The 136,509-nt window shown below is 40.8% G+C and overlaps 14 protein-coding genes and 3 non-coding genes across 31 annotated transcripts; 11 read left to right on the top strand and 6 right to left on the bottom strand.

The window, feature by feature from the left end:
• Positions 1–3,487: 3,487 nt before the first annotated feature.
• Positions 3,488–32,140, top strand: phf21a (PHD finger protein 21A). 6 transcript variants are annotated; one of them, XM_020704207.2, is made up of 19 exons: positions 3,488–3,719; positions 8,281–8,371; positions 8,666–8,717; positions 8,871–8,960; positions 12,078–12,110; positions 12,183–12,248; positions 14,406–14,558; positions 15,594–15,830; positions 17,185–17,274; positions 19,037–19,381; positions 20,481–20,588; positions 20,682–20,733; positions 20,826–20,905; positions 21,698–21,758; positions 25,143–25,249; positions 25,617–25,772; positions 26,106–26,181; positions 26,269–26,372; positions 27,246–32,140. In XM_020704207.2, exons 3-19 carry the CDS (start codon positions 8,676–8,678, stop codon positions 27,927–27,929), a joined length of 2,484 nt encoding a protein of 827 aa, XP_020559866.1. In that variant the 5' UTR covers positions 3,488–3,719; positions 8,281–8,371; positions 8,666–8,675; the 3' UTR covers positions 27,930–32,140. The 6 variants fall into 6 exon arrangements, with proteins under 6 accessions (XP_020559866.1, XP_023811778.1, XP_011474708.1 ...); XM_023956010.1 differs by lacking the exon at positions 25,143–25,249 and adding an exon at positions 25,008–25,030 and having other exon boundaries at positions 8,332–8,371; XM_011476406.3 differs by having other exon boundaries at positions 8,332–8,371.
• A 530-nt stretch (positions 32,141–32,670) lies between these two features.
• On the top strand, positions 32,671–32,742 carry trnam-cau. Its single transcript has one exon. It is a non-coding gene; the product is annotated as a tRNA-Met (tRNA).
• Positions 32,743–38,397: 5,655 nt separating this feature from the next.
• On the top strand, positions 38,398–43,831 carry LOC101171663 (CD59 glycoprotein). Its single transcript, XM_004070149.4, has 3 exons — positions 38,398–38,563; positions 41,357–41,458; positions 43,492–43,831. Exons 1-3 carry the CDS (start codon positions 38,413–38,415, stop codon positions 43,689–43,691), a joined length of 453 nt encoding a protein of 150 aa, XP_004070197.1. The 5' UTR covers positions 38,398–38,412; the 3' UTR covers positions 43,692–43,831.
• A 1,445-nt stretch (positions 43,832–45,276) lies between these two features.
• LOC101160728 (ATP-sensitive inward rectifier potassium channel 11) lies at positions 45,277–49,121 on the bottom strand. The gene is made up of 6 exons (XM_011476409.3): positions 48,962–49,121; positions 48,187–48,352; positions 47,016–47,255; positions 46,674–46,943; positions 46,387–46,594; positions 45,277–46,289 (listed from the first exon to the last, which is right to left on the bottom strand). The coding sequence occupies exons 2-6, from the start codon at positions 48,343–48,345 to the stop codon at positions 45,856–45,858; spliced, it is 1,311 nt and encodes a 436-aa protein (XP_011474711.1). The 5' UTR covers positions 48,346–48,352; positions 48,962–49,121; the 3' UTR covers positions 45,277–45,855.
• Positions 49,122–50,041: 920 nt separating this feature from the next.
• LOC101171909 lies at positions 50,042–63,583 on the top strand. 3 transcript variants are annotated; one of them, XM_020704210.2, is made up of 13 exons: positions 50,042–50,588; positions 50,662–50,755; positions 50,921–51,008; positions 51,679–52,038; positions 52,134–52,227; positions 53,785–53,872; positions 53,943–54,249; positions 54,537–54,630; positions 54,737–54,824; positions 55,509–55,827; positions 55,902–55,995; positions 56,070–56,157; positions 58,789–60,124. In XM_020704210.2, the coding sequence occupies exons 2-13, from the start codon at positions 50,750–50,752 to the stop codon at positions 59,356–59,358; spliced, it is 2,196 nt and encodes a 731-aa protein (XP_020559869.1). In that variant the 5' UTR covers positions 50,042–50,588; positions 50,662–50,749; the 3' UTR covers positions 59,359–60,124. The 3 variants fall into 3 exon arrangements, with proteins under 3 accessions (XP_020559869.1, XP_020559868.1, XP_020559871.1); XM_020704209.2 differs by having other exon boundaries at positions 50,043–50,588; positions 51,702–52,038; XM_020704212.2 differs by lacking the exon at positions 58,789–60,124 and adding an exon at positions 63,452–63,583 and having other exon boundaries at positions 50,044–50,588; positions 51,702–52,038.
• On the top strand, positions 63,476–71,667 carry LOC101161236 (protein FAM3C-like). Its single transcript, XM_004069781.4, has 10 exons — positions 63,476–63,582; positions 67,375–67,413; positions 68,200–68,283; positions 68,633–68,695; positions 68,782–68,890; positions 69,074–69,132; positions 69,909–69,959; positions 70,034–70,118; positions 70,717–70,843; positions 70,956–71,667. The coding sequence occupies exons 1-10, from the start codon at positions 63,564–63,566 to the stop codon at positions 71,043–71,045; spliced, it is 726 nt and encodes a 241-aa protein (XP_004069829.1). The 5' UTR covers positions 63,476–63,563; the 3' UTR covers positions 71,046–71,667.
• Positions 71,668–74,364: 2,697 nt separating this feature from the next.
• Positions 74,365–78,242, top strand: actr6 (ARP6 actin related protein 6 homolog). Its single transcript, XM_004069777.4, has 11 exons — positions 74,365–74,561; positions 75,468–75,585; positions 75,656–75,724; positions 75,808–75,931; positions 76,375–76,510; positions 76,580–76,636; positions 76,708–76,806; positions 76,927–77,005; positions 77,389–77,560; positions 77,626–77,764; positions 77,892–78,242. Exons 1-11 carry the CDS (start codon positions 74,494–74,496, stop codon positions 78,019–78,021), a joined length of 1,191 nt encoding a protein of 396 aa, XP_004069825.1. The 5' UTR covers positions 74,365–74,493; the 3' UTR covers positions 78,022–78,242.
• Positions 78,243–78,723: 481 nt separating this feature from the next.
• Positions 78,724–91,069, bottom strand: fuk (fucokinase). 3 transcript variants are annotated; one of them, XM_011476412.3, is made up of 24 exons: positions 90,726–91,069; positions 89,986–90,137; positions 88,647–88,697; positions 88,438–88,563; positions 88,186–88,258; positions 86,528–86,625; positions 86,368–86,448; positions 86,106–86,225; positions 85,117–85,288; positions 84,690–84,796; positions 84,406–84,507; positions 84,134–84,307; positions 83,550–83,623; positions 82,492–82,847; positions 82,064–82,298; positions 81,821–81,987; positions 81,531–81,758; positions 80,563–80,706; positions 80,188–80,307; positions 79,903–80,090; positions 79,708–79,807; positions 79,317–79,540; positions 79,033–79,123; positions 78,724–78,983 (listed from the first exon to the last, which is right to left on the bottom strand). In XM_011476412.3, the coding sequence occupies exons 1-23, from the start codon at positions 90,805–90,807 to the stop codon at positions 79,046–79,048; spliced, it is 3,252 nt and encodes a 1,083-aa protein (XP_011474714.1). In that variant the 5' UTR covers positions 90,808–91,069; the 3' UTR covers positions 78,724–78,983; positions 79,033–79,045. The 3 variants fall into 3 exon arrangements, with proteins under 3 accessions (XP_011474714.1, XP_020559874.1, XP_011474713.1); XM_020704215.2 differs by having other exon boundaries at positions 78,724–79,123; positions 90,726–90,908; positions 90,994–91,049; XM_011476411.3 differs by having other exon boundaries at positions 78,724–79,123.
• A 635-nt stretch (positions 91,070–91,704) lies between these two features.
• pclaf (PCNA clamp associated factor) lies at positions 91,705–93,616 on the bottom strand. Its single transcript, XM_004069793.4, has 4 exons — positions 93,466–93,616; positions 92,481–92,564; positions 92,227–92,407; positions 91,705–91,905 (listed from the first exon to the last, which is right to left on the bottom strand). Exons 1-4 carry the CDS (start codon positions 93,509–93,511, stop codon positions 91,863–91,865), a joined length of 354 nt encoding a protein of 117 aa, XP_004069841.1. The 5' UTR covers positions 93,512–93,616; the 3' UTR covers positions 91,705–91,862.
• A 1,581-nt stretch (positions 93,617–95,197) lies between these two features.
• Positions 95,198–108,079, top strand: nedd1 (neural precursor cell expressed, developmentally down-regulated 1). The gene is made up of 15 exons (XM_004070152.1): positions 95,198–95,372; positions 96,685–96,827; positions 97,729–97,823; positions 98,545–98,661; positions 98,739–98,879; positions 99,546–99,775; positions 100,275–100,476; positions 100,566–100,689; positions 100,803–100,931; positions 104,337–104,426; positions 106,832–106,989; positions 107,069–107,258; positions 107,336–107,477; positions 107,585–107,651; positions 107,894–108,079. Exons 2-15 carry the CDS (start codon positions 96,692–96,694, stop codon positions 107,996–107,998), a joined length of 1,926 nt encoding a protein of 641 aa, XP_004070200.1. The 5' UTR covers positions 95,198–95,372; positions 96,685–96,691; the 3' UTR covers positions 107,999–108,079.
• An 832-nt stretch (positions 108,080–108,911) lies between these two features.
• On the top strand, positions 108,912–110,878 carry LOC101164055 (electron transfer flavoprotein regulatory factor 1). Of its 2 annotated transcripts, none has more exons than XM_004069795.4 (3): positions 108,912–109,213; positions 109,309–109,380; positions 110,172–110,878. In XM_004069795.4, the coding sequence occupies exons 2-3, from the start codon at positions 109,336–109,338 to the stop codon at positions 110,376–110,378; spliced, it is 252 nt and encodes an 83-aa protein (XP_004069843.1). In that variant the 5' UTR covers positions 108,912–109,213; positions 109,309–109,335; the 3' UTR covers positions 110,379–110,878. The 2 variants fall into 2 exon arrangements, with proteins under 2 accessions (XP_004069843.1, XP_004069842.1); XM_004069794.4 differs by having other exon boundaries at positions 108,913–109,213; positions 109,284–109,380.
• Positions 110,400–114,585, bottom strand: LOC101160975. 2 transcript variants are annotated; one of them, XM_011476413.2, is made up of 11 exons: positions 114,503–114,585; positions 113,995–114,201; positions 113,366–113,423; positions 112,937–113,288; positions 112,743–112,834; positions 112,592–112,672; positions 111,698–111,773; positions 111,473–111,567; positions 111,159–111,277; positions 110,977–111,076; positions 110,400–110,600 (listed from the first exon to the last, which is right to left on the bottom strand). In XM_011476413.2, exons 1-11 carry the CDS (start codon positions 114,574–114,576, stop codon positions 110,520–110,522), a joined length of 1,335 nt encoding a protein of 444 aa, XP_011474715.1. In that variant the 5' UTR covers positions 114,577–114,585; the 3' UTR covers positions 110,400–110,519. The 2 variants fall into 2 exon arrangements, with proteins under 2 accessions (XP_011474715.1, XP_004069828.1); XM_004069780.3 differs by having other exon boundaries at positions 112,743–112,837.
• Positions 114,586–115,639: 1,054 nt separating this feature from the next.
• On the bottom strand, positions 115,640–127,539 carry commd9 (COMM domain containing 9). 4 transcript variants are annotated; one of them, XR_002290436.2, is made up of 12 exons: positions 127,427–127,533; positions 126,422–126,538; positions 125,332–125,471; positions 124,429–124,463; positions 123,079–123,182; positions 122,908–122,968; positions 122,269–122,349; positions 121,423–121,480; positions 120,086–120,157; positions 119,077–119,209; positions 117,077–118,969; positions 115,640–116,080 (listed from the first exon to the last, which is right to left on the bottom strand). XR_002290436.2 is itself a non-coding variant. In XM_020704216.2 (6 exons), the coding sequence occupies exons 1-6, from the start codon at positions 127,478–127,480 to the stop codon at positions 122,831–122,833; spliced, it is 588 nt and encodes a 195-aa protein (XP_020559875.1). In that variant the 5' UTR covers positions 127,481–127,533; the 3' UTR covers positions 122,557–122,830. The 4 variants fall into 4 exon arrangements, 2 of the variants coding, with proteins under 2 accessions (XP_020559875.1, XP_011474716.1); XR_002290435.2 differs by having other exon boundaries at positions 121,423–122,349; XM_020704216.2 differs by lacking the exons at positions 115,640–116,080; positions 117,077–118,969; positions 119,077–119,209; ... (1 more) ...; positions 121,423–121,480; positions 122,269–122,349 and having other exon boundaries at positions 122,557–122,968.
• Positions 127,540–129,129: 1,590 nt separating this feature from the next.
• On the top strand, positions 129,130–132,733 carry rps17 (ribosomal protein S17). The gene is made up of 5 exons (XM_004069783.4): positions 129,130–129,229; positions 129,969–130,120; positions 130,473–130,578; positions 131,580–131,645; positions 132,612–132,733. The coding sequence occupies exons 1-5, from the start codon at positions 129,227–129,229 to the stop codon at positions 132,687–132,689; spliced, it is 405 nt and encodes a 134-aa protein (XP_004069831.3). The 5' UTR covers positions 129,130–129,226; the 3' UTR covers positions 132,690–132,733.
• LOC111947587 lies at positions 130,249–130,377 on the top strand. The gene has a single exon (XR_002873467.1). It is a non-coding gene; the product is annotated as a small nucleolar RNA SNORA71 (small nucleolar RNA).
• Positions 131,133–131,257, top strand: LOC111947586. Its single transcript, XR_002873466.1, has one exon. It is a non-coding gene; the product is annotated as a small nucleolar RNA SNORA71 (small nucleolar RNA).
• An 840-nt stretch (positions 132,734–133,573) lies between the features above and the next one.
• On the bottom strand, positions 133,574–135,476 carry LOC100533499 (cocaine- and amphetamine-regulated transcript ch6). The gene is made up of 3 exons (NM_001204781.1): positions 135,244–135,476; positions 134,616–134,699; positions 133,574–133,806 (listed from the first exon to the last, which is right to left on the bottom strand). The coding sequence occupies exons 1-3, from the start codon at positions 135,370–135,372 to the stop codon at positions 133,699–133,701; spliced, it is 321 nt and encodes a 106-aa protein (NP_001191710.1). The 5' UTR covers positions 135,373–135,476; the 3' UTR covers positions 133,574–133,698.
• Positions 135,477–136,509: the final 1,033 nt, after the last annotated feature.

Raw genomic sequence — 136,509 nt, forward strand, 5'->3', positions numbered from 1 at the left:
AACTTTCCTCATAAACTTGGGTGACTTCTTCTTTGGAGAAAGAGTTTGTGTCTTTTCTGTGTTGCACCAGCAGCAAGTCACCATATCGTAATACAAATTGATGTGCAAAAAGGCCTTCCCACAAAAACACATACATTTGTTTTTGCAATTACACATTAAATGAGACTTCAATTTACTTAAAAGGCGTCAATTCTTGATGCACTTGGTTATTTGTTAAAAGTAGTCAAAGCAGCAAAGAAAAGCTTACTGTCTATGTGTAAAAATAACTGCATCATCAGCAAACACCTGCATCTTTCTTTTTGGAACAACTTCTAGTTTATCATTGAAACATTTTGACTCAAAGGGCTAATATGAAGTGTTGTCTGAGCAATACAGCCACACCTGATCTTTTAATAGTCTCTGTACTCATCAACAAACTACTTTCTTCTTTTTTGTTTAGCTCTACATCATCCTCTCCTGGAAAAGAGCAAGAATTACTTCTGTCAACAACAACAAAAATATTCTAAAAGATGCCTCAGGAATGGTTTACTGGTGCTCATTTTACGGGAGATGTGCAGAGTTGTGGAAACTGCAGAGGAATAAACCAAATAACTCATAATGAAGTTGTTGAAAAAGTAGTGGATGCTCAGCTGAGGTCAGAAGTGAGTAAGTGAGTAACAAAATGACTTCATGCAAATAAAGAAAACCATAGATCCAGTATTTGATTAGTGGATGCTTTTGGAGAAGAAAATGTTCAGGAAATGTATGCAACCTGAAAGATAGTGGTGAGATGTAGTGGAGGTGGATGTATCAAGGATTAGCTTTGAGCTCATTCTTTTTAATTGTGGTGTATAGAAAACACCAGCAGTCCTAATGCATTGCCCTGAGTCCAGGCAAGGTACCAAAGCAACACATTATTTGACAAGTGTGATGGGTTCCAAAGAAGTAGCTCACAGAGTGGTGGACAAAATTGTTGGTACCCTCAGTTAAAGAAAGAAAGTCCACAATGCTCACTGAAATGACTTGAAACGTTCAAAAGTAACAATAAATTAAACTTTATTGAAAATTAAATAATCAAAATCAGCAATTACTTTTGAGTTATTGATTAACAGAATTATTTGAAAAAACAAACTAATGAAATAGGGCTGGACAAAAATGATGGTGCCTCCATAAAAGACTGAGAACTAATTGCCCAGGAGGTCATGATGAACTCAGGGATGTCCTTTAATTGACATCACAGCTGTTTTCAAACCCATAATCAGTCAGTCTGCCTATTTAAAGGGAGACAAATAGTCACGTTGCTGTTTGGTGAAAAGGTGTGTACCACACTGAAGATGGACAACAGAAAGCCAAGGAGAGAATTGTCCCAGGACATTAGAAACAAAATTATAGACAAATATCGTAAAGGTAAAGGCTATAAAACCATTTCTAAGCAGCTTGAAGTTCCTGTGACAACAGTGGCACATATTATCCAGAAGTTTAAGACCCACGGGACAGTAGCCAACCTCCCTGGACGTGGCCTGAAGAGGAAATTGATGACAAATTGAGGAGATGGATAGTTCCAACTGTATCCAAAGAGCCCAGAACAACCTCCAAAGACAATAAAGGTGAACTCCTAAATCAAGGTACATCAGTGTCAGATCGCACCATTCGTGTCCTTTCAACAGGACACCACTGTTGAAAGGAAATCATCAAAAAGCCAGACTGGAATTTGCACAAATGCATGTTGACAAGCCACAAAGCTTCTGGGAAAATGTCCTTTGGACAGATGAGACAAAACTGGAGCTTTTAGGTAAGGCACATCAGCTCTATGTTTGTAGACTCAAAAATGAAGCGTACAACCAAAAGAACACTGTCCCTACTGTGAAACATGGAGGAGGCTCAGTTCTGTTTTGGGGCTGCTATGCTGGTCTCAGTCGCAGGTCAGGGGTCTTCCAACAGGACAACGATCCAAAACACACAGCTAAAAACCCCCAAGAATGGCTAAGAGAAAAGCCTTGGACTATTCTGAAGTGGCCTTCTATGAGCCCAGATCTGAATCCCATTGAACATCTGTGGAAGGAGCTGAAACATGCCATTTGGAGAAGACACCCATCAAACCTGAGACAACTGGAGCAGTTTGCTCATTAGGAGTGGGCCAAAATACCTGTGGACAGGTGCAGAAGGCTCATGACAAATACAGAAACCGTTTAATTGCAGTGATTGCCTCAAAAGGTTGTGCAACAAAATATTAAGTTAAGGGTACCATCATTTTTGTCCAGCCCTATTTCATTAGTTTTTTTTTTTTTTTTTTAATAATTCTGTTAATCAACAACTCAAAAGTAATGGCTGATTTTGATTGTTTAATTTTCAATACATTTTAATTTATTGTTACTATGGAACGTTTCAAGTCATTTCAGTGAGCATTGTGGACTTTCTTTCTTTAACTGAGGGGTACCAACAATTTTGTCCACCACTCTGTGTGTGTGTGTGTGTGTGTGTGTGTGTGTGTGTGTGTGTGTGTGTGTGTGTGTGTGTGTGTGTGTGTGTGTGTGTGTGTGTGTGTGTGTGTGTGTGTGTGTGTGTGTGTGTGTGTGTGTGTGTGTGTGTGTGTGTGTGTGTGTGTGTGTGTGTGTGTGTGTGTGTGTGTGTGTGTGTGTGTGTGTGTGTGTGTGTGTGTGTGTGTGTGTGTATACATACACACACACACACACACATATCTGTCACACCATTTTATTTGATGTATTTTAATATTTTAATACTGCATTGTTTTTTTTCAGGGTTCTAAAATAATCCAAATGTTAACAAAGATTTAAAAAAATGTAACCTTGGAAATCAATTACTTAATTAGGTAAGAAAAATGTATTAGAGTTTTTCAAAAGAAAACCTTTTTGTTGCTGTTTGTATTTATTCGTAATTTTCTTGTGAAGATATTTCCCTTCCGCCCTTCGTGGACTGAGGCCGACTCTGATCCCAGTAGAATGAGAGAAAAAAACGGAGCCACCTGTCCTCCGTTTCCTCATCCCCCTCTTCCTCCACAAAAGTGCAACAGTCCGGCAGCTCCAGCAGCCGAACATGGAGGCCGAGCAGCGGCTGCTTAGGAGCGGACAGCGCCGTGTAAAAAGGAGGAGGAACACGGTGCCCGTCACAAACCATCAAAACACAACGAACTGCTCCGCCGACTTTCACGGCGTGTGTCTGCGTGTGTGTGTCATTGAGTGTGTACGTGCGTGCTGACTTTCTCTCCGTAGAGTTTCACTGAGTTTACATCCGGGTTTTTTCCCTAGGCAATGGGAGTCGCAGCACCGCCGTTCCTTAGGCAAAGTGAAATAAATTCGCCGCACCGACACATAAAGTAGTCCGCTTTTTTAACACATTTTTTGCCCGCTTAGCCTAGCTCATCGGTTCGATTTAACGAACTTTAAGGGCGACAAAAGCCAATATCAAACGCTTCGTGGCAGATAAATGGCCATCATTAAGAAAATTGAGTAGTTTTTCTCCCCCTTCCTCTAGCTCCGGTGCGCAAGGATCTGTGTTGTGCTGAGGCTGAGCTGAATGAGATTGAAGAAGAGTTCTTCTTGTTTTGTAGCTTCAGTTTCTCTCTTTTTACACATTTTTTACTGAAACTACATCTAAAATATAACAACTAATTCTAGCTCCGCGGAAAGGACGCGGCCGGACTATTTGTGTGATCTTATTCCATCGCGGATCGGCTTCTAATAGATATATATTTAATTAATCTGGAGGAAGACTGCTGCTGAGTAAGTGCACATTGGGCTTTTTAATTTCATAACTTTAATTTTTGTCCGTTGTCAAACTTCACCCGGCTGCTGCTGAGTGTCTTTAGCCGTGTGTCCGCGGTCGTATGCGGGCAGGTGTGTGAGCTGGCAGGCGGCGTGTGTTTCGTGTGTTTCTGTGTGTTTAGCTGCTCTGTTTCTTATTCTAGGAGTTGATGTTCTGGAGGACAAGGGGCCGACAGAACTTAGAGCCACCAACGCCTGCTCTCTGTCAGGGTTTGTTTTGAAAGATGGCGTCTTTCGGGACTGCTCCCGTGCGAATTTCTCTTACTCCCTCCCCCGTTTTCTTTCTTTCTTCCTCGCCTCCTCCTCGCGCTCCGAGCTGATCTTTGATATAAGTTATCCGCGTGTTGGCGGCGTTAGCCCGGGCAGCTAGCAGGATGTTAGCATTAGCGGCTAGAGCTAACGTTATCCACTTGTTCTCGGAGTGCTGGCCGCCTCTCACAGACAGAGAAGAGATGTCGGCTGTGGGTTTTTCATGCTGAAACATTAAAGAGGAGGAAAAAAAAAGGGGGAAAATGCTATGCATCCTGAAATACGCCACTTAACGCTACGTAAGGAAATATTTGGAAATTAAAGACGGGGAGAAGTGCACGCGGCCGTGGTGGGTTAATAAGACGCGTATAAAACATTTATTTGGCCGCTGAAACAAAACCACACTTTTCGGTGTTTTCCAGCACTTGGCAGCTCTCGGGCTCCATCTTAACGGCAGTTCTGGAGTTGTGGCCTCCGCAGCGGAGGCATGCGGCGCTGCCGATCGAAGTTTATCCAGAAAACTTCGCGTCCCACCCAGAGAGCAATTAGTCCAATTACAATTAACCCGCATCCCGTCCGTGCAGCAGGCAGCTGCCGGAGACTGAACTGAGTGAGCTCCGCTCGCCCCCCCCGCTCCAGTAGCAGCAGCTGCCCAGACTCATCCGCATTTCAGGGCAAGCCTCCCCCCGCCCCCCCCAAACTCAGAATCTACCTTTACTTACGTTTCTGCTGTTTCCACACGGGAAGTTGATAAATACCACCTCATTCAACATGTAACTGATCAATATTTTAGCACTAACGTACACCACTATTTGATTACATGTCAAATCTTATTTACAATTATTTATTTAAACATCCAATTGTCATGTCTGTTATTAGTGGATTGAGGATAAATAATTTCACATTCCACTTTTGTTATGAAACTTTACAGACTGATGGTGTTATTTGTTTTGGGTTATAGTCATTTTGAGTGTTTGCTTGAATATTTAATTGATTCCAGCTGTTGTAAGCTTCTGGTAGAACTCAAAAATGCACCATCAAAGTTTCTGAGGAGTGATCTTTTGACATTTGAATGAGTCTGTGTTAATATATTTTTCAAACAATAAGATAATTCATTTTTTTCCCATGTGTGTGGAGTACTCCTTATTGCCGCAAGGGGGCGCACCGAGCTATGAGTGATTGCAAGGGAGCTCATCTGATGCAGTTTGAGGTGCATCAAAATGTCATGTAGTTCACTTACAAAAGAAGTAAACATACAAATGCTTTTAATGCAACATCTTATTCAAGTTTTAGTTAAAAAAAATAAAACTTTTTTTTCTTAAATAACTATCCTTTAAATGTTTAAAATATATTACAGTTTACTTGTTTACTATTAGATTAAAGTTAAGTACTGCTTAAGATTTTTACCTTTATGCTTATATTTATGTTTATTTACTCAGATTTGGGAGCCAAGAGTTAATATGAAGAAACTTGAATACAAATATTTTTAAATAAAAAGTTGCTCGTAGTATTTTTTTAAACAGTGTTATATCAAATATCTGGATATTCTGCATTTTCAAATAAATATTTATTTTAGTCTTTTTTTTTTAATCAAATTGCATTACCCCCTTTTTTAAATAAAACAAATATATCAGAAAATCCTGGAGCACAGAGTTTTTGACATTAGTTTTTGTTCATTTCTGTACATTTATCTACACAAAGCGTGCTTCAATATGGCACTGGTTTAAAATTGATGTTAACGTAGTTTCTGAGTAAAATCAAAATACAACAAAACGTATTAATTTATAGTTTACCTAAAAAAAAAAGTTACCCAGTTCCTTGGTGTACTTAAACTTTGCAACGCCTCGAAACTGTTGTAGTTCTTCTGCCTTACTGCTTCTTTTTTATCTTTTATACAACATTTTAAATATCTTTTGGCTTGTTATAATGATTAGAAGCCTTTCTGTTTCTTTTAGAGGGCCACATCATTACTGCAAGATACTTGTGAAGTATTGCTAAAGCTAATGTAGTAAAGTATTACATTTTACATAGTAAATACTTTATAGCATCACTTTGCTCTCTTTTCTGCTGCTTTGTTTCCCTTCTACTTGTCAGTAAAGGTGTTGTTCTTTCATAAAGAATTACTTTGTATAAAATAATGTATTCGACTCACGTAAAACTATGTATGCGGCATTTAAAAACCAACAAAAAGACCCAAAGTGGAAGTCAACTAACCTGAATTTACCATATTCTGCGTATTTTCCTCATGCTGCAAGCTGCAGTCACAGCTGCGTTGGGGACCATTTGGTGATTTAAGCCTCCAGTGCATCTCTTGAAGCTGAGTGCGAGGCAGAAAAGCACAGAGTCTATTGTTTGAGTCTTTTCTATGACCTGACTCTTTCAAACCAATAATCTCCCAGTGCCGGGGTACCTTTACAAATAGTGTTTTTCCTCACCCCAGTAGTTGAATTTTACAATAAGACTCAAACTTTTTAAACTTAAAAAACCCCAAAACACTAAGCTCATGCTTTTAGAGATCGACCACAAATCGAGGCTCTTCAGTTTTTTTTTAAATCCTATTCTTTGCTTTTGATTTCTCTTTGTCTTTTAGAGAAATATACATTTTTGTTTTCCTCACACGGTATAATTTATTAAGGAGTATGAGGAAGAAAATTGAAAATCAAACTACACAAAAGACTCTTTGATATTGAACCGTGTGTGTGCGCGTTTGTCTCGTTCCTGTGCAGCGTTCGTCACAAGCTTAATGTTATTTCAGTTTAGCATTAACGCTCAGTGATGCGGCTTCATTCACTCTCTCTTTTGGTTTTTACCCACAAACATCAGGGCAGCTGAGGGCTCCTGCATAGCTAAAACTAAACTTTATCCGTTCAGAAGTGTTTTATGGATTATTGTGTTGTGTCTTTCTGCTGCAACTTGTGGTGAAGTTATTTACTTATTTTTTCGTTCAGTCATGTTCGGGTGGATGTTTCAGTCTGGATTGTTTGGGTGGTTTAAAAATGAACAGTTTCTGTTTGTGTCCACAGCTGTTGATGGTTTTCAGGAGCTTTTGTTGGAGCACAGCAGCTGTTGTTTTTCTGTCCTAACACATAAACAACAGAGGGCGCTACAGAGAGTACCAAAAAAAACCCAAAATGCAGAGACATATCCACAGATCATGATGTCGTTTCTATCTCCTCTTTTCTTCTAAATCATTGTTTAAATGAAACAAGAACAAGTAAATTCTCTGCGTTTGTGAGCAGATTCAGTGTTGAAGGATCCCTCTACATTGCAGTGTTCTGAAGCCTGTGAGTCATTTCCTCTCTAAACTTCTCACCTGGTTTTATTTAACTGATTGGAGGAGGAGGAGGAGGAGCAGGTCTGTCCTTCATCTTGCTGTGTTCTCACAGAATGAGGGAACTCCATGAAACAACTTGAGGGGCTTTTGTGCTGTTTATTCTTGTAGAAGTAATCTGAATGGGGGGGCACATAAACTGTATGATTGTAATCGATTCCTCAGGACCCTAAGCTTTATGGATGCCTTTTTTCTTTTTAACAAAGTGTAGACTTTAAGAGAAGTTTGTGCAGCCCCCCCAGCCCGCTCTGACTCACTCTGGCTCTCCTGGATGTCAGGACTGCTCCTCAGACGCAGCATGGATGTGGCTTTTTTAGGGTTCATGCCAGTTGATTTGGTCACCTACTGTTAGCACAGGATAATGAAAGAGGATATTCACAAACCGTCTCCTCTGTCCCGCACTGCTGCAGCAGTAAATGGTTTCCGTGTTTCCTCCTTTAGCTTCTCACGTTCCATATTGATCATAAAGTTCCATTCAAAGATTAGCAAAAGTCTTAACAGGCCCAGAAACCAGCAGCTTCAACCAAACAACCACAGAAAAACACGATGACAAACTAGTCCATATATGTTTACAATTGTGAAAAGAAAATATTTGCTCAAGATTTGAAAAGTTAATTTTTGATTGCTTATAAAAGTGACAGGCATGTTGAAAAAAAAAGAGAGATTTTAGCAAAGATTGATTTAAATTCATTCAGTTTATCTACTAAATAAACGTTAAACTCAGTTTAAAAGAAGATGCGAAGCTGCGACTTTCTATCAGGCTTTGATGTTTTTAAATGGATCTTTTTGAAAGAAAAGGTTGAAAACAACAATTATGTTAATCAAATATTAGTACACAGTTCTACACTGTCTTAATGATACTCTGTACGCATCATGAGTCACTATTTCAGTTACATGTCCCGCATCTTTTTGTGTCTTGAAAACTGATTTTTTTTTCAGGTTGAGTCGCACCGCTGCTCTGTGACTGTGTGCGCTTGTTGTGCTTTACAGGGCAGCGCAGAGGGGTGGAGTCCAGTTCCACAGCCAAGTGGTGAGTCTTTTTTTCCTTGTTTTTTTTTTTTTATTTTTTAACAGTAATGCTTCACATCTGAATGTGACTCACATCATTACTGTGCTTCATAACATCTTAAAATAGCAGACTGCATGTGATCTATCAGTTTGAATCAAACACAAAGATACCGCTGGATTTAGGGCAACTATAGTTAACCAGCTGTTGTGGATATGAAAATGAAAATGAAGTTCATATAACCAAGAATTATTTTATTGTGTTACCTTTTTCCCGGTGTTATGATGTTTGATTGTAGTTTGTGTTTCTTTGCTGCAGCGGCAGTTTCATGCTTCAGTTGGATGGTTTTCCTACTGGAGACGGTGTTCAGGTAAAAGTCATGACACTTCTTCATCGTGCGATGCAGACCTGAGGTGTGTTGGTTCTGGTTTGGTGGTCACGCTGGACCTGACGTAACTATGACAACTGTGAGCTGAGCTGCAGAGGATGAGACTTTGTGTTGAGATGTATCGTTTGTTTTCAGGCTGATCGATCGGCTGGCAGACTGACTGGATCCATGATGGAATTACAGACGTTACAGGAGGCTCTGAAGGTGGAGATCCAGATCCATCAGGTGAGCTGTCTTTCTGGGCTGCTGGATCACAGAGTTGGTGGCCTTCCTCCCACTTTTCTTGTCCATTAAGTCTGTCTCATCTGTGGAAAGTCTGCTGGGGTAGCCTCCAGAAGGTTTGAGTGGCTACAGACAGCTGCCTTTGAGTTTGCTGTGGGTAGATGAATTCAAAAATGCATCTCTAAAAAAAAAAAAAAAGGCCAAAAATATTTCACCTGGTGGAGGCTAGACAGAACAAACCCAGCAGGCAGGACAACCTGTGTCTAGTTTATTGAAAATGATCCCAAATTTGAAGCTGCCAAATCCGTCATATGCAGCAGCTGTCAATCTAAAGTCTGCAGGACAGATTTAATTCTTTCAAAGACGTCTGACCTTTTCCCACAAGAAGCACGAACACTGAAGATGAAAATGTCCTGCAGAGTCAGGTTAAAAGTGACATGACAGAAGCACTAAATGACATAAAAAAATACAAACGATGAAATATTAAAATGAAGAAAAATAGAACATTTTAAACAATATTTGTCTGCTTAGTATTTAAATTTGGTTTGCATCTTAAATAGGTAAATCTAAAATCATGCACACTTACTTTTTAAAGTTATTTTCAGTCTTTTGGGTCGGCTGATTCTGACGTGTGATTGGTTAATCCATACAAACCCAGACTAATCAATTTTGGATTCATGCTGAGGCAGTAAACATATATTTAAAAAAGCTGCCTTAACTTCATGAGCTTTGGCTCCACCCACTGACTTTGATTGATGAGTGTGACATTTACAAGGTTAAGGGCACACAAACATATGATGGTGTGGCTTATTATACGAGTAAATTATCTGAAAAAATATTTTAATAGATTTTAGGATTTATGTCAGCATTCTGGCAATAACAGATATAAATGTTGCAATTAAATATTCAGTCATTAAACAGATTTAATAAAACAATTTGAATTGTTATTGTTGTTAAAAGTTTAATTTAACATAAACATACTTTTTGGTGTAGTCATTTAATAAGGGATTTTACTTTTTAACCACTTTTACTTTGAACTAGAGCACAAACTTATATTTATCCAAGCAGGTTTTGTTCTCATCATGATGAGCATCTCCTTACTTTCTGTAGTTTTGAAGTTGGATAGAATTGGTCTTGTGGTTCGTTTTGCTCAAAGAATGAGTGGATTTTTAGGAAAATATGAGAATGCAAGGAGCAGAGCTTTCTTTAGCTTGGTGGTTTCTTTTTAAAAACTCCAAAAAACAACAATAGTGTGTGAACTCCGAACTGTCCAAAGTCCAGAAATAATAAGGATTTAAGATGTTCTCAGGAATTAAAAGTGGACAGAAAGTCAGTGGAAACAGTAGCATTTCACAGGAAAAGGTTTGGATTGGGTGATGGATGTGGATTTAAATTTCTGTTCAGCACAAATATGTAGCTCAGCCAGTGTTTGCTTCATAACATAACATAATCGTTTCTTAATTAGAAAGAAGAAATAAAATATGTTTTAAGAGTATTAAGTGAAAACAGCTGGTGAAACAAGGCACAGGTTTGTTTTCCACTCATTCTGTTTTTACGAAAGTAATCTGTGGTGTTATTAGTCGTCTTGAAAATCTCACCGAAAAAGGAAATGAAACACATCTGTAGTTGGGACGGAGTCTGAGCTGAAAACACAGCAAATGGACCACATGGAGCTGAGCATGAAGCCCACGCTGCTGTTGGGAACAGTAATCTGTGAAGAAGCAGGATCTGTGTCTAATTTGACAGAAAGCTCTAGATGAGCAGCCACGTTTGAAGAAGGGATCCTGCGTGGAGAGCCGCAGAGGTCCAGCTGGAGGTGCAGGCAGAGACAAGCTCACGGTTGTTTTGTATTTAGCAGAAAAAGCGTTTGTTTGCAGGGCTGGGTTGATGGAACTGGAGAAAGATCCAGAACAGTACTTGGTAGCTCCACCCAGCCCTCACCTCAACCCTTACCTCACCACCTCAGCTAGAGAAAGGGCATGAAAAAAAAAGATGGAGATAAGAATGTTGACCTTGAGTAACTCTTTTATTTTGTGTAAAATCAACTTCTGCTGTTCAGGTAAGTGGTGTAGCAAAGGTGAGATGTTAAAATGCACATTTTAGTTGTTGCAGCGTAAGGTGAGTGAGGGTTAAAATGTTTCTGTGTTGTTGTCTCATAGAGGATCTTTCAACACATGCTTGTAGTTTGTGGTCAGTAGGGGGTGGGCTAGACTGGGAATTTGGGGTAATTACAGGGCCAGTATCGCCGACATCGATACTGATACCTTTTCTTGAAAAGTCTGATTATAGAACATTTTTGGAAATACACAATAATACAATAATAATAATGCACACAATTTTTGGTATATACGTGTATAATAAAACTCATGAAAGAGACTTTAAATTACAACAATCTGAGCCGAACATGCATCACATATAGAACATATGGTATAATGCAACAATATTAAGAAGGAAACAGTAACTAGTGTACACAATTTGAAAAAAACTACTACAATGTAACAAAAAAAACAAGACCACAAACATAAATTTTACAAATAAAGGCAGTAATAAAAATAACAAAGTCAGTCGTAAAAAACAAAGGTAACCAAAAATTTAACTTGATAAAGTTGAGTTAAAGTGTGTTAAATGTGTTCTTTGCATTTAACCCCTCCCCTGGGGGGCAGTGAGCTGCTGACACAGCCGCTCAGGGAACGATTTGGCGGTTTAAATACTGGTAAATGTAAAAGTGTAAAAACACAACAAAAATCCTGCCATAAGTGCAAATATGTGGCTTTTTAATGAACTCTCCGCTGCCTGTTGGGGGTGGGGGGGTGTAAGCAGCAGCGGGGGAGTGTGCGTTGTTCAGTCAGACAGTGTTGCCAGATTGGGCAGTTTTTTTTTGCCCAATCTGGCAACACTGGAGACAGACAGACGGTGCGCTTGCATGAACTCTGTAAGTAAATATAACTGTATATATTAAAGAGAAACTGCAATGAAAGTACCGATGTCATCACGCTTATATTGACACTTCACCTTGGTATTGATCCTATAGATCGGTCGATAGATCCGCCCACCACCAGCAGTCAGGACCAGTAGATTTCCCTGATGCTCATGGTTTTCTTTTTCTGTCTTCTTCTGCAGAAACTGGTTGCTCAGATGAAACAGGACCCTCAGGTAAATTTATTAGCCCGTCTCAATCCCAGAATGCTCCAGTGCTGCTCAGTTGAACCCCTTTCTCTGTCTCAGAACGCAGATCTGAAGAAGCAGCTGCACGAACTTCAGGCTAAGATCACCGCGCTCAGTGAGAAGCAGGTGTGTTGACCTCCACTCATCACAGGTTGAAGTGTAAAACCAGCTCTGAACCCTCCAGTATGTAAGAGCTGTCAGTGCCCACAAACTCACATTTAACTGGTTTAAACGGAAACATTCAGGATTCCCTCTCTGACTGATTCCAGCGCACTATAGCCCCCCCATCAAACTTTACTGAAACATGCTAACTGATGCACGCAGGATGTGAGCTGTGGCTTTACATTTCTGGCAGTTTCTCTGGGTTTTTCTCGACATGGAGATGCTAGAAACAGAACTGGCGGCACTTTTTTGCAGTGTCTTTCAGGCTATGGGAGGTTTTGCCAGGTGCTGTTTTTTTCTTTTCTTAATTTGACTTTGATAAATAAATCTGTGTCTCAGTCATGGATTTTGCCCTCTGGAGTCCGAATACTCTGAACCTCTCTGCTTTTTTTGGGATCATTTTCTGTTATTTATGTAAACAAAGATACCAGGTGTCATCTGTCGCCTTTTGCTTGTTCAGGATAGAGATTATGCTGAAAACCCTTGAGTATAATCACTTTTAAGATAAAGATAATTAAGATTGGAATTGATTGGACTGAAATGGCATTATAGCTATCGTAATTAATAAAGCTCTGTCTGCTGTTTTCTTGTTTGTAAACTGGTGTTTTATGAATAAATCAAATTTATTGTGTAATGTTTGTGATTTGGGTTTTTTGTGTTTCCGTTACATGTTTGTCTGTAATCCCAAATGAGACAATTGTGCATTTAGAAAAACAGAAGTGTTTGTGTGCTTTTGCAGAAGTTTATGTTGCCGTTTTCAGGTGAACATTCTGGATGTGAAGATGTTTTTTTTTTTTGTTGCTTCATGTATTTTAGGTTGGATTATTTTTAACTACTTTTTGTGCATTTTCTATTTTTGTGCAGTTGCAGTTTGTGCGACCTGCTCTGACACCAGCACAGACAGGAAGTGTTGTAAGGCAGTGTCTGATCAGAGGCTTCACACACTCTGTGTGTGTGTGCACGTGTGTGTCATTTGCTTGTTAACAATGAGGTGTTGTACAGTGCCGCTCCAATCGCAGGGAAATCAAAACTTCCTGGAGAGAAAAAGCTTTTTGTTTGCTGCTGTCTCGAATAATGACGTTGCATTTCTGAACCCTAGGGGGCGCTCATGTGTTTAGATTTGTCCACCACAGCAGAATCGATTGCGGTTATCTGGAAAGAAATGGTAGAAACTAAAACAAAACAAATGAGGGATTTTTGAATCTTAAATTTTGAATGTTTAATATGTGGATTTAAGCTGGGCTTCGTGAGAACGCTGGAGTTTGTGATTGCTGTGAAGTGACCCTTTAAAGCAGCAGCTGAGGAGAACATTATGAAGTTAGCAGATGAGTGGCTCAGCAAAAAGGTCACCATGTTGGAGCTTCAGGTCACTCTGCTCTGCTTGGTTTCCTCTTCTTCAGACATCTTTAGTCGATGCGTCGCCGCTTGAAGTTGCTGTTTTAGAGCGTTGCTAGGCAACAGATGGGCTTTATCCTCAGAGTCCATGTGTTACTTAGTTCGTGTGTGACCTTCTCCCTCTGCGCTCATCATGTTATACGTTTGCCGGCATTCTGCTTCTTTGTTACTTTAAGCTCATAATGAATTAGGTGGTCATTGATTACTCATGAATTTTGTTGTTTTATTTTTTCACTTGCCAACTCAAAAGGATTTTAAAAAAGGACTAAAAATAGAAACTGTCAGTGAGCTGAAAATCTGGAAGTAAGTGCGCTGAGCACAATCTGAGAGCGGCTGATAAAAATAACCCTTCCCTTCTCAGGCCGTGATTTCTCTGTTGGGAATCTTTGATTGGACCCGCCAGTCTCAGTTAAAGACGCATTTTCTTTTTGTTCTTCTCCAAAAGTGATCAGTGAGCTCCAGGTTCCTTCCTTCCTGATTCAGCTTTTCTCTGCAAGAAATGCTCTGTAAATATTTTTCAAAAATGTTTGCATCCATGCACATCAGTACAATCAAATCCTTATTATCACTCCTTTTCTAAATGGGTTACTGGTCTAGGGTGATGAGACCAGGAGGGACCAGGATGAGACTTTCATCAACTTTTACGCCTAAGAGATAATTTTAATCTGCTGAGTTTGATGAGTTGTTGAGCTGCTGGTGGGAAAACTATGACTGTGTTACTTTCAGAAAAAGGTGGTGGAGCAGCTCAGAAAGGAGCTCCTGGTGAAGCAGGAACCTGAGGCCAAGCTGCAGTTGCAGGTCCAGGCCCCTCCAGTAGGGGGTGAGATGAAGCCGGTGAACCTGCTGCAGAGCCAGCAGATAACTGGAGGACTGCAGCAGGTAAGAGATGTCATTCACAGGTGACCCAGCTGAGAGGCTGCACAGACTTTGTGTTTTTGACCCAAAGAAGTGGACCTCTCTGGTTTTGAAGTATCCATAACCTTTACTTTCAAGGCACTGGTGCTGTAATGTAGACAGTCAAAACTCTTTAAAGACCCACTCCGATCATCTTTTGATCTATTATAAAGAGTTCCCAGTGATTTGTTAATCATGTTTATGGCATTTTTAGCCAAAATTTTAAAAAATTGTGTTGCTTTCTTAGACATAGTTTCTACAAAGCGGCAGTTGTCCATTAGAAATCCATCTCTGAGTTGTGGGCAGGACTGTTGGTGCTTCCCATCATCCATCTCTTTACATGCTCTCCCACTAGCTTACAGCGTCTCACACTCCAACCTAACATTACAGGTGCAGCAGAAATGGTAAGTAATATTGCAGCAATCTGGCCATATAGTTTAGAGCCAAATACCAGCTCGGACGAGGAAAACAAAGACGATTGTGGATTTAGTCGTCCACAAGAGAATGCTTGAGAAGCGAGGAGGGGAGCAGGGAGTTTATGGGCCCCCCAGCATGTTTTTCAAGTCACAAATAAGCTGTTTTTCCTACAGCTTTTTTTTCCCCGTCTGCTCTTGATTCACAATGAATAAAGAACTATCGATTCTCATAAATGTCATTTTAAGTTTAATTTTTTATATATGTGCTATATATGGAAAAATGCCACAAGAACATGTAAAAATCATTATTTTCATCGAAGTGGGTCTTTAAAAAATGAAACTTTTCAAATATTGTTTCTTTATAATTGGCTCTATTTATAATCTTTATGTCTGTCACAAATTTGAATCTTAATTTCTGTCTTAAATAAATCAACCAGAGCAGGTATAATTACCTATAATTGTTCTCAGGTATTCTTGCTGTTTACAAATTAATAAGGATGCACCAGTGTGAACTTTTTTGCACATGTGGTTCATTTCTGAACATCGGTAAGGTTCTTCGTCTTGTTCCTCGTGAAAACCGAGACTTGTGTGTCTTCCATTACAGACGCTGACGGTCACGCCGGTTCTCACCACCAAGACTATACCTCTGGTGCTGAAAGCCGCTGCCACGCCTGCCCTGCCTGCTTCAGTCCTGCCACAGCGCCCTCCCACTGTAGCTATGGTAACCACAGCTATCACCAAACCTGACTCGCAGAATGCCCCCATTAATCTGCAGGTGACCAGCAAGCTGACCAACCAGGGATCAGAACCCGTACGGCTGGTGTCCAAGAACGCCGTGGTGGTAAGTTCCCCGGGTCACTGCAGTGTTGTGGCTGGATGTGTGAACGGTCTGTAGATGTGAGCAGAGCTGCTGTTGAGCTGCAGGCGTTCCAGCTGCCCCAGAGGTTTTTTTTTTTACCCCTGAGTGGTGTTTCCATTCTGAAGGATGTGTCTGTAGCAGTGAAAAATGCAGGCTGTGGTTCAGTGGTGGTTTTTGTCAGAGACTGACTGGCTGTGATCTGATTCCTTCATTTCCAACATCGTGCTTCCACACGGTTCTAATCTTCTGAAGTGGTTTGGACCGACGGTTCTTCAGGCTTTCTCAGAGTCTTTCACTTGTTTGTCCCACCTCTAACAACATTGAACAACTGCTGCAAGCAAAAAGAGCAAATAAACTCAGTAATGACCAAGTGTTGTGCTTACATCTAATTAAAACAAAGGGGGGTCAAAGGGCAGCGATGTCCAGTTTAGCTTAGTCAGTTTGTTAGTTCAATTTAGTATTTTCCTATTGAATTCTACGTATTTATGATCCTTTTGATTTTATGTTTAACTTTTTCAATTACCGATACGAAGCCTATCGAGACGACTGTTGTTGTTAATTTGGGATTTACAAATAAAATTGAATTGAATTGAATTGAACTTAAAGTCCTCTGAAGATTGTCAGGTACGAGGACTGGACTCAAAAAAAGAAAACTTTAAATGGAAAGTGTGAAAAAAGTTTGAATTGATTTACAACCACAACACAGATGCAGATCAGTGAGTCAAGTTTTCCCAGGAGAATCAGAATTCCTGCTGGAGCTTTGTACTTTTAAACATTCTTGGATTTTAAGATATCTTATAGAGTTGGTTTAGCTTTGAAGAAAGTATTTAAAAGGCGTTATATTGATGGAGATATTTTCGGATTAAGGATCAGAACTGCCTCTTTCATGGAAATGAGGTTTTTATTTTGTAGGGAGGGAAACAAATCTGTTTTCATGTAATATTACTGTTTGAATTTTCTGTTGGAGCTGCTTGAATTAGAGGAAAGGGTTGTGGACTGGATCAAAAGCTCCTCAAGCTAGGAGGAATTGAGTTTTTCTGGCGCCAATGTGTATCAGTAGTTGCCCTTGCGGACCGCTGCTCTCTTTGCTTGAAAGGTGTGCTTGTTGTAATTATTTAGAAGTGTCACACACAAATTCAGTTTTCCTTATAGCTTAAATCCAAGTATTGTGGCATTTTACAAAGCCAGTCCCCATGCAGGACAGGCATCCATCTGTAAAAGTCATTGTCGGTGACCTGGATCAGTTCAGTCATAAATCACATGTGGGTCCAGATGTCAGCAGATGTGTGGTTGCAGCAGATCCACAGAAATACCCTCTGCTGTGGTTTTGTCTCAGGTGCAGGCCACCACCACCGGCCAGCCAATCAAAGTTCCTCAGTTTGTCCCTCCTCCTAGACTGACGCCTCGACCCACCTTTCAGCCACAGGTGCGTCCCAGTAAGACCTGCCTCCACCCTGACCCCCGCCCTCAGACCAGTGTGTGTGTCCCTACCTTAGGTGACATACTCATTCTCCAGCAGGGGGCAGCAGCACACCAAAGCAAACACTCCCACCTTGCTGTGTGCTCCCTCTTCTCGCCTCTTCTCCTCTTGTTGTGCTTCTTTTGGTTTGTCCAGTTGACCCGTGAACAGGTTCCTCCGAGGTTTCCTGCCTATATTTGAGTTCAACTTGTTTTCCTGCGGCTTTCTTTTTTTTTGTCTTCCTGGCTGTTGGTTTGTTTCAACCCTGTGAGTGAAGATGTGATGTTGATGATGATGATGCTGAGTAACGCCTCGCTGGCAGCATGAACCTAGAAGAGGGATGCTAAAATATCTATGTCTTTTAAAAAGAAATCTCAATTTAAAGAATAAGCAGTGGTCATTCATTGATATATTTCCCATGAAAAGTTCTACTCATTTGTTTTTAGAACATAGAAAATATGAAATTTAGCCTTTGTTCATTTAAATTCTATAGCCGCCATTTTCAGAAAAGTTCAAAAATAGAAACAAAGAGTAGAAAATGTGGAAGAATATGTGCAACGACGTGAGAGGGCATGAAAAACAGCCTTTAGACAGTAAAGATGGGACGCTTTGCAGCTTTCTGCAAGACTACCCCCCACCACCACCACCAGCAGCACCATTCCTCCTGCAGTTAAAACATTTGATTTTAGGAAAAGCACAAAAAAAGCAGCTTTTCATTAGAATTCCTGCATCTGGTGTCCTCAGAAATGGAGGATTTCAGTCTCTAAACTTAACATTTCTTGTAAAATATGGCTTCTAGGGATTCCTAAATCATTGCTTTCATTTCAATTAGTGAGTCATCTTGTCTGGAGTTAAGTAAGGTAAGTATGTTTAAATTATATAAAAATATATATATATACATAAAAAAGAAAAGAGGACCAGCAACTGAGCATGCTCCGCAGACACCCCCCCCCACACACACTTTTATCCAACTGAAACAACAAGAGAAGAAACAGCAGCACGTCAGTTAGATTCCAGAAAAACTGTTGCGCAGTGTGAATATTGACTGTATTTGTCACCTGGAAAGTGTGACGTCACCGACAGAAAACCATTTACTTATAAGTAGCCACGTTGGAGCCAGACATCGTCACTGAGCAGTGGTCCCAGTGGGTCTGAGGAAAAAATGTCTACGGCAATTTCTACGGCAACCACATTCCAAAGAAGCGAGCTTGTTGGAAGTCCACACCCCTAACGCTTACATTTGTCGATACGAAATCTGCCAAACTTTTTGAACATTGGGCGTGGGGGCCAGCAGGCACCACCTACTTTTATTGAGCCCCTTGATTAGTCAGTTTATAACTTGAGTAACTTGAACTACAGAAAAAGTGTCATGGAATAAGATATGATTATCAAGAACAAGTTCTGAAATAGTATCAGAGCAAGAATGATTATTCTGACAAATAGAATGACTGAGTAATTGCTGTTTATTTCTCTATAGAAGTCTGGGATTTTGGCTTCTTGGAGCCAACGGGTACTTCCTGTTTGGTATGCAAAGGGGGAGGGGTCAGTCAGTCCAGTTTTCATATACAGTCAATGGGTGTGAATCAAGATGAAAAATAAAAGAGCTGCTCTGATCTGAGCCCGGAGCGTTACGGCTGAGCTCACCTGAATCAGAGCTCGGTAGGGGCATTTCCCATCCACCTCTGTTTACTTCATCCCTCTTTTCTGATTGGCTGTTTGTTGTCAGCAGGTCAGACCCAAACTGGCCACACCCACTAATGTCCCCATCGCTCCGGCACCTCCACCACCCATGATGGCAGCACCCCAGCTTCTGCAGAGGCCTGTCATGTTAGCCACCAAGCTTTCGACTTCGCTGCCTTCAGCCACCCCCATCCACCAGGTGCGCATCGTCAATGGACAGCCATGCAGCAAGACCGGCACCGCCCCTCTGACGGGTATCGTCATAACCACGCCGGTCTCTGCCGCTCCAACTCGCCTCGCCAGCCCTGCCCAGGCACCCAACAACGCTGCCCAGATTCCTGTCTCGCCCCCTGCGCCACCCATCCAGATTAGCAGCCTGAACATTGAGCCCAAGGTAAGAGCGCCCCCTTTGGCAGAGGGGAGAACTGATACTGAATGACTCCGTTCAGAGGTTTTTATCAGGTGTCTATCGTGCTAACGTGATGCACAAACTGTAAACCTATAAAAAAAACTTTGATCAGTTGTTTTTGAAACTATTTTCTGATATCCTTAGAAGTGAATGTTGCTGCTTCATGTTTAAACCGAGGACAGTAATCCCTAAAGTCAAGCAGCAGCTGATCACAGGCGTGCTGCTGAAATGTTCTCTGTGTTTACATGGTTAAAGACTGCAGCTAATCAGGACAGCTGAAGAGCCTTCACATTGAATCATTCTCCCAGGCTTAAGTGTTCGCAGCTTGTTCTGATTGTCTGTAGGTTCAGCAATGAGCTGCAGCTTCGAAAGAAAGAAATCTTGCAGGTTTCCAATGACAGCAGCCAGTTCTGAGGCTCCTGTCTGCGTCTGATGATTGAGCTGAGGACTGTGTGGGCTTCACCTCCTTGATGTTGTCGTTTTACAGAAGGAGCAGCTGATGTCAGCAGGTTGAAGGATGTTTGATGCAGCTCCTGAACCTCTGAGCTCTCAGTGCAGAGGAGAAATCATGAGCAGCCTATTTGAACTCTGTTGGATCTAGATTTAAAAAAAATGACTCCTATTGTTTTCTATCATTCTGAGCCAGCTTCCTGTTGGCTTTATGAGATGTCTGACAGCGCAGCAGCTTCCATTAAAACAACAGTTCATAGCAGTGGGCTTTCAGAGGGCGGAGTCTGACACCCTTAATTTAATTTTTTAGTTCAATCTTTTTTTTCCCTTAAGTTTAAGTCAGCACCTGAATAAATCTGAATTTATCCGGGTCTGTAAAGTCACAACTGCAGACAAAGTGGACCTACAACATTGATTTATTTAATTTTGAAATGCTTTTATATTGGTATAGGGTCGCTTCGATTCGATTCACAAGTTCTGGTTGGATCATAGGAATAAAAACTGATTCATCAATTAAGTTGAATAATTGTTACACCTCTACTTCTCAGCATAACTTAGACATCCGCTCCTGGTGAATCTTCAGGTCGGAGGACAGCAGCTTTTGAACCATCTTCTTCATTCTTCCTCTTTGCAGACTGTTAAATCAGGAGGAGCCGAGCAAAAGGTGGTGGTCAGCCTCCCTTCCTCCTCCACCCCTCCGCTGTCTCCACCTCCCAAACCCAAAAAAGAGGAGAAACCAGAGGTAAGAGCTACAGCGTACCACCACATCAAAGAGCGTCCTGCAGAGCTGCTGCTGCTGCTGCGACAGCCTCTGATGATCAAATGTCTCCTGCAGAAACTCGCCTTCATGGTGTCCTTGGGTCTCGTCACACACGACCACTTGGAAGGTAAGCAGTGCTTTTTGCGGCAGCACACAGTGTAGCCGCGGCTGCGACACTGTCAAGTCTGCTCTCACATGGCTGTGGCTTCACCTTCTCAGAGATCCAGAGCAAACGGCAGGAGAGGAAGAGGAGAACCACCGCCAACCCAGTGTACAGCGGTGCCGTGTTTGAGCCTGAGGTACACGGAGCTCAGCTGCAGACTCGTGCTACAAACACACGGGGCATGTGAACGCTTTGAACGCGCTTTTAACATGCGGCACTCACACTGTAGTTACTTAATACTAGTGCATCTGCCCACAGTTGGAAGAGGCTGGGTGTGAAATGTCAAAGCGGTGCAAATCTTGTGAATATGGCTCCAGGCTTTTGCTTTCACTGCTCTGTTTCAATATTTAAAAAAGACTTGATGTCATAAATGCAGGCCAACACAAACTGCAATTATTAGTCTCTCATTTTATGATAACTTAAAGGCAGGAGCCCAAAATGTGCGTTTACATTGTCTTTTGATTGGAAGTGGCCACTTGAACACGTTTACAAGCCGGGTGTGAACATCTCATCACAATGCTCCACATGTGTGGTTGCCACAGGCTCGTGCACACAAGGCTCTGCTGATTCTTAACATAGTGACTTCATCACAAATATCTGCTTTGTGTTGACGTAAAATAAAACACAGGACTGCAGAACCAAACAACTCTGAGTGAAGTCTGCACCATCAGCCTTTGGTGGTCTTTCATTGAAACATACAGGACTAACTGATCGAGGTTTAATTCAGACCAAGAATTAAAAACAATTATTTGGAGAACAAAAAATGTAAAAATCTTCTAGTTAAAGATTTGGCTCTCCTCCATGAGCCAACATTCACTGCTGGACCTGAGGATGATTAACCTGATTGATCAAAGGTACCTGAAGAGCTTCCTCTGATCAAGATGCTGTAACTTATGAAGCTGCTCTCTGTCTCTCTTGTATTTTGCAGAGGAAAAAGAGCGCAGTGAGTTACCTGAACAGCCCCCTGCACCAGGGAACCAGAAAGAGAGGTCCGTATGAAACTTGAACCTGAAGGTCTCTCTCAACAGAATGAGCACACGGCAGATGTTAGAGTCCAGGGTGAATGAATGTAGAACAGACGATTCGCCGCTGTGCTGTTATATGATGCTGTAAATGTCTTCCTGCTCCCCCCCCCCCCCCGCCTTCTGCTTCCTGTCGCTTCTGTTGAGTTTCACAGATGAAGCTGGATTTATGCTTGTTTGTCAGAGCGCTTCTGGAGCTCGCTCTGACTCCCACGTTGTTTCAGAGTTTTTAAGGGTTTCATGTTGGCATCACCCAGCTCAAGAGCTAGGACTGATTGAAAGTGGTTGCTGCTCAAGGCTAACATTTAATAAGCCAACATTCTTCTTCTTTGAGAGTCAGTGAGAAAAGTAAGACTGCACATTGAGGAAGCAGTGGCGGGAAAAAGTATGGCAGATCAGTGGTTCCCAACCCTCAGGCCGGTACCGGTCAGTGGGTCGCTTGGCGACGGACTCCAGACAAAAAAATGCACGATAACTTACATTCTTTCAGTTTTGTTTATTATCAGATTCTGAAGAAAGTTTTATTGGAGGGAAAGGAGCCCTAGAGGAAAGGTTTTCGACGTCAAAGACAAAGAAATTGACTTTTAACATGAATCTTACCTTAAATATGGATTTATTCCAACCGTTGTTACACCAGGCAAAATATGCCCTTGGTGGTGATGTAATGTAACAAATACGGTGCTAATAAAGTTACATGAATGGCGGATTTACCATCATTATTATTGTAGGTGAAAAGTACAATTATATGACCGCTGTATCATTTTATTTTGTAGCATTTAGCTGTCACACCTTTGGTTGGTGCCTGTTTGTAGCTTCCACTTAGTCGGTTACATTTGAATCGGTGCTACACAAAACTTAGACTACAAAAAAAAGTTTAAATTGGCTGAAAATATTCTACAGAGGATGAAGGTTTAGTAACAAATTGATTTGTGGAAACCTGTAAAGAGGACATTGAAGAATTTTCCTACAAAAAAGCGAAATACGCAGGCACTTTTAAGAAACTTTAGCACAAAGAAATTCTCCTCTGTCTTTAAGAGAAATACACGATAAGTCAAAACGGAATAGGATTTTTTTTTTTTTTTACCTTGAAAGATAATCTGATCTTGGATTAAGTTAATGTTTAAATGGCATTCTAAGAATAATGACCGTGTAACAACGCCTTTATAAACTTTTTACAAATCAGAAACAACTTCATCAAATCAACCACTTTGTTTCATTGAATCTTTATCCTCTGTAAACCATCTACAGACATCTTCAGACTGCTTTTTTAAACGGCATTCTATAAAAAAGTATTATAATTTGAAAGACAGATTATCCGGATTTGGCCTCCTGCAGATAAATCTGTGAAAATCTGTTCTGACATTGAAACAGTCCGTGGGCTGAAAAGGTTGGGGACCAGTTTTAGATGAGTCAGACATGTGTTTCAGCTAAAGCCACACGACAGCTTTTGTTTAACATCTATCTGTTTGTTGCTGCTGATAATCAACCACAGATGTGGTTCAGAAGTGTTTCCTGAGGCGACTTTGTTTCTGCCCCATTTTTGACCAAATAAACTGGTCTAACAAGATGAAATGTATGATAAAAACAATGGTTTTTAAGGTTTTCAGCTGATAAAGTTAGTCTTTCTTAGAGTCCTCACCAGCATCATGTTAGAAACTGGCATCTGTGAACGGCCTGACAGTGGATGAAAAGAAGAGACTTCCTGAAGCATCACTCATGTCCAGCTGTGCTCCTTTACTGGAGAAAGAAAGAAACGTAAAGTATTTCTGGACTGAGATGGTCTGATTTTTCTACATGTGTGAGTTCAGACCTGCAGAGCTCTTCGATAAACAGCCATAAATCTACTTCAGTCTTCATACAAACCTGTTTGGGGGGTGGGATGCATCCTGGGAAGTGTAGGAATAACGTTAGTCCTAATTCCTCAAGTCCGAAGGTTTCTGCTCAGGTTCAGTATCCTGTCAGAATCCCACACACGAGCACCAACAGTAACACGACTAACAAGAAACCCAGCTGTGTGGCGACGCCTCTCACAGAGCAGGACCTGAGGCCCGGAGTTCAGAGACGGTTTAAGAGGAGCGTCTGTTCTAACCAAAAGCTGACTGTTGTTGCCATTGTAACTGTAGGTGTCAGATTTTATCACGCCTGTGCAGAGGAGGTCGCATTAAAGCCACAGAACTGCTCCCTTGGATCATCACAAACAGTTGGACTGGCAATTTCTGAGCAGACTGTGACAGAACTGAGAGGAGAAGGCACTGTAACGTGCCTTCTTCTGACCTTTAAGTGGACGTGCAGCCGCTGCAGAGCACAACACAATCAGAGAGCTTCTGAGTTGTGATGTTTAATTAAACAGCTCTGAACCTTCAGAAGATGCTTCATCTTTGTTCTCTGTGTTCTGTGCGGAAAGTCCTAAAACTTTACTCAGCTCTGTGCGGGTTCAGGCAGGTGTAAAGGTGAAGAAAGACTGCTTTCATAACACTGGTGTCCATCATAAAGGTACATGTAGACAGAAAAGGCAGAGAATTTGTTTTTGTTTGTTTTGGTGGAAATCCTCCTGATCTTCTGGGTCTACAAGCAAACAGTTGAAGGATCCCAAACATCCTGAAGATGTTGGCTTAATGCCCACCCAGATGCTTCCCTGATTGAACTGAATGATGGAGAAGTTTCTTCCTATAAACACTTCCTTCATTCAACAAGCTGATCTCCATCAGGCAGATGTTTGACACATGGACTGATAAGTGCTGGTCTTGAGCCGTTCATCGTTGTTCTTGCCCAGCTCTCGTTTCCGTATCTGAAGTTTAGTTTATGACTTCAGTTCTTCCTACTTTATAATTTCTAAGGTCGGTTTTCTGTCTGTGTTGAAAGATCAGATTTTTATTTTTATGTTTTGTTGGGAGACTAAACTGAGGAAGAAACTGTCAGATGGACCTGAAAGCGTTCTTCCTTCTTTCCACCTGCCTGAGGCTTTGCCGCTCACATCAGAGTTCTTGATGTGGAGCAGCAGGTCACAGCTCTGCAGACCGGAAATTCAAAGAGCGAGAGGTTGCCTGGTGATGCAGGTGAAAGTGTGAGGCGTGCTAACTTCTGACGCGAGTCCATCCAGCAGGTGTGATTCAGGCTCACCTTCAGAGCCGCTCTCCTGCACTAACACTGCTGTCTGGCTTCTGACTCCTCCTCTCCCTCCTCTTCCTCCCTCACCGCTTCCCTGACTCATGCTAGCCAACGAAGACTCCCTTTCCAAGGTATGTCATACAGACGGTCTGTTTTTTTTTCTCCCCCCTCTCCATCTTTTTTTTTTGTTTTTTTTGTTTGTTTTTTTTGTTCCGTCTTTGTCGTCTGTCTCATTTCACCCAGGTCGCCCACCCAAATACAGCAGCGTCCTGGAGCTGGGCAGCCTCACCCCGACCTCCCCCTCCAGCCCCATCCGTCCCCTCCCCCTGCCCAGCCCCAGCTCTGGGGATGTAAGTAAAGACGGGGGAGACGGACACCCTGTCGCACACAGTCCTTTTGGCCCGGTAGCTGTCAGTCATTCACACCCCGAGACCTCCACACAGCACACACATCTCCATGAGTTTGTTGTCTCCATGTCAAGATCATCACCATCATCTGGTTTTACTTTGATTCAGCCTTACAAAGTGAACAGCCTCCTGCAGAACAAACTCACACACTAACTGTAAAGTAACCCCACACACATCCATCTGAGCTGTTAACAAGGCCAGTAAACTAAACCAGATCACGGTGCCCCCCCTGCCCCGCCTCACCTCTCCACCCGCGGTGGGCCGGGCCAAGTTGGGCAGGGAAACTGACTGGTCCAATTCTTCCTCGCAGGGAGACATCCATGAGGATTTCTGCACTGTGTGCAGACGCAGTGGCCAGTTGCTCATGTGCGACACGTGTTCTCGTGTTTATCACCTGGACTGCCTGGATCCACCCCTGAAAACCATTCCTAAAGGCATGTGGATCTGTCCAAAATGTCAAGATCAGGTAATCGCAGCAGCCGAGACTGATCCAGAGTCAGGGGGAGTGGGGTACCGCAGTCCAGGGGAGGGCCTGTGTGGGCCTGTAGCTGTGTTTAAATGTACAGAGATGCTTCTGCAACACTGTCCTCAGATTTAGGACTGTTCAGTGCTTTGTAAGCAAAGACATGAAACCCTATGTTTCTTTTGTGCCTATGTCTCATTCATTGTGTCAGTTAAGATTGGCATCTCACATCCTTCCACTCCATTGCCTGTCCCCTGTCAGCCCACCACTAAAACTGCCTTTTCAAGTCTTTTTTGTGCCTCAGCCTGTGTGACATCTCAGAGCTTCTGTCTGCAGATCCTGAAGAAAGAAGAAGCCATTCCCTGGCCCGGCACCCTGGCTATTGTCCATTCCTACATCGCTTACAAAGAAGGTGCAGACTGAAGCTTTTGATTTCTTTCTGTCGAGCGTCTGTGGAGGGAAAGCACGACCTGCTGACTATTTCTGTTTTGACTTTCAGCTAAAGAGGAGGAGAAGCAGAAGCTGATGAGGTGGAGTTCAGAGCTGAAGCTTGAGCGAGAACATTTGGAACAGAGAGTGAAGCAGCTCAGCAACTCCATAACGGTGAGAGAAACGCGTCAGACACAAATCCAGAGCGAGGCTGTTAGATCTCCTGTCAGGGAAGGCTGGTCAGGAAATATCCAAAAAGAAATAAACACTCAAGTGTAACAATACAAACTTAAACCTACAAATCATTACAGAAACAGAAAAAAACACGCAAGGAAACGAGGGAATAGGTGAAAAAAACAACTAACAAGGAAAACTAAAAAAAAAAAAAAAAATGCTTTTATATTGGTATAGGGTCGCTTCGATTCGATTCACAAGTTCTGGTTGGATCATAGGAATAGAAACTGATTCATCAATTAAGTTGAATAATTGTTACACCTCTACTTAAAAAAAAAGTCACTTTCCGATTTTACCAACAAGGACTAACTGCACTTTTACAGATGTTACCTAATTTAAGAATTGCCTCCAATAAATAAACACTTTAATGAAAACAGACTATATAAGTTAATTAATGTCCTCTCAGCTGTCTGGTATTTCCCATTTATCTGTGCCAAGGTTGAGTACACAGCTGAGCTTCTTATGACTATAATAGGACCAAATTAAAGGACTCAGCTTTCTCTGTGGCTCTAGATTTTTAATTATATATTAAATATAATATTCTGTATTTTTCAACGTGTTTAATACCCAACTTGTTTTTGGGAGGATTTTGGCCACACACCAAAAATTGTCAACAAATTATAAAAATAATATATTATCATGGGCAGGTCAACCTTTTCATCTCAGAACCAGCATACGGGTGATTATGGAGAACTAGATGTGTTAAAGTCACACTGAATTAAGTTAGAAGCAAATGTAGGTCGGTGTTTCAGATCGGATACCTTGTATGACTTGTATGACCCTAACCCTAATATTGTTTTTGTTTTTATTTAGAAATGCATGGAGACAAAAAACACCATCCTGGCCCGTCAGAAGGAAATGCAGCTTTCCCTCGACAAAGTGAAGCACCTGATTCGCCTCATTCAAGCCTTCAATTTTAATCAGACTCTGGCAGAGACAGACGGAAAGGACGCCAGAGTCCAGGAGGCAGCTCCACCAGCTGTGGTCACTTCTGAACCTGCTGCACCTGAGGCCAACTCTGTGGAGAATGCAGGAGGGCACTCCTTTTGCAGCACACAGGAGAAGCACCAGACAGCAGGAGCAGCAGGTAGTGCAGACAGACAGCTGGACAGCTTGGTCCCAACAGCAGAGAACTGTCCCATTGCGGGAGCAGGGGGTAAGCTGGGAAATGGGTCAGGAGTCAGGGGTCACACAGAGGCTGGGCCCAGCCCAGAAACTGATGCTGCTCCGGTGGGTGATGTCACTGCAACAGTTGCCACCACTAACGGTTTGGCTGAGCCCAGCTGCCCTGACCACAGCCCCGCTGGAGTCTGCACCGCCAACGCCGCCACCAACTCGGAGAATAAGATAGTTACCATGAACCCCCCAGAAACGGCGGAGAAGAAACAGGAAGAGGTCGCCACCAGCGACGGTAGCGGCAACAACAACAGCAAAACCTCAGAACCCTCCCAGCATCCTTTGCCAGCTCTCGTCAGCAGTTTGGACAATAAAAAGTAACGCTGCGTCTTCAGTCGCAGGAATTCAAGCATATATATATATAAAAAAAAAAAAACTTTTGCTTGCATCTCACGGTGCCCTGAAGTTGCCAATCTGTATAAATGTTGTTTGTTTGCATTGTATTGTCAGACTGTGTCAATGGTAGATATACAGCCGGAGTCACGTGACTCTGGAAAGACGCCGGCCAACCCACCCGTAGAGACGGGCTCCAGGAAGCCGTGCGCACCAGTGTCATCATGCCAATTAGTAATAGAAATCATGGTGGGAATACTCAAAGGGAGTTCAATCCATCATCACACCGGTGTGTGCCTGTTACAGTGGCCCCTGTGTTCTCTTGTGGGGTGGGGAGTCGTTCCCATGGGTGCAAAGATGAGCAAGAACATGGAACCAAACATCTGTCAGGGGTAACTGGTCCAAGAAGCAGTGTTGTGATAGTTTGTGTTCTGAAACGTCGACCTGTTTGTTCTCTCGTTCCTTTCAACCTGATCTGGATCATCCTCTGCAGTCCTCCGGCCTTGGCTCTACCTTACCCGATGTTTCGTCATCGTGGTTTTAACCAAACGAAAAATTTCTAGTACAAAAAGGTTCAGTGTGCTTCAAACTTTTAGAGTGTAAAAGAGAAGGTGTCATCGGCGTATGGTCGAAGCTCGAGTCAAGCTTTCGTTAGAGTTTAGTAGTACAGTCTAGTTTGGTTTGATACAGTATGGGTGGTAATTTGCTACGAAACAATCGCCTCATGTCATCACTCTTTTTGCCCTCATCACCCCAGCTGAACTGTGAATTTTGAGACCAGCTGTGATCCAAAGTCCAAACAGTCCCAACAAAGATCCTGTGTGTACCAAGTCCTTCAAAAGGATGACACTAGTGTCGCACATTTCCATCAACCATCGCTTCTGCTTCATGTCAGGTCAGCTGAAGTATTGCAGAATTCTTTTCTGTGTACTCGTGAAGCTCATTTGAAGCATACTGATCCAGAACTCTGAGTACTCTGAGTCTCGCAAACATTCCCCGCCTCGCCGGCAACGGCGAGTTCAGGCCGTGTGGACCTCAAAGGTTGTTCTCAGCAGGCACGAGGCCAAACAGGCGCAGTAGCCTACAGATGTTCTCAGTGGTGTCGGTCAAGTGTAGTGATTGAGTTTTCATTCGTGAGTCAAGTGTGTCAACTGTGAGCACTAAATGTGAAACTGCAATATTGCAACGTCAACACACACACACACACTATATCTGGGCTGTGTTTCTTTTTATAGGAAAAGATATTCAGGTCTTCCTCGTCTTCAGAATAAGTGCTTTCTGTTCCTGAACCTGCTGGACTGGCATCATCAACACAAAGAAGTGGGGATCTTTGCATTTTGTGCGTTTCTCTCAAATCCTGAACTGCCAAAATGATGTTGCATCCAAATTCAGCAGGGACAAGTCTACTTACTGTCTTGAAAGAACAAACTGCTGGCATTTTTATATGAAGATGCCTCCTTTTTAAAATTGGAAGTCCCCATGTAGAGATAGAACTTATCAAACAATAACTGACAGGATGTGTTTCTGTCCCGAAGCAGAGCGACTTGTGGTGTGAACCTTCGGATGGACAAAAACACAACTCCTGAGAATAAAGCACAAGCTTGCTGCATTACAAAGAAGTGCTGAAGAGCTTTTTGTACATGGAATTAAACAGAGTATGCATCTCTTTGTTGTGATGTGACTTATCCCCACATGCCAATATTTTTCTAGGAGGAAATACTGACCTCTGTCTGACACCAAGGCTCAAATCATGGAGATGTTTTTGATGAGTTGCTCAGCATTATCCCCTGCATGTGGGCGGAGCTGGGATGCTGGGATTTGTGGTGGTGGTGGTCAGTCGGGTGTGTCTTTGTGCGTTGAACTGATCATGACTTTGGGCTTCTTGTTGGGTTTGAGGCAATAACATATTCTGGTCTGCTCATAGATGGTGCCTCTGGCTGTGCTGGAATCTCTTTTTCATTTTTGCTTGAAATTTGGTTTCTGCACATTGTGTCCCACCCTGGTTTTTGATCAACTCAGACTCAGGAAGAACGTCTGTCGTGTCTTTTGGCGTCACCATCTGGCCGAGGTTTGAGAGTGTAATCCTGACAGAGGATGTGATGTTCTGAAATTCGGAGTGAACATAATGTTGGGGTCTGCAGAGAGCTGTTTGTGTCATGGAGGCTCCTGTATATAGAAGCCTTCATGTCTGACTTCTGGTTACTCACCACAGCCGTGAAAACTGCCCACTTTCAGAAGATCCCAGAGCATCTCTTGTTTGGCTTCAGTGTTGCGGTTTTATTTATTTATTTTTTTGGGATAAATGTGGTCTGTATAGTTTGAGCCCCAGACAAAGAGCCAGAGGAGAAACTCCAAACGTGTCCCCACCTCTGTTTGCCTACCCGCCGTTGTGTCCTGTTGTGTGTCTGTCCTCGGGTGTGTGTCCTTCAGAACGGTCATCCAGTCTTTTTCATTCGTGTTCCAGGTAGACTGGAGCTCTCCCTCTGTACAGTAGGTACCTCGAGTGCCTTTCTTCAAACAGCAGATAATATTTGTCTCTTGACTTGCACTGTGACTCGTAAAACCTTATTTACCCTTTGGATTTCCCTCCTTCCACCCACCCTGCTCTCCCCCAGACTCCAGACGCGGTCACATCGCTTCAGGCTGCCAACAGTAGATGCAAGTTGAAAACGACATTTCATACCGAACTGACCACATAGTGTTTTGTTGTCGATTCTAGAGGTTGCCTTAAATGTGTTTTATTTTCTGTTGATTTTCTGCTGAAACTTTATGGGAGGAAAGTCACCGACTTCTCTTGGATCTGTTTTACGATGCACTTTTAGTTTGACCAGTATTATTGTCAGAGTGAGAGCAGTGTTTTTCAGTGGTCACAGTCATTTAAAAAAAAAAAAAAACATCACCCCCCACCCCACCCCCAAAGGTGGTGGAGCTTGCCCAGTCAGGTCATTGAGCCAGAGCCTGGGTGCATTTTTGATCAACAAACTTTGACCGAGTTAGCGCCATCTGTCGGCTAAGTATGGCGCCTTACATGCCTTCTTATGCAAGTTTTTATATGAGTTTTGTTTTAATATGCATATTTTTTTCTTGTTTTCTATGTTACTTTTCTTAGTTCCTGCATCCTAATATTAAATGTGTGCAGTTCAGCCATTCCAGAGGAAATGTCTTTTTGTTCTTTTAAAAGTTTGGGTTTTAAAAACCCATCTTGCCCTGCAGAAGTTTCTGTGTTATCCACAAGAACCACATGGCGCAGGGCGATTGATGGCGTCGTCTTTAGTTGCTTGAAGTAATGTTGGTTCCTGTGTATGTTCCTGCAGAAATGCATGAAAGGGGGTGAGTGGGGACGGGAAGAGGCCCATGCAAGTTAATTTATATCCTCGCTGAAGTTAATTTATCCAAAGAGATGTGGATTTGTTTTTGAAGCCTTTTCTGCATATCATTTGAACAAGTGTGGTCGTACACCTGAAAAGCGTTGTATCCCGGGGGCTCTGCCATGCATCAAACAGTAGGCTCCGTGCCACCCTGGGGTCCCTGTGAGGCTGTTTTCTCCAACTCCACCCTTCTATTCGTCAGAGATCGAGTCATGATTGTGGCCTTCTAGTATTCTGTCGATTCATGACATCATTATTCTGTTCCCACCCAGCTGCCCTCTGTCATCTATCCATCCTCCATCCTGTCCTGACCCAAAGGTACACCTGCAGCTTCTTACCTCATCCACAGCTGATTCCATTGGGCGTGTGTTGAGTGCAAAAACAACAACAACAACAATAACGATTAAAATAAAAAAAGAACTAAAAAATTAAATTAATAAAAAAATGAAAAGAAATCTTTTTTATCTTCCATTTGGTGAGATGCATTGTAGCGATACGAATAAAGAAAAAGTTCACCTGGTGTGCTGAATAATGTGTAAATTGGTACACAATCTGAATATTTGTATAATTGTTTGTATTTTTTCATAATGATTTTGGAAAGGAATGTGTTTATTTTTTTGACTTCTGTTCCAGATGTGTCTTCTGTTGGCCTGACATTGTGACTGGTCTGGTGGGATTCTTACCTCTGTATTGAGCCTCTTCTGTGATGAATTCTTTGTATGCAGTGTTTAGGAAATACTGTAGGGATCATGGGGAAGAGTTGATATTAGGAGCATTTGATCAATTTGTATTTATTTATTTTATCATTTTGTTAATAAATTGTGAAAAGCACAATGTCTCCTGAATTAGTTTTTATTTTACTGCATTTTTATTATTCAAAAAATACTAAAAAACAACAATAAAAAAAAGTGTTCCTTACTACTTTGAAGTGGTCCAACGTCTGTCACTTTACATTCATTCTTGTCCATTATTCCGATATTTCTGTATTTCCATTCTCAAACGCTAGATGGCAGCATAACGCTCAGGTTAAGAATTTAGCGGTGATAATATTTGGGCATTAAGATAAAGTAAGGAGTGTCATGCACAAAACTTTTGTGTGTGTTTTTATATTTCTATTTTGAAGAGTCACTTATGTCAAATCCCGCAGCTACAAGTTGAAATAAAAATTCGACCTGTATGGCATAGTACAATTTTTTGAAACGACCGTTTTGAAACAGTAAGATGCATGACTTTATTATAACCACATATTATATACATAATATATTATATACTATGTTATATAATATACATGTATGAATTCGCAGATATGTGTAAATACATTGTGTATATATATATCATCTTGCCGTGAGTGTTTCCGCAGCAGCAGAGTGGCGCAGCGGAAGCGTGCTGGGCCCATAACCCAGAGGTCGATGGATCGAAACCATCCTCTGCTATTTTCTTTGTCCTTTTCTTGTCCGAAATATAAAAAGGACTTTTAGTTGTTCTTTGTTGTAATAATTTTATTTATTTTTTAATTCTAAATTATTATACCTACTTAGTTCTTAAATCTTGAACTTAAAAACCTTTGCAATTATCTGCTATATTCACACATACATTATAAAATTCACTTTCTGTTAGTACTTCCTCCAGCTTTCCTTAGCAAGAATAAGTACATTTGAAGTTTATGATATAAGTACACTTATATGCAAAACTGAAGTGAATGTACTATAAACCATGTACATGTTTCTGTATTTAAATTATGCAAACACATCAGATGCTTGTTTTGCTAGTTCTGCATTGTTACAGGCTGTGAAAGTAATGGCGCTGGGCTTTTATCACTCTCCTTTGTTTCCAGCTTGAAGCTGCTGGATGGCTCAGTTGGCTCCCTGTGGGACTGGTGCATGGGAAAAGTGTTCATTTCCCAGGGGGTGTGATGAGCTTCATACAGTGTAGGTCCTTGGGCAAATCCTTTGTGCTCTTACCTAACAATGTAGCCAATTTATGTAGCCCGTGCCAGTCCCCAGCCTGCATAAAATATAACATTGTGTCAGGAACTCAGAATAAAGCGTGCGCACACAAGGATTTTTTTTGGCGAGTAAATACCATTGATCTATTTCTGCTTTGACTCTAGGGCCAGAATGTGCTGTTTTTACTAAAGCAGCTGCACTGCAAGATGGTAAAAAAGTTATTTTAAAAGAGCAAAGTCCCCCATGACAATTTTTTTAATTTAAATAAAAACTTTCCTGGTGGTTTTATAATCATGATTAGGAAGTTTTTAACCAAAATCCCAATCCTAAATGTCATAAAAAGCCTTGTTTCATGTCTATCTGAACCCTCTGTTTCCAAAATCTCCTCCACATGGGCGTGGCCAATGGTGCTGAGCCCCGCCCTTGATCCCCCCTATCTGCAAATGGCATCATGCATGAGTGAAGAGCTTGACACAAAGAAGGGGGGGGGGGGGGGCACAAACGACACCGACTGACAGTCTCTATTCTCAAAAGTTTCTCTTTAGCATAAAGAAATGGTGAAAAGTGACATAATTTTGGTTCCAAGTTGACACTTTTTGAACAATGCGGAGAGACAGAACCAGACCCAGCTGCTTAAAAAATAACAAAAGAAAAAGAACTTGGACAGAAGTCCATGAAAAATGCTTTGGATTACATTATAATTTCGGTAACACTGCAGCAGAAGGCAGCACTGGCTCAAAACTGAGCGATCTTGAGCACTATGCCGGAGGCGAGCTGGCAGCAAGACAGAGACCCGCTGCAGGATGGGAAGCCAGCCTGCTAATGTTATTATATTTTTCTTCTTTTTATCGAGGCAATAACAAAACAGTCTTTAATTCTTTATTCTAGTTTTTATTTTTACCCTCTCAGGTTAATGCGGGACAGCAAGCCTCAAAACTCGTCAGAGAGAGAACAGAAATGTGGAGAACACATTTGGAACTTTAAATTTCATTTTAAATACGTGCGGCAAACAACAAAAACCAGCCTTGGACGCACTTAAAATGCACACTGGAAGGGGGAAATCACAGAGGGTGTGCAATGCGCATGCGCCATTTTAACGTCACAAAAGCTCATTAATTTAAATGGAGAGTCTTTGTGACCGTTTGATTGACAGCGTTTTAAGAGGAGAAATACTCAGAAATGCAAAAATGAGATGATTTCTTTATTACATTTGTTTCGCAAGAAAAATTCCACACGTACATGTAAAAACTCAAAGAACATGATTTTCTTTAGAGGGGGGCTTTAATAATTAAATCATTAAATAATCAATTTTGTAATGATCCACAAGTGATCGAAAACATTGGTAACTTTGTACATCCCTATACAAAAAAGAATCTAAAATATGCTGTTTGGAAAATGCATCCAAACACAAAAATACGCACAATAGGGTTGTTAAATACTAATTCATATTCAAAACAGGCATCTTCAGTGAACAAAGATAAGTGTTTTAGCATGTTTTTTTCTTTTTTTTTGGAACTGTCTGTGTGTTCAGCTGATCTTCATCACTGTACACTGTTTGTCCTTTGAGCTGCTGTCATTTGATAAAGCAGCGCTTGTTGTCAGAATAATGGACAGTTGGACCAACTGTCACCGCTGAGCTGAGCCTGGCACAAACATGGGAAGCATCAACATGACAGAACACATGGAACTTCCGATCATGGACTCTTGAAGGAATTTTCTTGCTCTAAAGACAATTTCTGAAATGCACAAAGCAGAACGTAAAGATTCTGTGTCAACATCCTGCATCCATCTTTGTTTAGCTGTTTGCTTTTTGTTTTTATTTCGCTGGTCTCCTCTTGTTCTGGTAACCCATTTTGAGCTGTGCTTTGGATTTTATTAAAGACAATAACGTTTATTGTTGGTTAAATTATGTTTTTACTGTTGTCTAACTAAAACTTTTATCACACGTTGCTCCTTCTGCCTCACCAAGGTCTCTTTTAAATCTGTTGTGTTTGATTTAAAGAAAGGATATTACGGTTACATAACCACAATTTTTTAGATTTTGTTTTGAGGAATTTAGATGGAAGCTTTTTTGATACCCACAGGCGGAACGATCCAGACAGAATAGACCGTTCCGACTATAAAAAACAAAACTTGGAGGCATCTTTTCAGCATTAAGACTCTTGTTTAAGGAACAGAGGAGAGTATAGATAACCGGGCTGAGGTCCCCTTTTTGGCAGGACTGTAACTGATTTGAAAATAAGTAATACATAACCAAAACTTTAAGTTGGTATTGTTATTCAGCTGCTCTGAACTTCAAGTCTGAAGCTTAACTGTCAGATGCGGAGCTGCTCTTTTGTCCAAGATCTGTAGATCCGAGATCTGTGGGGAGACCCTCGCAGGTCAGACACTTTTTGGAGCCAAGTGGCTGTTTTACAAAGAACTCATGCATCAAAGCCTAAAATGATTTGATGCAAAAGTTTGTCTCCCGGAGATGGAAAGCAATATGTTTTCATAAATGAAAGAAGACTGTCAGCTGTTTGTGAACTAGAAAGAACCGAGCTGTGAAGAAGGGGTCGGGTCAGCCAGCAGTGGGTGGAGGACGGGATCTGAAGCTTTTTCCATGTGAAAGGAAATGGTCCGAGCAGTCCAAAGACGATTGTGGGGCTGGCTATCGGGCTGGGTTTTTTCCAAATGTCTGGTGTGGGGTTTAAATCCCAGGCTGGATGGTCTTTGAGTCTTTCGGCAAGACACTTAACCCCAAACTGCCCCCCAGTGGATAAAACCGTTTGCTAAATACTTTTTTTTTTAATTTGAACTCAATCTAAGTTTTTAATTTTTTTTTTCCCATTGTTGGTTTGCATTTAAACCAAATATTTGTCAGATTACAGCTCCTCTGTTACTGTGAGGGAAATCTTGTGAACAAACAGAGCAGCAGACAGTGAGCAGCTTCAGGCAGCAGCTGCTGGCAGACACTCGCTGCTCTGTGAGCTGCAGATGACGGTGCTGTCTGTCACCAGCTGGACCTGGAGTCTGCGTCACACAGCTAGCGGCTTCCAAACCGGGACGTTTTCTGATAGATGCTGACGAGCTGTCACTCTGAATGACGCATGTGAGCAGCAGCATCGTTCTGCGGTCGCTTTGGCTTCACGTGCAGTTAAATCTTTGTTTGTGTGCAGCTTCATGAAATCCCTGAGTCTTCATCACTGCTGTCATGTCAGAGAAGCTTGACTGTTTCAATCAATCCTTTTACTATTTGATTGCTAGTTTAGATCGTCAACCTTTGAGCTGGTCTGCGCACTGCAGACGTGGTTAGCAATCTCTCCACACAGTGAGAAGACCCTGGTTCAAATCCCATCTTGGTCCTTTCTGTGAGACGTTTTCCTTGAGCATGTTTGTGTTTTCTCCATGCATCCAGGCTTCCTACTATAGTCCAAGGTAATGCTTCATGGGTTAATTGTCTATATTGTTCCGTAGGTGTATTTGTGAGTGTGCGTGACCCTGGGACAGATTGGCGAGCTATCCGTATTGCACCCTACCCTTCCCAAACAGTAGCTGGGATAGGCTCCAGCATCCCTGTCATCCCAAAAGAGATTAGCTGGGTTTATGCCGTGGTCTAGGCGAATACTCAATTCTAAATGACTGCAGGGTGTCCATTAACCCTTGTGCTGTCCTATGACCCCACCCTTACATTGACATCCCTACCATGACAAAGGTGTATAAAGGTGAAGAGGATTTCATGTAATCCATGGACAGCAGTGAAGATCACAAATCATCGAAGAAAAAAGGTTCAGCGCACTGTCTAGTGGGTCTAGATGACCCAACTCCCAATGTTAAAGTGCCTAGGATAGCAAAAGGGTTAAAAAGGGATATTGGACATCTCCAAACGAAGTTCTGAATGTTCTATATTATTGTGGCAGCCTAAATGCTAGTCAGTCATCGAAGCAACAAGTAGACAGACGTTTTTCCCGTTTAACAGTAAAGAGGATCGCTGCTCTTCAAATGTCTCTATAATGGACGTGGCAGGATCTCTATCAAATGTTACCATCATCTGCAATGCAAATAAATCATGTTTCAATTGTTCTTACCTTATTGCTTGCCATCCCTCTTCCTCATTTCTCTTCTCTCATGTGAATAATTTATTGACACCTTGAGGGTAATAATGCGATTATTTTTATAAAAAAATACTTTGTCCCATTGATGAAGTCAGCTCCATGCCTGCACAGAAGGTCAAGGTTTAGTGTTTATGCCTTTGTCTCCAGAAGATCAGAAGTACTCGCATACCAGAGCATTGCCAGCTTCTCCCACACGGCAGAGGTGACAGCTGAAGAGCTGCTCTGTCCTCAAAGGACTCCCAAACTCTTTCTGTGAAGAAAAGATGCTTCAGGGACAACAGAGACGACTGAAGAAGAAGCATCTGAAGATTATTGCACACCTCCAACCTGAACCAAAATAGCGAGCAATATTGAAGCGATCAAGCAGTACAAATTTAAGCCAGATGCCAGCTCAGAAGAGGAAAACAAAGACGTACATGTATTTATTTGTCTGCAAGTGGATGCATCAGAATAGAGCAGTAAGCTTTGGCTGGGTAGGTCCTATGTCACACTGACAAGCTGGATTTTTTCCGTCTTCCCCTGATTTACAATGATTTAAATAATAAAATACTCAAAAATGCTATTTTAGTCTTAATTTTCTTTATATATGCCATCCATTATGAGGAAAATGCTACAAAAACACGTTAAAAACACCAACAACACAATTGTCACTGGATCTAAAGGTCAAACTTGAACAACGTTCGGTTTGCGTATGCTCGTTAGTGTCATGGGTGAAGCCACGACGAGATGAAAACAAATTAAAACAGAATGGAATGAAGAGAAAAAAAAACGAACAAAATGCAAGACACATTTAAAAAACAGAAAAACAAAAAAGTTAAAAAAGGGAACAGAGATAAAACCTTTAAAAACAAACAAACCGTGATGTAAAAACATGAAGTCCCAGCTGCTGTTGTAGGAATACATGTTATGTATTAATTCAGCACAAAGATGAGAAGCAGTGTAAATAAAGAACATAATAAAAGCCTTAGAGATTCAGATGCTGAGTGATTGTTGGCAGAGGGTTTGCAGAGACAGTGGGTCTTTGTGGACCGTGTGGACAAAGAGCTGCTGTCAGCTGAGCTCCATGCGTCGGGTCACAGTGGAACAGACCCACACCGAGTCGGACGCTCCAACGCTGCCGCCTGCTCCTCTCAGCTGCTCCTGTCCTCTGGCTGCAGGGATGAAGCACCTCCTGGGATCGATCCTTCTGCTCTGCTCTGTGATGCTGCACGAGGGTGAGAGCCGCAAACGCCACACGAATATCACTGTTATAGGAGTTTCTGCAAAGGCTTTACAATGAATAGTGTTAGCCCACCACATCAGCCTCCCCCCTTACTACAGTTTTCATTCAAATTTTAATGTGAAAAGAGTTCGAAAAGGTACTACTAAAAGCAAACTACTTTCTTTGACAAGTAAAAACTAGAAATTATGATATTTAAAGAATGAAGTTAAGTTGAGTGAAGAGTCAAAGCTAAATCATTTTTAAAGAGGTCGTGTGGTCAAATCTAGAAACCATAAAGCAGTCAGCATTTTATTTCCAGACTTGTCAATATAATCCAAATGTTGTCTAATTATCTATAAAAAAGTATGTCAGATTTGAAAAGCTATTAGTAGACATGATACAAAACCTTTCCGATCCCCAGTTCTTCCTCATATTCAATTGCTGATTTTTTTTATTCTTCCAGATTTTGATTAGAATCTTTTTGATAGATAAAGGCCAGACAACTTTAACCTCATAAGACCCAAGCTAACATTTGAGCTAACCTTGTACATATTGTACGTAGTCACAGGGCCTTAAGCATGCAGGAATAACTACTGTGGTAAAATAGCCTCATAAAACTTTGCAATTTTTACTCACACACAAATGTTTTGAGAGTATTTTCTGTCTATAAAATAAAAACCCAAATGTTGTGTTTATGCATGTGGATGCCAGGTTTTAAGAAGCTAAATAGATTTAAGTCTCAAGTTTAGCTTTAATCTTCAAACTGAAGATGGGTTGTTTTGGTTTTTTGTGCAATGCGAAATCCAAAAACGACATTTAGTTCTTCCAAACATTCAGAAGATCTTTGAGAAAGCCTTATAGAGTCTGTAAGAAGGCAAAACTCAGCTGCAGTTTTTTTCGTCTTTAAATCCAACTTCTTTGATCCCACTCATCCTCCTCCCATCGTTCTTATTCAGTATTAAGATCTCCTTCAGGTTGAAATGGAAGACAACAACAGATGTGAGCAGGTTTCTTCACAGGTTTAACACGAATGAGCAAATCGAAGCTTTTTGATTGATTTCAGAGTCACAGCCCCCACACTTGAGCTTTTTAACCCCCCTCCTCGAAGCTCTACGGGTCACAGGACGGACTGGGTTGTTGGTCAAGGTAGCGAGAACCTTTTGTTGGTCATTTGTGAGCACTCCAGACTCCTCTCCTGTGATGTCTTTGGAAAAAAATGCACTCTTCTTGATCTTCCTCTTCCACGTTGTCATGGTAACTCAAACAAGGAGCCACAATACCTCAAAGATCCCCAAAGTTTATTTCTATTTTTATGTCAAGTGACGGATCACTGTGAACCTTACAAAGGAGGCCGTGTCACGCACCCACTACGTGCATTTTGTGCATTTTCCAAGTATGAAATTTCGGTCTTTTGTGATATACGTAATTCATAAGTCTTTTTTTGCGTTTGTCATTGGACAAATGTCTGTTGAGGGTTTCGGCCGGAGGGTCTTTACATGACTTTGATTTAGAGCTGTTCAAAGTTCTTTGTTCAGTTGAGAATTACACAGTTTACGCATATTTTATATAGTTTATACGCAATTGTTACATAAATCGTATGCAATTGTGCCTGATTTTTGCACATGCATATGCGAATTTGTGGCTTTCCACGACCGTTCCACGTATCACACATGTACCACCAATGTCTAACTTTGATATTGTCTATATGGCGCACATATAACATTGAAATTACATAACTGACACATAAGTAACTGATGAATTGCATATATACAGCACAATAAACACGCATGGTTCATGTTTTTCATTAATTTACTTGTTCTTTGCCTGGTTTATTCGTACTTCTTCATCTGTGAAAATTTCACGTAAACTTTTCTCTCTTTTTCCACGTATATCCACGTATGACCAATTTTCATCCCTCCAATATGGGTGCGAGTGGCTGTGTGACACAGCATTTACCACCGGGAGGCAGTATCACTGGACCGCTTGTTGCTCTCTGTCCCACTTGTCTGCACAGAGCTTGGGAAGTAGGCTGTTGTGCATGCAGCTCCCTTGGGCTGGGACTTTTTACAAAAAGGTTGGAGACTAAATAACCTGCAATCATACGGGTCCTCAAAGCCAAGCTCAAAGAAAAACAGAACTCCACAAAATGATTTTCTTAATCACCCTTTCATTTTTTTAATCCTTCACTGTTTTATGGCTCAGTAAGACATTGTTTAAATGTTTTATTTTCTCAATCTTTTAATTTATTTTTGACCAGCCCTGTCTGCCTCTTGACCAGGACCCCTTTGTTAAAGAGGTTTGTAATCTCAATGGGAAAATTCTGGTTATATAAAGGTCAATAAATGAGTAAAGCAAGGATTCAGCTGAATTACCCTTACAAATTTGGCAGGAAAATGTGAAAAATGTGCAAAAACAAAGCTGACATCCATCATTATCATTACTTGTGACAGACGATCCACATCAGAGCTGCTCATCACTGATTTGTGCTTATTTTTCTCTGAACCTTTTAAAGTTTTCTCATTGGTCTGCTGTGTTTTACTGAGTTTGTTCTCATCCAGTTTTTCTTTGGCTGTCTCTTATGTTAGTGTTGTGAGTCTATGCAACTGTCATGACCTTTGGTCACATGTGCCACACTGTTGATGTTACCTAGCCTGCCCGAGTTAATACATCATTTAATTGTTTATTTTATTCGTTTTCATTCCGTTTCAGGAGAAAGCACAGACTTTATGGTTTTACATTGAATGCTGAGCATCTGTGTTTCTTCATCCACTGAGGGGAAATCTGCTCTTTTCCTCTTCTTCTTCAGGTTCTGGACTTCGCTGCTACAAATGCTCAGATTACACGGGACGCTGTGAGAACGTGCAGGAGTGCACTTTTGAAGACTCGTGCATCTCCCTGAGCGAAAGTGGTCAGTTTTTCTTGTAACAGAAAACAGAAAAAAAGAGAGAGGTTTTATTGAAACAGCTGTCTTCTTTGGCTAAATGCACAAAGATTAACACACAAACACACAAGAGCGGCTGTTTGTTTTCAAAAGCTCACTGAGGAATCAGCGCTGCTGTGTGTGTATTTGTGAGCAGAACTTTTTCCTTTTTGCTCTGTTTTTATAGTTTTTGCATCTGTGTTTTGTTAAAATAAGTTAAATCAAATTAAATTAAACATTTTTTATGAAGCAGTTTTCATGGAAAATGTAACACAAAAGTGCTTCTGGCCCCTTTTGCAAAAAAGTTGGACACCCCTGGGTAGTATAGTAGACTTTCTATACTTATATGCTCACTGTACACTCAAGTATACTTAGTAAAATAAATGTCAGGTGTACTACTTTTTGCCAAGGGAAAACAAAGATACACAAAAAAATTGTAAAACACACACAAAAGCCCACAACCCCCGACCCCCACGCACACAACATGAGATTTAAAGTTGCATTCAAGTTAAAGCCCCTTTAATGAAACCCAAAGACCCAGTGCAGAAAATAATAAAGAATACTAAAAAAACTTGTGAAACCACATTTTATGATGGTTTCTATTTTATTTTATTCTATTTTATTTTTATTTATCTTATTTTATTACTATTTTTATTCTTTGATTGTTATTTTATTGCTTGCTTCTTTGCACTGTCATGCTATAGTGAGAAACAACATCTCGTCCCACCTGTGTATTTCTCTGCAAATACTATGTGTGGAATGACAATAAACCAAATCCTGAATCTTGAATTTTAAAAAGCAACACAAAGATTAAATTAATATATGATCTGTCATTATGAAGCAGGAGGACAGTGGCAATTAATCTGCTGACCCTGAAGTTTATTTTGATTAAGTAAACCTCAGTAAATGTATAGCAAGGACTAAAGTTTACTCTCTGGGGGAAATAGTCTTTTTTAAACACCAAAAAGTTTAAACAATGTGGAGTTAACCTGTGGAGAATAGTACAGACATTAACTAACTTAATATCAAACTTAGAAAGAAGGTATTCTTAAAATATATGATGGACGAACAAAAATGATGAAATATCCAATTATTGACTGTGAAATGTTGATTGTGGAAAAAGAGAATATATAATTGTTTAAAATAGTATTGATTGATATGTGAAAAGTAGATAAAAGGATAGCATTGGCTTCTACCTATCCCCTTATTTTTTATTCTGATGGATACTTTGTTTTTAAAGTATTAAAAAAGGTGGTCATATTTGGATTTTTTTTATATTGTTTTCTATAGTAAACTTTTTTAAAAAAGTTTACTATAGATGTGTAGTGTAGGAAGTAACTGCATGCTTAAGACTAAATTGGAAAATTTCAAGTTTACAAATATGATAAGTGAACTTAGTCTACGTATACTTAGTATGGACTAAGTTTACTTAAAAAGAACACTTTTTGCTGAGGGCATCTAAACAGATTAGATTTAAACTACTGGTAGTTTTGTAAAGTGACTGAGTCCATGTCACACAAATGTGTGGAGGAAGAGCATTCAACGCAAAGTATCTTCATCATTTTATGTGAATGTATTGTTGTCATTCTGCTTCTCACTCGTCTAGTTTTTTAGACAATATTTGTGTTGTTACAACTTTGTTTTGTGTTTTCTAGTCTTTTTTGTTCCTTTTAGTTAGATTTACTTTTCAGTCAGCTCTGTGGATGTGAAATGTTTTAAAAATATTTTTAACTTGGACTGTACAGCAGCTGATCAAACATAAAGGAAAGGCGTTAAAGGTTTTTTATGCTAGACAGTTTTTACTGTTACAGTGGTTATTTTTTGCTGTGTTTTTGCATTTTTTTCTTTGTCCCACCTTTATTCTTGGACTTTTTATTGCTCATTTTACACCTTCTGTTCCAAAACGTTTTTTTGTTTGCCTGTTTCTATTTTTTAGACCCGCTTCTGAAATTTTACCTATCGCCTTTTCATGGTTTTGTTGAATTTGTATTGTTTTTCTTGCTCTCCTCATTAACCTCCAGGTGGGAAGACGATCCGTCAGTGCATCAGGTACACGGACTGTGACATTTCCCGCCTCAAGCAGATGTTTCCGGCGATATCCAGCTTCTCGTATCGATGCTGCAACAGCAACCTCTGCAACTCAGGCAGCGCAGTTACCATGGCAACACCTGTCCTGGCCCTGATGGGCTCCCTGCTGAGTGTCTGCTGGTGCTGGCTGTGAACAACCGCTGTCACTCTGCAATTTTAAAAAATCGATTATCTTTAAATAACATCTGCTTCTCAGGTCTAAACACGTGTTTTTATATTTACTTCCAAATTCCTATTTTGTGGGTTTAACAATAAATGAAGAAGTTGAAGGTTTGGTGTGTCTTTCCTTATTAAGTCGATTTGTCGGACATAAAGTGAAAGAAATAAAACTTGGAGGATGGTGGAGTTTGCATAAACCTGAAATTCAAAAACTGGACATTTGGGTATTTTGAATGTTTAAATTCTGTCTTTCAAAAGTAAATAATCAAAAGAAAGCAGATCTGCTCTTTGCAAGAGCTGTGAACAGTATTATTGATGAAGTTGATCAGCTTTCCCCTAAGTGCTCCTCTGTCTGACTGATAATACACTAACATTGGCATCCCCTCTGCACAAAATACAGATGAAAGAATTCAGTCTCTTTAAAGTGTCCAGTTGGCATCATTCCTCCACACACTGCAAAAACAGGCCCCTTAAAAAGTAGTCAAAAATTCTCACCCCATTGGCAGATTTTCTTTAAATATGCAAAAAAAAAGATCTGCCAATCAGGTATAAAAGTCGTCTTACCTGGAATTCTTATTTTACTAAAAACAAGTTGAATCACTGGGACACGTTTTTCTCTAAGGTTATTTTTCTTTGACAGAAAACAGGGCATCTTTCCTTGAAACAAGGGTCTTTTCACATTCTTAAGATTCAGTTTTTAAAGGTCTCCCGCACATCTAATTGAAGCCATTTAATGTTGGGAAATTTTTAGACGTTTATTAGAGTACTTTTTAATTTAATTTTATTATACTGTATTTATCCCACGGGGGGAGTGGTGAGCTTGGGTCTTGCCCAAGGACCCCCACTGGGCGATGTTAGTTACTCGCCATTGATATGGTAATTGCCCCCAGTACTATTGTTCATTCCCCTCCGGGAATCGAACCCTGTATTCCTGCGTGGTAGCTTCCCACCTTACCGCTAAGATATTTACTAGATATAAAACAAACACTGCACCACCAGATCGTCCTTTAACACTGTGGGTCTTGCAATGTCTTTTATGAATACTGTCCTCCGTTGCATTTTCAAATGTTTGAAAGATGGCCTATTAAGCACACAAAAATGGTTGTGGGTGAAAATCCCAGTAGATCAGCAGTTTTCTGAAATCCTCACACCATCCCATCTGCCACCAACTACCATTCAAAGTCCCTTCAATCACCTTCCTTCCCCATTCTGATGCTGGGTTTGAACTGCAGCAGATCGTCTTGACCATGCCTAAATGCATTAACCCCTGTGCTATCTTAGATGACCCCACCCTTACATTGACGTGTTCTCCCTACCATGACAAAGGTGGATAAAGGTGGAAAGATTTCATGTAATCCATGGACACCAGTGAAGATCACTAATCATTGAAGAACAAAGGTTCAGAGCACTGTCTAGTGGGTCTAGATGACCCAACTCCCAACGTTAAAGTGCCTAGGATAGCACAAGGGTTAAGTTGCTGCCATGTGATTGGCTAAATTGAAATTTGTGTCAACGAGCAGCTGAACAGGTTTTGCTTAGTAAAGTGGCAAACGAGTTTGTAATGCATATTTATAGCTGAAAACATCGAAATAGCCAGGATTTAGAAATCTAATACACGTGTCCATGTCCAGTGAGGTATGTTCGGGTCTCTGACATCCTTAACCCTTAACTTTAAAAAAACAGCAGGGAAAATCCAAAATGGTTTTATTAATGTCACAAATATTATCTTAGAGGACTAAAATACATTTTGCAGATCTTTACCCGGTCAGAGCAGCAGGAAACAAAAACAGACAAGATGAAAAAGCATCACAGAGGAACGGTAACAACATTTACCCAAAAACACAACATGTACAATAACTGGAGGCAGGTGAAATTTGTTTGGTTTGTGTGCTGTGTTTGTGTTTTAGGCTTTTGTGTCTCTAGGCTATCCCTCAGGCTGCTCAGCTTTTATTACTTTTTTGATAAATTTGTCCTTATTGTGAGTTCCTGACTTTAAGGCTGTCTGGTCATTTGATAAGTTTGTGTTTTCAATCTGACAGAGACACATTTCCTTCATTTGATAATTGCATTGTGGGACGTGTCCACGAACATCCTCCCTGCCCACCTGAGTGGGATTCTATGTGTTCCTGAGTCTGTCTTCAGTCGCTTATGTCCTCCAGGTCCTCCTCCTCCTCCGCCTTTGGTCCAATCACCTCCAGCCGCACCGTCCTCTTCTGTCCCTTTAGCTCCACCTCTGGCTCCGGTTTCTCCGATTGGGCGTACCAGGGATGCGGGGCTGAGCTGCTGCAGGCCCGGGCTCCCCTGCGAAAGCCTCCTCGGCCAGCTCGGACTAGCCCCCACCCCTGCAGGTTAGCCTCCACCCCCCCGTCCTGGACTCCTTTGGTCTGGTCCAGCTCTTTCGCACTGAGGGACGACATCCGAACCGGAACCGTGTTGCCAAATTTGGAGTAGTTAACGCAATACCTGCCGTCCTCCTCTGTGATGATGGAGACGAAGCGCCGCCCCCACAGGATCTCCTCTGGGATGTAGGAGGTGCGAGCCTGCATGGTGATCCCTGTGGTCTCCACCACACCTAGAAAGTGATGAAAAGTGACAGACTAATGATCTCCTGAGCAACAATGATTTTTGCAGCACAGAATGGTTCCTAGGATCCAGAAGTTCTGACTGACCCTCTAGGATGACGATAATCTCCAAGTCTTCGGAAGCCAGCGACTGGGCGGACAACTCGTAGAGTGGGCTTCCTCGCTCCATGGTGTGGCTGATGATGAGAGGAGATACCAGGAAGATACCATTACTCCTCAGAGGGTTCTCCACCTGGATGTCCAACTGGCACACTGGGATCACCTCACCCTCTGCTGTCACCGTCCGCCGGATCACCTGAGGAGAAACGACGCAGCTCGGATTAACCACAACCTCTTCAGTCGTATGTTTTGGGTCTCTGTTGCAGTTCTGTCACCTGAAGCTGCACAGTGGCTGAGATGATCATGCTTTTTCTCAGGTCTCCAAGTCTAAACATGAAGGTCGGTCGGCCATTTCGAGGAGCGATGACAGCATTTCTGGAGAATATGAGCGTCTCGGCCCGCCGGTTGGCCTGCGCCGTCTTCATGAATACACAGCCGAGCATCACCGCGTTGATGATGAGCCCCAGGATGTTCTGAATGATCAGAACAACAATGGCCGCGGGACACTCCTCCGTCACCATCCGGCCACCAAAACCGATGGTTACCTGGAGCAACAAGAGCGTTACCAAGGCACCGATGGCTCTGCCAGCCTTTGAGCAGCAGTGACCCTCCCCTACCTGGACTTCAATGGAGAAGAGGAAGGCTGAGGTGAAGGAGTGGATGGCAGTGACGCAAGGAACTGGTCCAGGGTCACTGTCCGGATCACTGGGCTTCAGGTCCCCATGAGCAAATGCCATGAGCCACCAGATCATGGCGAAGAGCATCCAGGAGCAAAGGAAGGCAGAGGTGAAGATGAGGAGTGAGTGCTGCCACTTCAGATCCACCATGGTGGTGAAGACGTCCTGCAAGAACCGACCCTGGAAAACAAAACCATACACAAATTTAGTCAAGAAGTTTTATAAAGGGATGTCCAGTTCCAGATGTGACTGGTTAGTTACAGCTCTCAAAGAATGTAGAAAGAAGTGAAGAACACCAGTTACACAACAATAGTTACTAGCTGTGCAGAGGGGAGATGCAAAAAGGATGATCCTCTCTGGCAAAGGGAGTCTTTTATTTTGAGAGTAAGTCGTAAGAGCGTCTGTCATAAGTAAAAGACCATTTGACATTTTGAGAAAATGCTAGTTTCTCTTTATATTTCTGTTTTTATTCATGCTAAAAATGAATATAATTCATATTTGTTATTTAAAAAATAACAATGTAATGAATGCAAAGCTGTATCAAATGTTCCTAAAGGGTAAAATATGACTTTGCGGCTCAGATTAGGTTTAGATCAGTAAAAAACAGGCCCAGATGGCTTTTTTACTGTTAAAGGTTGCAGACCCCTGCCCTAAAAGCAGAAAAGGCATCTGATTGGGTAGAATGGCCACGTCTGTTTTTGACATTGGAAAAATTTGATCTGGGAAATACATTTAATAAATGGGTTAAAAAAATTTAAGTACAATCAATGACAGCAGTCTTAACTAATAAGGTTCAATTGAGAAATGTTGACGTTCAAAGAGGGGATAGGCAAGGATTATGACTTTCTTCAATATAATTTGCAATGGCAATTGAACCGCTAGCTGAGGTGGTCCGTTCTGATCCCACAATAGCCGGATTGGTTGTTGGTCAGAAGTTTCACAAAATTTTCTCAGATACATTTATAATTTTATAAAATATTTCAAGAAAAATAAAGACGTAAAAGCTTTTTCAGTTCCTGTGAACCTTTTATTTTGAAGGAATGACATGGAGCTTCAGTTCTGTCCGTAACTGTATGAACACCGTGAAGGATGGAGTCCGTGTATTGCTCACCTGCTCCCTGATGTTCTTGTGAGCCACATTGCAAGACCCGGTTTTGGTGATGAAGCGGGGTCTCTGACACTTGGCCCTGCTTCGGTTCGGCTGGTTCTGGTCCTCCGCCAGGCGTGTCAGCAGGAAGCCGTCAGGTAATAGGCCCTTCCTGGCCAACATGGTGGTGCTGCAGAGACACACAAGGACATATCTAGAACTGGATCCAAGTTTTTCACAAAGAACTTTTTCAGCCGATTTAAGTGGATGTTAGGGCGGGGGGGGGGGGGGGGGGGGGGGTTTAAAGGTGGTTGGAAAAAGTTTTTTTATTTTTATTTTAGAAATCAGCTGTTTATCTGTAAAGAAGCATAAATTATCACTCTGTTGTCAAATCTTTCAATTTGACTCATTCATGCATAAAATTAACAACTATCAAGCAGAAGGTTTTCTTAAATAATAATTTGTTTCCTTTTTTCTAAATTATCTGTATTTTTTGCACCACGGAAACACATTTTCCTGCAGTTTTAAACACAATCTACAGTGATATTGCACCTTGAAGCAGAGTAACGTGGTAACGAAGTACTGCTTGTGCGTGTTTTTAGTTGTATTTACAGGTTCCACCAAGCAGATCAACCGGAAAAGGTGCGGATGAATTTCAGGTGAGGTCATTTGAAAGGTTCGATGTGAATTTCCGGTCACCTTTCAGGTCACCTTACGTTCACATCACAAAAACACGAGCCTCATCCTCCTCCCATCATCATTAACCTTTATCACAAGCCACAAGGTCACGTGACGTTACCTGTGCAGGTACCAGCTTCGATATAATCGGGGGGACGTGGAAAAACTCCCAGTGGACTACGTCGACGTGTACCGCAGCACAGACTCCATCATTTACCGATTACAGTGTTCACACAACCGGAGACAGAACATGATCGACAATGTGATACAACACCGTTTCCGGTTAGTCCTTCAAAATAAAAGGCTAACATACTCTTCTGTCAAGCTTTCACGTTTTGTAGTGTTTACGCAAATAATATATGCAATTATAATTGTATCGGAATACATTTGCAATATATAGATTAAGTACCAGGAATATTTTGTATTATTGTAATTATTTGAAAATTTGGACTTTGTGGAAACAAAGCGCTTTTAACATTTTGAAAGTCCATTTCCGACAAAAGTGTAAACTTGACCACGCTTCAGGATGCTGTGCGGTTTTTCTCCAGATGTGCTCTAATATCAGCTGGTTTCTATTAAAGTTTTCCTCCGGTTATTTGATTTTTAAGGTTTTACTTCTAGGAAAAATGCGAAGCTAAGAAAGATTGCAAATGTGTTCTATTTACAGTTTCCTTTGAATACATTTTACATTGTAACACCTATTTTAATGTTCTTTTTTTATCATCTTCATTGCCTTTAAAGTATTTCATGGTCAAGAGTATCAAAATAGCAAAAATCGTAAAATATTAATGATAAATTACCATGAAATATTGAAATATAATTCTATTCCATAATAACTAAAATCCATTTTGACCAGCAGAAGGCAGCAAACTCACAGCTAGTGAAAGTGCTCAACATTATTAATATTAATGCTATTTATAAACATATTTAAAAATGGTAAAAGTATATAGAGACTAATTTCAATGTCACAGATCGATTCTTTGAGGAAATTATCTTTTTTATAGGCGTTTAGGGTTGGTTTTTTAATTGGTACTCTATTTAAATGATAAAAAACATAAAAATATTGGACTGTTACATATTATTGGACTGTTTAAAGTCCGCATGAAAGCGCGTGCTTGTGTTGAAGGGGAGTGGGTTTAGATACATTTCTTTTATTTGTTTGGTTTTATATCCAGTTCCCGCCCTTCCATGCTGTTGGTCACATGACGGTAAAAAGGCCTGGTGGAAGTATGGAACGTACCCTCTTCTTAGGGCTGCAGATTGTGGAAGCTGTTAAATCCCGGTGACCGGATCTGATTTATTTATATTTCGCGCGCTGCGGGCGCGATGACTTAAAACTCCCTGTGGAGCGCGGGCGTCGTGACCGGCCGCAGGCGGCGGACAGAGGCGTGGCCGCGCAGGGAAAACCCAGCACTGCTCCGTTTTTTAGGCGCTTGGTTAGCAACCTGGCTAAGTAGCAGCCCACTCGTTTTTAACGGTTCCAGTAGGCCGCCCTCGGAGAACGCGGATAACGGCTGCCCGGTAGGAGGGGCGGCACCCGCCTCCGGGACTGACCCCGCAAGATGGTTGTTCGAGCGCCACTGATGGGGAAACGACGCGGTAAGATGCGTTAGGTGGTCGTTAGCTCACGGCCTGGCGGCCAACAGACACCGCCCCCCTCCCTCTTCTCGTTTCCTTCCCGGCCTCCGTCATCAGCATGGAGCAGACCCTGAACCCTCACCCGCAGCTCCCGGAGGGCTCCTACAAGAGTAAGTATCTGTTGTGCTTCTTGGCTGACAGTCAGCGCTGACCTTTGACCTCTGACACCACCGAACCATGCAGTGACCGAGGAGGACGTGAAGAGGCTGATCGAGTTCAGGGCGTCCAACGAGACTTTGTTTACAGGAAAGAGGAACTCTGCCAAGATTGCATGGAGGTAAGATCCTGCATGGACATGATGGTTCTGTGAGGATACTAACATACGAAGCCAATCAGGATGTTTCAGAAGTAAACAGAATCAATCCTGCATTTTCTAACCTTAACCCCATGGTGAGGACAAGCTTTGCGGGTTTGCATCAGCTGGGTCTTGTTTGTTTCTCAGCACTATCTTGAAAGGACTGGGACTGGAAGGGAAGCTGACCGCAGAGCAGATCGCCAAGAAATGGGACAACCTGCGGACGAAGTACAAGGTGAGATGTGAAGATGCAACAGGTGCGGATCCAAAAAAGCTTTTTCTGTTTGGAGACAGGAGCTTAAACTCAGGCTCTGTATATACCCACTCAGATGAAAATCATATTTTGACATGTTCTGGTGGCATTTTTCTGATGATGGAGGACATTTATGAAGCAAATTCAGTTTAAAATAGCATTTCTGACTATTTCTTAGTTCACATTGTTGTGAATCAGGAACAGACAATAAAGCATTTAGAAAAGGATCTTATTGGTGACTTAGAGCGCTGGGCAGGCCCAAAGCGTTCTGCTGTGCTCCGCCACTTGCAGACAAATAGATCCATGCACGTCTTTGTTTTCCTCGTCTGAGCTGGAATCTGGATCAAAACTGTACGGCTGGATTGCTTCAATGTTGCTTACCAATTTTGTTGCACCTGTAATGTTAGGTTGGGGTTGTGAGGGGCTTTAAGTTAGCAGGAGAGTGTGTAAACAGATGTGTGTTGGGAAATGGGGGTGGGCTTACTCTGCACCAACAGTTTTTTTTTTTTTTAATTTTGCCTAAAAACGGCATAATCCTAATTAAAAAAAACAACTAGGAATGCTTTCAAAATAGATTAAACGATGATCAGAGTGGTGACTTTAAAAATGTGATGTTCAGACAGACTGTGGACCTTCCTTTATCAGCCTGCAGGGGTCACTGTTTGTGCGTTTCAGGACCTGAAGCAGCCTTATCAAGGCCAGGACCCCACCGGGGGTGTCATGGAGTCGTGGCCCTGGTTCCACATCATGGATGAAGCCATGCAGGGTCGCCTCTACAACACCAACCTGGTTCTGAGTCCGGAGAGCGCAGACAACGGCGCACAACACAGCAACGGGCAGCCGAACCAAAACCAGGAGAACACAGACATCCTGGAGTTTCTCATCAAGACGGAGATGGAAGACACAGTGGCAGCTGAATCGGCAGAGAGTGATGTGGTGGTTCATTCCGAGGCCGCGCCCACTGAAGGCGTCCCAATGGGGTGGAGGAGAATGACCGAGTGCTCGTACAAAAGTAAGCAGCTTCAGCTCGTGGGAACACGGAGTTCTGCTGATGTTCACGTGGGCTTCCTCGTCTGATGTGTCAAACTGCTTTTCCTCTGCCGACAGTGACTGAACCGGAAACGGAGAGGATGATCAAACTTCGAGCAGCAAACGAAGCGCTCTTTACCGGCAGGAAACACTCAGCCAAGCCCGCCTGGAGGTGAGCTCACCAGGTTTGGAGCTGCAGGCCTTCATCAGGTCAGCAGATGGAAATGCTGCTCTGACGAACTTTCAACAAATTTATGAGGATAATTGAAATGCAGATCAAGCAGATGTAAAAAGTAATCAGAATCAGATTCATTATTGTCATTTAAAGAATTATGCTTCTTTATAACTGAGATTGGTTTAAACTCCCTCTCCAATCCTCTTTTGATCTATTGTAAAAGCGTTCCCAGTGGTCTTTTAGTTATGTTCATGCCGTTTTGACTTTTTGGATGTTGGATTTGATGATGAATATTTTTAAATTTAAAGCTAAATGAGGCGATGCATGGTTCCAGCAAATTAGGACTGTTCATGTAATTGTATTGGCAAATTTCTAATCACAGAGGCTTTGCTTTTGTTTTGGTCACATGACAGAACTGGGACTAATTAATAGAGGAGACGTCAGTTTACGCACCAAATCACTGGTCCCCAACCTTTTTCAGGCCACAGACCAGTTTCATGTCAGACAATATTTTTACGGACCGGCCTGTACCAGGCTGGAGTGGGCATCGGATTTTTTTGGTTTTTATTTATAGCTTCCAGTTTCACTTGGCTTTTGAGGGTAACGTTTATCTTCCTCCTCTGTAAAGTATCTATATTTCATGTAGGAACCATTCAAATGTGAAATATATTTTCCATTAACCCATAACTGTCAAAGTGGAAGCTAAAAAATCAGACTCCAAATTTAAGCACATAAATACAAAACAAAAACAGTCATTAAAACGGGTCTTTATTAAATATAATAATCCAACATTTGAGCAACTTTATTAGTAGAATCCTTCTGAGGTTAGACAGCTGGTTGCTGGACATTCTGAATTATTATTATTATTATAGTCTGTGGGAACAACGGGACCAATAAATCCTTATTTGGAGTTTAAACTTCTGGTTTTGTCTGTTAAATGCAGCTTTCTTTTATTTTGAAGTTGAAGGCTCTTCTTCTGTTTCCTCACTGGCTCTTTTCTGCCAAAAAAAAACTTTCCAAAATACGTTTGCTTTTCTTTTGTCAACTTTTGGGCAGTTGACGCAGCCACTTTTAAGAAAGTAGCAGATGGACTTTCAGCACGTGTTCAAGCAATTTACATTTGGTGTGGTGGAGAGAATCCAGTAGTTTTTCAAAATAAAACGCCCCTCAGAATCAGATCTAAAATGTAGGTTGTGTTTTTTTGGTTCTCAGTGGCCTGATACCATGTATTGTGTCCATTGGATGGGTACCATTCTGTGGCCCTGTGGTTATTGACCACTGTACTATACCTTGTGCCATCCTTGTCTCCAGTGGTAGAACGCAGGTTTAAAACACGAAGGTCGCATCTGCCAGAATTTTAGGTGAGCTAATGATCACCTGACGGGGTTTACCAGGGCTGCAGCAGGGGAACCAGATGGACGCTCCACCACCTCAGTCATTGACACCCCCCTCTGAACTGCTGTGTCCTGCTTCAGTGATGCCGAGCGCGTCAAAGTGCTCGGCAATCAAAGCTGCTGGTAAATTAAACATCTGCTCTGTTGATTTGTTCTGCAGGGCCATCCTGTTTGAGCTGGGTCTGCAGGGAAAGCTGACCACAGACCAGCTGGCCAAGAAATGGGACAACCTAAAGAGGAGATACAAGGTATACCCTGGACCTCAGTGTCGGCTGATGTTAGTGCAGCTCAGTTTCAGTTCTTCTGTTCCTCCTCCAGGAGCTGAAGTTTCCCTCTCGCGGCGTGGACACCAACCCAAGCTCCTGGCCCTGGTTCTACCGCATGAACGACGCCATGGAGGGACGCTTCTCCTGCGCTGCGCCCATCCTCACTCCCATAGTGGAGGACGAAGACGATGACTGCGAGCCACTCTCCCCGACGCCAAAGAAACGAGCCCGCCGGAGCCGAGGAGGGATGGCGGAGTTCCTGACGGAGTCTGAGATGGATCTGCTGGTCGATAACGAGGACAAGAATGGATCCACAGCTTTAGGAGATTTTCACCGACTCACAGAGTTCTCCTACAAACGTGAGAAGATTGATAATCTCATAAACTCAGATTTCTTTCACAAAACTGAACATACAGCTCTTTAGAGGACCTGATTAGACTTAAGCGTTCTTGAAAGAGCTCAAATTTGGTCTGGAAATGCATTTGTAACCTGAATTTTTAGTTCAGATATTTATTCATTTTGTGACTACAATTTTTTTTTTTTATTCAAAAAGAACTGCAGTGTTTGTGTGTTAATCAGACCGAGGTTTTTCTGTGCGAAAGATAATGTTCTGGTTTGATCAGAGTTCTCTTCTTTTTGTCCGCAGTAACAGACGAGGACACTCGGCGGCTGATTGAACTCCGAGCCTCAAACGAGTCTCTGTTCACGGGGAGGAGGAACACCGCCAAGCCTGCCTGGAGGTGAGGCAGCGCTCCCAGCATTCCTCTGAACAGACTGGTCTGCTCGCTGGAGAGCAAAGATCTCCCGCTGACGTGCTTTCTGTGTTTGTGGTTGGCTCTGTCTCAGGGGAATTGTGAAGGAGATGGGTCTGACGGGGAAGATAACACCTGACCAGGTGGCTAAGAAGTGGGACAACCTAAAGACCAAATTCAAGGTTATCCATGTCAGCAGTTTGTTCTGCAGGCTAATACAGAGAGCAGCAAAAAAAACTGTGCATGCTTCCACTGCGAGGGTCATCATACAGTAGCAAGAAAAACTACGGATTTACTTTGTTTTCTGGATCAATTTAAAAAACATGTATTCTGATGATTATCTAGATTACAACATGAGTGTTTAAACTAATACCACACAAACATTAAATACCCACTCTGATAAAAATCATGTTTTTAACATGTTCTTGTGAGATTTTTGTTATGAATTGAGGTTAAAACTGCATTTCTGATTATTTCTTTATTCAAGTTGTTGTGAATCAGAAGCAAATGGCATTTGAAAAAGCTTGTAGGTGTGACGGAGTAGCTACAATCGACAAGCTCCCTGCTCCGCTCTATTCTGATGCATCCACTTGCAGACAAATAGATTCATTACGACTTTGTCTTCCTCATCTGAGCTGGCATCGGGATCAACACTGTACTGCTGGATGACTCCGATACTGTTCATACTGTGTACTGTTATTTGTCAGATATTTCAATTTAAAGAAGACAATATATATAGTATCGTAAAGTTGAGAAAATGCGCTTTTCAAACAGAAAAAAATGTTTAAAGAAAAGACTAAACCTTTAATATTTTACAAGTTTGATGATTGGAGGACAGTGTCGTTTAAGCTCTGTTCTGTCTGAAGGACTTGAAGTTCCCTCCGCGGGGGATGGAGGGGCAGACCAACCCGGCCTCCTGGCCCTGGTTCCAGCTCATGAGCGACGCACTGGAGGGGCGCCTGGTGGGAAAAGCTCCCAAAGTAACCCCCGTGTGGACCAACGATGAAGACGGCGTGTTTGTCTCATCTCCGCCCGTCGACAGGGATTGCTCTGTGGCAGACAGGAGCAGTGTGTCGGAGCTGGACAGCATGGTGGGCGGAGACAACGGCGAAGCTGACGGGAGCATCACGTACATTGACGCCAGTGGAGAGGAGTGTTCAATGCCGTCAGAGCTTTCGTATAAAAGTAAGAGCTAACGCTTAACGATGCAGCGTATCTGTGTAATGGAGGCACCTAACATCTCCGCTGCTGTCTGACAGTGAGCGACCAGGACACCAGGAGGATGATCAAACTCAGAGCCTCCAACGAGTCGCTGTTCACCGGGAGGAGGAATGCTGCCAAAGCAGCCTGGAAGTAAGACCCTTCTGCATGTCGACAGTCACCAGCAGCGTGAGCCGTGTTCATGTCGTGTTCTCCATTCACCCCAGAGCCATACTGAAGGAGCTCGGCCTGCAGGGAAAAGTCTCCACCTACCAGATGGCCAAGAAGTGGGACAACCTGAAGAGAAGATACAAGGTACGTTCTTCATCCTATTGCACAGGTGTCAAACTCCAGACCTTGAAGGCCGGTGTCCTACATGTTGTCCAACCAACCTGCAAATGAAGGTCCTTAGTGGCAAAACGCACCTGATTCAGGTAATGAGCAGCAGATAAGATGAACAGATATGTAAAAAAACTAGCATGATGTCTGCCCTCGAGGCATGGTCTCTGACACCCCTGTTGGGCGTGCTCAGGGGACTGGAGATAGTCTGAAGATGATTAAAGACTCAAGTTAAAAACCCTTCAACAGATGTGTCACCATTGACACCTAAGTAACGCACGCTCTTTGATTTACCATAAATCTTTGACTTTTTACACAAGCAATCAGCTGATTCTGACGCAGGGAGGCGTCCGATACGTTACCAACGTAAAGTATTAATGCCGCAAAGACGCTTTTCTCCATGACAGAATCTGCTGGCTTACATCAGTCGCGTGAGCACTTTACTAGGCTGCTTTTCTACGCTTCAGAATCTGCTAGAATTGTGTTAATTGCATAAACGGTTAAAGAGTCACAGTAGTCAAAAGAATGTCAACATTGGAACTAAAGCTCTGGTGTTAAAGAGTCAAAGTTTTTGTGTTGGATATGATTTAATGTCAAAACCATTTTAGTAGAACTGCTAAATAACAGGCTGCAGAGAACTAATACATATCTGAGACAAGCTGACCATTATGAGTTTTAGAAAGTTGGCCCGATGGATGCAGAACAGTTCTGATCATTGACTGTATCTGAGAACTGGACCAAGAGAGTGTGACGTCACCCACAGAAAAGGACTTACTCTGGCTCTATCTAACCAAGTCTTTTCCGCCTCCTTTGTTTGTTTTTTTGCGATATGGACACTGCCATGTTGGAGCCAGATGTCGTCAGTAAGCAGTGATTGGTCCCAGGTAGTCTCCAGCAACCAGTTTTCGCCACTCAGGAGTGATCTTATTGGAAGTCCACACCCCTACTACTTGAAAGAGAGCTAATCTGTCAATCAAACGTTTCAGATGCTGTTTGTGGGGGCCAGCAGGCACCACCTACTTTTAATTGAGGCATCTTTGCACTACAGAAGAAAATATCATGAAGTAAAAATGAAGATTATCAAGATGTTTTAAAAATAGTTATCGGAGTAAAAATGGTTATTCTGACCAATACAATGACTGAGTTGTAGCTGCCTATGTCTAGGAGTCCATGGGATTTGGCTTCTTAGAACCAGCGGGTACTTCCTGTTTGGAGCGCCAGGGTGAGTAGGAGTCACTGGCTATGTCCAAACTCTCACCCTAAAGGCCTGTTCACACCGGGACGAATTTCGCCGGCGATTTTCGCCGACGTTTAACGCCTCGTGACTAAACAAAGGGCACCAATGAAAGTGTGCACACCGACGCGAAAAAACGCCACGCGTCAAAGCGTCAAAAAAAAAAAACGCCTCTGGTTCGTTTTTTTTTTTTGACGCCTCGCGTCGAAATCCATTCGACCAATGAGAATGGCGCTTTTGCACACGTGTCTGGAGCTTCTGAAGTTACAGTAAAACACAACTTGGGGGCGCTCAAACACAAAACTGCCTTGCTGAGCACACATACCAGCGAAGAAGATAGACGCCAAGTAGCGTCTACACTGCCGCGAAGAAATAATGACGGACATTCTAAAATATCCCCGAACCAAGCACCAGTTGGAGCTACTGGTGCTTGAAATATTCATGTTTTCTTTGTATGATTCTGACAAGCGCGTAAATACTTGCTCTCTTCTTCTGAGTGAAAAGCGACTTTAAGGAGCGTAAAGTTGCGCAGCGCCACCTTGTGTACAGGAGTATTTCTGTTTACATTAAGCGCCATCTAATGTCAGGGAATGAAATTGCATGTTCGCTCGGCTCATCGTCAGCGAAAATCGCCTGGGTGTGAACACAAAAAACGTGGCGAAAAACGCTGGCGAATAACGCCTGGCGAATATTCGTCCCGGTGTGTACGGGCCTTAACCCCTAACTACTAAAAAACGGTATAGTGCGGGACTATGTAGTGTCCTATATTTTAAAAGCAATTCGAACACCATGCTCACTGCTCCAGTGTCTTCTGAAGATGAAAACGTTAATGGTTTAGTTAAAAAATACATTTAGATACATTTTTTTGGCACAAATTGTTCCGATGCAATGCATTCTGGTGTATATTCGCCAATCTAGTGAGCACCGATGCACACTGGCTTTTTGCAGAGACTTCTGGTTAGTTTTCTAGGGCACTCGATTTTATGAAATTTAGATTCGGACATCACTGCAAAATGGTGAACGCACTATATAGTGAGTAATGAAGGAATTTTGATACAACCACTCTCATAAACAGTCTATGGTTGTGATGCTAAGGGAGTGAAGCATGCTGGGTAAAGGTCGCCTGAAAGCCTGACACTGATAGCGAGGTGCTTGTGTTTTTAGGAAATATTTAAAGCAGCTTTTTTTCCTCGGATTCTGACATTTGTACCTTTTAAGGATAATGGACTTCAGCAGGAAATGTATTTATTCTGGAATTCATCTCAAAAGTTTGTATTAAAACAGTATTTCTGTGTAAATGCTGTAGACCTCAGCTTGGCTGCATATTTGTTGGGATGAAGTTGATGTTGAAGTCAAAGGTCTCCTCTCCTCAGGACCTTAAATATCCTCCTGTTGGGATGGAGAGTGTGGTGGATGGCGCCTCCTCCTGGCCGTGGTTTCACCTGATGAATGAAGCTATGGAGGGCCGCCTGGCGAACAGCGCCCCCCTCCTCACCCCCGTCACTCAGGACGATGAGCAGGCCCCTGACCCCGTCCCCAGACAGAGGCCCCGCCCTACCCTTCCTCTGCCCCCCTCTTCCTCCTCAGACTTGGAACAGGATGCGTTTGGGGACAACGCGCAGCCAGACCAGCGGAGCGTGGATCCGTGCGACAGGCCGCTGGGGGAGCTGGACCGGGAGTGGGAGATGGTGGAGCGGGAGCGGGCGGCGCTGGAGAGGGAGAGAGAGATGGTGGAGCGAGAGAGAGCCACAGTGGAGAGAGAGAGGGCAGCGGTACAGGCGGAGCGGCTGTGGCTGGATCGGGAGCGGGCGGCGGTGGAGCGCGACCGCGCCATGGTGGAGCAGGAGCGGTTGGCGCTCGGCCGAGAGAGAGACGTCCTGGACCAGAGGGCGCTGATGCTGAACTCGGTGGGACACTCGGGTCACCTCAGCAGCCTCATGTAGAGCTCATGGGGGCGTGTGCTACCCCAATCCGAACGTCCTATAACAGGAAACGGATCCTGCTCCTCTGCAGTACCACCAGCTGGTCATGGTCGAAAGCACGTTTTAGTGAGTGATGTGAACAGGTCCAGGTCACACCTTCACACCCGGGGCAGAAGTTTCTCTTTTGGACCTCTGCCAAAGACTGGATTCAGTTCAGAACCACAGACGCCACATGCCGACCAGTAGGGCAGCGTTTGAGGAGCCTGGGCTTGAACTAGTTTCTGCACTGACTACCAGACCCAATGAGTCGAGCTCAGTGAAGATGGTGCTCTCAGGGAGGAGGTTTGTGAGGAATGATTTCAGAATCAGACTCTGAGGAACCGCTACGATTGGCTCCACCGTGTGAAGACAGGAAGTGGTTTTGCTGCAAGCAAGAAAGATGCAGAACTGTATTTTATTTACAGACGCACTGTTACTTCAAACCAATAACATTCTTCAGCATTTTCTCTCAGCTCTCCTCTCGTCACTTCATGTTGGATTTTTGACGGCTGACATGTGATGTACAGAAATAATTGGTAATGACATAGTTAATATATAAATAAGGTCATTTTATATAAAAATCTAAAAATGTATAAAAATCTGATCATGATTTCACATTAAATGTGTTTTTTTGAAGATTTTTTTTTTACTTTGAGTCATTTTACTCTGAAGTGTGGCTTCACTGTAAATGTAAAAATAAATTAAACAAACAAAAAAGAATCACTGACCGCAATAAACTTTTAAATTAGCATTGGAACTTGTTTTTTTTTTTTTGCTCCCAACATCTCACTCCTTATAGGTCCCCATGATGATGGGAATACAACATGTGTTTAGTCCAAAGCTATTTTAATGCCATAACAGAAAGAGCTGCTGAATATGAGCCGCAGCACAAGAATGTTAGGAAAAACCGGTCCGTCTGGTTTGAACCTGGGCCTGAGTGTAGATCTTTTGTTCCCAGCTGGAGAACTGCCGTTTGTGATTTGTTTTTTTATAAAATCACCCTCCGCTGTAATTACGTTCACAGTTATGTTTATCTATCTGGAGTAAAATTCAGTTGCATATAAAAAAAAACCCAGCAATAATCCTCCTCTGGTCTGCAGTGCTTCTGTGACCCTGCAGGTAAAAAAAAAACTCTGAATGTTCAACAAAAAATTAGGGGGGTGACGATTCTTTTTAACGATTTGATTCAGATCATAATTGGTGGTTACGGAAACGATTCAGTCATTGTTGGTTTATTTTGAACGATTCGATTTGATCCGTTTCACTGATCTAAAATGGATCCAGGACATCTTTAGCCAAAACTTCAACCAGTGTGACTCAGAGATAAATGCCTGGTACTGAACAGTGCAGGAGCTGAAGGATTTCTTAAGAGAGAATCAAGTATAAGTTAAATATGTGCACAAACAAACAAGTAAACAAGAATTAATAACAAATCCATTCACATTTTAGTTTCCTAAAGTTCTGTTGTTTTTCCCACATCAAAAGAATCCAGAGGAAACATTCTTAGAACATTCTATCACACTGTATGGTCACGTCTTTGCTAAATTCAAAGTGTTTTCACACATTTTCTTGATGTTTTTTGCTTATTTGTGTCAAATTAATTAGTGCAGGATTAAACTCCTAAAATGGTTTAATTAAAATTCATGTTCATTCCTTTATTTCGTGCACTTTGACATGAAACTATCAGCTGCGTGCAGTACCACGCATCACCTGTAGAGGGCCACCGCAAGTTAAAATAAGGAGCAGATCATATAATTACTGACCTCCAGTAATACATGAAGTGAAAATAAAATCTTCAAATTATGATAAGTTAGGGGGCCGAAGTGATGAGAGGTTAGCCCAGATTCCTCTGCAGTGATGTCACATTACAAACCCTGCAGGTATAGTGACCTGTCCTGTCACTCTTGATGCTAAAGATAAAGGTTGTAGGTTCAGCTTCACCTGAGCTCTGGGAGTGGTTCTCTTAAAGTGGGGCAAAAATGTACAATACTATATTTGTCAGTCACAGATTCTGCAAGTTGACCCCTAAATAAGAGAAGAGAGGTCTGTAGCGTTCATTATAGATGCACTTGAACTTTGAGAAAATGTTTTTTAAAAATCCAGGAAATCCCATTGTTCAATTTTTTTAAAGCATTTATTTGCGTAATGGTGCAGAAAATAAGTATTAAGTTAATAAAAACAAGCAGGAATTATATTACTTCTTTAGCTTTTCTGTCCTCCACTCTTTACCTTTATTTATGTCAACTTTTTGAACTGGTTATCTGTATAAAAGACACCTGAAGAATTGTCTTGTTTTATTTTGTCCAAGTTAAGTATTGTGTTAAAGAGTTAAAAACAAACAGCTACGTAGATCTGAATCATTTTTCTATAAAAGAATGAAACCAATCATGCCCGGAACTTGTAAGGATTTGCTCCAAAAATATTTCAAGTTCTCTTTATTCTGGGTTTGCAGTATTTCTGAGAAGTCCAGAACTTTTATTTGTCATTGTCTACTCTGAGACTGCAGACCAGTCTGCCATTTCCGGACCAAATCCCGCCCAATCCAAATGTTTTGCACTAGAGGAATTGGAACAAACACAACCATCTTTGTTGTTCTCATCCTGCAGTGTCAGTCCAGCTCGTATTTCAACATTGTATTCACTGAGAAAGTGACGAACCCATAAACCTTGTCTGTTTTTATCTCACTTTAACAGTTGAAAATCTGTTTTCAAGCCACTCCACCAACAACCCCCATCTAGATAAAATTTTTTAATTAATTATCATTTGACATCTTTGGATCAGTGATTCCCAAATGGATCAAAGAGAAGCAGCTAATATTCTTCAACTATGTGCAAACAGTACCGTTTTTTTCCAGCTTGGCTCTTACCCACCAATTTATTTATTTATTTTAAAGTATTTTCACATTTCCCTTGTGCTTGTATCTATCTCATTTTTCAAAATGCTGAATGGCAGTATAAGGTGTTTTTGTTGTAACTGCAGCACAGTAAAAGTACATCGTGCTATTATGACTACAATGGTTACTTCTAGGGGTGTAACAATTAATCGACTTAATTCATGAATTGATTTATAATCCTACGGTCAAACCAGCTCAACCTGTCTGAGGCAAGTAGTTCATCGAATTGAATAGATATATAAAATTATAAAATCTTTTGAAAATGAAATTAATTATTTATGTTAATCTCAGAAAATACTATTCGGATTGAGACACATTAGGTTTATTTTACTATAACATAAAAATGACCAAGTTCCATCACAGTGGACAACACATATGTGATGACAACAAAACTTCATCATTCGTTGGACTGATCCATATTTTAGTCATGTGACCATACAGATCAGTTTCTACAAGAAGATTATACCTAAATTCAAATATAATCTCAGAATTCTGTTCCGGAAAAGTTTTGCTTTGATCATCAGTTTTTGCTTTCATGTATTCTTTTTACACAATAACGCTTTTTTTGTTTTCAACCTTACTGGTCTTGTTTGGTCCTTATTTCTGCTGATATATATTTATTTTTTATCTGCCAGTCATTTTCCGGGGTGTCCACCTAAAAAATATTGACACCTGTCAAAAAATTGTTCTGATTTATAATGAAGATAGTAAAAAATTATACATACATGAGGCTACAATTTAAAGAGAAGAAAACCAGTATATAAAAATTGCACACAGAAGCTTAACAATGATATGCACGCACCCTTACACACCCAAAATAAATGCATAGGGACGTAGGGAGAGGTTCTTTTTCATCTGAGGTTGTATTTGTCAAACAGTTACAATAATCCTATAAATAAATAGATGCTCAGTTTCTGATCACATCAGTAAAAATGATCAGAAAATGTGGATTTTAGACTTGAAATCTTTTTTGTGTTTGTTTTGCCAGCAGGGTTTTGGACACATTCTGTATTGGGATTCCCCTTGAAACTGCTTACATGTCAAACACTCTTTTCTGTTTAATGTTTGCACACAGTCTTCAGTTTTTCCCTATAGAGACTTTTCAAATAAAAATGTTTGGCATCTTACTGCATTTGTGTGTCTGTTCTCTTCCCTGACAGGCTGTCACATTCTCTTGTCTAGGCTGCTGTTGATTGGCTGCCGGTCGCTTGGAAGAGGCGGAACAGGATCAACCTGTTGGACTTGGATAAGTGCTGCAGCTCCTAGGTGTGAGTGCCAGTTGGATGACAGGGACATGCTTTCCATCAAAGTCGGTCAGTTCCTTCCTATTTTCTGAGCTCTTTCTCTTTGGGTTCTTCTGACCAGGTCCAGCTGTGTTTCTGTTTACGTTCCAAACTCTAACTAGGATGTCAGAAGGTGTTTGGTGTTCGATTCTCTTTCTTTGAACTGTAATTGAAGGACTAGATAAAACACTCTGTTCTGGTCCCTCTTCAATAGCTATAGGTTTCTTTCAAGAATTAAATTATTTCTCTTTCAGCTGTGGGTTATATTTAGATGTTCTGTTTAAAATTCAGCTTCCCTGTAAAGACTATACAGTCAATGCTTCTGATATGCTATTTAGAAAAAAAACAACGTAATTTTTGAAATAAATTCCTTAAAAAACCTTTCTCTGGAAAATTGCAAGGTGTTTGCTGGAATTATTTTGTTTTTATTGTGTTATATTTAAGTTTAAAGTGTTTGTCTGATCTCTGAAGTCTTAGATGTATAAACTTTGACACTTCCTGGACTTTTTTTCTTCATTTTTAGAGGCAGTAAAGGGTTGACAGTGCGTTTGTCATGTTGTGAGGTCAGACTGTTCTCAGTAGAAGGACTAAAGACGAGGGGAGTCAAAACACAGAAGACTGAAATCATTATTACACTTCTTTATTTTCTGAAATCCACCATCGTTGATCTTTTCTTACCGTTGCTCTGCCGTCCTGTAAACACAAGCCTCCCTGGTTCACATGTGTGAAAAATGGGAAAGAAACGGATGAGGATTTGGATTCTGTTTTCACTTAGTGCAACCAGATCTTTAACAAATTTCAGTGTTACTAAAAGAGGTTAATCATTTAGTTGCTCAGTAAAACTCAACACTCCTTTCAGAGAAATGTGAGAACGTTTCAAGTTTAACTAAAGGTATAAACCTTAGAGTCATTTAAAGACTGACAACAAGTACATATTTCACAGAAAATAGAAGTAAACAGAACAATTGAGCCAAAAACAGGAACGGACAGAACTGCATTTTCATAGGAAAAGATTTGGATATTTTCTGATGTAGTTTGGTTTGAGTTGCCCGTTTATTATTAGGAGTTTGAAAAGTTGCTTTATTTTGTAATATGTTCCCATGTGCTTGATAATATTTTCCCTACAGGAAAGGATGAAGCTTTAACCAAATACCTGTTTGGGTTCCTGACAGTTGAGCCCAGAAATCTCTGCGGTTTGTTGGACAAATGAATGTTTTTGGACCGCGACTATAAGCAGCTTTTTTTACTGTTTAATCATTCAAGAAAAATATGCGACAGCATTTTTTTTAATCAAGCAAGATTTTATTTGTCTTTTTATTTTCATTTTTTATTCTGTATATTTGTATTCATTTTTATCGGATTTTGAAGATGACGTACTGATGTGACAGGGGCATTTTTCTGCTAAACTTTGCTAAACCATCAGAATTAGAGCTGCAGCTGTCGTTCAGATAATCTCTCTCTTCCATGCAAAAACTGCAGTTTCAGTTTAGAAAAGAACTTCATGGGTTCCTCTTCTGTTTTCTGGAAAAACACGACTTCATGTTTTAGCCTCCCTATCCTCGTAGATAAGTTCATATACCAATACCCTACCTTCAGCCTTTTTCAGGGTTGAAGTGCTATTTAATTAGATAATATTCCAATTGACATAAACGTGTGCAGCTTTAGTTCACCTGACTGTATTAAAATTGTGCATTTATGCTAAGTGTCCAATTTTGTATATAGATATATAGTTCTGAGGCGCCGTACATTAAAATATTAAAACATTAAAAGCAGAATTTAACAAGTTTAAACCATTTAAAAGTATAAAAGTAAAATTGAAAGTAAGTATCATAGTAAAACTAAAAAAAACGTTTAAAAAAAAAAGGCACCAGCAGAGCCGAGTTTCATACTGTGTCAAAAACAATTTACATCTTTTTATTTTATTTACATTTTTTAAATTCACATTTCATTGGTAGTTAGTCCTTTGGGTTTAAAAGTTGAATAAGGAAGCAGTTAAATCAAAATATCCATATGTAGATTTGTAGAATATAAGGATACATTTCACTTAGAGTAAGGAATAACAGCATGCATTACTCAACACATTTGGGAGAGGACATTCCACACTAAACATCTCAGTGGAAAACCACCTTAACACTTTAGTTGCAAGACAAAAATAAAAAATAAAAGATTTTTTTTTCTGCTCCCTAATTCCTTGGGGTGGTAATACAAACAATGACTGTTTTTAATCCACTGTTTATTTTTATTTGTACATGTCCTCTACTGTTTGGTTGAGCTGGGAGTTAAAAGTTGACCACTTCTCTCAGCTAAGGAATCGCTCAGAGGCTACAGAAAGGAGCTGTGCTCTTTCATTTTGAGTTACTTTCTCTGTTTGTTAGTCTTACCCCTCATATTAGTTAATGATTTCACACGTGCCGTATCGCAGCCACCCCTCCCTGTGCACACTCCTGAGTTTTATTTGTTCCTCCATAAAGGATCTTTGTTTTCCTGCACTTCACAGCTATTGTTTCCTTGTCTTCGTTGTTTAACTAGTCCTCGTAAACCTTCTGCTGTCATCTTTCCTCTGATATCATCTCCTTCACAGCGTGAACTCGCCTCAGCTGTATAACTGTGCCTCACTGACCCAACTTTGCTTCACTATGAAGCTCTTTCTGCTTGTGTTTAAATGCCGACTTCCACACAAAAAAGGGTTTTGGGTGTTTTTAACATGTTCCTGTGACATTTTTCTGAAATAAAGAAAATAAAGACATAGAAGATAGAAGCTCTCTGCTCTGCTCCATTCTGATTCATTCATTTATGGACGTCAAGATCCATGGACGTCTTCTTTTTCCTCGTTCAAACTGTCATCTGGCTCAAAACTGTACAGCTGGATAGCTCCAACGTTGCTCTCTGTTTGTGTTGCACCACTAATGCTGAGTTAGGGTGCGAGGGGCTGTAAGCTAGCGGGAGGGCACATAAACAACTTTTCTACAATTAGTGAAACCTGTTGAGACAACTACGTTGCAATATTGGGCTGTATAAATAAAACTGAATTGAATTGATTTAAACAGAGAGCTTTCAGAAATAGACTTGGGAAAGGGGGAGGGGTTGCTCTGAACAACAGTCTCACTCGGAGGTGAATTTCTAATAAAATACTGCCACTCTGCAGAAACTAAGTCATAGAAAAGGATAGTTGTTATTTTATTTTATCCAAATACATCATAATCTTAATTACAATGGATCAAAAGATGATCGGAGTCTGACTTAAGTATCTATTTAACTACTGTCCAGATGGGAAACCCCAGATACTAAATTTCAGTTTTTCTTCTCTAATTATTTTAAAAAATCTCAAAGTTTTACCAAAGAAGTGATTTAGTTTAAACCTTTGACCCCTGTGTTTAATCACTTATTTAATTCCCAATCCAGATTGTATGAAGCAGCCCATGAACTCTGGATTAGCATGCTAGATCTCCTTTAGACTCATAATGTGTCTAAAGAACCTTAACTGGCCTTAAACGTTTTAAAAAAGAAAGTAACTAGTCTTGGCACAAAAATCATAAAACGTGTTTTGTGGATTTCTTTCTTCTAACGTCTTTGTCCAAAGTGGTTTCTTTGGAAAGGCTGCTTATTTTCCATGTAAATGGTGCTGTTTTTGTAGGGAAATTGTTTTTGGGGAATGAGGAGCCGAGCAAAGCATGTTGGTTTTAGCATTGAATCATTGTACAAACGTTTTTCTCATTCTACAGTGAGAAATAGAAACACCTGAAGCCACAGAGATGCAGTTTGTAGCTTCTGGATGCTGCTGTGGTGACATCTTCACTGAATCTTCTTGTCTGTTTGCTTTAGGAAACAAAATGGGACGGAAAAACTCCAACTATGGAAGATGTGAGTTGTCTTTCAATCCAGAAGCATTTGAATGGAGTTTTTACTTTATTATTTTCTTTGATTGGAACAATACACATTTATAGAAACTCATTTTAACCATTTATCATGTTCTGGGTTAAACTTACCCTTCTTGAAATTTGAATATCTAAAAAGAAAAAAAATACTTACAAAAATTTTTCCACTTTGAAACTTCTCCTTCTTGGCTTATTCAGCGTGATCAACATTTCAAATAATGTATGGTTCAGTTTCTCTTTTTGTAATTCAAAAAGAAGTGTCTGAAAGATCATCTAAATGACACTTTAGATCACATAAAAACATGGGAAAAACAAGTACAATTTGGCTTTGCTGACTGTTAAAGGTGAGTTTAAAGTTGTTAAGATTGTTTTTTTGCTTTTTTCACGTGATCTGTTTCAAATTGGATATGAAATAGAATTTTCTTTCAGACGTCTCTGCCTTTTGCAGATTATAATAGGAGGAAGGTAGCTCTGTTGTTCTACTTACCCACCCTTGACTGGAGCTCTAGTTGCAGCCAAAGTGGGCGGAGCTTCACCAGAACAAGAAATTTTCCGCTAGTAGCTTCCATTGAAGCGTGAACTAAACCAGTAGAGATAGTAGAAGAGAACAAACCTCTTCTGTGAGTCTTAGTATTTCCAAACACATTAATAAAAATGCAAAAAAAAAAATGATTGACATCTGTGGTTTTAACTTTAGAGAAATTTCGGCAGCAGCTGTTGTCAGAACCTCATCTGAAGGTAAACTTTGCATGTTTTTGGTCTGATTCTTTAGGGATCCTGAGGGCATCAATGGTGTTGTTGCCAGTACTGATTATAGTTATTGTCCTCCTGCAGCTGAACACCAACCCACTCAAAGGTAAGGACTTCTATCCATCCTCGCTTCCTGACAGATTTCAGGCTCCTCCATCAGATCTTTTTGGTACAGTTTGATTTTATGTAGCAGCAGTTTGAGGGATGTGGATGTGGGAGGTGTTTGGGGGGGGGTCACTGGGATTCAAACCTGTAGAGGACACAGAGGATCTGTGACAGGAGTACATGGCCTCTAATGGAAAATTCCCAAAGTGTTTCATCTAAACATCAAACTTTAAATTCCTAACAAGAATTTTGACTGGACCTGAAAACTGATGGAAAACGTCAATTAAAGTGTTTTCCCTACGTGACACAGGAACACCCAGCCAACCAAACCTGTCATCTTGTCTTTCCAGTTCTAAGCAGTGCAGACTTGGAGTTTGCCGGTGAACCCACCAATAAACACGTCAAGAAGTCCGGTTAGTGATCCTGGACCTGATCAGGAATCGCTAAAGTTGATTCTTCATGAGATGGTAATTCGTGTCTTCTTCTTCTTCTTCTTCAGCTGGACCATGTTCTCCAAGGAAAGAGTGTCCAGAAGATCATTTCAGCTTCATTGTCCAGAGCGGAGCTGCCAACGTGGTGGCCCCAAAAATCTGCATTGAAAACGACCTGTATGAACTGCCGCTGTATTGGTTTAGAGCTTTCTGGGTTTGTTGGGTTCCCTCGTCTTAGTGCATGAAGAGTTCCTGTCTTCTCTTGTTTGTTCTTGTTTGTGTTTTGTCCTGTCTTTGGCGCTCTCCAATGTCCCCGTTCTCCATCAGGCATTTTTCTTGTTGTTGACTATGTTTTCTTAGGGTTCTAGGAACTGTGCTGAACAATGTGGGAATTGGAATAAACACCGTGTTGGTGGATGGTGAGTAAAAAAAAAAAAACAGCAGTACTGTTCATAATCATTTGAATCACATTTGATACACGGATTTCTAAAACCACCGTCTCATCAGCATGATCCAAACTTTCCATAAAAACCAATTGTACATAACTTGATCCATGTTTCCCGCCCCTGTAGTGGATTATTATAACACTAAAGGCAATAGAAGGGATTTTCCTGCTCTTTCCAAAATAGCTGCTTCCATGAAATCTAAAAACACTTTTGATGGGAAAAGTTTTGTTAATTTTTAAAACCTTATGGTGAGAACGACTCATCCAATATTATTCATTTTATTAAATGACTACTTCCTGTTTTGGAAAAAAAAAAGCAAAATTGATAATTAATTCTTTATAATACAATTACACCATGTTAAAAATGTGTGGATCAAATTTGACTGTGGATAAATAAGGTGATTTTTTCCCTGAACACTCATGGAAATATTTTTGCATCTAAGGCTAAAATTGTGTGCAAAAACTTACCAATTCACCTAAAGTATCATAATTGACACTCTCTCTATCCAAAAAACGTGCTAAAGTCTTTTGTGGATTTCATCAAAGGTTTTAAAAAACACCCTAGATCCTCTAAAATTGAAATTTTCTGTTAATTCGTTGATGTAGTATGCTTTACAGGGTTAAATCAAGTTTATAAATACAATCTTAAACTATTGAATATGACAGGTTTATTGTGCGGCCTCGGAGAGGAAAGTTGCTGCCCTCGATTTTTGGCTGCAGGCTTTTCACACCTTTGCCCTTCTCTGGCAGGTAAAACAGGAAAAGTTCTGAAGACAACATACTTTGATACTTACAGTGGTGGTGAGTACAAAGTAGAGGTTCTGCTCGGCCAGATGTGGACTGAACGTTTGAGTAATGTATTTGTGTTGTTGCAGATGTGAAATATATCATCGACTTCTTGAAGGAAATGAAACCGGGTTCTGTGATTCTGATGGCATCCTTTGATGAACCGTCCTCAAAGTAAACATCTACTTTACTTGGAATAAATAGTTCACAGAGAAATATTTTCCATCAAGGTTTGAGTCAACCTACTTTGAGAATGTCATTAGTAATTTGAGTTGTGGACGGGACCATTGGCATTGAGTAAGCCTGCCCCCAATTAGCATCATCTCCCACTAGCTTACAGCCCTTCACACCTCAATCTAACATTACGGGTGCAACAAAAATGGCGAGCAATATAAAAGCAGTCCACCTGCAAAGTTTTGAGCCAAATGCCAGCTCGGACGAGAAAAACGACGTTTACAAGTGGATGACACCTAATTCAAAATGGAGCGTGGCAGGGAGCTTGTGGCCCATCCAAAGTATTTTCTACATAACAAATAAGCTCTTTTACAAACAGCATTTTTGCATCTGCTTCTGATTCGCAATGATTTGTATAAACAAATACTCAAAAATGACATTTCTAACTAAATTTTCGTTGCATATGTCCTCCATCATGAGAAAAATGCTGCAAGAACACCAAAACCACAATTTTTTATCACTGTGGGTCTAGAAGTTCTTGAGTTTGGAAGGTCAGGTGATGCTTGTCAACTCTTTGATGTCTGATGTTCTTTAACAGGTTAAATGACGAAGCCCGGAATTTAATTGCTGAACTGGGAAGCTCGTCAATCCAGAAACTGGGATATCGAGATAACTGGGTTTTTGTCGGTGCGAAAGGAGGCTTGGTGAAGAGCAGCTTTGAGAAGGTAAAATTAACTTTACTGTTGAAATTTTTTTCAAAGTTCATCAATTGACTGTGAAAAGAGAAGCAAAAGCTGTGTTCACCTGAAATCTTTGTGCATTTTGTTTGTGCTTCAGTATATAAAGAATGACAAACCAAATAATAAATATGACAACTGGCCAGAGCTGATCGACCTGCAGGGCTGCTTCCCCAAAACCCTGGAGTGAAACCTGCAGAGCAGAAGCAGACAAACTCTGGAGCAGCATCTGACTGAAAAGGGAAAGGATCTTGGTAAAACACTGAGATCTGCTTCCTCCTGTGAACTGCTGGTGATGGCTGTGGGGAGGGGTCAGTTTTCTTTTTTTGTGGTGGAGGTGGGGTTTCAGATGTCTGCTATTGAGAGAGTCCTTGCAGCTTCCGGGGAGAACGGAGTCCTCTGCAGGTTACCAGCATCCCGCTCCAGGATTTCATCCTGAAAAACAGGTTGATCTGCAGATGCTGTTGCATCAACCGCCGTCCTCTTTTGGGCTCCAACCTCAGCAGAAAACGCAAACAGGAGTGAAGGACAATGACTTTGTAAACCAGAAAATCTGAAAACACGTAAACCCTCTTCCCTACCTGTTTTTTTTACATGGTAAAATGAGGTGTTTTTAAATGTTTTATAGATGGTATCTCTACACAGGGCATTTCAGGGAGAATAGATTAATTTATTTATTCATCCTCACACAGAGGATTCAGAGAAAGGATTTATAAAGAGTCTTGTTTCTTTAAAATTAAAAAGTCTACAAAATATTTCTTTTTAATATTGTTGTATTTGAAACAATAAAAGTTTAATGTTTACAAACTGCGGACCGGCTATCTCTGATGTGAATGTTTGCAGGATAAGACAGAAAAGATTTTACTAACCTGTCAGTCGTGTAAAAAAATAAATGTCTCAGTCATCACCGAAAATTCATCATGAAACAATGAGGTCTTTGAGATAAGATGAAGTTTATTAATTTAAACTTTATTTGTTTTTAAAAGCATTTTATTTTATTTTGTGGTTTAAACTGACGAGAAAAATCACAGTGGAAAAATTAGATCTTCCCTTTACTCAGGTCTTGCTGTAGGAATAAATGCGTGAACTTACATCTGTGTCACTTTGAGGCAGGTGGAAACATGAAACAGGTAAAGGTGAAAAAAAGGCAGTTTAACAAAACTGCAGTAGCTTCAACTAACTAGAAATTCAACCAACATCAATCTTGTTCCATCTGAGTCATTGCTGGAAATTGGCTTAGTCAGGTATTTCCACATTTTGACTGACAGGACACACCTGGTTTGGGTAATCAGTGATGAAGTGCAAGCAGAGCTAGAATTCAGAGCTAGAATAAGTCTTCCACACTTTTGAGCAACCCGAATGACGTCTAAGCTTAATCAGCTTCTTTACTGGACATGTGAACATGTATGTGCAAGAATTTGATTCTTCTCTAACAGGGGAATTCATGCACAGTGAGAAAGAACAATGATATCCGATCTGAACCAACCCGACTGCCCAGAAGAGGGTGTGGGCGTGATGACTTTTTACAGAACACCTTCTGCCTCAGTGCATTTAATCTGTGGTGCTTTTATACACGACCTTTTTATATATGACCATCTCAAATCCAAGGTTTGTTGTTGATTTTGACTCATCACTCAGCTTAAGATCATTCAATTTGATTATTATTTCAAATTTTAATTGTAAAAAATGTTTCCTGAACAGAATTTTTCACGTGAAGAAGTGAAGGAAGAACTGAGATGTCTTCAAAAGTAGGCAAAGGGATTCAGAGATAATAATAATAATTTCTCTAGTTCACCTGAAAGCCATGAAGTTTCTCCAAATATTGACATAAAACAGTTCAGATGTTGCTTCAAGTCAGCAGCGGTTGTTATCTGAACCAGGAACTCACATAAAAAATGTAGAGGGTAGGATATTCCTGATGATTGTGTGATAAGTACATTGTCTGTGTTGATTGAACAAACATTCTGCAAAGATGCCTCATTGTTCCGTATCAACACAACTGTCTAAACTCTACTCAACCTGAAACTTTTAAAAGTATTTACACAATAAACAGTAGAACATCTCATATTGTTTCTAAGAAAATGTATCCAGAGATGATAAACAAAAACCACACTGTTCATGACCTGCAGAAACAAGTCACCAGAAACATGAGAAATGAGAAAGTAAATCGGTGTCAGCATTGCTTTTATTTCATTGATTTTCAACAGCAAATTTGAATGACTGCTCTTGAGGGTGCTTTTTAAAATTCATATGTTCAGACAGGTATGCTAGAGTAAACAGTGACACCGACATCATGTGTGCCCAATCAATCAGAAGATATAAGTGTAGAATTTGTTGAAAATTGTAAAGACCCCAAATTCCCACTTTTGGAATATGGAATGACGTCCAGCAGCAGGGTAATGGTACATACGCTTGTTCTCTCTCCAAATGTTTGGCCTCAGATACAGTCAATGTGTCTGTTTTTGGAGGAAGTCATCTTACACATTATTTATGTTGAAAAATAAAAATCGGTCTTTACCACAATAAGTCTGTTCAATAAACAAGGTCAAAGAAATTTAATTTACACTACTGGACAAATTTTATCCCGCAAAACATTATCTAAATTTAGAGTTGACTTAAACAACAGCTGTACTTTCTGACAGAAAAATCCTGAAACATGTTCTCATTTATTTTGGTCATGTGAATTTACTGACACATTCTGGAAAAAGAGCCACAAATTCATTACTGACTCTGTTTTTGCTGATTTTTAACTTTATTATAAAAACGTGATTTTTGGTTTTAAACAATTTAATCACAAAGATAGTGGTTCTTTCTTTTTTCTAACTGTGATTCTATTTCTGGAAAAATTTCAAAATCTCAAAGGTAAATTTTCTAATGAAGTACCTTAACTTTTCTTGCTTTTCTTACTGAAAATGGAACTCCAGCAATAAAATGTATTCAATAAAACTAATCTAGTTCCATTGTGGTTTTTTTTTCCTTTCTCTTTGTGGATTTTTTCTTTTGATATACTTTGATGCTAATTTTATAAAATGTTTTTGTTTTCAACAGAAGCTAAAAACGTAAATAATAATAATAACTTCTATTTTGGAGTTGTGTTATGTTCTTACATTGTACTTTTATAGTGTTATATTTTTGTACTGTATTCTTCCAGCATTCAATAAAAAAAAATTAAAAATAAAAAAATAAAAAAAAGATGAGAAAAAAGGCAGATTGTTTGCTAAGTTTGTCAAATCTTCCTATTTGAAGAGAGTCCTAATTTTTTTTAATCATGTTTTTCTTTAATTACTTTATATAGAGAGAGGCGGGGACATGTTAATAGCGTATTTAGTTAGTTTGACAAACGAAAAATTCATTTATGTTAAAATATCTAAAAAGTGGAACTGTGACAGGAATGTGTTTCTGCACGAGCCACTTTTTCAGGAGGTACTTTGGCTTGTTCTTTGATTGGCTGAAAGAAAAAGATTACGCAGATGTGATTGGCTTTCCATCGTCCGGAAGAAAGATGAAAGACTGAATGTGATTGGCTAGAAGGAACAATTCTGAATGGTGGCTGATTTAGCCCGATCAGTTTACAATGTGCTTTTTGTGTAGTTACGACTTAAAAAACTAAATAGTTATTTAAATGTTTTTCTTCTAAAATGGCTACCTTAGTTTTGGATAATGGCGCGTACACGGCGAAGATCGGTTACAGTCTGGAGAAAGTCAGGTGAGGTTACTTTGTTTTAGCAAGGCTAACTTCACAGATGACGATGATGCTTTCAATCAATATTGCGTTTTTTTTTATTTCCCGAAAGATTAAAACCTCATTCCACTGGAAAACGTTTGTTTGTTGCACTGTGACATAAAGTCATGGGACTGAGTGTAGGGGGGTAATAGCAGTAAGCTATAAACGTTACAACAGAGATTTACCCTCGAACGAATCGAATGCGGCAAAATTGCTTTTCTTGTCAGGCAAACACATTATGACTTTTACTTTGGTAAATCAAAGAACAATTTTGCAAAAATGGACATAGGAAAACAAAAGGTTTTTTTTTCCAAGTTCTTTTTGGTACTCAAACCTTAGACTTAGAATACTCCAAATATTTTGTCTGTTACAGGTACTATTAGGTTACAGGTTCCCCTGTTTCTATTATTGGCAACAGTTTTTGTTTGTTTATGCATTTGTGATCTGAGTTTGTGCTAATCTGGTAGCAGAATCTTCAGATCCTAAGATACTTTTATTGTTCGCAAACAAAAGTATTGTGAGGATGTTGTGAAAATATTCTATGTAATAAAAAAAATCTAGCTTTGCATGTGAACACAAACTTAACTTTGTTAGGAAGGGAAACTGTCAATATTTGTGTCGTGATGTTTAGTCTCCGTTATGTTTTTGTCTACTGAATTTCATCTACAAAAGTCTTTGTTTTCTCCATTCTTCTGATTGAACCAGTAGAAGATTTAGTGACACTTTTTTACCCTTTTTCTTCAGATGTGGGAAGTTTATTTAGGTTTTTTTTCACGTTTTTATGCCAGATCTCTAGCATTTGTGTGGGTTGAAGATCTTACTGGATGTGACGTTTTTACATTTTGTTTTTTCCAATTTAACTTGGTTTCTGTCTTTATTTTTCTTCAGCGTGATTCCCAACTGTCAGTTTCGCTCAAAGAATTCCCGGCTAAAAACGTTCACGGCGAATCAGCTGGATGAGATCAAAGATCCGTCGGGTCTCTTTTACATCCTCCCCTTTCAGAAGGTGAGGTTGCCTCTGCAGGTCCAGTGCAGGTTGGGTAACAGTTTCTTACTAGGTGCTCATGTCTGTGCAGGGTTACCTGGTCAACTGGGATGTTCAGAGGAAGGTGTGGGATCACCTTTTTGGAAAGGAGATGTTTAAGGTGCACTTGTCCGTTTTTGTATGTTAGTCATGCATGTAGTTAAGTAGGCTCTTCCAGCTGCTGACTATGAGTTCCTTGTGTAGGTTGACTTTGCAGACACCAGCATCATCATCACAGAGCCATACTTCAACTTCACCTCCATCCAGGAGTCCATGAATGAGATCCTCTTTGAAGAATACCAGTTTCAGTCTGCTCTTCGAATCAATGGTGAGTTCATCAAATGACCAGAATATCAAACAAGCGCATTTAAAAAGAGTTTATAGGAATATGTTTATCTCAAAGAGTCATTTTTATGTAGGAAAAATAGGTTTTGACAGGGAATTTAAAAAACGTTAAGAAGAGAGCATTTTAAAAGTTTGAGCAAAGTTTTAACACAGGTTTTGAAGAATCACGCAGATAAATACTAAAAGATCATTAAGTAAGAACAAGCATCCTCTTTGACTTACAAAAAAAGATTTCCTCCTGGTTTCAAAATAAAAGCAGACATTTTCATTCTGTGGTCCAAAAACGACCACAGTGGCTGCAATGATGTCTCACATGAATTGTGCTGTTAACTCGATGCTCAGACAAAATCAAGGTTAGAATATGGAGTCGTTTTGCTCTAATGAAAGAACAGAGATTTGACATTTACTGCCTTTGTTCTCCTCCAGGTGGCTCTCTGAGCGCTCATCACTGCTTCCACTCCAAACCGTCTGAGCTCTGCTGCCTGGTGGTGGACTCTGGGTTCTCCTTCACACACATCGCCCCCTACTGCCGCAGCAAGAAACTGAATCATGGCATCCGCAGGTAAGACTGTGCTGTCTTATGGCCCTTATGACCGTGAGAATACCAACTGTAAACACTTTTGTGTTTCAGAATCAATGTTGGGGGAAAACTGCTCACCAATCACTTAAAAGAAATCATCTCCTATCGGTGGGTTTGTGTCTGCAGCTTTACGTTTATCAAATAAGTTACTGAATAATTCTTTGCAACGACTTCTCCAGCCAGCTGCACGTGATGGATGAAACTCATGTGATCAACCAGGTGAAGGAGGACGTCTGCTACGTCTCACAGCAGTTTTACAAAGACATGGAGATCGCGCAGTAAGACAGATGCACGTCTATTGTTGCTGGTCCACCTGTGTGATGTTAAACGTGTCTCAGAGACATTCACCAGACTTTTTAAAGAAAAGGAGAACCCTTTCACATTTACTGTGTTTGCAGACTGAGAGGTGAGGACAACGATTTGATGAGAGACTATGTTCTTCCTGACTTCAGCGCCATCAAAAAAGGCTTTTGCAAGGTGAGATGCTCTCATCTCCTCTCCTTTGTGACATAACGGGCATTCAAAATGAAAAATAACCCAAAAGAATATCCATTATATTAATATTTAAACTGTTGCATTGGTTTTCTCTGGGCACTCCGGCTTCCTCCCAGTCCAAAAACATGCTTCAGATGTTTATTGCTTCAGATGTTTATTTGTGACTCTTAATTGCCCCTAGGTGTGCATGTGAGTCACCATGTGACTGGTGACCTGTTCAGGCTGTAGCTTTGCTCCAACAACCTTGTAATTCAGTGGGTTCAGACGATGGACGGATGGACTCCTAAACAATATTTTCATTATGAAAGGTTCATGATGAGTGAAGCCTGTAGTTCTTACATCTTATCATCTGATCTGCCCTTTAGCCACGTGAGGAGATGGTCTTCAGCGGGAAGTATAAGACAGGCGAGCAGATCCTGAGGTTGGTCAACGAGCGATTTGCTGTTCCTGAGACGCTTTTCCACCCGTCAGACATCGGCATCCAGGAGATGGGGATCCCAGAGGCCATCGTAGACTCGGTCCAGTCCCTTCCAGAAGGTCCGTTCCTTAGAATGAAGCCAGCTGCTCTTGGGAACTCAGTAACCGCTTATGTCTGTCCACAGAGATGCAGCCTCACTTGTACCAGAACATTGTTCTGACTGGAGGAAACATGCTGTTCCCGGGCTTCAGAGAGCGTCTGGAGGCGGAGCTACGGTCACTTGTCCCCGCCCACCTCCCAGTATCAGTGCTTCTACCTCCAAAGTAAGAGTCCAGGTTTGCAGACTGTGTCATCATGATATTGCAAATATCTGATCCAGGTTGACCTTGAGAAGTGGTCTGACATTATAGGTTTTCTCAGGATTTTCTCCCGTGTTCTTCCGTTTTTCAGTCCAGTCTGCCACGCGTGGGAAGGAGGGAAGCTACTGGCTCACAGTCCGGACTTTGATGAAATGGTGGTGACGCGGGAGGAATACGAGGAGAATGGACACTGTGTTTGTGAAGACAAGTTTGACATCTGAGGAAACGACACGCAGATGCAGTGTCGAACTGTTTTCCCCGTTCACATGAATCCACTGAATGGGGAACGGGTCAGAAAAGGCGTTTTCTTTGAGCAGCTTCATGTTCCTGCAGGTCCAGTCGAACGTCTCTGAAGGTGTAAAGGTTCAGTGTTAAATCATTCCTAATGTGAGACGATCCACTTCTTTTGATTTTTGTCAAAAAAAAAAAGGATGAACTTTTTTAAACTCCGGCTCCATTTTTATCTAACTATATACCTAAATACCTGTCTTCTATACACGGTCAGAAAGACCCCCCCCCCCCCCTCTCCCTCATGTAAATATAATAAATGGTAAATGACCCGGTTTGTGTTCTGGCTGTTTTTACCTTAGAACCTGCCCCTGGAGACTCGATTCTAAAGGGATTGATCAAACCTGACAAATATAGAATCGAGATGAAGAATCTTTAAACTATAAATGCTTATTTTTGTGAATGTGATCACCAGAACGGTCACCTGAGGATCCATCAGAGATTAGAAGAAAGAAAATGTAGAAATCTCTAATCTCAAAAATAATTTGAGCCTCCTCATCTTTCATTGAACGCTTGATTCTCTGAGGTGGAAAAAAAAATGTGATCAGAGCCAGAGGAAAAGCACCGCTGATCTCCGCTCTGACCCTGAAGCTCCTCTGCTGATCCTTAAAAGGAAAGGAAATGATTTGATGCCGTCAGGTTAGATAGGAGTTTATTTGATCATATCACAGATGCTCCAGATCAATCCTGGACAAAACATGTATCCTAAAATAGAAACATGCCATCACTATTATCAAAATAGATTCCAGAAATATTTAAAAAAAAGACACTTTTGTACTCAGAACAACTTTGGTCTCCTCGTCATCGCTGTGTGTTTTATCATATTGATCAGCTGTAAAACACTAGTAAAAAACCGTATCTTCCATCATTAAACACATATTGTGTACTTTTATTGTTGGCTGAAGTATGTACTGAAACTGATGAGCTGGAAACTGTTAATCCATTAGGCTTTGGGTTCTAAGTGTCTGTCGGCTGCACCACTGTGATCCCGTCCATGTCCAGCTCCACATAGTGAACGCTGAAGTCTCCCAAACCCTGAAACACATCAGTCAGGATTAGCAGGAGCGGCACAGGTTGACAAGAACCCACTGATTCATTCCTCATATCCCTAAAAGATCTTAAAGAACACAAACATGTGGGCCAAAGGAACTGAAAGCAGTTGGTGGTATCAGCAATTTATGATCTAACTCAGACGCTCAAACTGTTGGAGCGCTCTGCTGGTTCTTACCGTAGTGTTTCTGAGGACCTGCAGCACCACTTCCTGCTGTCGAGGTTCTTTGGTCAGCAGGTACAGGAAACCCCCGCCTCCGGCTCCAGCCAGGCTCTGACCCAGGACGAGGGGCCTGAGGGCGTTCATCAAGACCCGAACTGAGGCCGGCTCGCAGCCGGGCGCCATCAGCTTCTTGTGCTGCCAGGAGCGGTCCAGACACTGACCCAGTCTGGACAGAGAACCTGAGGACAAAGGGCTTGCTAGAGCGGGAGGTGTCTCTGCTGACGTGTGATGCTTTGCAGAAAACTTAAACTGGACACAAGACCAGGACTGGTAGCCTGGTTTAAGACTAGCAGGTCATTTTTTTAGATGTTTGATTGTCGTGCCCCATGTGACCTTTCTATCTCACCGTCTGAGCATGCTCGGGCGCACTCCTCAGAGTTAGACACCAGCTGCTGGGCGTTCTGGACCATCGCCGGCAGACGGCTGTACCAGCTGCGGACCACATCCTGCAAACACACCACATTTTGAAAATACGCAGCCTTTAATATGAGCCCAAACCAGGAGCTAAAGTCAGAACATCGGAAAAGTGTCGAGTAAAAACCTGCAGCAGGTTACGAGCAAGCCGGGTTTTTCCGGTGTAAACCAGCAGGAGGTGCTGTTCCAGAGACGCCAGGAACTGCTCCCTCAGACTGAGACGCTCCACTTCCACCCGAAGAGGCAAGTGCGCTCTGGAACGGCCCACCTTGACTCCGCCCACAAGACCCCCAACTTGGTCCTGCCAGCCCCCACCTGGACAAGAATCAGAAAGAGAAGGAGGCAGCAGAGAAGGTCAGGGAAGTCTAAGCTAAAAAAGAAGCTGGTGTTCAGGAGGCAGGAAGTCTCCGACCTGTGGTCAGAATCTGCTCCAGATACAGGACTGCATGGATCAGGGAGTCCGTGTCGTACGTCTGACCCGTACATCTGTACACTGCAGCCAAAAGTGCCCCCGCCAGGATACTGCTGGTACCTGCACGAGAAGCCCAGCTCTCACAGTCAATTCAGCATGTTCCAGATGTAGTTTTTTTTCTTCTGTTTTGTGTTTCTGGTGTTCAAAATTTTGGATGTTTGTTTTTCTGGATCAATGAACCTCATTTTATTTTGTTTACCGCACAATTTACAGATTTTCATTTATTTTTTGGGCTATATCTAGAGGCTTTGGGAGTTTTTGTGATTTTCTTTTTCTCAGCTGTACGTATGATTTTTGTGTTGGTCAGTTTCTCACCCAACCCAGATCCGGTAGGCAGCTCAGACCAGCTGTGGAGCTCCACCCCTCCACCCCACCTCTGCATCAACTGATGCTCCAGAGGATCCTGGGAGGACAAAGACACCAGACCGCTGCAGACACACACTGCTTTCAGCAGAGCTCCTGCAACAAGAAAACAACTCAATCTTTTTAGGGGAACAATGGACCCGTTTCGCATTTCATTCTTTAATCTGTATTATATCTTAAACCCTGAAATTTTAAACAATGATTTGTCTCTTGTTTAGATCTCAACCTAGCTGTTGTAGCTGCTTCACACTTCCAGGCACTCCAGTCTGCTTATTGTGAAGGTAAATCACACCAAATTGATGGGTCTGAAAATATTCTCACTTGTTCAAACTGAGTTTATGCAACTATTTTGGTGTGATCACAGAAGTAAACCTTCAACAGTTGGTGTCCTGAAGGCTCCTAACCTAATGTCTTATCTGCCAGAGTGATTGCACCCAGAACTGCTCGACTTTTGCAATGAGCTCAGTAAATTTGCAGACACAAGCCCTGTTCTTCAAATCTGAAGGTTTAACCAAATCAGTCTGAGTCTGATGTTTGGAACGAAACGTTTGACTGAATCTGCAGAAGTTTTTCCTCTAACCTATTCCTTAACTTTTGCCGTATCCAGCCGTGCAGTTTTAAACCAGATGCCAGCTCGGATGAGGAAAACAAAGACGTACACGGATCTATTCGTCTACAGGTGGAGGCATCAGAATGTGCGGAGCAGGGAGCCCGCATATTTTCTACGTCACAAATACAATCTTTTTCAAAGGGCACTTTTTTATTTGCTTCAGATTCACAAGGTTTTGTATAAAAATACTCAGAAATGCAAGTTTAGCCTAAATTGTCTTTATATATGTCCTCCATCATCAGAAAAACGACACATGAACCTTTTTAGAAACAACATTTTCATCGGGACTGGAAGAAGCTTGGTTCCGTACCCGGAGCGTGAGGCTGGCAGTAGTCCTTCAGATCCTCCAGGCTCTCACACACCGTCTCCATGGAAACCCTGCTTTCTTGCCCTCCAGAGTAACTGACCAGTCGGAGGTGAGGTTCCAGGATGCGTCTGGCTTTGGCGCCAATTGGACGCCTACCATCGACCTTCACTGCAATGTTTGTCACAGAACCGCCGTGCTCAAAGGCGATGGGTGGGGTGTCGCTCCAGCCACCTAAAACATGAAGACTAGATATCCATGTACTCCGCAGCTTCTAGCCCCCCCCCCAGACACACCTGCTAAGTCCAGCCGGGCTGGACACTGAACTTCCTGCCACTGCTGAAGCGGCGGGACCTCCCCCTGTCCAATGGAGATGAACATCTGCGATGACATCACAGCTTGTCGCAGTAGCACCTGTCCAGCGCCCTCGTAGTGCCGCGCTGCTCTGACCAGCAGGTCGGGTCTGTAGGGGGGCAGCACCACAATAGCTCATGCTCTATTCCTTGCAGTAATGAAGAGGCTGGCGGGAAAAGTCCCACCTGCTGAGCCACAGCTGCCTCTGCACGGCGAGGGCTTTGACTCCGCCTTTTAGATCCCCCTTCTCCAGGAGAGCATAGGCTGAACTCCAGAGCTCGTTAGCAGCTGGTCCACTTCTCAGACCCCCTTTGCCGCCCGCCATGCACACCAAAACATCAGCAATGCAGGACAGACAGCGAGCGGCCGCGCCCAGCTCTGCCTTAGGCTTCGCCGTCTGCCCTTCACTTCCTGCAGCGACTAAAATCAAGGGGAGCCATTTCTCTCAGTCTAACAACCACATCTTTTGTTTCACATGCAGAGGGAACATCAGGGGTGCAGTTTGGGCTTTTAGGGACCATTGTTTGACACAAATCTCCTACACTGCAAATGCCTTTATTCATCCATATTTACTCTTGAGACTTTGGAACTGAACTTTCCCACAAAGACTCACTGTTGTCAAGAGTCTCCAGCAGCGCCCCCTGATGGCCTCTCAGCACCGCGGCTCTGAAGCAAGGCAGCAGGCAGACGTTACTTCGACTCTGCAGGGCATCAGTTACTCGCTTCCTCCCCGCCAGGAACAGCAACTCCTCTCTCCACTGGAGCTCCGCCTCCTGACGAGTGAGGGACAGCACCTCTCGCAAGGAAATCCTCCACGACTCCCTCCACCTTTGCAGGGAGCCAGCCCCCCCCAGGAGCCAGCCAGCACCCCCCTCAGCATTTAAAGTGCCTGCTCTGGGGTGGAGGACTGGGAATAACCGAGCATCCAGGAGGGAGCGCTGTACTCCTTTGACCCACAGCTCCTCAGGCCTGAGGTGGAGTTGGAGGGGCAGAAAATGAGGTGAGTGAGCAAAAAGGATGAGTAAAGGAAAAACATGAGCAGAAATGAAAAGATATCACCTCTGAGCCAAAATTTCACTCCTGTAACAAACTCAAAAACCAGGGTGGAGATTTGCATAAACCTAGTGAACCCGGTGAAAATGAATATCAGAATTTTCAACATGGTGATTTCTATCCAAAAACATGAAACGGGGGCTTGGCGGCTATTCTGTGGCAAAATCTATAATTTGACGATTTTCACATTTTTGCAAAAATATTGGAAAAAACTCTGGCTTAAGCGGTCTTCACAAAATGTTACATACACACACACACACACAAAAGTGCCGTTTCCCTGTTGCTCGCACAGTTTTCACTGGAATGTTGTGAATATTGAATACATGAGTCATTGGTTCAAGCTGAACGAAACAACAAAAACATATTTGTTTTTCACAAAAACGAATACCGGTACGTTATAATAAGTTGATGTTATAAGTATAATATCACAAAAACTTCCACAAAAACAATGCCACTTGAAGCTTTAATTGATCTTACTTTTACTTCTTTTAGGTAAGATGATAAAAAAAAAATAGTATTACATTTTCTATCAATCCAAGTATCACAACAGTTTTTGAAGGCTCTAACCGTTCGTGAGCTATGAGCATGAAAGCCTCCTCATGTGGTTTTAGTTCTTACTGGATTCCTGTTCTGCAGAAGAAGATGCTCCACTTCTGGTTGAGGAAGGAGGCACTGCTGTCATCACATGAGACCTGACGGATAGAGAAGTGACAGAGGGAAAAACGTATTAAATTCATCTTTAGCCTGTGAAAAAACAGAGGTTTTCAGGAACTTCCTTCACTTTCACATGTTTTGTAGACTACAGAATCTCTTTTCTACAGATCAAATGTGTCACCCTATCGTAAATAATCTGTTTTTACAGCCTTAAGTTAGTTTTATGTCCAATTTTAATTGAAAGGAACATTTTTTAAACAAAAATTGTTCAAACGTAGTGCATTGTGGTCTATGCTCTCCAATCTAGTGAGGATCGATGAATTTTGATGATTTTTAAGCTGAGACTTCTGGGAAATTTCCAGGAAACTAGATTTTGGAATTGTATATTCAGTCAGCCTTACAAAATGGCGAACGCATATATTTGCACACAACCTTAGTGTCTAAAATTTACCATAACAACAGCATAACACCCCTTCCGCTGAGGAATATCTCCACAAAAAGTTGAAGGTTTCAGGTGTGGTGACCTCACAGTCGCTCAGTTTGCTCACCTGTAGGTCGTCGTGAGCGCCCATCACAGTGTGCACGGTCAGCCTCAACTCGCCCAGCTCAATCCGATGTCCCTGAATGATGATGTCATTTCCCACAGCCAGTTGCCTGATGAAGGAACACCCTGACGCCTCCAGACCTGACAGCAGGCACCCTGATGGGATGTCCAGAGGACCCTGAGGGACGCCAGAGGAAACCGCACAAACTCTTATATTCAGAATTCTTTTTTAATGAACAAATAGATTTAAACGCTAAAAAGAATCCTAACCCTAACCTGTAGGTGGCAGTGTTGCACCACCGCTCCTGTTGCCACTGCAACATCTCCCTCCACAATGCTGTTAATCACTTGAGCTCCTTCACTCACCTGGTTGAGCATCTGCAGAAAAAAACCCACCATCATGAGAGGGAACAGGAATTTCCTGACTCCTCATCCTCATCCTCGTTCCATCCTCAGAATGGAACGAGTACGAACACAATGAGCTGATTATCTCTGTAAGTGTTTTCAGGATGTTTTCTGTGAAAAACAAAACAATTGTTACTGAAGAGTCAAGGAGCCACCTGGATGTGAGACAGAGTGTTTCTGCTCGTCCGATCATGGCTTAAACGCTCTACATGCTCCTTTCCAGACAGAGTCAGGTAGTCATAGCAACCACCAGGGACATACACTGAGGATGAGAGCAGAGACATATGAAAATTCTTGATGATGTAAACAGAGGTGTACTTGCATGTGTGATTGCACATGAAAAAAAACTCCTATAAGCAGTTGGTCAAAATACTGTGGAGCTGAACAAAACCCCTCTGCAGCAAATAAATGATTGACAGTTCAGTATGTTAATTTTCAGATCTTGGAGAACGTCCCCCTGCTTTTAAAAAAAGGAAATATTCACTTAGCCTCTCTACAGCATCAGCTTTGGATTTTTTCATCCATAAACCAGTCCGAATTGCCTTCCTAGATGAATAAGTTGTTTACAGAGCAGCAGCTGACCAACAGAGAGCGGAGCTCCTCTCAGGATCCTCCACAGCTGTGCCCTGCCGCTCTTCAAGGCTGCCCCCTGTGGGGGAGCTGTGGTACTGCATTCGGCTTTCTCATCACCCACAAACTGATCCAGAGTCAGATCTGAGCAGAGACACTTCAGCAGGTCCAGGAACAGGGAGATCTGTTAAATGAAGAGCGAGCACCAGGATGAAGTTTCGTATAAACATCAGATCTTTTTCTCCAAAAAAAAAAACAGATTCAATGTTTGGCATCATGGCAGTTTATTAAAAAAAAAACTCTTCTTCACTCATTTCCAATTTCCAATTATATTTTACCTCCTTTTAAATGCAGAGTGTGTTTGTGGTTACCATGGTGACCAGGTTCTTCTTTATCCAAACAATATTCATAAATATTTAGTGGATCTTGTGTTTTCTGTCTTATAATATTTCAAAATTGAATTCACCTGAGGTTTTTGAGTAATATCAGGTTTTCTTTAAAAATAAAATAATTATGCACATTTGGAGAGTGACTATAAAAACCTTTAGTTTACATTTGAAATGTTTGTAACTAGTTGTAACTCTTCTCAAATATTCAAAAAAATAATAAAATCAAGGCAAGGTTTAACCTTTTGTTATAGATCTTTGTTTTTGTAACATTTCTGTAAACAAAACAGAAAACAAAATTAGTTGTTCTTTTTTTAACATTAAAATAAATTTAGAAAATTGTTTTAAACTACATTTAACATTTTATGTCTAATTTTAAATCAGTGTTAAAAGTCGTTTTACCTGACACTTTGATTTAAAAATATAAATATGTTTTATGTAAAATGTTTCTTTTATTTCAACTTTTTTTAAACTATATATTTTTAAATAAAAAAAACTTCATAAATAAGAATATAGTGTTTTTATCCTGAAAATCTAAATCAGGAGGGACGTTTTAAATAACTTCATTGTGATGTGGCAGGCGTGCCTTCCAGGTGAGTGATGTGTCAAGGGCACCTGAAGGGGCGGGGCTCCAGAGTCCAGGCCCAGGTAGGTGCATCCGTCGAGGGGAGGTGTGACGTGAGTCTGTAGCAGCTTCTCTGACACTGACCTGCAGAAGAAGACCGGGCCTGAAACCTGCAAACACACGTCACACAAAAAAACAAACATAGATGAACTTCTGATCAGAAAAAGGTTCACAGCAAAAAGCTGCTCCAGAACCTGAGGACGACCAGACAGGTTCAGGTTCTTATGGATCATGATATCACTAAAGACGTACAAGCGGCACTTTCCCGTCAGACATCAAAGCCTGTTGGATCTGCTCCTGGGTTCCCCTGTAGATGATGTTCCTGACCCGCCCCTGTAGACGACCCCATCATGAGTGAAGCAGCAGCAGAGCAGACAGGTGTAGTAGGAAAACCATTGGACAAGGAGCGCACCTGCGGGTCGGTCAGGTAGACACCGTGATTTGCTGCATATGAGACTTCGCCCGGCAACGCCAAAACTCGAACGCCAGAGAAACCCTCCCAGGTCAGAGCTGCCACACAAACACACAGACCCGATTGGCTGTCATGGTTAATGTGTTCTGGTGTTAAAACTACTCAGGTGTAGCATCTTTGGAAACAACAATATTTTTATACACCTTGATGTTTTAAACTTCATTCAAAAACAACAAACTCTGGCAGTTTTATTCTGAGGGGTCTTAAAGTCTGTTTTCAAATCATTCCCAGGTTTCTTTTTTAGTTATGATTGTTGGGGTTTATGTAGTTATCATTTGTTTACACGCTATTATCGCTTCAATATGATGATGTTTTAGTTCTTTCAGTAAAAAACACAGACGTGCTAATTATACAAGATATGATGTGGTTCTCCCTGATTGAATGACCCACTTTTATGTCATCAACCCCAGCTCCCAATAAAACCAGAAGGATACACTGGGACATGATCACAAAGGAGCTATTCATTATTGTAGTTTGTTTCTGGTTGGATTAATATGACTCCATTTATAGGAACAGAGCTGTGAAAACAAAAGGTCTGAAGCAAGAGTTTTTGGGATTTGCCCCGTTTTGATTTTGCGCACCGAGCCTCTTCTTATTATAGGCGCCGGACCGGTAGAGCCCGGAACTTTTGGAGGCTATACCGCCTATAAGGTTACTGTTGTTCTTTACAATCCCAATGCCTGGCTGATGGTTAAAATAATTTAAAATGACAACAACAACAAAAAGACACGCGTCGACAATACCACATTAGCATTGACGATTTTTATAGTCGATTAGTCGTTGACGGAGCAGAGCAGGGAGCGCGTGACCCTCCGACTGTAGCAGCAGCATCACAGCTACAGGCTTTTTCAAACACCATTTTTTCAACACAATTTGAAAAAGAAATACTCAGAAATGCAGTTTTAATCTTAATTTTCATTATATATGCCTCCATCATTAGAAAAATGCAACGAGAACATGTTAAATACAGATGATTTTCATGCGAGTGGGTCTTTAAAGGGCCTAAAGTTTAGGCCCTAAACCATGCAAAAAGTGCACAGAGTGATAACAGCCCCTCCCAGGGAAGAGTCTGCACTGCCAGCACCGTCCCCAGGCTAACAGACACACCCATTTTCTCCACTGAGCTAGTGGTAGTCGGCAACCTGTTCCACTCAAAGAGCCATTTGGATCAGTTTCCCATAGGAATTAAAGCACAGGGAGCCGCAACACTAGAGGTGTTAGGAAAAAAATTGTTTCACCGATATATGGCGATAGTTCATTTGGAGATCCTTGTATTGATTCAAAATGCTGTCAGGATATTTATTTAATTAATTATTTTTATTATTTATGAGCATGAGGTTTCCTTTGATCTTTTGTCCATTTGACACAACCTTGAAAATACTTTTTTCGTCTGTCAAACACCCAGAGGTGTTTGATGAGTGAGATGATGGAAACAAATTCACTTTGATGCAGACTCTTTTCTATTTTTATTTCTTTAAATCCAGTAAACCTAATAAAGTATATGAATGAGGATCCTACAAAAATCCTGATCCAGATTGTCAGATATTGTTTTAGATTCCTTTTTTATCAGAGACTGAATAGTGTGTTTTGGTACAAACCAAAGTCAGGTGGAACAGTGAGGATCATGTCAGTGCTGCAGACCCACACACCAGGAGGAGACCCAGGACAGATCTGAAAAACAAACAATTTAGTGTTTATTTCTAAAAAATTACCATGTCACCCTGAATAACTACAAAGTCACTACAGCTGTAGGTTTCAGTAAAATGGACTTGTTACAAACATTTCTGTATAATTTTTATTTCTTCAGAGGGTTTTGAAGTTATGCTGCTGTGAGGCAGCTCACAGCAAACCTGCATGTTCAGACAGTCCAGCAGCAAGTCCAAGCAGCAAACTGGAGCCTGGATCTGCTGATCGGGGTTCTCCTGGGGCAGCCAGCAGAACGCTCGGCTGCAAGAGCTCCAGGGAAAATCCCGGCCCTGCGCGACAAAAAATCCAAAGTTTTATCCTGACACTCCCAAGGATCTTCCGGAGAAAAGAAAAATCAAGCTACTGGACTCACAGTGTGTAGAATGAGGATGTGGGCTTCATCTAGGACATCAGCTGTAACCACCTGAAGAAAACAGAAGAGGAAGATGGGTGGGTCCTTCGGGCAAAAACCTTCTCCATGTGCCTTGAAAATACAGGGTTGTGTCATGAAAGGCCTCCAGCCTAAAAATTCTCAAACCACAATTGAAATCTGTGAAAGCTGCTGCGCTGTAGCAACCTAGTGGGGTAAGCCGAGAGGTGAACCATATAAGTATCATCACACAGGGTAAAGGAAACTATCAAATCTACTGTCTTGCTGTTGTGATAAACTGTGGGATAAGGATGTCAACAGATGCATAAATAAGAAGTCTGTGCTCAATATTTTTTTAATTGCTCAGAAAGTCTTCCTACTGTTTTTTCGTGTGTTTAAATTGGAGCTTTCTGGACCGGACTGACACCCTCGCCTACAGCGAGAAGGCCCTGATTTGAATCCCGGGCTAGGTCCTCTTTTTGTAGACTTTGCGTGCTCTCCTCCTCCACGCTGTGACTTTCTGCAGGCACTTCAGCTTTCTCCCACATAATAAAAAAAACTTGCTTCTTAGGTGAACTGGTGATTCTAAATTGTCTCTAAGTGTGAATTTGTGTGTGTGATTGTGTAGCTCTGCGACAGACTGTCCAGGGTGTACCCCGCCTTTGTCCTACAGTAGCTAGGACAGGCTCCGGGAACCCCGTGACCCAAAAAGGGATTAAGCCGGTTTGGAAAATGGATGCATATCCATATCTGGAAAAATAAAATCATGACTATGTGACACACATTGCTGGAGTTAAGGCAGTTTATCGGAGAAAAAGTTGTCTTTAAAAGAACCAGAAACGCCAATTTCAAAGGACTGGGTCCCTAACACCCCCCCCCCCCCCCCTGCACACTCTAAAAGATGATGTCACCATTCTAAACATTGTTGACTTTCATTATAAATCCAGAGAATGATGTAAAATTTCTATAATATATTGGAGCTGAAAAACTATATATATATATAATACAACTGAAATTGTCCAACATGTGCTGAATAAGATAAAGGTTGAAAGCTTTTCTAGTTGAAAGTGTGCAGTTTTGAAAAGGCACAAAGTTGGACAGAGCTGAACACTAAAACTTTAAAAACATAGGCAAAAAAAGTACAAGCAGGAATCTCCAGAATGAGCTGAACATTTTGACACCAAAATGGCTGAAAGTGTGGAGGAGTTATAGGCCAATGTGGCATGAAAAAACTGCTAGGTGGAAAGAGATTCCCAAATGTGTGAACGCTTTGAAGCCTTCGTGCAATAAAAAACTTCAAAAGAGGAGCGTGGCAGACATGTATGTGCGTCCATAAACTCACGGTGTGCCCTGCTCTGCTGCTCAGGTGCTCAGCAGCCACCAGCAGAGCGTTCAGAGTCGCTCCACCACTGCCCAGCGGCTCCTGGCGGTCCCGCACAGTCAAAACCAACGCACTCTGACAGAGAGCGCCCCGCTGCTGCCGCAACTCCAGCTCTGGACAACACATGTAAAACAAAGCACACGTACAAAAACACCATAATATATTCACAAAGTAGTAGATCTCCTATAAAGCAGTGATGTTTTGGGACTGTTGCTAGGCAACACAGACTTTCAACTCCCGCCAAAGATTTTCTATGGGGTTGAGATCTGGAGACTGGCTAGACCACTCCAAGACCATGAAATGCTTCTTACAAACACCACTTGCACAATTGGTGGCTGACTAAATGCTTTTTGCTCCACTATAAGCAAGGAAATAAAATATAGTGTAGAAATTTCTAAAATATGACATGTGGGCCAACCGAAATGTGTATTAATCCTATACTACTGCCCAGTCTACATTTACTTAACACATTGCAACATTGCTTGGGGATGCACTTTTACTACTTATTTACACAAAATAATTCTATTACAAAAAGGTTTGCGATTTACAATGTTCTCCAAATGGAACAAACTTAGTGTAAAAACATACATTTTAGATTTAAAAAAATAGTTATGTTCATCAGCGACATCTGCAGGCCGGAAATAGTACTGCAGGTTAAAGCAGCAGCGTCAGAGATCGTTTATTATGAGGATGATCCTCACCTCTTTGGAAGGCGTACACGCTGTCTTTGTGCTGGCAGGTGAGAACCACCACCGTCCACTGGAACCGGCTGGGCTCCGACATCTTTCCGCAGCACTTGTTTGCTAGTTACTTCCTGAATGACCCCAGACGTCGGGCGCATAACTCGTTTTGCAGCCCCGCGACGGCCTTTTAACTGAAAACGTCTGAAACAAACATCAGCGAAGTTAACACCGATGCCTCCTACCTTAAGACAGAAACCAAACAGGAAGATAACTTAACTAAACTAACACGGCTATTCAGGTTTTACGCATTGAGGCAGAAGTCTGACTGAGCGGGCTTCCGTACTTGCATACTATGACGTAGACCTGTTGTCAACTTTGGCGGAAATGCCTAGAAATAAAAACAGATGGTTGTAAATCTTCTTTTCTATGCTTTAACCTCAAAAATATGTTTGTAAAAACAATATTATCTTGTCTATATGTTAATTAAATTTTAAGTTAGCGGGATGTGCAGTTTATAATTTATTAAAAGATTCCATTAAGTATTCTGTTGTTTTTTTGGTTGATTAGAAAAAAGTCAAACATTGAGGGGAAAATTATCTTCTGATCACATTGAATAAACGCTAAAAAAATGCTAATAGTCTGCATGTAACTATAATTTGGTAAAGAAAAAAAAATCTTTTAAACCATTTGTTTAAAAAAAAAGAAGTTATATTTGAGTCTGTTATTAGGCTTTTACCGTAAAAAATTCTACATGTTCTAAATAAACCTCTAAGAAATAAAGCAGGTTCTGTCAGAAATGCCATGTAAAATTTTGCCACGAAACCATTCAGAATCTTGTTTAATCAGAATGAACTGAAAGTTCTCCATTGTGGAAATTCAAAATATAATATCTGGAGCTGTTATGCTAATATCTGAGGTGTTTTTAATTAAACGTTTTTCAAAAATTGACTTTAAATCAGAATTTTTCCATCATAAAGAAAATCCAACAAAAATTAGGTTTCGTGTTTAAAAGTTTTTTTATTAGAAAATGGTCCAACTGATGACAAAGTTCATTCAAACACCAGTCCAAAAAAAACGGTTAACTATACAAATGAATTCGGTGTAAATTATATACAGATGTACATTGAAAGGGCCAAAACAGAAACAAAAGATGGATCAGTCATCATCCTCTTCATCTTCAGGAGGCAGAGGTCTGGACCTGCAAACACAGGAACAGTTTACAGCTTTTCTAATCTGCACTGCATGCTGGGATTGGATACGAACAATCCCTTTTTGAGGTCATGGAGTTGCTGGACCATACCTCCGCCACTGTAGGTGTCATTCAAAACTGCTGCTATATACATTCAATGTTTATGTGGCTAATTTCTCCTTAGGGTTTTTATTCTAAAGTCATTTTTTTTAGTACTAACGGATTACTTTTTCCCAGTAGAATCTGAGGCAGCGAGCGGAAAAAAAAATCTGACTGGGAGTTTTTAACCAACAGATTGTACTAACAATGCAGAGAACGCAGTAAACATACTTCCTGCTGGCCTTCGTCATCCCACTGCCCCCGGCCTCTTCACCATCCTCAACCTCTTGAGGTATCTGGTTTTCCTTCTCTGGCTTCCTGGGAGGTCCCCCAAAGAAGTCCCCGATGCCCTTCTGCCAGGTTGGGGTAGGGCGAGGGCACACAGGGTTCCCGCCAGCATATTTGCTCTTAGCTGTGAATCACAATTTGACATCAGTTGGTCTGAATGAGCGGGGAACCTGGATGCTTGCGCCCAGAAGGCTCACCGGGGGTGGAGGAGCCACTGCTGGAGGAAGGCGAGTTGGCTGAGCTGGAGCCCAGAGACTTTCGGGGTGCAGACGCTGCAACCGCTGCAGAAAGACATCGCAAAACAGATGAGCGATAAAACAAGGAGGAAAATCCTGAACAGGATATCAGCACAAAGCAGATGTAAAGTGATAGTTGCATAGGAATAGTTTCTCATTTTAAGAATTGTATGATATTAAAATAATAACTGAGTGGCATTTTAACACATTACAGTTTATGTGAAAGAAATAATTAAGCGATGTATATCTTTTATTTAAAAAAAAATTACAAGGAAAAAACGTCTGATTTTTTCGTGAATGCTATGTGTTTTTTGTGTGTGCGTCTTTATAAATAAAGTTTTGGTGCCTTTTTTAATTTAAAGATACTCAGGAAAATTCGATCGTCTTTTTTTTTTTACATGATTACAAGCAGAGGGCCAAGAGACTAAAATATACGAATCCACAATATAATTAGATTATTTAGTTTAATAATTTCCAGAAATGTACGTCTTGATTAAGTTAAACAACTAATCTCGGTACAGCCGCACCGCGGCGCTATAATCTGGCGCCAGCTGCCTCCAAAACTGCATACGACCCTTAAAAACCCAAAAAGAGACACTTTCACTTGGACATTTGTGGCACAGTAATGCTTTCAACCGATTGAACTTAGTCATAAAACTGAATCTAATAGTTGGAGGAGGAACCAGGAAGGCTCCGGCGCCCAACTTGGCGGGAGGCTGCCTACGGAACAACAAGCCGCCTTTTTTTTGACTAATAACATTATTTTCACTGATCCATCGATCCATTATCATTATTGAAATAGTTTAAATTGTTTTTAAAAATGACATGTATCTCAAGGTGAAGCTGATGGCTCTGGCCGAAAAAAACTCCACGACAGTCTTGTTGTTTAGCAGACTTGTAAAACAGAAAATGGTGCAAATGAGATATACTTAAATTAAGGTTTTACCTTTTCTGTAGGATGCAGGAACGCTGTCAGCTTTTGTTCGAACCATATTGGCCAGGAAAAGGTGAATCAAGCTCTAAAGAAGCCTAAGCTCAGGTACAGGCGTCCCGCCTTGGTTTAAAAAGTGGAGCGGATGGGGCGGGAGTTTTCTTCTTCACTGTTTGTAACCAGCCAGACCTAGAAGCAGAGTTGTGGAAGTCTGCCATCAAGTGGCGAGTGTTGGAACTCACATTTTTTCCTGTCTTCTCATGCTTCATCTGTAGTGGTTCTGCATTTGTTCATTCGGGCTGTAAATACAAGTTAAACCATGTTTCGTCATGTTTGATCGTTTCATAGAAAAAAGGATGAAAAATTAAATTAAAAAAGTAATTAGTCTTTTGCTTTGTACTTATGAAAGAAAAATGAAAACAAAAACATTAAGTGAAAAAAAGGAAAATTAAAAAAAATTAAAATTGAACAATTTTTGTTATTGTTACAAAGAACTGTAAAATAACGTGTTTTGCAGGGATTGCATTATTAAAATAGGATGGTCTAAAACTAATAATATAACTGTAATAAAGAATTGTACTTTAGTTTGTGGTAAATCAAAAAAATTGATCAAATATCACTTAATTTTATTAGTCAAAGGTAAATAAAACAAACTTGTGTTTCAGTGTCACAATATGTGTGAATTATGGGGGAAGAATTGAATGCTTCTTTTAAAAAGTATGTATCATCTTTTTAAATAATGTTTAAAAAATAAATTACTGTAAATTAATATTTCCACTAGAAAGAAAAATACAAAAACAAGAATTGATGGTAAAATTGTTTACTTTTAGACGAGTTTTAGTTCCACACAATTACTAAGAGGGGAGAAAAAAATAACATTTGAAATAAATAAATTAATTAATAAAGTACCACAGAAAAAACAATAAAGCAGAAATAATAAAAAATAAATAAAATAATTGACATACTCAGTCCATACTCAAAGAAATCTAAACAACAGACATAAAAGTAATACAAGTAAAAAGAGAAAGATGTACAATGTGACACATCATGAAGACAAACTGTTTCCAAAAAAAAGGGTTGCTAGAGGTCTTCTATCCGTCATTCTAACATCTTTCACTACATTTAAAAAATTGCTTTTGGATTTTATTTGTTTAGGGATGAAAAGAAAATGTATTATTCTTTCATAAAAACATCAAACTCTGTAATGTGTTTAAAAATCTGCTTTTATGGATACAAAATTTGTTCAATAATAACATTGCGTTGATACATTGTGTCAGTTGTTTTAATGATAATATCAAATATAAGGTTTTCTTCAAAATGCCAGGGCTGGTCAAGGAATGAGGTGTCTGTTGTGTCAATATGTGAGTCACAAGAAAAATACTGTAATCAAATAAAAAAAATCAGAAGATGGATAAACTTAATTGAAATGTTTGCTCTCTGGGCATTAGGGAACAGCTTTTCAAGATAGTAAAATATGCAAGTGGGAATTGTGAATTCTGTGGTGGCACTATGAAAATAGAACATGTAATAATGAGACGTGACAAATCTGCAGAACAATGAAGACTGCTCAAAGAAAAAAATGGGAAAACTGAAGAAAAAATTGAAATAGATGCAGTTTGTACTTAGTAACAGGAGTGTTTAGAATTTTTTTAAAATTTTGTTTCTCAAGAAAACGAAGTTGTGGAAAATCTCGGTTGAACTATGGGAGGACACAGAAAAATAAAGAAACATCCTGAACCACACTCCAGACTGGGTGGTGGCGGCAATGCGCCCGAAGCTCTTTGACAAACGCTAATCAACCATAGAAGAAGAAGAAGCAGCAGGCAGACTGTTTTTGTCCCTCCTGGCTTTCCGTTGTGGCGGTTTACTGACTGGAAGAAAATAAGCGAGTTCATCTCAGCTCTTCCTCTGGTTCTGTTTGGGTTCGTATGAAACCTGCAATATTTAACTTGTGAATGTTTTCTACAACTTCCGGTCTGATCCGTACTTTTCAGACTCTTTACAGCTGTTTGTCAACTTTACCTTCGCTGACGCCTTGTCTCCTTGTTTTTTTGGTAGTAATTAGCGTTAACTACTAGTACTAGCAGTTGCAGATTAGTTTTTTTTACAAAAAAGTTTGAACTTCACGAAAAAATCTTACAAAATAATGTTTTAAAATAACTTTAGGGTTAGGTCAGTCTTTCAACAGTCAGCTGATCACTCAACAGAACTCAATCAATAATCAAAAATACAAATAAATCAATAAATAATATACAAATTATAACTGTTTTATCACATATATGTTCTAGACATTCATTATATGTGTATAGTATAAAATTTGGTGGAGGAAGAATTATGATGTGGGGTTGTTTTTCAGGACTTGGGCTTGGCCCCTTAGTTCCAGTAAAAGTATTTTAAATACTTCAGGATACCAACATGCTCCATGTTCCCAACCTCATTGATAGCCTTCCAAGAGGAGTTGAAACGGTAGTACAAAGTAAAGAGTTTATGACATGAAATATAGAAACAGTTAATGATGTGTATAACTTTTTTTTTTGTTTAAATAGATAGTTATTAAAATAATAATGGCTGTTACTGTTATATGACGTGATATTAATGGCACCACTTTGGGGTTTTTGGATTCAGAAAATACTAAATTCGTTTCAGAAACTAGTTTTATGGAAAATTGTTAAAGAACAATGTTTAAGGATGTTTTGAAATGAGAGAATCGTTGTTTTTTTAATGACTAACCTACATGAGACAAATGAACCTTCGGTGGCATTACTTCATCATTATCACTTTGTGTTACGTTTAGTATGAAAAGTGCTTTATAAATAAAGATTGATTTGATTTAATCTGCATACAGGATAACTCTTCTTTACTGAAACAGAATGAGAAGAGCTGCTTCTCTTCATTTAAATTAATCTCTAAAGATTGTTTTTATTTCAAGACTGTTTCTCTTTTGAATTCTGATTTTACTGTCTACAGATTTAAATGATGTTAGTCTTTTCTGGCGGTATTTCTTCAAGTGTCTTTTGTCTCTACATTTGTCAGTTTCTTTCCTTAGTTGTACAGTTTTTTGTGTGTGTGTCTTGCATCTGAAAAAAACTTTTGAGCTTTCAGCTAATCTACTTTGAAACTTTATTTTTTTGTTGTAAGTAATTAATTTGCTTGTTTGTTTATATATTCCAAGTAATTCATTAAATTCCGTAAATATTTGTTTCACCTGCTGAGCTGTGTTTGTCTTGTGTCCAGCCCTGCCATGGAGGAGGCGACTCGCCTGGTGTCGACCGGAGACTGTGTGAAGCTCTGGGATGTGGTTACCATGGCACCGCTGGAGCAGTTTAATCCCCACAACAGCGGCAGCCCAGTGGCTCAGGCCTGCTGGAGCTCCAACAGTATCCTGATGTGTGATGGGGACAAAGATGCGAGTACACAGCTGTAGTTTAATTCCTGTCAACATCTGGACAGAAACCGTTTTTAGAATTTGACCGTCAAGGCAGACGGAAACGTCTTTGATTAACTCTAGAAATAAAAAATAAAAAAATAACTAATATCGGTAGTGTTTGTAGGTATAGAATGATCCCTTGTTTATCGCCGGAGTTGCGCTCTGAAAATAACCTCCGATAGGTGAAATCTACGAAGTAGTCACCTGCTCCCCTTCCCTTCATCACTTTGTTTAAATGCTCTCCTTCTAGCTTACAGCCCACACACCCCCAACCTAACACTCCAGGTGCAAAAAAAGAAAAAACTGTGAGCAATATTGGAACTTTTTCCAACGGCATTTTTCGTCTGCCCCTGATTTACCAGAATTTGAATAAAGAAATACTCAGAAATGCAATTTTAATCTTAATTTTATACATTGTCCTCCCATCATTAGAAACGTGCCACAAGAACATGTTAAAAACACAAATACAATTTTCATTGGATTGGGTCTTTAACATTCTCACACTTTTCTCTCTTGTCTAAACTCAAGGTTTAAACCCTCATAGAAAAAGAAGTCCAATATTGTAGAATGAAAACAAAGGTCTGATGAGATAAAGGATTTATGTAAATTAGGCAAACTTATTCTCAGGAGACACGGCACAGAGGAGATTGAGAATGATCTACACAGAAAAACGTCCATTGTTTAAGAATAAAGCAGGCACAATTGATCACACACAAAAAAACAAAACAAATAAAGTAAATTATAAAGCATCTCCTGTGATTTTCTACTAGTTTTTCTTGTAGCAGACTCAAAAATGTTTCTAGTACAGACGATGTAAATGTAAAGTTTCCATCCTTAAGCAGTTCTTTCAGACCAGTACCTGGTGAGCGCCAGCAGCAGTGGAGACAAACTGGTGGTTTCCAGCCTGAAGCTGGCTCCTGTTCCGGTGGTGGAGCTGGCGGAGGGGGTGAGTTCGCTGTTGCTTCTGCATCACATTCTCACCAGTGCAGCTGCTTCAGTGCAGTTTTTTATATTTACCTCTGAAGGCTCCGCTACTATGACTGCAAATATTTTGCTCGGTTGGTAAGGTAAAGGGCTGCCACGCATTCCCAGAGGGAAATGAGCAATGGCACCGGGGGCAATTACCATATATCAATATTAACCCAGTGGGGGTCCTTGGGCCTCCCGAGCGCGGTTCAGCTGCAGCTCACCGCTCCCCCCAGGGGATGAGTCAAATGCGGAGAAGAATTTCCCATTGTGTGGGATAAATGAAGGATCAATTATTGCTGCTTCCTGTCAGCGTCGGTGAACTTTTTTCCTCAAAAAACTTTCTAATGTTTTTTTTTATGCTTTTACACAAATCCTCCCAAAAACCGTGTGACTGCTTTAATTATTTTTTAGCATGTCCAAAATTCCCGTATCATAGGGGCTTTACTCAGAACACCTGCAAATGTTGGGATATTTTTGGAACTTTTTGGAGATCCTTCTCTGCAGTCTAGTGAGCTGCGAGCTTCGGCTATGGAAAGTTATGGTTTTTTTTGTTGTTTTTTTTTTTTTGGGGGGGGGTTCAGGAGTTTTGGTTTAGAAAAGGTTGAGTGTGTTTTTCGCTTGACCTTAACTCAGATCTTTCTTAGTCTTAGAAATGTCCGGCTAATATCTGTCCTCCTCCACCTTTTTTCTTTGCTCAGAAAAAGCAGACTCGTGTGTGCCTGAGTTCATCCTTCCAGTTCCTGGTCAGTGGTGGTCTGGATCACTGCGTCCACATCTGGGACCTGAAGACCTCGCGACTCCACCGTTCCCTCAAAGTAAGACCCTGCCGCCTCACTCGCTCAGTTTTAAAGTCCCACCTGGAGTGAAGCTGACGCTCTGGTGTGTCTGTCAGGACCACAAGGAAGAGGTAACCTGTGTATCCTTCAATGCCAGCGACAGTCGCATCATCTCAGGCTCCACCAGCGGTGACCTGGTTCTCCACAGTCTGACCACCAACCTGTCCAGCCAAGCATTCGGCCACGGCAGCGACCACGTGAGTTTGCCCTGACCCGAATGGGTCCATGTGACAATCAGGGGATTGCCTCATTTTTGTTTTCCTTCTGTTTTGCAGAAAATAAGTCGTAGTGTCTTCAAATTATTATTATGTGAAAAAAAAAATTATGAATGAAAAGAACTTATAAGTTATTATAGGTGGTGACGGAAAGAGCAAAAACGTTGAAATATTCTGTTCAGTACAGGAAAACACAAACCATTTTAATGTATTTTTCTCAACAGTTTTTGCAAGGATTTTGGGAGCTTAAGATCAGTTGAAAAAGTTGAAGATCCACACTGAAACTTTGGTGTTTTTTTAACATCTTCTTATGGAGGTTTTCTCATGATGGACGTTCGGATAGAAAACTAAGCTTGAAATTGCATTTATGAGTTTTTCTTTATTCAAATCTTTGTAAATCAGGAGCACACAAAATAATGTTATTTGTGACGTAGAAAATGGGTGGGCCACAAACTCCCTGTTCTGTTGCATCAGAATGGAGCAGAAAACAATACAGTTTTTATGTTTGCTTAAACAGCATCATCCAAATTAAAAGACCACTGGGAATGCTTTGGAAATAGACAAAAAAAATGATTGGTGTGCGTTTTCAAAAGGTTTTAGGATCCACCTCCAAGTCTGACTGACTGACCTCTTCCTCATCTTCCTCAGCCCATCCACGACCTCAGGTTGTCCACAGTGAAGCGCTCCCTGCTGGGGACCGTCTCAGACAGCGGCTCCGTGGTTCTGTGGGACTCAAACACCCAGAAGGAGCTCCATGTATTTGAGGGGGCCCACAAAGCTCCCGCCTCTGGCGTGGCCTTCTCCCCCACCAGTGACCTCCTCGTGGTCAGCGTGGGTCTGGACAAGAAGATCGTCTGCTATGATACGGCCAGCAGGATGTGAGCATTCTGGGTTCAACCAGAGTTTAACCAGAACCATATTGTGGAGCCTTCCAAAAACATTTTAGCCAATCACCACTAGCTCAGTGAGAAGGTGTGTGTGTGTTTTAGCCTGGTAGCGATGCTGGCAGCGCAGACTCTTTCTGGAAGGGGCTGTTCTCACTGGTCTACTTCACAATGTGACGCCCCGCTCGTTTTTATGAATTGAGAGGGGCAACGGATCAAAATACTGCTTTGAGATAGTTTTTTGTGATGAATGAACATTGTAATACACTTAAAAGTTCAAAAAAATGATTTACGTGATAAAGACCTCTTAAATGGTTTATATAAATTTTGAGGTTTAGGCTGAAATGAGAGATTCTTTCCAAAAATATTTGTGCAATCCAGGTAACTTTTTTGAATAACTTTTCAGAAGGATAGTGGGTTTTTTTTCCCCAGAGACAATAAATCAGTTTATTGTTTTGTCATGAAATAACTGGATGTTTCCTTCTGCCCTCAGAGTCCTGCGCTCCATCCGCGTAGAGAGTCCTTTGACCTCAGTGGAATTCACTCCGGACGGCACCGGTCTGGTGGTCGGCTCCACGCAGGGGAAGATCTATCAGTACGACCTGAGGAACTCCAGCGCCGCCATGAGGATCACTGCGGCTCACAGAACGTCAGTGACCTGCCTGCGCTTTCAGAGCAGCACCAGCAGAAGCAAGGTACCTGCCAACTAGGTGGGCAGGTGAGCTGGTTCCAAATTGTGGAGCAAAATAATTCTCAAGTCCTTGTTTACCCTTTCCTACCTCAGTCCAACAAACTGGGATCAACAAAGATATCCTCAAAGAGATCTAGCTCCTCAGTGTCCAGCAGCAGCCAGCCAGATCCGGTTTCCAGCAGAGGCCCCACCCACCACAGACTGTCTACCAGCACAGGTGCGGAAAGAAATTATAAATTGGTCAGCTGTGTTTTGTTTTTGTTTGATTTAAATCCAGAAACAAGTGGGGTTTTATTCTTGTTGAGCTTCTTTTAAGTGTATTGTGTTCAGGGGAGGGTGCAGGTATGGAGGCGCCATGTCCAGAAGCAGGTCAGAAAAGTGTGGAGCCTCCAGTTGGTGCAGAGAAGTTCGGTGGCGTTGGAAGAAACAGTCTGGACATGTTCTCTCCTCTCCGTGAAGGTTGGTCTCTGATGCACACGTGCATTATGTCTACAGACCAGCAGGGGGCGACTCCTCCGGGAACAACTGGTTGCACAGAGAGAGAGTTTTTTAAAAATATTTTTTATATACAGTTTTGGTGTAAACTGATATCTTCTAGCCACAGGGGTTGCAAGCCAGTAACTTCTGTGCCGGTCCCAAGCCCGGATAAATAGAGAGGGTTGCGTCAGGAAGGGCATCCGGCGTAAAAATTGCCAAAATAACCATGCGAATCATCCACAACACTTTAGACATACCGGATCGGTCGAGGCCCGGGTTAACAACGACCGCCACCGATGTTGTTAACCTACAGGGTGTCGGTGGAAATTTGACTACTGTTGGTCGAAGAAAGAGGGGAGGTAGAAGGGTCCGTTGCCAGAGAGAGAAGGGAAAAGGCAGGAACATAGGTTTGAGAATAGGGACTCTTAACGTTGGCACAATGACAGGGAAAGGCAGAGAGCTGGCAGACATGATGGAGAGAAGGAAGGTAGATGTACTGTGTGTGCAGGAGACAAGGTGGAAGGGCAGCAAGGCACGTAGTATTGGAGGAGGATACAAACTATTCTATCATGGTGTTGATAGGAAGAGAAACGGGGTAGGAGTGATTCTGAAGGGGGAGTTTGTAAACAGTGTTCTAGAGGTGAAAAGAGTCTCAGACAGGATGATGAGCCTAAAGTTAGAAATTGAAGGGGTGATGGTGAATGTAGTCAGTGGGTATGCGCCACAGGTTGGCTGTGAGTTAGAAGTGAAGGAGAGATTCTGGAGTGAGTTGGATGAGGTCATAGAGAGTTTTCCCAGAGGAGAGAGAGTTGTTATTGGAGCAGACTTTAATGGGCATGTTGGTGAGGGCAACAGAGGTGATGAGGAGGTGATGGGCAGGTTTGGTGTGAAGGAAAGGAATCTGGAGGGACAGATGGTGGTGGACTTTGCGAAGAGGATGGAAATGGCTGTAGTCAACACTTACTTCCAGAAGAGAGAGGAACATAGAGTGACATACAGAAGTGGAGGTAGGAGTACTCAGGTGGACTACATCCTATGTAGACGAGGTCATTTGAGAGAGGTTAATGACTGCAAAGTGGTGGTAGGAGAGAGTGTAGCCAGACAGCACCGCATGGTGGTGTGTAAGATGACTCTGGAGGTCAGGAAGAAGAAGATAGGGAAAACAGAAAAGAAGACCAAGTGGTGGAAGCTACAGAATGAAGAAACTTGTGAGGAATTTAGGCAGAAGTTGAGGCAGGTCCTGGGTGGTCAGGATGAACTTCCAGATGACTGGGAAACTACAGCAGAGATTATCAGGGAAACAGGTAGGAAGGTGCTAGGTGTGTCATCTGGAAAGAGGAAAGACGGTAAAGAGACTTGGTGGTGGAATGAGGAAGTACAGGAATGCGTCCAGAGGAAGAGGTTGGCTAAAAGGAAGTGGGATGTAGAAAGGACTGAGGAAGGTAGACAGGAGTACAAGGAAGCGCAGCGTAGAGTGAAGAGAGAGGTGGCAAAGGCCAAACAGAAAGCTTACGATGAGCTTTATGACAGGTTAGACACAAAGGAAGGAGAGAAGGACTTGTACAGGCTAGCCAGACAGAGAGACAGAGATGGGAAGGACGTGCAACAGATAAGGGCGATTAAGGACAGAGATGGAAAGGTGCTAACAACCCAAGAGAGTGTACAGAAAAGATGGAAGGAGTATTTTGAGGAGCTGATGAACGAGGAAAATGACAGGGAAAGAAGGGAGGAAGATGTGGTTGTTGTGGAGCAGGAAGTAGCAGAGATTGGAAAGGATGAGGTTAGGAAGGCTCTGAAAAGGATGAAGAGCGGAAAGGCCGTTGGTCCTGATGACGTACCTGTGGAGGTATGGAAGTGCTTAGGAGAGACAGCAGTGGAATTTCTAACAAGGTTGTTCAATAGGATTTTAGAGAGTGAGAAGATGCCTGAGGAATGGAGGAGAAGCGTTCTGGTCCCGATCTTTAAGAACAAGGGTGACACGCAGAACTGCAGCAACTATAGAGGAATAAAGTTGATGAGCCACACAATGAAGCTGTGGGAAAGAGTAGTGGAAGCCAGGCTTAGGAAGAAGGTGGAGATTTGTGAGCAGCAGTATGGTTTCATGCCCCGTAAGAGCACCACTGATGCCATTTTTGCTTTGAGAATGTTGATGGAAAAGTACAGAGAAGGTCAGAAGGAGCTGCATTGTGTGTTCGTAGATTTAGAGAAGGCGTATGACAGGGTGCCGAGGGAGGAGCTGTGGTACTGTATGAGGTCGTCTGGAGTGGCAGAGAAGTATGTCAGAGTAGTTCAGGACATGTATGAGAGAAGTATGACGGTGGTGAGATGTGCTGTAGGTCAGACAGAGGAGTTCAAGGTGGAGGTGGGACTACACCAAGGATCAGCTTTGAGTCCTTTTTTGTTTGCTATGCTGATGGACAGGCTGACAGACGAGGTAAGACAGGAATCTCCCTGGACAATGATGTTTGCGGATGACATTGTAACTTGCAGTGAGAGTAGAGAGCAGGTGGAGGAACAGCTAGAGAGGTGGAGGTTTGCTCTGGAAAGAAGAGGTATGAAGGTCAGTCGTAGTAAGACAGAATACATGTGTCTGAACGAGAGGGATCAAGGTAGAAGCGTTAGGTTACAGGGGACTGAGGTGAAGAAGTTGCAGGAGTTTAAGTACTTGGGGTCAACAGTTCAGTGTGATGGGGATTGTGGAAAAGAGGTGAAGAGGCGAGTGCAGGCAGGTTGGAGCGGTTGGAGGAAAGTGTCAGGAGTGTTGTGTGACAGAAGAGTGCCAGCAAGACTCAAAGGAAAGGTGTACAAGACAGTGGTGAGACCAGCTCTGCTCTATGGGTTAGAGACGGTAGCAGTGAGACAGAGACAAGAGGCTGAGATGGAGGTAGCAGAGATGAAGATGTTGAGGTTCTCCTTAGGAGTGACCAGGTTAGACAGGATAAGGAACGAGTACATCAGAGGGACGGCTCACGTTGCCTGTGTTAGCGACAAAGTCAGAGAAGCCAGACTGAGATGGTTTGGACATGTTCAGAGGAGGGATAGTGGATATATTGGTAGAAGGATGTTGGAGATGGAGCTGCCTGGCCGGAGGGCAAGAGGACGGCCAAAGAGGAGATATATGGATGTCTTAACAGAGGACATGAAGTTGGCTAACGTTAGGGTAGAAGATGTTCATGATAGAGTGAGGTGGAAAAGGATGATTCGCTGTGGCGACCCCTGATGGGAAAAGCCGAAAGAGAAAGAAGAAGTGTAAACTGATATCTTCTTGTTTTGATTCCTTTGTTTATACCGTAAAATGTGCCACTTTTTATTCTTTTACTTTTACTTAAAAGAGAACCTATCATTTCATTGCATGTCCATTTCTTCTGCTATTCTGTTTTTCCATAGTTACTAGTTTGGAGAAGCTATCCAGAGAAGGCGAGGATCTGCAGCCCACCGGCCGCGGAAGTCTGGATATTTTTTCTCCAGTCAGAGAAGGTTTGTGAAAAACATAAATAGATAAAATATAATTTTACATTTTATTGACCTCTAATACAGTGTTTTTCAACCAGTGTGCCGCGGCACACTAGTGTGCCCTTGAGAGAGGGTCAGGTGTACCGTGGGAAATTCATTTTCACTGATCTATAAAGCTTTACCATCGTCAGGATATCAGCTCTGTGTTCATCCAAACAGGCCCCGATAAAACACTGAGTAGTTAGGAATATGAAAGATCATAAAATATTTTTTTCTTTGTGTTTATTTGATTAAATTAAAGACATTTTGATATGAATGGTGATACCGCTACTCAGCCACAGTTTTAGCAGATACCGTAGATCCGTTTTTGGAAAAGTCCCGCCCCTTTAGCTTTCTCCACTAATCATTCTTGGAGGTTTATTCATACGTCATCAGTCTGACCAATCAGAAATGGTTAAAGTCTTCACTTCCTTGTTCCGATTCTGCTCATAAAGTCTCTAAGTTCCAACAAAAATACTAGCTAAAGCTCGTCGCTTTCCGCAGAATCCAGTGTCAGACCGTGGACCAAGTGAACAAAACAATGAAGCGCAGAGATGCGAGTCTGTCTGCCATCTGTGGCAGTTTTCGCACTACATCTCCCATGATGCATAGGGACAAAGTGACAGCGTCTCAGCGTAAAATGAGTCTTCCCTCTTACACGTCTTGAAACCACAGCGAACACATCAAACAGTTTTTAAATCTTCTTGATGAAATCAGAGGTCAACAGTTTAGTTCTCCTTCAAGGTTTGTGTTTTTTATTAACAGCCAAACATCCCAGAGTTTGGTCCAAGTCATCTTTCTAACTTAAACACTTTTCTAATAACGTCTGGATTATGTTATGTGTTCAATTTAAGAAGAAGTAATAACATTTAAGAAACAAGATTTAGGTGGATTGGCCAACAGACACAATGAGACTCAATTGAAACAATTTAATCATCTAAAAAGTAATAAAACATTTTGGTTAAAGTTTTCAAAGACTTCATCTTTGATTAAGACAAAAGAAAAACTAATAAAATTTCAACATTTTCACTTTTTGTGTATCCACAGAAAGCATAGTCATTCATTCATTCATTCATTCATTAAAAAAAGAAAACAGTCTTTTTGTGTAAATGTTATCAAACATATTGTGATCATATAATTGTTTTTAAAAAAATTACAGTTGCCTTTGCACTAACATTGAAATAGATATATAAAAAAATTACTATTTAGAAAGAATATATTTGTTTTTTTGTGAGGTTACATAAAATTGCATGTTAATAAACTGAAGGGAAAACAACAACCAGGGTAAAATTTCAAATAATTTAGTTGAAAATTATTACAGAAAACTAACTTAATTTTTATTACATCTTTTAAAAAAAACAGCTGCAACTTCCAGCTTTTTCTGCCACAATTATCACAATAATGCACGTGTGATTGCAGAGATACTGTAGATCAATACAGTCTATGAGTTCCTCCTTTTTTCAATTTTTGGTTGATGGTGTTCCGCGGGATTTTTGTCAAGGATAAAGTGTGCCTTGGCTCCAAAAAGGTTGAAAAACGCTCCTCTAATAAACCCAGAATGGAAAATCTTCAAGAGATCATTGTGGTGAATAATGCACACATGAAATGATTTTATCTATTTCTTTTATCTATTTTCAAAGTGTTCCCAGTGGTCCTTTAGTTGTGATTGGTGCTTTTAGCCAAAGTTGTTTTCTAGGACATAGTTTCTGCAGAGCAGCAGGAGTAGTAATTCACCTCAGAGTTGAGGGCGGGAAAGTTGGCTGCGCTCATTTCCCAAGATTCCTTTTTTCACACGCTTTCCCGCAAACTTAAATCCCCTCACTACCCCAATCTAACATTAGCGGTGCAACAAAAATGGCTAGCAATGTTGGAGCTGTACAGTTTTTATCCATGTTCCAGCTCAGACGAGAAAAACAAAGACGTGCATGGATCTATTTGTCTGCAAGTGGATGGATTCGCATGGAGCATGAGCTTGTGGCTCATCGATTCTACTTTATATATTCCAACTACAAGCTTTTTCCAAATGCAGTTTTCCTAATTCTGCAAATTTCCATCATCAGGAAATGGCACAAGAACATGTTAAAAACATCAAAAACTCAACTTTCATTGTATTGGGTCTTCAACAGAATTAGAAAGAGTGTTGGCATCTTTAATTTTTCCCCTCAATCAAAAAACAAAAGGGGCTTTGGATGTTCACTCAGGACTAAGCAAAATAAAAAATAAAAAAGAAGTAGAATCGGCTTTTATTAATGTGATGAATGTGTTAAATTTGTCCATTGTCATGTTGAGAAAAAGGATCGGCTGAGGTCTGAGCAGAGTAGATTTCTGTCTGAGGTGAACGTGGGTCTCAGGTTCCTTCCTGTTGTCATAGTGATGGTTGTCTGTGTTAGACCCTCTTTCTAGCTCACAGCGGAGAACTCCACTGGGAACCCAAATACCGTCCGGGGGGCGCTATTACAGCCCTCTGTCCATCTTCCAGTCACCGCTGCCAATTCAAGAAGAGGAGCCAATCAGCTCCGCAGGTGCTGAAGCTGGTGACTCCAGGAAGGTGAGCAGTGCAGCCCAGGTGATGTTGAACTGCCCGCCTCCTGAATGTTTTTCTCAGTTTGATCCATTTCGTTTGACAGGCTGATGAAGACAGCAACTCCAGCCTGGAGGGAAAGGGGGCTGCAACACTCGCCACATCCCAGCAGACCAACCACAGTAAGCCAACCGGACCCTTCTTTACTCCAGAGCCCAGTCTTCAGAGAGCCAATGGCATTCAAAGGCAGCTCAACTGCGACTCACCTGTCTACAAAACCCCTACCTCTACTGCAGGTGCAGCTTCGTCTCACAGGTAGAGCTCGCAGAAAAAAATCTGCAGGCTGATGTTTTTCCTGTGTTTGAACGTTCAGGTCCGGTTCCACCCGCAACCATTTCCTCCTCGCTGTCCCAGAGCATTGCAGAGGTGGTTGGACACGGCGGGGCTGCTCCCCTGTCCTCTCTGCAGATCGAATTGATTCAGAACATGATCCATGAAACTGTGGAAGAGTGCAGGTTTGTCTGCCCTTCACCCTCTGATCAGCCACTTTGAATATGGACACAGACAATATTAAACTGTCATCACACGACCTGTTCTGTTTTTTATTTTTTCCTTTTCTCAGAGACGCCTGTCATAAGGACATTATCAACCTGCAGATAGAAATGATCCGGCAGTTCTACATCTTGCTGGTATGATCACATACAGCTCAAGGTTCTGTTTGACAGCAGATTTAGGCCTTTAGCAATAATATCTTGGATTACATTGAGCACACATGTTCAACCAAAGCAATTTAAGGGTTTAGCTGCCTTGCTCGAGAACACAGGGACAGTTTAAGAAGTCATTTTGGCCTCCGAGTGTCTGACATTTCATCGCCTTTGTTTTGGGCTGCAATTCAGATCAGAAGGACTGAAGTCTGGTGTTTGTGTTCCAGGTGGAGGTCCAAGGGCTCATGGAAAAATACTCGGTCAACGAGTCTCTGGTAGAAGAGATTGAGAGGCTGCGAGAGGAGAACCGTCAGCTTAGAACAAAATACTGAAGGCCCACAGCCTGTTCTTGCTCTTGCTTGATGACATTATATTGTATTCAATTTAAAATAAATAAAATATTTTCATTCTAATTTTGTGTGGCTGTTGGTTTGGCTCCACCTGCTCAGTGCAGTCACTCTCATCAGGCTTCAGCTTTCTTTGGAAGTTATGTTCGTTAGCCCTTGTGCTATCTTAGATGACCCCACCCTTACTTTGACGTGTTATTCCTACAATGACAAAGGTGGAAAGATTTCATGTTATCCATGGACACCAGTGAAGATCACAAATCATTGATTCCAGGTTCAGAGCACTGTCTAGTGGGTCTAGATGACCCAACTCCCAACGTTAAAGTGCCTAGGATAGCACAAGGGTTAAATCTGCTTGATGTCCCTTTTTTATTTCCTGCTAATCTAATAGGAAATTCGATTTGAGAAAATCTGACATTACACTAAAAATAGTTTAAGTTCATCTATAGATAGAATCAAATAAAATCAGTTAAAGAGCTAACTTTCCACTACCAAACTGCAGCAATAGTATGGAAAATTTTATTTCAAAATTATTTTTCATTGTTTGATTAAAAAAATTAAAAGAAAAGATACATTTTATAAGTTTGTGAATTCTGACCAAGTATGGTTTCAACAAAAAACGCCAAATTTAAGGACGTCTATGACCGGCTACGGAAGAGCATTAAGGTCAAGAAAAAAAGCGCTATGAGAAATTCAGACTTTCATCTCTGAATTTTGACCCAAAAAAATCTCAGAATTTTGACTTTTCGCAAATTTAAGAGAGTAATGTCATAATTTCTCAACAGACCGTAACCTTTGTATTCATAGTCCCAATTTTTATCCGTAAAGACAATTTTAAAGTGATTTAGGTTTTCAAAATTCTGTTTCCAGTTTGCGGACGTTAGTGCGCATGTGCCCGCAGGGGTTTGTGGGAGGTTATCATCTCAGCATGCTCAAACTCTTTGGTTGTTTACTGGTTATGAACGGCTCAGCTGTTCTTTGTAAACCTTCTAAAGTTAATGAAATTCCGGGTCGTTGTTAAAGTCAGTCTCGTCGTGGGTTAAATAGTGATAACTCGAAAGCACCGGGGGAACTTTTCGCGATTTTAACCAGGTGAAAGTTCGGTTCGGTTTTATAACCAGGTGAAAGTTCGGTTCTGCCTGGGCGAATTAACCGAAGGTCAAAGTTCAGGGCAGCTGGGAGCTAACGTTTTATGAACAGGTGAGCAGAAAGTTTGAAAAGTTAAAGGTTTAACTCTAAAGATACAAGATCGCTGTCCCTTCTCGTCCAGTCGAATCTGACAGACGGTTTTTTAGGGTTCGGTTCCGGCTGTCGTGAGGACCATGGCGAATCCACTAAGGGGAGAAGTGGTTCAGCTTTACAAGAATGTGAGTGCTCCCGTCGCAAAAAATCCCGCTTTGCGGACTGATAGAAGATAAAGACTGTTTGTGGCTAAACTACTGGAATAAATGATCAGATGTCAGGTGGGGGTTAAATTCCCATTTCCCTTTATGATTGACAGGTGGTGGGGTAGGGACATAGTTAAAAAAAAATCACATCCTACATAAATATTGACTTGTCATCTGATGTCACTTCACTGACAATAGTAATGTTGGAGCCTCTTCACCAGTTTCTGTGTGAAATGGAAAATATTAGACCTTGCGTTTTGGAAAATGTCATCCTCCATTGTTGCATTAGTTCCAGTAAAGGAGAAGACCCTCCTGTCTAAGGGTAGGGATGTCAAGGGTCTGTCTAGTTGAGCAATTAGCTATTGTTCATATTTTATGACTGATTCTATAATTTTGTAAAATTATTAGTGTGAAGCCCGTTGAGATAACTGTGTTGTGAAGATGTACAGTTTATTACATCAGATAGACTTTTCTTTTCTTACGTATACAATTTTATGGGTTTTTCATTTAGATGGACTTCAGTGATTTATATGAAGTCTGAGCTTAATACCTTTTCTAATAGTTTGCTGGTTAAGCTACCTCAATTGATTAAAACAACCAAATTATAAAACCACAAATCTTAGCAATGATACACTTTTTGGACTGAAAATTAGTACATGAAATGTAACCCAAAAAAAAAAGTCTAAAACCACCTTCAAAGAAGAAATCTTCTTGTTTTCTTTGATTAAAAGCAGGCAACAGGTAATGCTGCTTCCACTCTTCGTCCTCAGCTCCTCTACCTCGGGCGGGAGTACCCCAAAGGTGGCGACTACTTCAGAGATCGTCTGCGATCTGCATTTTCAAAAAACAAATCGGTCCAGGACCAGGAGCAGATCAAGGCTCTGATTGCTCGAGGGGAGTTTGTGGCTCGAGAGCTGGAGGCGCTTTACTTCCTGAGGAAATACCGAGCCATGAAAAAACGCTACTATGAGGAGTGATGCTCGGCGGAGACTCTGACATTTAAAAAAAAAATCTTCTTTATTGTGTTCAACAAGCCTGATAGCAGCAGTTGTTCCTGAAGAGTCAGGTAATTACCCGAAAAATAAAAACAAAAACACGAATCCTTTAGTTGTTCCATGTCAGATTCCTGTTTGTGTTGAGGGGACGAAAGAAGACCCATCAGCCAGGTTGGCCCGACAGATTGGACAGGTGGTGTTATCCTGTTGGGTGGAGGGCAAAAAAGAAAAGGACAGAGGTCTTACTTTAAATAAAAAATCTCCATGTTTCACTCTAACTGCTGGCATGTTTGTGAGTTTTGCAATCTGAGAACTTGACATCAAGAAAAACATCCCAGACATCCCAGAAACTGATGGATATTTTGCTTTTCTAAAACACTGTTGTGAGATTCTGTCCGAAAAAAACAAACTCTTGTGTGTTCTTGTGACCCCAACAGCTTAAGCACAAAAATCTTAAAATAAAACAGCTTATCAACTTTGAAGGTTAGATTTGTGCTTTCTGCAGGTAAGTATAACAGTATTTCTTCTATAACAACTACAAAAAACAAAATGTGGATCGTGTTCTCCTTCAGTCACTTACCTTTAACCATCGATCGATACATTGGACATGGTAGTCATGGAAACACGGCAGCATCCTGAGCTTTTCCCCATCGTTGTAGTCACAGAAACATATCTGACACCTGCAGACAAAATGACACACTTGAGCTTTGAACTGGCGTCGGGGCCCTGTGAGCAGTGAAGGAGGAGACGACTCAGACATACTGCGTGTTCCCAGCAGTTTTGGCCGAATGGAATTTTTTGGTGGGAAACCTCTGGATTTCTCTGCGGCTAAGTTTCCTGGAGACCACAGCTCCCTGCCGCTCCTCAAACTCTAGAAGAGCCTGAAAAGGAAAGACAGGAGCAGCTGCGTCAGAACAAAGAAAACCACCTCTACCACAGAAAACAAAATTGCAGAGACGAAAAGAGAAGCTGGAAAGACGACACGTGAAAGAGATCATCAAGCAAAGATTACTACAAAACAGCTTTGCAATAGAAGGATGAAGACTTCATTATTACAGTCTTCTCCTCTTCCTCACCTCATAGTTGTTTCCCTGAATGTCATCCGAAAAGTCTGGAAGAATATTTCTCCTCCTGCTGCTCCGCCCACGTTGCCTATGCTGACCAATCAGATCTGCGAAAAACATGCAAGGCGTTTTAAAAAAAATTACACAATTACAGAGTAGCCTGGCCTTTTTTTAAGACCGACAAGAAATCGGGAATATTTTTGGTCATTTTCTTCAATCGTGTGGTGGAGATCATACCGTCTTCAAGGCCCACCAGCGGGGAGACAGCAGCCAACACCTGAGACATCCAGTGAGGCTCCATATAGGAGAAGTGCTGCACAGAGACAATCATGATCCCATTCCTGATTCAAGCAGCTTAGCTTCAAAAGACTGTTTACTCTGCTGAGCCTCATAGTGTCATTCGTGCTGTGACAACAGTTCTATGTGGTTCAGACCAATCTAAGTCAACAAGCTGCTGTTGTCTGTTTGAGAAGCAGAGAAAGTTCAAAACTGCTTCTGTGAGTCTGACCCAAACACCACCAGGAACCTTTGTTTGATTAGATTGCAGCCAAGCAGAGGTCTAAAAATCCTCTAAATCTACACTGATGAGCAGAAAGGTGTTTTGTTGTAGTAACACGTCTCCAGCAGTTTGTGTGTAACATTAAAACGTCAATGTTTGAATCCACAGATGAAGAGTTTTCTAAAATCAGAGCAAGTATACATATTTATAATGCACACTTTGAATTTTTAAATTCAGGTTTTAACTTTTTTAATAACGACAGGCTGCTCGGTTTGTGTTTGGGAACTAGGTCACCTTTATGCACATCTCTTTGCAGGTGCGTCTGGGATATCTACCAGCTCTGCAGAGACCCACAAAGGCATGGTGTGCAGCTGCAGCTAAGACGCTGGAATGTGTGCTTTTGCACTGACAGAAATCTTCTGAAAAAAGTTTTCAACTCTCAAAATAACCAACCTCAAGGGTTTCAGGTCTGGTACCGTTTATAACGAGTTTATAACAAGCTCCAATATTGGACTCTCGCTGAAGCATTTGTGGTCCAGGTTTATCCACGTCAGATTTGACTTTATGCACACCCTCAGATTTAACCCAGCCAACATTTTTAATCATGATAATGCAGTAAAATGCCGCCTTACCCTATGTGGGCTTTGCTGCAGTCGGTGCTGATGCTGGTGATGGTGGTGTCTGCTGAGCTGCTCCTCTTTATCAAACTGAGCCTGAACATCCAAACACGACAGTCAGATTTACAAGTGAGCCGTATCTAAGGCTGCAGGTGAATGCCGCTACCTGTAGGCTTCGAGCAAGCGCCTCGTCTTCCTCCATCTGTAAGGTGCGTACAGTGCCATCGTCCTCATCAATGAGGATGACGGGCTCCACCTCTGCTGCAGAACAGTGGATCAATGAGGAAGGAAAAAACATAAACGGCCAAAGATTTTCACATTCTGGGTTGTACGTCCAGGGGTGTTAAAGGTTCTCCAAACCTGGGGAGGTGTCTCCCTGCTCTCTGTTGAGCCATCTTCTCTCCTCTTCCGTAAGAAAAGACAGTGAGCTGGAGCTACATGCTGCTGAGGCTGATGTTGATGATGAAGAAGCAATTGTCTGAATCTGTTTTGAACTAACAACTGAAACAGGTGTGAGGTAGGATGTGGATGACCCTAAAGAGGAGGAGGAGGAGGAGGTTGAGGAGGAGGGGGTCTCCAGCCAGCTGCCCAGTGGTAAAGCCCTCAGAGAAGAGGCGGGAACAAAGCCGGTAGTCTGCTCAGTCAGTCGCCGACGCTTCGTTTTATGTGAAAAGTCTTGAGCTGCTGCTCCAGCAGAGCCTCTGATTCCCACCTGAGGACAAAAACACAGCAAACCCTCAAGGATGTGGCGCTTCCAGCAAGTGAGACGATGCAACACCAGAAACTCACAGGGCTCAAACGCTCCTCTATGCTTCGGAAACACTTCCGACGTTTACTGAGCTGTGGGCTGGAAAAAACAGAAGAAAAGGCCATGTTGATCCTTTTAAAACAGTCAGAAGGAAGCTGCACGATATCCCTGCAGATTAACAGAGTAAAACGCATGGTTCACAAGCTGAACCAAACAGATGGACTCGGATAGACAGCAGTCTCACATAGTGATGGCAGTAAACATGCAAGCAGACGACTCAGGCAACCAAGTTTCAACACTTTCTATTCAGGAACATCACAGCATCTTTGAATTTAAGAACAAATGGATAATAAATCTGTATCTTTCCTTATTTTTTGGCAATAAACGAGTATGCGATGTGAGAACTTAGCTTTCATTCTGCTCAATCATGTAATGTAAGTACGACATTTGCAGCTTCTGCTTGTGCCCTTAAAGTATTGAAATAATCATAAAGACGTGAAAAATATGTAAATTATACACATAATCTAATCAAGGTTTAATAACTATATATGTAATAACACAGTTCAGCCCAAACAAGTTGAAAAAAGCCAGGTTGTCTTATTCCTATTAAAACAACCAACACAAAGTCAAAACTCTTATTTTGGTGAGATTTATCAGTTCGGTTCGGTACCTGGGTGTCTCTGGAACGATGATGGACAGATCATGACACAGGACATCTGCGGGTTCCAGAAGAAGGGCTCGATTCAAAGATCCTGGACTGTCTGGTTCTGATGGACAGGGGCTGGTTGAGAGCCTGTCAGCCATGGCTTGTTCAGAACCGATAATGCCTGAACCCAAAATGTTTTCCCACCTCTCTGGACCCGAACCCCACGTCCAGCTGTAACAGATTAATCAGATAGCTAGCATTGTGTGTTCCGGTTTAATCCGTGTACTTCAACACATTAAAATTTGATCTAAAAAAGAAAACAAAGAAATCTGTTTTCATCAGTGTCGTAAAAAATATCCCGGGAACCGATCACGACCCGAAAGCAGCGCGTTTCTAACGTTCCGCCGTGAAATTCATCGATGCTAGCTCACGTTAGCTTTGATGCGCCTGCTAGGAACCTGAAGATAAACGATCGCAAGAAACACACTGACCAAAACTCAAACTAATCACGAAAAAAATCGATCAACTCTACCTGAACGTTGGATATGTGCTAACAGAGGAACCGCCACCTGAGAGGGATCCTAACAGGAAGTGCACATCGAGCATTTCCGGTACCTACAAAGAAAGAGCACCGAAAATTCCGTCCACTCTTTGATTTCGTTTTCTGTATCTTTGTAAACTGTGTTTATATGTATATATATAGATTTTAAATAACTTGAATTGATTTTGCCAATCCCGTCAGAAAACTGAATGAATTACGCATTGATAATGTAAAGTCATAGTCTAAAGATTGATTCAAAGAGTAGTTTTCATTATCAATTTCAACACTAATTGCACCAAATTACAAAGAAAAACAAACTGGACATAAATTTGTCTTTTTGAGATAAGCATGAAAATACAAATCATAAATAGGTAAAATCCTAAATGTGTGTAAGTTTGTGTATGAATGTGTGGGGGTAAGCACAGTAATGCCTCAGAACAGTTCAAGAGAAATATTGTTTTAAGAAAACAACATGAAATGTTTGAAAAACTAGTTTGGCCACATCAAACTGCAGCAGCTAGTAGCTGAGAGGGTCTCTTCGACTTGGACTGGACTTTTGCACTGAGCTCGCCAGACAAAGGTGGTTCTCCTGAAGCTGATGATGAAAGCAGCAGCAGGTCTTGGGGGAGAACTCTCTTGTTGACTGAAATTCTGGTGGTCAGAATGGTTTGTGCAGCCAAATGGAGCAAACTGTTTTTGGAATTTAATCTCAAAATGAATCTTCTAATCAGTTACAAAAATAAGAAGCAAAAGTTATCAATTTTAAAATAGTCAAAAAAGAAGTGGATAAAAAATAATGTTGGTCTTTGACCAAAAAACAGTTACTTGTGAGATCTGAAACAAAAGACCAATAAGAAAAAGCTCCAATTGCATCTCTCCACCCTTGAAACTGTGCATCACCCTTTGACCTCATAGGAGGCCTGAATCTATTGGCCAATGGTTGTTCAGCACATCTCCAGAGGATCTTACAGTTTCAAATTCAGGTCAAAAACTGTTCAACCATAAAAAAAAAAAAATGTGTTCCATATCATTTCTTTTAAATGTCCTGAGCATTTAATGTGTTATGACAAAAAAGTATTTCATGGTAAAAGCAGAGGTAATGTGAAAACAATGAAATCTGTGATAAAACAAGTTTGCATAAAGTTTTAATGAAGTTTATCTTAAACAAAGTTTAACATCAACATTTGAGTTCTTAATTTAAAAAATAACTATAAAGTTACACTTAAACTACATGCAACTTCATAGGTTTATTAAATAAATAAAGGGTTTGAGAAATCAAACAAGTCAAAAAGGCATCGTGATGAAGGTGGGTATGGGGAACAGATTGGGCCAGACGCCTTGGGACTGTGGACAGCTGCGTGGTGCCTTCATGATGACCTTCAGTTCAATGATTTTACTGTGTAAATCCTCTGTGTTGTTCAGAGAACAGAATTCACCACAGAATTCTTCATCTCACCCTCCAGGTTCAAACAGGTCTTCACCATCATCTTCAGCTCATCCACTGTCTCTGGAAATCCTTCAGTACAAACCCTCTGAATGTTGTCCCCAGCAAGGACGATGTACTGACTTCTACAGAGATGGGAAAGCAGGGAAAGAAATGTCAAAACTACAAGAAATGACCACTGAAGTCATAAAATTGTATAATAAATGAAAAACCACCCTCCCATAACAAGACCAATTTTTAGTTTGTCACACAAAGTTACACACACAAACAAAACAGTCAAAATTAGATCAAATTGATGACTCTGGTTGTGTTCAAATTCACTACTCACTACTTGGAACACTATAAAGCGTGTTTGCCATTTTGTAGTGCTGTCAAAAATCTACAATCCCAAATTTGAGTCCTCTAGAAATTTGCCAGAAGTCTCAGGAAAAAGAAAGTGTGGATCGATGCTCACTAGAGTAGCAAAAAAAAAGAAAAGAGGCAATATTTGAACAATTTTTCTGGTTTAATGTATTTTTTATCTATCATCGAAAGAAAACAGTAGAGAGCATGGCGTTCAAACTGCTTTTAAAAGTCACCGCCCTTTTTGTACTACATTTGAACCGTACCGTAATGATAAACAACCAGTAAACCTGTCTGCTCTATGCTGCTTCATGGTCTTACCCCCCTTCCCCTCCTATTATCACCCTCCTACCCCCCCCTCTCTCTAACGTCCCTCTCTCTTCTTCCCCTCTTTCCTTTTCCATCCGGTCCAACACCAAAGATTTTCAAACATGATTGAAATTAATAAAGTTTGGCCTCAATTACAAAAGGGGTTTATTCAGACATACCTTTGGTTTGTCTGAAGATTAATAACCCCTCTTGTTAAAATAAAATATGTCCAACACAAGAGGCCCTCAGCTCTCATCTGTTTGCCTAGCTGTTGGACAGGACAAGTTTAAAAAAAAAAAAAAAAAGTCAGGGCACCGTAGAGTTTTTTGAGTAGCTACAGAGCAGGGAGGGAATTCAAATGTAGCCTCTATTTGGAGACGTTTATCTGGATCCCCCCATTGCACGCTTGTTGATGTTTCAAGCCGTATTTACAAATTACAATGACAAAAAAAAAGCCTAGTATTAAATACCTCCATGTAGTAGAAACCCTCTGGGTGAGACCAAAGTCCTCCAGGGACAGTGGAACAGCAGTGCAGTTCCTCTGATTCTGCAACAAGATCTGCAGGAGGTTTCTTGGGGAGTTCATAGAATCAAAGGTTCTCCAAGTACCCGAAAAAAAAAGACTCAATGATAAATGAGGCCTTGTCCACAACAATAGGTACTTCGGGAATTTTGGCAAAATCAGGGAGGCCATTAGTGGTAGCAAGAGACGCAAATATGCCTTTAGTGTACACTTGGGCATACAGAGAGGCACGAGGAGTAAGAGACACAGATGAGACATTTTCATACTTTGAGCTGATGGCCTGTCTCACTGAATAATCCAAAATGTCTAAAGAAACAAGATGCACAGGGCAAGCATCTACTGGGGGCTTAAAAAGGCTGGGCATGTCCAGGAAGTAAAGCAGCATGGGTAAAATCGTTTTTAAATTGTTCTTTCTCGTCACAAAAAAAAAAAAAAAACTATCTTTGGCTTCAAAACATATAGTCCGACAGTCAAGCAATAGACCAAAGCAACAGATGAGGAAGAAACAAAATTATAGTTGGCTCTTAAATTGAAGTCCAGGAGATCGTCCTGCAGGAACCGCCATGGGGCCGATATTTTGTATTCCAAATAAAACGATTCAGTGACAAACGGGAGGAGGCAAGAAGTTCCACAATGTCTTTCAGTTCAAGTAATATTCTCCAAGTTATGTTGTTCTCAAGTGTCAGATGTCTGACCATCAGGGGTAGCAGCCTCAAGAGTCCAATTCTCATGTCCATTGCCCCCGATTGTTCCATTAACTTTTAAAGTCTGGTTTAGTTGTCGAGGTTGATTAGTTCTCTCTGATAATCAATAAAGGACATTGCGAATGGCAGTGTTTAATTCTTCAAGTGAGAATCTTTTGTCAGACATCAATTTTTGTTGACAAGCTAAATTCCCTCTAATAAGTCATGTAGAACATCAGGTGGAAGTCCTGTTACAGTGTGAAAATATATTTGTTAAAAACATTCACTTTTGACAACATCTGTTCCCCGTTTGAACTCTGACATGGTGGCTTCATAAGTCCTGAGAAGTTAAAACTCCTTTCCAACAACAAACAGCGTTTCTACATATAAAGATTCATGAAACCAGTAAGAGAATTTGCTCCCAAGTTATCAATAGAGACAAAAACCGCTGAATAAAGCCACCTTAGTTTTCAAGTATTTGGATGTCTTTCAAAGGAGCATCTAAAGTAATACCATAAGCTCTTATTTTTCAATAAACTGTGTTCCTTATTCTTTTTGGTGTCCATCCGCCATATGTCACGGCCGCTTTGTGGTTAATCTCCCAGGCTGAGGCAGGGGTCCGGCCCGTAACAGTCCTCCAAATCCACGGCAGGTAGGAGAGCAGCAAACTTGTTGAAGACCAGCAACTTCTTTTGAAGAACACTAACTGCATTTTTCAAGGATGACACTTGTTTTTTCAACCTTCTAGTGTGTTGGTACTTTAATTTGAGCTTTTTACGGGCTGCATGTAGCTGGCCCTGTAATACAACCATTTTCCTTTTTAATAGTAGTGGGGAGTCAGCAATGATGTAATTGTGGTCTAAACAGCAAATACTTTCAATGGCATTGCAGTTTGCCGTAACCCCCTCATCCTGCTCCGCACTGTCAGAAGACTCTTCTTTGACAATAACTTCAATTGGTTCATTGACATAGCTATGATCTTGACGTGTAAAGTTAGCGCCATGGCCAAAATGAGCTAAACTTGGGAACACTGGCTCATCACTTTCCTCTTCTTTTACCACGACGGCAGTAAAAGGACATGCTGATACTTCCACTTTCTTGCGGATGGGCAAATTGAAAATCGTTGGCACAGCTGTGCTCTTTAGCCTCTTTAGTCCCTATACAAAGAATCATTAAAATAAAATGTTAGTGACACACATTGTTATTTTGAATAATAACTGCAAATGACCATAAAAGTGAAAGAATTCATGTTGAAAGTCTTTACTTGGTTGTTGACTAGGAACTGATCTTCCTCAAAATGTTCGCTACACAGACGAGAAGAGGTGGATGGAGTCCAGTCCTTTCTTTTGATGTTAAGCAGCCACATCTTCAGCCGCTCAGGATCACGATGAGGTAATCTGGAAAGACCAGATGAAGGGAAACTTTAGTATTTCCTCGCTATATCGCAGTTCACCTTTTGCTTCTCTATTTCTCAACAGCGCACTGTGTTCTGACACTGATTGGCTGTTGATCTTGCCAATCAATCTCCTCCGTGTTGTCAGATCGAGCGTTTTCCCGCTTAATTGAACAGTTTTGATTTTGAATTTGTGGCCAAAATTTGCTTTGTGCAGGTGGAGATAGTCTGGGGTCAGTCTGGCGGTTTTTAGTTAGATTATTTTTTTGGGGTTTGGCTGATTTTAAATTACTTTTAGGTTGGAAAAGCATGATCATCTGGCAACACAGGTGAGCTTGCCAGAGTGATATAGATTTAGATTTGCTTTATTGTCATTGTGCATAATACAATGAGATTTAAGATCTAGATATAGATCTTTGATCGCAATAAGGTCTTTGTTTTCATTCGATAATACTGGACTTATTTTTCTATAAAGGTTTGAACTTTTGACAGTTTAAAAAAAGAGTGTGAAAATGTTTATGTCCGTCAAAGAAAAGTGTATAAAGTGTGTAGAGAGGATTTTCACAGCCTTAAAACTCCTGCAGTTCTACTTTGCAAGTTTCACCTGTTGCATAATACTTATGGAACGTATACCTCCGCAATTAACAAGGGACCCCTGTTATAATATCTTTTTAATAGTGGATATCCATGGAAAAGTTTGATTCTATTTATGCAGTCTTTAATCATATTTAAATTCGTACCACCAACAAAATCATTTTTTTGCTGGTTTTGATTTTTGAGTGGTTTGTGGTTCTGATTTTGCTGCAACAAAAAAAGAGCAATAACAAGTCAAACGCATTTTCATAAATTTCATTTTTTTGGTCTAGGGTAAGCTACTTACCGGAAAAACTGCAGAGTTGAATTTCTGCAAGGTCTGTTGACACATTTATCAGCACAACACGCCATCCTTTTTCTGAAACAGAACCACAAAGTAAATGCCCTGAAATGCTGGTAAATAAAATTATTAATGCTGATTTGAGAAGCAAATAAATTATACTTATAACTTTTGGTTTTGTCATTATAGTTCAACACAAACACACAAATGTCTAGTTCTAAGTGCAATTTATTTTCCCACAGACGGACAATATTTTGCTATAAATCTAACTTCATATTTCCAGCTTGGATGTGAGGGACAGAGGGCACCAAAAAATTTTATTGAGACATCTGATTGGTCATTTTATAACTTGAATAACTTAATGTCCCTAGTTCAAGTTATTCAAGTTGTAAAATGACCAAGATGCCTCAATAAGTTAAACTGAAGAAAAAAAAAGGATTAGCAAGCAAGAACATGTAAAAAAAAAAAAAGGTAGCAGGCCAAGAAGGGTTATTCTGACAAACATAATTTACAGAGTAATGGCCGTTTATTTTTCTCAAAAGAATTATAGAACACATGTCTGGGATTTTGGCTTCTTGGAGCCACCAGTCAGTCCCCACTACTCCAGTTCCAAACAGGAAGTATCTGCTGGATTCAACAAGCCAAAATCCCTTAGACTTCTTATAGAGAAATAAACAGCGGTTACTCAGTCATTCTATTTGTCAGAGAATAACCATTCTTAATCTTAATTTATTTATTTTAAACAAGTTTCTGCTAATCCTTTCTTCTCCAATACAGTCAATGCTTCGGAAATGAATGTCGTCATTTTCCTTCCCTAAATTGAAGCCATCCTCCAGACTTGCATGGCGAAAACGTCCGCTGTCCTACTCGGTAGTCGGCAAGCGCTTTCTTATAGAACGCCACAACTTTAACATAAAATTCACTTCCACTAAAAGACAATAACCACACGTGAATGGGATCCATAGCTTTTACTGGGAGTTATGTTCAAGGCAGACAGATGAAAAACTAGCTTCTTCTGTGAAAAGACGGCCACCCCTTTTAGGTTTATTTATTCGAGAGCCGGGGTCGAGCTCGTGCGACGCCACCCATAACAAAACGGCGAACTTCCGGCTTCAACTAAACGATTTCAATAGTCGCCATTTTTCCCCTCACGATATACGGATAACGCCATGTTGGAGCCAGACTTTCTCAGTAAACAGTAATTGGTCCGAAATCTGTCATACATGCGATTCACCACATATTCAGCCATCTGATTAGCTAGTTTCTAAATGCACAACAGAAAAAGTATATCAAATATAATTAGGCTTAACAGTCATATGTTAAGAATAAAATTATGAGCCTACCTTTAAAATTAACTGAAATCCTCAGATGGATTAAACTTTCCTGAGGAAAAACATACTCCTAGTCCAGAATACAGAGAGCCGACATGACGAAGAAAACAAACGATTAGATCGTGGAGGCACGGGTTGACCATAGCCACTATGCAGGGGCAGTGGTTTTCCTAAAAAAAAACTTTATTTACAATGCATGAGCAGACAGACTGTGTCCATTAACGAAGACTGTGGCAAGTACACTTACCCTATAAGGAAAGAGGAAAGTAATTTGTGATAAAATTAAATAATATGATAAAATAATATTTACTAACATGCACGCGTACATAGTCATGTATTATTAAGGAGTTTAAAACAGTTTAAATCTGTCAAATATTATAAACTCTAAAAAAGCACTTTTGTATTATAAATCACAGATAGTTTTCAAGGAGATTCTTTTTTTAAAATATTGTCATACATATTTAATATGACACTCAAACACATGAACAAATGGGTCAGTTTTCTTTTTAGAGTAGTCTTTCTTCCTGGCATCTCAGAAAATCTTCTGCTTCTTTTATTTTAGATTTAAACTATTCTCAATCTAAAATACATATAATCACTTCAGAAACAAGTTATGTTTGTCTTTACTTGCAAGGATGATATTTGTTGCTGCAACATTTTTTTACTGTGCTCGATTATGGTGATGTTTTATACACACATTTCCCAGTCCAGGCTCTGCACATTTTGGATTCAGTTTTTCATGCCTCCAGCCATTTCATCAGGAACAGTGGTGCACGAATGTGTACCTATGAACTGGCCTGCATTGGCTCACACACACTGGTACAGATTTATATACAAGGAATTCATTGGGCTGCTCACTTCGTATTTAAATGTGGGTCTTCAGCAGATGGCTAACAGACCTTCAGCTCTCAGCTCCCAGGATGTTTCTTGCCGTCTGTCCTTTGTGTAAGGACAGAAAAGGGAAATATGAATCATTATTGGGCCCCTACAGGCTGGAAATCTATGCAACTGCAGCTGTTGTGCTACCGTTTTATTAGATTAAATATCTTGGGTTGGGTTGCAATGTGTCAGGACTCGCTTAAAAAATAGATCAGCGGATCCGTTAAATAAATAATAACATAAAATAATAAATGTATAGTCATGGAAGAAATGTCTGTAAAAACAAGCTGTATTACAAGTTTAACATTGATAGACATGATCATTGGATTTTAACAAACATGCAGAGTTTTAAGTGTAATGACTAAAATACTTTGACATTTTAATCTGAAATACATAAATTTCAGTTATTTGGTGGCTGTTTGTTAACTATTCCACCTGCAGTAATCAGAATTGAGGAGAACAAAAAATTGATCCCAGACGTGACTTCTGTTGGTGACGAGATCAAAGAAAAAAGCTGCAAGCAGAAGTTTGAGAGAAGACATCACTTTCCAGCCACTACAGACAGCTGGTCTCTTATACGGCCCAACCCATCCAACATGGTGTCCAGAGACTCCTTACTCAGCTCTACAGTCACTGTGGAAACCGACTCCATGTCCGTGGACTGACACGGATCCTCCAACTGGAAAACACAAATGATTATTCGGGGACATCATGTGACTCCAACGATCAGTGCAGACATAGACATGACGACAGGATGCGACGTGGTCCGATTGTGGTTTGGGAACTCACCTTCAGCTGAACCAGGCAGGTTGGCATGGACATTCGACTGACTGAGTCTGAGCCAGTCACCAAGTCCACCCTCCAGTCCAAGTCCTTTAGCTGAGGGAGGGAGACTGCAAACACACAAAAGCACAAAGTTTAAAGACCCACTCTAATGAAAATCAGCGTTTTCTTGCTGCATTTTTCTGATGATGGAGGTTCCATTTAATAAAGCTCAAAATTGCAATTCTGAGTATGGTATTTCTTTATTTAAATCGTGAATCGGGAACAGACGAAATAATGCAATTGAAAAAAAGCCTGTAGCAGTGACATAGCGGCTACAGTTGGTGCGCCACAAGCTCCCCACTCTGCTCCATTCTGATCCATGTACGTCTTCATGTTCCTTGTCCGAGCTGGCATCTGGCTAAAAAATGTCCGGCTGGATAGCCTCAATATAGCTATCCAGAGAGGGTAAACAAAGGGAAGATGGGAAGTCAGGGCAGGCTTGCTACATGCCAACAGTCCAACACACAACTCAGAAGTAAATTTCTGATTAACTACAGTCGCTGTGCAGAAACTATGTCCCAGAAAACTAAACAAAAAGAAGTCCTGTCTAAGCCTGACTGATAAGACTAAAAAACATCTTACAAGAAAAAAGGAAAAAAATCAACCAGTTGATTTGATTTGATTTCTTTTCACGAGACCCCCCAAACACAACAGGCATTAGATACATCTTCTAAAGCTACACAAATTCCAAAACTATCCAAAAGGCGTTTAACACAAAATGCCTGATTGTAAAGGGGTAGACAGAAAAATATATCTTATTTGTATTCAATCCCTTGGGGTAATCTTAATAGAAAACAAAATTACAAATGGCCTTCCCTACATGCAAGTTCACTGTAAATCAATCCATCATGTTAATACATAAGAAATATGCTAAAATGATTATTTATAACTTTTCCAACATTTTCTTTAGGAGAAAATGTTACATTTTTGTGTTCTGTACATTCAAAAACATATGTTCAACCTTTTGAAGCATTCAGTTGAGCTACCCAAAGTTTTACACCATTAACACAGAAACACATTTGCTGTTTGATGTTCAAAGTTAGATCTCCTTCTAAGGTTTCCATCTTCAGAAGTTAAGACAACTTTTGCAAAGCATCTGGCAGAGCTTTTCAACTTCAAACAAGTTTGCAGTTCTTTCAGGTCTGAATGCAGTTTCATGCTTTAAAATTAAAGAGAATTTTTTATGTTGTAGTATTTTTTAAACAAAGTAATAACATCCAATTTTGAGTTGTTCCCCTCAAACCGATGAAGGTTCAGAGAGCAAAGGAGAACCAGAAACACACAGAGGAAGAGAGAAGAACAACATCCACTCACCCTGCTTATCGAGGGCTCCTGTTCTCCATGCCGGACTGAAAGAAACAGCACAGAAACAGAGGGTTTTGCCTTTAATGTGAGTTATGCCTCCAGACCTGACATTATCTTATCCCCTTTTCTATTTTACAAATGTACCGGTATGTTTTATGTCTTGAAGGCGGATAAAAACCTTCAGCTGTAATTCCACCCGTCAATCAATCACTTTATTTTTAGAGCGCCTTTCATCAACATGCGTAATATGTCTTTTTTTTTTAAATGTAAAAGACATTTATAAATAAGTTTAAACAATAAAAAGTCGTAAAACCCCATAGGCTAAAAACAACAACAATCAAGAAAAACAAAAAAATGTAGTGCCTAATAGTTTGAGAAGGCAGTGTACAGATTAAAAATGTACAAATAAATAACCATAAAAGCCACAAAAACCCAATAACCCAAATAAATAAATATGAATGCTAATTTTAAAATATGTGTCTTTAATTTATATTTAAATATCTCCACAGATGCAGAAACTCCTCAGGCAAGTTACTCCACAAATGAGGAGCACGGTACTGAAAAGAGGCCGCTGTGAGTCCCAGTTCTCATAGTGAGAGCAGCGTCTGACGATGTGAGAGCTCTAGAGGAAATGACTGACGAGGTCTGATAACTATTAAGAAAGAGAATTTTAAAAGGGTGATTGCAATGTGAAACAAACGTAGACGTGGATTAACTGGTCTTATAATATCTGACTTCACTCGTCAGATTCTAAACGATACAAATGAAGCCTGAGTTTAATGCACTCATCTTAATAAAGTTTTGTTTAGTTCACATACTTCTCCACCCAAAAGCCTTCAATTAAAAAAATAAATTCAGATCTAATAATTAGAGATGTCCCACATAAACCCCAGCTCTGCACCAGAAGTTTACCTGTTCTCCAGCAGGATTTTGGTGATCAGGTTCTTGAGGCTGGAGTGAAAGGTCTCAGGGAAGATGGAGAGGATCTGCTCTGGGGAGCTGAGGTTGTAGAAGAGGATGTGATGGGATAGGGTGTGGAGGGACTGGACCAACTGTGGGACAGAAATCACAGCCGCTTTCAGTCAAAACCAACAAGTTTAGAGTTGAATAAGACATACAGCATAAATATCACGCATATTAAGTTTTAGCGCATTTAAAAACACTCATTCATCACTTGTTTTATCAAACAACTTTGTCACTATAGGACTCCGAGATTTAATATCCAATATCCAGAGCTTGAATTCTGAAATAATCCAAACGATACGCACCAAAAAGCAGCCGTAAACCAATGAGAACCGGTTTGAAAAAACAATAAACTTTCCAATTTCAAATTTCTACGGGGAGAAATCGTTAACAACATCAGTGCCTGAAACTGAATTTTGATTTTTCATAAAAGTTCCACTCCGATCATCTTTCAATCTATTGTAAAAGCGTTCTTAGTGGTTTTTTAAATTATAATTATGCCGGGTGAGGGCGGAGAACATCACGCCTGCCTTTATGCATGGCTGATCGCAGGTTGGCATTTATACAGAGAAGCCAGTGTGAGAGGACACCTGAAATGGGTTTATTTGTTAAAAACTTCTTTGTGACAACTCTTCTTTTTTTTTTCTACCCTAGAATCCATTTTATTATTTATCCAGTTTTATAAATGAGCCCCTCTGGTTTTAAAATTGATCATGAACAGCACAGATCAGGTTCTGCAGCCTCCTAAGAGCGTATTTTCTTTGATCTGTGTCTAATTTCTCATCAGGGCTCTGACAGACCACAGGAAAAATAAAAAGGCCCAAAAATGGGCAGAAGTCATAAAGGTTTACATTTCTGCTGTTTGTCTCCAGATTTAGGTTTTGCTTGTTACTGTGATATGCAATAACGCCCGGTTTTGAAGTGACACTGCTGTTATTATTTCTCCAGCTTTAAACTCTGTCTTTCAGACTGGTGAGCAAAAGCAGACTATAGGAGCTGCTGGCCTGGATGCGCACACGGGGACAGGGACGGGGCTTACCTGAGCTGCCTGGGCTGCAGAGATGCTGAGCGCTGCTGCGGTGTTGTCCGTCAGTTGCCGACTTGGACCGCTGTGACTCTGGACACAGACTTCTCTGACTACATCTTTAGAAGGAGCCTGAACAACAAATTCAATGGAAAAGTGATGTCAAAACGTACACACAATTAAACTAGGAGTGTAACTAATGTCATGTTAATAACGGACCTAATCGATTAATGGATTTATATTCCTACAATCCAACCAAAGCGATCTGAGGCAAGTTGTTAATCAAATAAACCTTAACATTATACAATCATTTCAAAGTAAAATAAATAGATTATACTAATACTGGAAAATACAATTTTGACTGAGACTAAAATAAAAACGACAAAGTGCATCACAGGGGACAACACGCACATGATGGCAGCAAAAAACGATAATTCCAGTTCAATGTATGGACAACATTGTGCAAAGAAATGTGACCAGAATATTCTAATAATGTTCCCTTTGGATCATTTTTAATGTGAAAAAAAACACAGAAAACCGAACTTTAGCAAACTAAAATGTGAATAGATTTGACATTCATTCTTATCTACTTGTTTGTTTGAACACGTATTTAATTCACACTTCATTATCTTGTATGAAATACAAAGGAATCTAGAAAACTTCAGCTGCAGTGTTCAGTACCAGGTATTTCGGTCACACTAGTGGAACTGGAAGTTTTGGCTAAAGATTTCCTGGATCCATTTTTTTTCCATTTATTTAAAATGAACCAAAATCGACTATGAATCTGATCAGCAACCAGAAATTATGACAAAAATCGCATTGTTGTTAAAATGAATCGTAACACCCCATATGTAAACACACAGATTAGAAACTAAAGTCTACAGAGAAACCAACAGAATCGCGGGAGCAAACGGCTACGCTTAACTGACATTTCCCTGATATAACATTTTAAAACGTGACAAATAAGGATGAAAATAACTCAATTTCTGTGTGGAAACACAGATTTTAGTAAACACAAACCTTTAAGAGAAGCTGCAGATCAGAGAAGACCTCACTGGAGACGGTAGCAGCCATGTTAACATGTGACAGCGGCAAAACGAATCACGTGACCGCAAAATGCCGCTCCCTCTGACGGGAATTGAAGTCCGGAATTAGATTAAGTCAGCAAGGGCACATATAAAGCAGTAGTGTTTTCATAGCTTTGATGTCAAAGACCGTGATGCTTTCTTTTGTGTAAACATGGTATTATTTATCGCTAAATTTCATATACACAAAAGAAAATTTTCCAATAAAAAACCGGATTTCTTTGTGTTCAAACTGGAACTGCAGCGTTATTTAAACTTAATTTCTGCTTCAAAAAATACAAAAGCTCAAAAAACAATTAGCATCTGTAAATCTTTTGGACTGCTGACATAGATTTACTCTCGCATTTTCTCTTTTCTCTTTATTTTTTTTTTGTTTCTTTTTATTTCTTATTCCCTTTTGTGTTTATTATTAATAATTAGTATTTTTTAAAGAATGCAACATGTTTGTTCTGTATTCAGAATTCTATTGTACATTAAATGTGCATAATTGTTGTATTTTCTTGTTTTGTATGTTGCAATTGTTCAATAAAAAAAAAAATAAATAAAAAAAAAAATATATAAAGCAGTAGTGATGAACACCACCAAATCTTTATTGTCAGATATAGATAAAGTTGTCAAGAAATTGCACTTTAGTTTGGGCGTTTCTTAAAAATAAGATATCTCTCCAGTGGTTAACTACATCTATAGTTGAATAAAATCAACTTCGACACCGAAGAATTCCAACAGGGACGGTACTAAGAAAAAAATGAACATTTTTAATTTACCGTCTGAAACCTTTTTAGTTAGTGAAAAACAACTTGGTTTCTTTAAATATTCAAATAACATTTTTATTTAACTAGATAAAGGAAAGGTCCCACGCATTTTAAATCCAACGCAGAAAGTTATTTTGGCATCCAAGCATTTTTTCTATAAGAAATAAAATATTTTGGTTTGAAGAATAAATTACCTTGATTATGATTGTATTATTTTTTTATTGTTTTTATTTTTATTCCTAATAATGTTTATCCACCAAAAGGTAAAAGATACCAACAAATGTGTTTATTGCAACATTGGGAACATATTTGTTGTCAGTGTGTTTCATAATGTATGTGTGATAAAATTTGGCATATGTTGTGTTAATATTTTTAAGGGTAGGTGAGATGAAGTATTTCAAAAGTTTGTTTATTAAAATGTATTTGGGAGCCGGTTTAGCTCGTGCTGGTTTGCGGCGCCTTCCGTCCGTGAAACCCAGGTTCAAATCCGGGCTGCTCCCTATTCCCTCCTCTACTTCTGTGCCGGTCCCAAGCCCGGTTGCTTTGAGAAGGTTGCGTCAGGAAGGGCATCCGGCGTAAAACATTGCCAAATTTACCATGCGACTTGTTCGCTGTGGCGACCCCTGATGGGAGGAGCCGAAAGAGAAACAAGTTTATTAAAATGTATTCACAAAATCTTGGTTGTCATGGAGAAATACAAAACACTTTCGTGACAAAAAATGTTTTATTTGATTTAATATTTGTAAAAAATTAAGGTAAAACACGATTTTTTTGTTCTCCATTATATAACATCCCGATGAGTTTGAAATTAATGTGTTGGTCCGCAGACACAAAAAGGAGCTGGTCACACCTAATGTTTTTGTAGGTGAAGCCTCCGAACCATAGATGTCGCTGTTGTCAGACAAATTGACTCTAGATGTGCGCCTGTCGGTTTAAAGTTGCACCGGAAGTCTGCTCGTCCTCTTCTACCAGGCCGATCCAACATGGTGGGTAAAATCTTCATGTCAGTCTTCGAAATCCAGACCAATCCTAACTTCGTAGTGGTTCTTGGTCGCTGATCGTACAATTAACAGAAACAGTAGACCTAGTTTTACCCAAAATATATTTTATTGGTGGCATTAGTATGGGGGAAATGGCTTTATTGCCTTGTAGCGTAGAATTGATGCTAGCGGAACCGGTCTAGACATGGGTTATGTTGAGAGTTGTAATAGTTTTGAGTTGACAGCTCATAAGAGGTGAACATTATTTTTTATTGGAAAAGTCGCTGTTTTATTATTTTTGTATGTGTTGAGCGATCCTGATTAGTTAGCCTTATGCTAACACGGTTCTGTTAGCACGACCAAGGGGGAGATCGTGCAATGCAAAGCTATGCTGAGTAACTGACTTCTTTAGGCTCGTTCATTAGTCTTTAGTTTAAAATATATATATACCGTGATTTAAGATTTTTAAAATCTTTCCTTACAATTAAACTGATTTAGACCCTCTTGAGCCCATGTAAGTCCCTCATTATGCCTTTTATTATTCTCTGGATTTTATTTGCATTTTCACTAAGATTTCTTTTGGGGTAATGGGAATTGTTAGTGTAACAGTCCAATTAGACCTGCCTATGACTTTGCAAACATGTAAACTCAATGAAGATGTGCATGGCATTTTTCTCTAATTAGCATGGTTAACACCTGTCCCTGCTTGTAAGATTATAACAAATTTGTACGACTTGTCTTGCAGGGACGAGTCAGGACCAAGACGGTGAAGAAGGCCGCCAGGGTCATCATCGAGAAATACTACACCCGGCTGGGAAATGACTTCCACACCAACAAGAGGGTGTGTGAGGAGATCGCCATCATCCCGAGCAAGAAGCTTCGCAACAAGATTGCTGGGTGAGGAAAGTTTGATTTCATTTGATATGGTTTCATTTAAGCAATCAAAGAAAGAATAATGCACAAAACAATACAATCAGCAGTTATACATTCATACAAAGACGTATCAAACTTAATACTGTGTATCCTCCTGTAACGAAAGGTGGCCTCGGTGTCTGAGTCGCTTGGTCATTAAAACTACAGGAAGAAAAATTTGTGAGACTTTCCCGTGTTTGAAGGACTTTCTGTTCCTATCAGACCCCATTTGCTCACAGACATTTGCATCACCAGTATTTCAACATGTGATTGTGCATATGTTGAACTTAAAGGCTTTGTCTGCATGTTGATCTTTAACTGCTGTGGGCTCCTGCAGGTATGTGACACATTTGATGAAGAGAATCCAGAGGGGTCCAGTCAGAGGAATCTCCATCAAGCTGCAGGAGGAGGAGAGGGAGAGGAGGGACAACTATGTCCCAGAGGTCAGTAAAGCCACAATCTTTCTACTGCATGGAAGCGGTTCACTCACAACGCTGTTTGTGTTCTATGATCAAACAGATTTGAACTGGAGAGACATTGCATTGGTCAACTTTTTAAATGTTTCATTCCTGCTGGCTAGCGGCTAGATTGCTAGTTTTCATTTAATCTTGGTTCAGAGTGTGATGCTTTACTCAGCTGACCAAGTTTCACATTAGAGGCTTTTGGTTGACCATGGCTGTCTAGAGTAGACTATTCATATTATTTGTTTGCTGATGTGATTCATGGTCAATGTTTGTTCATTTTGAACAATCTTATTCACTGACCTAAATCAATCCAGGAAATCTTGATCCAAAACTTTAAACTGAATACATTTAATTTAAACATCTGTGAGTGTTCATGTTTTTAACCTTGTTTCTATGTGAAGCATGCGTGTAATTAAAAGTAGAAAATCATCATTTAGTGTGAACGTTCATCTCAGGTCCTTTTTAACAGAGATGAGGATCACTTTTAACCAAACTGTAGGGTGTGAGGTGTGACTTTTTTTTCCTTTTGTGTGTCCTGTATCGAAAGTGACCATGGCGTGCATGTTGCCAGGTCATTGATAGTACAGGAAAATCAAAGTGAGAGCATTTTCCCGTGTTTGAAAGATCTGTTCTTTTTGAACCCTGGCGCTCTCAGACAAAACTCAATGTTGAATTATTGTGTCCTCAGTTGTTTTTGTTCAGTGCAGCAGTAAAATGATCAGGAGTTAGAAGTTCACTCTGACAGTAATTGTGCATTTATTTGAAACTCTAGGATTCTTGACACAAATATTTAGAAGTAAATGTAAATCTATATTTTTACAACCCTAGCTGATGCATCACTCAGGGCAATATTTAGTTTATTATTCTCAAAATATTTTCTTATAATGGTTACAACAGCAGGCATGTATCATAAAGAAGCTGTAATACCCTGAGTATTCTGTTCAGATGATGGCTGATGAAATGCTTGTTCACCTGCGCAGGTGTCTGCTTTGGACCAGGAGCTCATTGAAGTGGATCCAGACACCAAGGAGATGCTGAAGCTGCTGGTAAGACTCTGTGGCGGCCAAATGACTGTTCTAGTCAGTGAACTCTGTCAGTGTGCAGTTCTGTTTGTGCTGCATCTTCCTCACAGCTTTACTGTCATTGAGCGGATTCAACCATACGAGCTGCTGGAAAAAACGCTGGTTTCTCTTTGAAGCCGAAAATGTTGGTTTTTGTCGTCGGGCTCTTCGGCGCTGCTGAGGAACTTCCACTCAATCGAAAACGTAGATGTGAGGAAGAATCTCAGAAGTGGAGTTAGCTGTAAGACGTTTAATGATGTGTTGAGTGTTTGATCGTGGTAAGGCACCGCTAAGCTCGTTAGTGATGCGACTGATTGGGTTGGTCAAACTTGAAGCCAAAGGACGGATCATCTGAAAGCAGAGATAACGACGTGGAGACGATATGAAGACGCTGGACGTTGTTGGTCAGACATCACCCGTGTGAGGATTTTTGTGTGGAGGAAGGAGGCCGTCACTAAAGCTGCTCCACTTTAGATCACACCAGGTTTTTAATTCTGACATAACTTTGACTCCAGTCTAAAGCTAAACTTTGATTTAAAACTTCAATTTGAGGCGTTCTTCTGGCAATTTTCTGTACATATTTTCCTGATTTGATTTTTTTTAAAAGAAAACCCCCAAAATACCTCTGATCCCCTGGACATCAAAGTCTTATTTAGGGTTTTTGGTTTATCTTGTCTTTGTTACAGAATCTCGTGTTTATTGATTTAAGGTTAGAATTTAAATTAAATGATCTTGATTTTTGGTGTGGTGTTCCTTTTAAGTTTTAATGTCGAGGTTTAAATCTAAACTGTTACATTGCTCCTCTTTGAAATTGTTTTAACCTTATCCACTCAGCTGAAGGCTTTTCAGTGTCTCTGCAGGACTGTCAGGTTCTCTTCCTGATGGGAGCCATCAGACTTTTAGAGATCTCACTTCAGTCCAGATCTCATCTCCTGTCTCTCTTTCCTTCAGGACTTCGGCAGCCTGTCAAACCTGCAAGTCACCCAGCCCACTGTCGGCATGAACTTCAAGCAGCCCCGAGGAGTCTAGCTTCTGTAAAGTATCTTCCTAATAAAAACCGTTTGGGACAAACACTGACGTGCAGAACTTTTGATTTCAGAGGTGAAGACCTGCAAACCTTGAAGTTAAAGAATTGCTGCTCTTTTGTCAACACATTATTAGCTCTGTCAAAACTTCAAGGGAAGATCAAATCATTTCTGCAAAGATAGACACTTAAAGCATTCCCAGTGGTCTTTTAATTATAATTTTGCTATAAATAAAAAATAACTGTCTTTTTCTAGAACATAATTTCTGCAGAGCAGCACTAGTTGTGGGCGGGACTGTTGTCGTGGAGAAAGTCTGCCATCATTTCCCATTCGTTCACACAATCTCACATTAGCTTACAGCCCATCACCACCCAAATCTAACCTTAGCAGTGCAACAAAAATGGCGAGCAATATCGGCGCTATCTTGCCGTACAGTTTTGGGGCAGATTCTAGCTCAGATGAGTAAACAAATGGATCTATTTGTCTGCAAGTGGATGCATCGAAATGGGGCAGAGCAGGGAGCTTGTAGACTGCTGGTTGTAGATTTTGCACGACTATAATCTTTTTCCAGGGGCGTTTTCGTTTGCTCCTGATTCACAATCTATAAGATACTTAGAAATACAATTTTAAGCTTAATTTTGTTCATACATGTCGTCGATCATAAGAGAAATGCTGCAAGAACATGTTAAAAACACATTTTTATTGTGGTGGATCTTTAAGATATTCGTGTTTACAATGTAGATCATGTTTCACATTTCCTACTTTAATTCCTCAGCAGGATGAACATGGATTTGTCTTACATTTCAGTAAAGTTAATTTTTTCCTACTGTAAGAAAAAAGTGATTGTAATTGGTCTGATCCGCAGAAGCAAAGACGAGTCAAAGAATAAAGGAAAACATGTTTAATGCAGAACACGGATCTTCACATGAAGCTTGATGGAGGATCATTCCCCCCTCTAAAGGCTACGTTACATGGGTTCTGGGTCTGAGCTCCTGCGCTGTGCCGTGTGTGGCTCATAGGCATTTAAGCAGGAAGAAGTTGCAGAAAGCTCCTCGAGGACAGTCACACATCTTCCCGATGCGAGATCCTTTCCTGATGGCGCAGTGCTCTCCGAGGTCGCACTGAACAGAAACACAATGGGTAAGAAATGATCCCTGTGGTCCGCTCTAGTCACTTCCACGGAAACTTGCCCACCCTGATGGAATAGAAACTTTTTCTAACGTGTTCTAGTGCTTGTGCAGACTCCTTGGATACAATTTTTCATTCTCTTATTCCTGCTCTGAAGAACTGCGATCTGAATTTAGCCAAACTGTGAAATTTAAAAACATTAAATGAGATTTAAATGTGAAAAAAATTAGTTTTGGACAGCAGCTGCACATCTGTAACCTCCCTCATTTTGAGTTTCTCAAACCGCATCCATGCTGAAAGCAGTTTTGATAAATAAAATACATTAACCAAATGATTGATCTAAATGTGATCTGAATCCTGCTGAAAGTTCCTCTGATTCCAGCTTTGCTCTGACATGATATTACACGTTGGTAAAGGTATGTAATCCTTAATTTCAGCGCCCCCTGCTGTCAAACAGCTTTCATTGCAGATCAGTGAAGCAGTAATGATGCTGATGCATCCCCTCAACAGAATTGAGAGGATTTTTGTCTGAATAGGAAACTATAATTTTCAACTAAACAAAACTTCCTAATTTTTTTTTCTGTTTTAAACATTAGTAAACTTTCTTAATCATCTGTAAGGAGCTGCAGCAGACAGGAGGTCACATGGGTTATAATCTTCTCCAACCTGAGAGCAAGAGCTCTTTAAGGAGAACTGAACCATTTCTGAGATAGATGGTCATCCTTCATCTTCACGCATAAAGAATGTGGTCCCAAAGAGGGAGGAGGGTCAGTTTGGCTTGTGGAGGGTGTGGTGCACTCACAGAGGGAACCTGTCCGTATTTCTTCTCCCAGGGGTTGATCCGTGTCGTCTGCAGCCTTTCCAGGACATCGTGTAGCGCGCCAAGCTGAAAAATACAAGAGCATCAACGCTACACATTTCAGCTGTTCAAATACGATATAACAAAGCAAAGCATTCAAGCCTTTTATATTTGCTTTCCCATAATAACCCTACACTCGAGATGTTTAATAGTTTGAGCCTAAAGACAAGAAATAGAACAATATACCATTTTAATCTTGTATAAAATAAAACTTGAAATAAACAGACCAGTTGTGTGCAGAGAAACAATTCAGTACTTCCTGCAGCCTAATTTCTAGATGCTATTTATTTAAATTGTGATATTTATACATGTCGATATTTCCATTGAAGTGTCAAAAGTAATGTTTACATATATTTTATTTTGTTATTTTTACTTTAAGTCATTTTATCCATGTCAAGTTGTAAAGCAAAAAAAAAGTCAAAGTTGCTATGTATAAGTTGTTTAACATAGCAATAAAATATTTAACAAATTATCGGAATTTAGTAATTTTTAAAGTTTTATTTTTTATTATTATTGTTTTTGTCCCGCGTGCAGCAGTTGAGAGCGCACGTGCTGCGGTTGTTGCTCTCACCAGTCTGTTTGAGTTGTAGCGTGAGTCCTGCAGGTCCGGCACCTGCCTCTCGTCCCTCTCGGCTTCCGTCCTCCCTGCCGGACAGAGTGCGCAAAGCACCGCCGCGCACAGCACCGCCTGCGCCCACATGTCTGCAACAGCGAAGAAACGAGAGGAGAAGTCGAAGGAAAGTTCGGGCTGGGGGAGTCAGGAGAGTGTGAGTCTCCTTCGCCTGCCTACACTTGAGAGTGACTGCCGCGCGCCTCGCTCCGCGCTCCATCTCTTCATCCGAAAGATTCGCAGTGACGTCAAGAGAATGACGTAAAAGCTAGTGATGGATCAAAACAAGCAACTAAATACAACATTAACGATTTAATGCTTTTGAAAACTACTTGTTAATTTTAGAGAGCTGACGAAAAATAAAATAATGCAGATCATTGCTAAAGCACAAAACAAAAAATAAAGGTTCAGATCAAAAGTTGGAGTTTTTATCTATATGGAAGTTCATCTGTAGCATAATTAAAAATATAAGTCAATACCAGAAATGCTTTTTCATTTTAACAATAAAGCTAAGTTCGTTAACTCAAAATTAAAAAGAAAAAGCAATCCGCCAAACCGCTTTTTCTTTTTCTTCTTCAACACCGCTCATTCTGTCACTTAATTAAAATGATAAAGAAAATGATATTGGACATTTCAATTTAAAAAAAAGTCCTCTAGTAAATGTGTAACAAAATTTAATTAGAAATATCTAATTTGGCAATTAAAATGGATTAACAGAAATGCTTTTAAAATTTCACAATGTAACTGCATCAATTGACTCAAAAATAAATTAAAAAATCAATCCTTCAAATATGCTATTTCTTTTTAATTTGAGTCAACAAATGCAGCTTCATTTTGAAAATGAAAAAGCATTTTTGATATTGACTTTTATTTTATTTATGTTACAGAAAAACTTCCATAGTTATCCAGTGTTTACGGCAGTTGTTTACATTTTTCTTTCACTCCCACTGCCGTTCAGGAGGTGCAGGGCCACACACTCACAACCCAAGGACAACCTTCTAGAGTCACCAAGCCAGACAAGAAGCACTTTAGAAATCCTTTTTGAAAAAAAAACCAAGATTCAGTTTTGCTGCCTGGATTGACGCCACTGGGAGCCCACTCTGGGATTGGGACTTGCAGGGCAAGTGCCTGGTGGCTGGGGGCTCTTTTGATGGGCCCTCCCTGAAGTGACAACATAGCATTTCTCTACTCTGAGCCCACCACCTGCAGGAGAGGTGAAACATCCAT

Source organism: Oryzias latipes, chromosome 6, assembly GCF_002234675.1.
Source record: "Oryzias latipes chromosome 6, ASM223467v1".
NCBI lineage: Eukaryota > Metazoa > Chordata > Actinopteri > Beloniformes > Adrianichthyidae > Oryzias > Oryzias latipes.

Excerpts from the sequence above, each read along its gene's own strand:
- phf21a (XM_020704207.2), top strand. The coding sequence starts at position 8,676 with ATGCTTCAGTTGGATGGTTTTCCTACTGGAGACGGTGTTCAG. Across the intron at positions 12,111-12,182 it reads AGATGAAACAGGACCCTCAG|AACGCAGATCTGAAGAAGCA; the intron begins GTAAATTTATTA and ends TCTCTGTCTCAG. Across the intron at positions 20,906-21,697 it reads GTGCCGTGTTTGAGCCTGAG|AGGAAAAAGAGCGCAGTGAG; the intron begins GTACACGGAGCT and ends TGTATTTTGCAG.
- LOC101171663 (XM_004070149.4), top strand. The coding sequence starts at position 38,413 with ATGCGTCGGGTCACAGTGGAACAGACCCACACCGAGTCGGACGCTCCA. Across the intron at positions 38,564-41,356 it reads CTCTGTGATGCTGCACGAGG|GTTCTGGACTTCGCTGCTAC; the intron begins GTGAGAGCCGCA and ends CTTCTTCTTCAG. Across the intron at positions 41,459-43,491 it reads CATCTCCCTGAGCGAAAGTG|GTGGGAAGACGATCCGTCAG; the intron begins GTCAGTTTTTCT and ends ATTAACCTCCAG.
- LOC101160728 (XM_011476409.3), bottom strand. The coding sequence starts at position 48,345 with ATGTTGGCCAGGAAGGGCCTATTACCTGACGGCTTCCTGCTGACACGC. Across the intron at positions 46,944-47,015 it reads TCTTCTCCATTGAAGTCCAG|GTAACCATCGGTTTTGGTGG; the intron begins GTAGGGGAGGGT and ends TTGTTGCTCCAG. Across the intron at positions 46,290-46,386 it reads GATTATCGTCATCCTAGAGG|GTGTGGTGGAGACCACAGGG; the intron begins GTCAGTCAGAAC and ends ATCACTTTCTAG.
- LOC101171909 (XM_020704209.2), top strand. The coding sequence starts at position 50,537 with ATGGAGCAGACCCTGAACCCTCACCCGCAGCTCCCGGAGGGCTCCTAC. Across the intron at positions 55,828-55,901 it reads GTCAGAGCTTTCGTATAAAA|TGAGCGACCAGGACACCAGG; the intron begins GTAAGAGCTAAC and ends GCTGTCTGACAG. Across the intron at positions 56,158-58,788 it reads ACCTGAAGAGAAGATACAAG|GACCTTAAATATCCTCCTGT; the intron begins GTACGTTCTTCA and ends TCCTCTCCTCAG.
- LOC101161236 (XM_004069781.4), top strand. Across the intron at positions 68,891-69,073 it reads ATCTGCATTGAAAACGACCT|GGTTCTAGGAACTGTGCTGA; the intron begins GTATGAACTGCC and ends ATGTTTTCTTAG. Across the intron at positions 69,960-70,033 it reads CTTTGATACTTACAGTGGTG|ATGTGAAATATATCATCGAC; the intron begins GTGAGTACAAAG and ends GTGTTGTTGCAG.
- actr6 (XM_004069777.4), top strand. The coding sequence starts at position 74,494 with ATGGCTACCTTAGTTTTGGATAATGGCGCGTACACGGCGAAGATCGGT. Across the intron at positions 75,586-75,655 it reads ACATCCTCCCCTTTCAGAAG|GGTTACCTGGTCAACTGGGA; the intron begins GTGAGGTTGCCT and ends ATGTCTGTGCAG. Across the intron at positions 75,725-75,807 it reads TTGGAAAGGAGATGTTTAAG|GTTGACTTTGCAGACACCAG; the intron begins GTGCACTTGTCC and ends TTCCTTGTGTAG.
- fuk (XM_011476412.3), bottom strand. The coding sequence starts at position 90,807 with ATGTCGGAGCCCAGCCGGTTCCAGTGGACGGTGGTGGTTCTCACCTGC. Across the intron at positions 88,259-88,437 it reads TGGACTGTCTGAACATGCAG|ATCTGTCCTGGGTCTCCTCC; the intron begins GTTTGCTGTGAG and ends TTTGTTTTTCAG. Across the intron at positions 80,091-80,187 it reads GGAGCAGATTCTGACCACAG|GTGGGGGCTGGCAGGACCAA; the intron begins GTCGGAGACTTC and ends ATTCTTGTCCAG.
- pclaf (XM_004069793.4), bottom strand. The coding sequence starts at position 93,511 with ATGGTTCGAACAAAAGCTGACAGCGTTCCTGCATCCTACAGAAAAG. Across the intron at positions 92,565-93,465 it reads TCCTGCATCCTACAGAAAAG|CGGTTGCAGCGTCTGCACCC; the intron begins GTAAAACCTTAA and ends GTCTTTCTGCAG. Across the intron at positions 92,408-92,480 it reads CAGTGGCTCCTCCACCCCCG|CTAAGAGCAAATATGCTGGC; the intron begins GTGAGCCTTCTG and ends TGTGATTCACAG.
- nedd1 (XM_004070152.1), top strand. The coding sequence starts at position 96,692 with ATGGAGGAGGCGACTCGCCTGGTGTCGACCGGAGACTGTGTGAAGCTC. Across the intron at positions 99,776-100,274 it reads TATGATACGGCCAGCAGGAT|AGTCCTGCGCTCCATCCGCG; the intron begins GTGAGCATTCTG and ends TTCTGCCCTCAG. Across the intron at positions 100,690-100,802 it reads CAGACTGTCTACCAGCACAG|GGGAGGGTGCAGGTATGGAG; the intron begins GTGCGGAAAGAA and ends TATTGTGTTCAG.
- LOC101164055 (XM_004069795.4), top strand. The coding sequence starts at position 109,336 with ATGGCGAATCCACTAAGGGGAGAAGTGGTTCAGCTTTACAAGAAT. Across the intron at positions 109,381-110,171 it reads TGGTTCAGCTTTACAAGAAT|CTCCTCTACCTCGGGCGGGA; the intron begins GTGAGTGCTCCC and ends CTTCGTCCTCAG.
- LOC101160975 (XM_004069780.3), bottom strand. The coding sequence starts at position 114,576 with ATGCTCGATGTGCACTTCCTGTTAGGATCCCTCTCAGGTGGCGGTTCC. Across the intron at positions 111,278-111,472 it reads TTCAGGGAAACAACTATGAG|GCTCTTCTAGAGTTTGAGGA; the intron begins GTGAGGAAGAGG and ends TTTCCTTTTCAG. Across the intron at positions 111,077-111,158 it reads AAAACTGCTGGGAACACGCA|GTGTCAGATATGTTTCTGTG; the intron begins GTATGTCTGAGT and ends TTTTGTCTGCAG.
- commd9 (XM_020704216.2), bottom strand. The coding sequence starts at position 127,480 with ATGGCTGCTACCGTCTCCAGTGAGGTCTTCTCTGATCTGCAGCTTCTC. Across the intron at positions 126,539-127,426 it reads ATCTGCAGCTTCTCTTAAAG|GCTCCTTCTAAAGATGTAGT; the intron begins GTTTGTGTTTAC and ends TTTGTTGTTCAG. Across the intron at positions 122,969-123,078 it reads CCTGCCTGGTTCAGCTGAAG|TTGGAGGATCCGTGTCAGTC; the intron begins GTGAGTTCCCAA and ends TGTGTTTTCCAG.
- rps17 (XM_004069783.4), top strand. Across the intron at positions 130,121-130,472 it reads CTTCGCAACAAGATTGCTGG|GTATGTGACACATTTGATGA; the intron begins GTGAGGAAAGTT and ends GGGCTCCTGCAG. Across the intron at positions 130,579-131,579 it reads GGGACAACTATGTCCCAGAG|GTGTCTGCTTTGGACCAGGA; the intron begins GTCAGTAAAGCC and ends TCACCTGCGCAG.
- LOC100533499 (NM_001204781.1), bottom strand. The coding sequence starts at position 135,372 with ATGTGGGCGCAGGCGGTGCTGTGCGCGGCGGTGCTTTGCGCACTCTGT. Across the intron at positions 134,700-135,243 it reads GCTACAACTCAAACAGACTG|CTTGGCGCGCTACACGATGT; the intron begins GTGAGAGCAACA and ends TGTATTTTTCAG. Across the intron at positions 133,807-134,615 it reads AATACGGACAGGTTCCCTCT|TGCGACCTCGGAGAGCACTG; the intron begins GTGAGTGCACCA and ends GTTTCTGTTCAG.